General features: G+C 41.4%; 1 protein-coding gene across 4 annotated transcripts; it reads right to left on the bottom strand.

Moving 5' to 3' along the window:
- Nucleotides 1-37,100: 37,100 nt before the first annotated feature.
- On the bottom strand, nt 37,101-84,813 carry BDNF (brain derived neurotrophic factor). 4 transcript variants are annotated; one of them, XM_048855123.2, is made up of 2 exons: nt 84,552-84,813; nt 37,101-38,054 (listed from the first exon to the last, which is right to left on the bottom strand). In XM_048855123.2, the coding sequence occupies exons 1-2, from the start codon at nt 84,552-84,554 to the stop codon at nt 37,293-37,295; spliced, it is 765 nt and encodes a 254-aa protein (XP_048711080.1). In that variant the 5' UTR covers nt 84,555-84,813; the 3' UTR covers nt 37,101-37,292. The 4 variants fall into 4 exon arrangements, with proteins under 4 accessions (XP_048711080.1, XP_048711083.1, XP_048711082.1 ...); XM_048855126.2 differs by lacking the exon at nt 84,552-84,813 and adding an exon at nt 83,480-83,862; XM_048855125.2 differs by lacking the exon at nt 84,552-84,813 and adding an exon at nt 62,729-63,032.
- Nucleotides 84,814-122,046: the final 37,233 nt, after the last annotated feature.

Raw genomic sequence — 122,046 nt, 5'->3', positions numbered from 1 at the left:
TGCTTTTTTTTTTGCTTTTTTCCCCCCAAAACAATGGGAAAATTGCACAACTTCACATAATATATCAGTTGGGCTGACAGTAAAGAATTTCAGATAAAGTTTTTTAAAAAACAGATTATGTCCATATCTGGTTTAAAAACTCTTACTTATATTCAGTAGCAAAAGAAGAGAGAGAATCTTATAAAGGGCTGAAATGTAACTTATGTTTGTGAAGGTAGATTTAACTTACACAAGTAGCAGTTTGGATAAAATGCCAAGGCTATTTTTAATGGAATAAGTATGGTTTATCTGTAAGCCAGAGAGCTCTCTTTTTCAGTTGACCCTTTCCTTTGAAGAAACTTTCCCTCATTAAAGCAAAACTCTGAGTCAGTACTTCTCTGACTGTGTTTGAATGTAGGTGGAGGGAAAAGGCTCCATGCACCTGTGCAAAACAGGGCTAAGAACTGTCCATGAACAGAGAGGAGACATGCTCCTAATTTAGAGGATTTTATCATCTAAGAACCCGACATAACGTCAATATAAAACAACAAAGATGTTCCATCCCATATAAAAGATACCACTCCTGGTGCAAATACTCGTATGTGTGAGTTTAACATTCACTACCTACAATTACTCAAGCATGCAAGCTTAACATTTGTCTTTTTGAAACATTCATATGAGAAAACTATCCTTTGAATGATTTCAGAAAGCAAGCACAAAAGCAATACCCCCCCGATTGGTTCATATTTACATTTGAATGAATACTCATAGACATATTTGTGTGGTATTTGCCCAGCTAGTTTTCCAGGGGTTTTCACTTGACTTTCTCAAAGAAGTATGGGAACGTGGAGATAGATTTTCTGATTCAGAGAATTTCTTTTAAGAAATTTTTTGTGATGTGCCCTCCCAAAATCTTTTAGGCCAAAGGCCATAATTCAGCTGGACATATGTATCTCTGGCTTTTCAGCTATATGCCATTTGTACGATATATTCTATTGGCATAAGTACAGCTCCCTTTAAAACAGCCAGCCATTACAAAGTATGGAAAACCTCCTTCTTATGTGAGTGGGGCCAAGACAGGGGAGAGGTCCTTACCAAAGTTTGTGTATATGTTATATATAGTTATGCTGTGTGCATGCTAACACTGAAAACATTGAGAGGGTGAGGACCTGAGGCCATGGGTCCCAAATAAAGTAAGTCCAAAATTATTGTTTAGCATTGAAAACAACTCAATTCCTGTTAGAAGCCTGCCTGGGTATAAGAAAGAGAACAGATGTTCTAATACTAGGGGCATGTCTACACTGACGGAGGATCGATGATGCGGTGATTGATGCACCAGCTGTCGATTCAACATAGATTATTCACACACCTGAGCAACGTAGTTATACCTGATGTAAGTTTATAGTGTAGAACTGGCTTAAGAAGTAATGATATAAAAGTGGCCCTTTAGCAAACTCTTACATGTGTTTAGTCAGAATCATATCTATTCACTTTAGGGACAACTGGCAACCCTACAGAGCCAATAAAGTTCAAAGAGCACAAACTAGATTATTTTCTGGCTCATGCGTCATCCACAGAATTGTTAACTGCGTTCTGATTGCAGAACAACCATATTATCTTCAAATTATATCTTCAGTTAATCCATAGAAAGTGGGAGGGGAGGGGAAAGTGGATTTCTAAGCACCAGATTTTACATATACAATAATTCTCGTGCCGCTAGGCCATATTTTAGCTGCAATTTTGTGCCTGTATTTATGTGTTGTATCTGTTTCTGTTTGAACAGTATGTGCTTTGAAGCCCGAATTCAATCCCTGTTATGTAAATGAGCAACTCTCAGAAGAAGAAGTTCAGGCAATCTAACTAATAAAGCCTTACAGACCTTTTATTGCAAAATTAGCAAGCAGAAAAAGAAAAATGGAGTGTAGATTGTGGCTGTATTTAAGTAACTCCAAACTGAGTAATAGTAGCAATGATAACACTTAAAGTAATATTTTGTACTTCAATAACAACTCTTCCAGGGATCTCTGAGACATTAATTTATTAAGACTCACAACACCCCTATGTAGTAGGTAATTATTTTTTTCTGATACCTTCATTAAAAATTTAGAATAATTATTAGCACTGAGTTGAGTTTATACTTAGCTGTCAGGGAAACATCTGATTTAGGTCTTGGCTGGAATATTTTTAAGACTGCTATAAACTGGGCACATCACATTGATTCTACAATAAGCTAGAAACAAGCCTTAAACACAGTCTTGCCAACTCTTGTGGTTTTATTGTGAATCACACTATTTGAGGTTTTTCTTAAAGCCTTAGCTGCTGGAATCATGTTACTACATGACAATCTCAGCTTTTATTGAAAAAGTTTCTAATGCCCCTGGCTGCAGAGCAAATGTGAAAGCTAAAGGCTCCCAAACAAGAACCCCAAATGTTATTATTTTAACAAATCTCATGGATTTTAGCCAATCTCATCATTTTGGGGCTTGCTTCATGAGTTTTGAATACTTGGTGTTGACAATAATGTAAACAGGGGGTACACGTGGAGTTACTGAAACCCTGGGTAAGTTGCAGTCTGGAGCCAGATATAATAATATTTATATGGTACAATCATTTACTAAAATGAATGATGAGATTAAATCCTTGGAAAGTGTTTAACTTGGGTGAGCCAGGATTAGTTTAACTGCAGTAGTGTTATTTGTACATGAAATAGCCATTTAATCCAAACACTTCAACCAAGGCCATAACCTTACTGTAATATGGTGGTTTCCTCCCCCATCCATAACCAACATTTCTTTTCAGTCCTCTCGCTGAACTCTATTCCTCCTCCACCTGTTTCCCAAGACAATTTGTTTCTCATTTGAACTTTAGCTGTCAGCCAGATAATGTCAAAAGCAATCACTGCAGAAACAAGCTTTGCAAATAGGATAGTTTTGCTTTGCATAAAAGATAATCTTTGTTGAACATTGTGTGGGAATGTTGATGCAGAACTAGGAGAAATGTGAATACAAAAGCATTCCAGAATGCAGTCTACACAAACCAATTGCCATTTGTCACAGTGGTAATCTGATCGTTACAACACATGCAAAAACTAATAGGGTAAAGTGTCAAGTTGGCACATCAAAGGGCTGTTATTATGGACTTGATCTGCTAATTCTTGCACTGCAGGCAGAAGGGGTGCAAGTTTGTTGAACTCCATTACCACTAAAAGAAAAAGAGTACTTGTGGCACCTTAGAGACTAACCAATTTATTTGAGCACAAGCTTTCGTGAGCTACAGCTCACTTCATCTGATGCATTCAGTGGAAAATACAGTGAGGAGATTTATATACACACAGAACATGAAAAAATGGGTGTTTATCACTACAAAAGGTTTTCTCTCCCCCCACCCTGCTCTCCTGCTGGTAATAGCTTATCTAAAGTGATCACTCTCCTTACAATGTGTATGATAATCAAGGTGGGCCATTTCCAGCACAAATCCAGGGTTTAACAAGAACGTCTGAGGAACAGTTGTGGGGGGACAACTTTCATGTCTGTAATCGCGTGACCAGAGAGATTGAAGTGTTCTCCGACTGGTTTATGAATGTTATAATTCTTGACATCTGATTTGTGTCCATTTATTCTTTTACGTAGAGACTGTCCAGTTTGACCAATGTACATGGCAAAGGGGCATTGCTGGCAGATGATGGCATATATCACATTGGTAGATGTGCAGGTGAACGAGCCTCTGATAGTGTGGCTGATGTTATTAGGCCCTGTGATGGTGTCCCCTGAATAGATATGTGGGCACAATTGGCAACGGGCTTTGTTGCAAGGATAGGTTCCTGGGTTAGTGGTTCTGTTGTGTGGTATGTGGTTGCTGGTGAGTATTTGCTTCAGGTTGGGGGGCTGTCTGGAGGCAAGGACTGGCCTGCCTCCCAAGATTTGTGAGAGTGATGGGTTGTCCTTCAGGATAGGTTGTAGATCCTTGATAATGCGTTGGAGGGGTTTTAGTTGGGGGCGGAAGGTGACGGACGGCTAGTGGCATTCTATTATTTTCTTTGTTAAGCCTGTCCTGTAGTAGGTGACTTCTGGGTACTCTTCTGGCTCTGTCAATCTGTTTCTTCACTTCAGCAGGTGGGTATTGTAGTTGTAAGAATGCTTGATAGAGATCTTGTAGGGTTTGTCTCTGTCTGAGGGGTTGGAGCAAATGCGGTTGTATCGCAGAGCTTGGCTGTAGACAATGGATCGTGTGGTGTGGTCAGGGTGAAAGCTGGAGGCATGTAGGTAGGAATAGCAGTCAGTAGGTTTCCGGTATAGGGTGGTGTTTATGTGACCATCGCTTATTAGCACTGTAGTGTCCAGGAAGTGGATTCTTGTGTGGACTGGTCCAGGCTGAGGTTGATGGTGGGATGGAAATTGTTGAAATCATGGTGGAATTCCTCAAGGGCTTCTTTTCCATGGGTCCAGATGATGAATCAACTCCATTACCACTGTGAACAAAGGCAGCAAATGGGATTAAGCACTGAGCTGTTGATCTTTCATGTCCTGGCATCATAGGCAGCAGAGACAGTGCAAGGGGTGGGGGCAAGGGTGCCACAAGTGGAAAAATACTAGGCCTAACCCTGCACTGAATACAATTTAATTTCCAGTTCCCATATGTCCTCTCCTTTAGTCTCAAGAATACAAAGTTAAAAAAAAATAGGGGTGGGGGTGGGCGGAGCAGGGGGATTTTGTGATGGATTTGCCCTGGGGTGCCACCTGCAATTGGATACCACTGAGCACACCCTCCCCCCCGACCCACCAACCTGGGCTGCCTTTACACTGTACTGCTGTGACCAGCCTATATTTTCACCAGCACACATACAGGTAGGGACACACCCAGCTGCAGTTACATGCAGATGCTGTGATCATCTTTGCATGGGAAGGCTCCAGCTAAGGAACTTCTCAGCTACTCAGGCATGCACCTCCCTCTAGAATGTAAACCCAAAATTATACCATTTTGCACTGCACATGGAACTATACAGCGCAAGCTCGTGAAGTTCACCCCCTCTCTCAATGTGGAGAGGAAATATACAACAATCTTCTGCCCCGAGTTATGACTCCCACACACATGGGTTTTAGACAAAGCAAAAGCAAGTTTATTAACTACAAAAGATATAATCACTTAATCTAAGGGATAGCAAACAGATTACCAAGTACACAAAAGATGCAAACTAAGCTTAATATAGAACAGAGATTGCTTATTAATAGCAAATCCTCACTGTAAGTGATGATACAAGCAGGCTGCAGTTTAAGGGGCAATCTGAACTGGCTTACATCTTAGAAACCTCAGGTGTTCTATTCACAGGCTAAAAATCCCTTTAGCCTGGGTCCAGCACTTCCACCAGTTCAATCTTTGTTCCTCAGATGTTTCAAGGAGTCTCTTGGGTGGGGAGTCAGTGAAGAATCACAATAATGTCACACCCCTGCCTTAAATAGTTTTTGCATATGATGGGAACCTTTTGTTTCAAAGCTTGTTTCCCACGCCAGTCAGTGGAAAAAAATACTGATATTCCAAGATGGAGTCCAGCACCAGGTGACCTGCTCACATGTCCTTGTAGTGTTACAGCAGCCATAACTCAGAGGCTGCCCGTAGCATCCTCAGGAAGGCTCCCCAGTGGGAGATAAGCTTCTTCTAAAGCCTATTGTTTTCTCCGAATGGCTCATTAACCTGAATAGGCCCTTCCCAGACAGCCATCTAGACTGAGAGTCTTTTGCCTAGTGGGTGTTCCCCAGGTGTAAACACATTTATAATACAGATACATAGTCAATATTCCTAATTTCAGATACAAAAACAATACATGCATATAAATAGGATAATCATAACTTTTCCAATGACACCCCACATGACTTATCTTGCATAAAATAGAATATGATTATGACAATCATAATGTATCTCCATGAAGAATATGGGGTGCAGTGTCAGAGATGTGTCTGAAGAGATATGGATTCAAGTATGATCTTAAGTGTGCAATGTTGAGATACACATTATTGCCTCAGTCCTTACTACAGATCTCAAAGAGAAATATCTTGGAAACCTTCATAGCAGCATTCTCTTTGACCCAGAACCAGGTTCCCATGAACTCCTTGTATTTCACATCACATAGCAACTCCCCACACTTGCATGTTCATAATCAAGCCCTATTTGTTCTTTGATTTTTCTTGAAAACAGTTTTGTGCCCATGTGTAACATTAGGGGGGCAGGGGAGGGTGGGGTAAATGAAAAAAAATAAGAGCTGTTGACATGAGAACACATCAAGACTCCTCTGTCTATGCAAGACTCTGCACTAATTGTGTGACCTTGGACAAGTTCACTCTAAGCGTCAATAAAATGGGGATAATGATACCTGCCTCTCTCATAGAAGTGTTTGAGAATGAGTGCTTTGAGATCCTCACTTGAAAGCTGCTGTAGCAGTGGCAAGTATTATTTACCGATGACTTCCTTAGCTTTTAACATCTTCCACAGAACATAAGTCAATCAGGAAAGAAACAGGATGCACTGCTTGTGATCTTTTCCCTTCATGCAAATAATAAGCTAGGTGACATGCAAAGGATTTTGCTGCAATCAGAATAAATTATTGACTTTCACTTCATGCCCATTCCTGTTTTGATACAGAGAGAATTATGACACCAATCAGAACTATTTGGAAGAGAAAAAAAAGTCTTCTCCTTAAATACAGAAAACAAAAACAGTGGAGGTTTTGGTTATACTTACATAGTTACACATTTTCCATGGTGTTTTTCACATTAATTTGTTTATTTCATACTGTACTGAATAGCCCAGTTTCTGTGGTGTCTATATGAGACAAGCAAATTAATACAGCAGTACTAATGTGCAGAAACCGAAAAAGACATTTCCAAAAGGTATAAGTAGTACTGAATATTATAAACAGAGGCATTAACAAATGCTGTAGACTAAGTTATCCAGTTCCTTCCACAGGCATATACAAGTTTGTTATGCAGCTCCAATCAGTATTCTAGCTGTGACCAAGGTTTATATTCTTTTTGCTAGTGTTTAAACAGCTGAGTCCTGGTGTTGAGCCCCCTGTGGGGCCTGGACTACTGGTCACTCTTCAGCAGGTGGGTGGCACTCCTGCTCCATTTCCTATGCTCATTGAATTTGGGCTGACTATGCCAAAAAGCTCCAGAACCAGCTGAGAAAAAAAACCCCAGCTACTTACAAAGCAAGTAGCATCAATAGTCGATGGGCTGGGAACTAAAGGTGACTGCGGAGCAGGGACCATTGCAGTTAGCCCAGTCCAAGACTTCACACTTCTGGTTTTTGGGAGGTTTGGTTTTGGTTTCCATGGATCTGTGCCCCATAGATTTCTTTGGCCTTGAGGTCTGGTCTGAAGTGGTAATTGTTGCACTCATTTATATTGAGAACTGCATTAAAACAAACAAAATCAGACAGTCTTACCCAAGGGGAACTCTATGGGATATTGTAATAACAGGGAAAATATGTGTCCAACTATACATTAGTGAAACTGAGATTTGAGAAAATTAGGGCTGATGAAAACTCCAGATTTGCATACTCAAAGTTCAGATCCAGATCCAAACCTTGCAGATGGTCCATGTTCTTGTTATAGGCTGAACCAAAACCTTAGTCCTAAACACCTTTACCACTATTCATAGCTTAGACTTGGCTTCAGTTAAATGGATAACAGGGGTGATTGAATGGATAACAGGGGTGACTGAGTGAGCTGAACAGGCTGCTTGGTCCCCAAAAACCTTTCCACATTCCGATTCCATAAAAATCCCAGTCAAGTATTTCCCATTGGACATTCTCTCTCTCTCCCCCCCCACCCCCTCCGGCCCCACTTTACTTCCAAATTCATCTGGAAGGTGCCACTGCTGCATGTGAAAATCTCCCAAAAAATTCCAGAGAAATCGCTATGTACAAAAACCTAACACTTCAAAATGAAAAGAATAACTCAAATACTCTGACTTACATTTACTAGGATGTGACCATTCACATTTTTTGTATTTGATCCACTATTCCATAGTACTGTTATTTGTGAGTTTCATACAAATGCTAAATCCAAAGACAAATATCCAATCATGTCACAAGGTTGTGGGACCTCTTGATAGCCATGAGATTCTCAGATGGATTGGTGGTGTGTGTTGGTGTTAGATGACAGCCACAGGGATCGCAGTACCCATTGCAGCAGTAAAAACCTTGCAAACTGGGATTCTGCTACAACACCAACTCTACAGAACTGCAATGTTGATGTTTGTGATTTCTGTTGGGGGTTGTAACACATTCTTTACACCTGGGTGGAACCTGTGATCTTCTATAATCTTCATTCAGCATAATAAGAGGATGAAGGTGTAAATAAGTGACTATAGATTGGCTGGCAAGTTTCTAGTTAAGAAAATTCTGTGGATGACTGAGGATTCAGTGTCCTCTTCCTGCCAACAGCCTGAATCAGACCTATAGAGGACAAGAAGCAGCTGATGCCACTCTGGAGTATACATGGAGTGGCATCTCTCTCCTAAGGCCCTTTGGTTCCACAGCACTAGACCTGAGCAGATAATACGCAAATAATGATTTAATCCATTGCCCACTTTTTCCTACCTGAATTTCCAAAAGCCAATCACTTTTTTTGCCCCTTAGCTGAAATCTGGCAGGTTTTTAAAAGTCTCTGTGATCTGATTACAGTTTCCTGTGAGTATTCACTATTTAAACTATTATTACTTATTTGTACTGCACTATCATGCAAAGGCTCCCATTAGGATGGACCTTGTAACAGGTCAAGTTGGCCCGTTAAGGCAGGCTACAGGTCCAGCAAGGCCCCATTTCTGGTTTACATCCAGAACAATGGAGTTTTGTGGATTGTAGTTCTCAGGGAGAGTGGTCTCTTCAGTCTTAATAGCCAGGCATGCTGGGAAAAGGGACAGGGATAAGTAACTTCCCTTTCCTCAGGAAGGCAGTGGCCAGCGATGGAGCAAGTGGGTCTCCCAGATGACATTGTGTCTCCTGCTAGGCAACCAACTCCACCTCCATAGACCCTCCAGAATGGAAGGATCTCTGCTCCTTCTTGTAGTACCATGTGGGGCAAGGTCACTTACCTCTTCTCATGCAGGTGCAACCATTGCCTTCCCTCTCTGGGAAGATAGATTAGCCTTGCAGCTGAACCAAAACCTCCAAAGCTCCTGGGGTAACAAGAATGCATCTGATGAAGTGAGCTGTAGCTCACAAAAGCTTATGCTCAAATAAATTTGCTAGTCTCTAAGGTGCCACAAGTACTCCTTTTCTTTTTAAGAGTCTAGTAGAAGGCCAAATCATTACGTTCCAATAACAGTCATCCTTGAGTCAGATTTCTCACTCTGGATCACCAGCTCTTTTCTAAAAGTCTGTGTACCTTCACCCAATCTCTGACCCTGGAGGATCACAGCACTCCCTGAGAGGTAGGTCAGTCTTTTCCCTTTTCAGGTTTACATGTCAGCAACACTCCCTAGTAGTCTCACAGAGCCCTATGGAATGCCAATTCTTTATCTTCCATTAGTTTCAGCAATGGGGCCCTACACAATAAAGTAGTCATTAGGTCTGACCCCAAACTATCATTACTTCTCTTGCTCCAGGGTTACTTGCTATGCTGTGCCCCCACTCAAGTTACTCCAGGAAACCCTCTTATTGTCAGTTACTAGTTCTATCTACCTGCAGATTCTGTACCACAGCATAAACAAACTGCCCCTCCCGCAGTGTTTTACTATTCTATCTGGTCACCTCTCTCCAAACGTCCTTTTAGGAGAGTGACCTAGAGCTCCTGCACCTACCCTTTTCATAGTCTGTAGAGGGTCCAGAACCTACTCCTTCCCATGCTCCCTCCTAGTCTCGCTACCAGAAACTGCCCTGGCCCAAATTTATCTCTGAGAAGTCATCCACAGGTCTTGCTCCTTCCCAGGCACTTAATCCTGAGGAAAGGAGAGTTACTTATATCCTTGCCCTCTTTCCCAGAATGCTTTGCTATTGGGCCTATAGTTCTCTTACACCTTGGGAACAACAATACCCATAATCACATTATCTGGGCAGAAATGAAGAACTGGGCCATACTGGACCTGTAGCCTGCCTTACAGTAACAGTATGCTCTGCTAAAGCCCCCAAATACATAGGAAGTCAGTCCCTGCTCAAAAGAGCTTAGATTCTAATTTAAACAATATGCAGCAAGTGAGCATAAAACAAACAAACCATCAAAGGGAAGTGGAGGAGAGAGGGTGAGAGTAATGATAGATCACACAGTAACACTGCTTAATAGTGTGTACAGCTTTTTGGTTCTAATGTTGTGGTTACCTGTTCATTCACAATGCACCCACATGCTATTGTTTGTGTTCCCTGATTGGGTGAGTGTGCAAACATTTCCAGCACAACCCTGTTTTCTGGTAGTACTTGTGTGTGTAAACTGGAAATTCATTTTCCAAAAATTGTGAATCATGTGAATATCCATGGAAAGGGAAATGCAAAATGGATTGGAATATATTAAAATTCTAGGGGATATTTGTAGAAGTCTTTTTGTAACAGTTGCCAGAGATACAGACCTGGATGGAGGAGACTAGAAGTTGCTGCAGCCCTCTTACCAGGGCCTGGAAATTCTGAAGCCCCCGTTTTCTTTCATGGAAATCCTCCACATAATAAGTCTGTAGACAGTTCAAGTATGAGGCTTTTATAATTTCAGAATTTTAAAAGGTGTAGCAGTATTTTTAGAGTTTGAGGGATAGGGATATTATAAACTACACTTTAAACTATCAGCTTCCAGTGTGGACATTTGCATCCATGATCAATACAGACTATGCTTGTCTTGACTGTAGCACACAGCTTTTGGTGTAGTTTGTTGTTTTGTACGTTAGTATATACTAATGAATAAATATTTTGTTATAGATAGTTTAGAGAGGGGTGAGTGGGAAATGTTTGTAACCCTTCTGCCCGTCAGAGTTGGCAGCAACAAGGGCCGGGTTCAATATCTAGGGGATCCATTCCAATAACACAATGCAAACCGGCTCAAGCCCCCACCCAGTGACCTGGGACAAATATTTACCACCGCTGAGCGCCTCCAAGAGGCAATACTTCCCCTCTCACAAGCACATAGTCTGAGTGTAGCAAAAAGCCTTTTAATAACAGAGAGAAACAATGTGGCATTATGTTGGGGAAACACCACCAACAGGATTCATAACACAACCCATGAGCAAAAAACCCACCCCAAGCAAATTGGGGCATGCCCCTTTCCCTTTGGTTCTTGAATCCAGCAACCCCAAATCACCCAAAGTTCCAAAAGTCTCTGTCCCTGGTCAGGGAAGCCCCAGAGTTCGAAAGTTTATCTGCGGAGCTTTACCTCCCAACCTGGGTGGAGATGGGACGGGGGTAAGAGGCACCTTACATGATCTGAAGCTGACCGCCCCACAGCTCCATAGGCCTCCGCTCCGCTCCGCCAGCCGCTTCACGAACTCCTTCACTCAGCTCCGCTCTGCGGCCCACAAGCAGCTCCCGCCATCCCACGAACTGCTCCACCAGCCCATCCACAAACTGCTCCGTGTCCCACCAGCAGCTCCCGCCGTCCTACAAACTGCTCCACCAGCCTGTCCACGAGGCACTCCAGCCATCCCGCAAACTGCTCCACAATATATCTTCAGGCTCCCCCACTACTTAACACAACACTCAGTGATTTCAGCTCTTAGTCAGTTCAGCTCTTTGGTGGATTCAGCTTGTAGTAGGGGAGCCTCAGTGCTGGTGCACCATTAGCCCAAAGTGAGCTCAGCAGCCTGTAACTAGACTCCTAAGGGAATCAAAATTAGCTCTAATATTCTACAGTGGAGAGAAGAGGAAGTGCAATTAGCATATAAGGCCCTCACCAAGGGGCCCATGCAACCAAGTATTAATACTTATCCCCAGCCTCTCTCAATTCACAGAGTTTTAAAACCCATGACCCTTGCCTAGCGAGTGCTACTTAGTTGATGGTGAGTCCCTCCATCATAACAAAAGGCCAAGTACAGTTCCAAGCACAGTTCCCATAATCAGGGTAATAACAATTTATTCTTCCTGCCCCAATAACAGAGACACTGGGGATCCCACAGTGGCCAAAGTGACCATTTGGGCAGCTATGGCCTCATTCTAGGCGGGGTGGGTGTGCCTATGCAAATGAGATCAGCCCCTGAAGTTCTTTTCCACAACTTGCCACACCTCACCACCAGATGTCAGGGTGGAGCTCATCCTGACACAGCTTACATGTGTAATTTTGCATATATTGCAAATGACATCTGTGTAAAAAATACTAAAATTGCATTTCGTAAAACATAGTGATACTGATCCCAAAGAGTGGGAACTTGCATTAGAATTGTTTGGAGGCTTGATCTGCTGAGGTTCAGGAAGAAAACACTAAAATTAGTTTATAATTAAAATTTTGACACATTTAAATAAAAGTGTGTATATTTTGTTATTGTTTCAATTGTAAGAATGGCCATACTGGGTCAGACCAGTGGTCTAACACAGTATACTATCTTTTGAAAGTGGCGAATATCAGATACTTCAAGGGGAAATGAACAGAGAGGTCAATTGAGTGATCCATCCTCCACTGTCCAGTCCCAGCTTCTGGCAGTCAGAGGGTTAGGGACATCCAGGGCATGAGGTCATGTCTCTGACTATCTTGGCTAATAACCATTGATGGACTTACCCTCTATGAACTTATCTAATTCTTTTTTGAACCCAATTATACTTTTGACCTTCACAACAACCCCTGGCATTGAGTTTCACAGGCTGACTGAGTCATGTGAAGAAATACTTTCTTTTGTTTGTTTAAAACCTGCTGTCTATTAATTTTATTGGGTAACTCCTGGCTCTTGTATTATATGGAGGGGTGTCATGGGGTGGTCGCCTTAGACACAGACCATGCTCACTCCCGGCTAGCTTCACCACCGTGCTTTATTATAGTGGTCTATCAGGCTTGTAGTACTATTTACACACACACACACGTCCCAGTCAGCTCCCCTCTTACTTCCAGGAGAAAAGGAAGCAGTACTACCAGCAACCAGCAACCAGCAACCAGCAACCAGCAACCAGCAACCAGCAACCAGCAACCAGCAACCAGCAACCAGCAACCAGCAACCAGCAACCAGCTCTGCCTGCCTTGCACCTCCCTCCCCCACTTTTCCAGGGCTTCCTTCCTCTCTATTTATCTGCTCCCAGCTGCTACAGTTGCTTCTCCCTCTAATTAGCCCTTCAGCTTTGGCCATTACCCTACTTGTTAATTGGTCTTCCACAGAGATCCCAATTAACCTATATTGGTAGGAGATTTGAGTGACAGGGAACTGAGTCATCGCCTTACTAAGAACCCCTGCCACACACCTCACACACATCGTCCAAATGCTCTGTTTTCTTTTGGGCCAAGCTCTGCCTTTATCAATATTCCCTGGCTTTTGCAGGACCCCAGCTTTGGGTTTCTTCCCACCCTCTCAATGGGTATCCTCTGCTTTCCACCCACAAAAAAGTAATCTGTGGGTGGGGATTTTCCCCCACAATTCAGTCTCTGGCCTTGTTCTTCACCAACTTGTCACAGGGTGCACCTGTTACAGCTGGGCTGCACCTCATCCTGGCTATTCTGGAGATTACATCTCTTCCTGGTCCAACACCTCCCCTAGTGGTTTCCCCACATTGTCCTCTCTTACTCTACGGCCCCTCTCTTGCTCCAAGAGCTGCAACTTCCTCTTTGTGGCTCATTCCTCTGGCCAGGTCAATATGGTGTTTCCCCTTCTGGGTTATAGAGTCTCACTGGACCTGCTCTCCAGACACTGCCACTCTGTCAGTGGCTGGTAGGAGAAACTGGGTTCCAACCAGGTTCCAACCCAGGGACCCTACAGCATGCAGCCAAGGTCTGCTCAGTCCCCAGTTTTACTGCTCTCTCCTTAGGCTGCTTCCTACTTGCTTCCCACAGGCTCTCTTCTTCACTCTTCTCACTTCTGGGTATGCCCCTCCCTCAGGACCAGGGTCCAACTCTTTCCCTAGGTTTTCTCTCTCTCTCTCTCTCTCTCTCTCTCTCTCTCTCTCTCTAATGCAGAAGGTGACTGTAGGCTTCCTCACTGCAGCCATTGCAGTTGCCAGCTTCCTAGCTTTATACTAACCCCGGCCAGCCCCCTGCTCAATTGAGCTCCATCTTCCAATTGGGTTGCTTCACCAGCCTAAACCCCTCATGTGTGGCCTGTCTCACTAATTGGCCCCTTTCTCAGCTTCTTTCACTCTTTGGGGGCTAGTGTTTAGTGAACACCCAATCACAAGGGTTAAACAAACACTTAGTCACTTTCTCCACATCATCCATGATTTGACAGACCTCTTATCATATCCCCTGCCTCAGTTGTCTTTTTTCCAAGAAGAACAGTTCCAGCCTTTTTAATCTCTCTCATATGGAAGCTGTTCTGTACATTTTTATTGCCCTTCTCTGTATCATTTCCAATTCTAATATATGCTTTTGAAGCTAGGGTGACCAGAACAGTATTCAAGGTGTGGGTGTGTCATGGATGTCTCTAGTGGCATTATATTTACTGTCTTATTATCTATCCCTTTTCTAATGGTTCCTAACATGCTGTTTGCTTTTTTGACTGCTGCTGTATATTGAGCAGATGTTTTCAGAGAACTATCCATGCTGACTCCAAGATCTTTTTCTTGAGTGGTACAAGCTAATTTAGATTCCATCATTTGATATGTAGTGTTGGGACTATGCTTTCCAATGTGCATTGCTTTGCATTTATCAACACTGAATTTCATCTGTCATTTTCTTACCCAGTTTTGTGAAGAAATAAAAAGGATCTCACTCTCTGCTTTAGACTTCACTATCTTGAATAATTTTGTATCGTTTGCAAACTTTGCCACCTCACTGTTTATCTCTTTTTCCAGATCATTTATGAATATGTTGTACAGCACTGGTCCCAGTACAGATCCTTGGGGAACCCTGCTATTTACCTCCCACTATTGTGACAATAGACCATTTATTCCTACTCTATGTATCCTGTCTTTTAACTAGTTATTGATCCATGAGAGGACCTTCCCTCTTATCCCATGCTTACTTTGCTTAAAAGCCTTGATAAGGCTTTCTGAAGTCCAAGTACACTATATCTACTGGATAATCCTTATCCATGTTTGCTAACCCTCCTCAAAGAATTCTAATTCATCATGAAGATTTATTGATCATTCTATGACTATGGTATAATTAAGCATACAAAGGCTTGGCAGTTATAGCAGAGGCATATCCTTTTAGAAAGGCTAACAATATGTTAACCCAAGGAAATTTAAATTTGAGATTGAATTTATAGATGACCCTATAGAGTTCTATATAATGGATACAAATGGTCCCATTTCCAAAAAACAGGGACATGACCAGACTATAGATATTGAATGTATGTCTCATTTGTTCAGTTATTTATTCAGACTGCTTTAAAAAACCCATCACCCTACTTAAGCAAGTAGATAGACTGGGCTAGTTTCTACTAGAGATTACATGGTGAACTAGAGATTCTCATGGTAGAGAAATCCAGGAAGTCAATGAATTTATTCTGGACCTGCAGTAGTGTAAATTAATCTGGCCCAGTAAAATGGACTTTACTGGGGCTATTTATGTGAGCCAGATGAGTAGAATTTGATCCTCACTAGTGGAAACATTCATGTTCAACAACCAAGATTTGTTAGGGCATCATTAACCCAAAAGGGATAATTACAACTTAACCAGAATTTCAATTTCTTTTTATACATGAGACCAATAGCAAATTTACAGTTGAAATTTGCAGAAGCAGACAGTCTACTTGAACCCACATGGATCTGCTCCTCATAAAGAGGCCAAGCCATGAACTGCTGAACATTCAGTAACCCCTAATAGAAAAACATGCTTTAAAAAAAACAAAAAAATACCAAGGTTTAAGAAAGATGCCTGCCACATTTAGGCTTACTAGGTTATACAGCACACCAGTAATGTCATGTTACATCTCTTTAAAAGGTCACGTTCTCTGAAAGGCATATTATTTTGGATACGGTTTTCTGAAATGTGATGAGCTTCTAATATTTTGGATTCGGTACGAACTATTCAGAATTTTTTCTCTGTAATTAGGCTTCTGAGTACTGAAATAGCCTCTTCACCATCAGTCTGGTGCCAAGTGCTTGTCTCATTGGTACCTGATTTGTGTTCCAGGCACCAAGCATGTTTGCTTTTTTATGAGCCTTTGTGCATGACAAATGGATGAGATCAGATACTTGTCAGTCCACAGCACAAACAGCTGAGCAGTGGGATTAGCACATTAGGGTATTCAGAAGAAGAGAGCCTACTAAACAAGATTAAAGCATTGGCCAGCCTTATCCATCCCATCCTGTAACATGATGTCCTGCTATGCTGCTAGATAGAATGTCAGTGAACAATATTAATTAGTATACAAAAGCTAAGGAGAATTATTACAAGAAGCCTGATGAAAGAATGAGACGAAGCAAAAAAATAAAAAGTTACACAAAGATACAAGAGCCCATGAAGAGACCAGAACACATTATGTGGAATGATTACTAATCCAAGTGGGGATGAGTACAGCACAAATGCTGGGTTCTGTTGTTAGAACACACATGTATGTTCTTTTAATTCACACACTCTTTTAATCAATTGAATTGTGAAACTCCCTGGAAGATTGTGTGCCCATAAAACCACTGAAAGGATCATATATAGGCTTTTTTTCCCCCCAACTGGGATGGACACAATATAGAGGAAGTTCTTCATTTGAGGGCAACACTTAATCCATAGTAATGGTGTACAAATCATGATCTTGAATTAATTGGCTGTGTTCTGGGGAATGTCATGGAAGAAACAATTCTAGGCTGTAGAGAAGCAATCCCTATGTCTCTGATGTTTCTCATTCTCTCCTGGGGAGAGCAGTCAGTGGCTCTTGATAGCCAAGTGTCCCCACCAGCTCTTCCCATTGTCCCAATAAGGGTGTAGGGAACTCACAGAAAATCCATACTGCATATTATATAGGATTCCAGCATCCTGCCCTCTCACCTCGGCACCCCACCCTTGTAGGATGTTGGTAGGATTTGCCTTTTAGTTAAGAGACTGAGGTATAATTCAATAGAAATAATGACTACTGCTTGTTAAAAATATTCTTTGTTTTCTGTATCCCTCTCAGGCCTCCATGTGTGATAGGAGGCAAGAAAATCCAAGCTGCTTATATAATGTGTCAGAGAGGGTGCTATATGCTGTGGAATGTGGCGTGCAGTCTCTCAGCAAAGTGGATGGCATGTGACACTCTGGCTTTTTGGCTGAGAGATGTTGACTAGGGAAGTCAGATTGAAACATGCTTTTCCCTTCACTGACATGCAAGAGGCCAAAAATATTCTGCCTCCCCTACTGGGAAAGCAATATACTGGCATGCTGATCAGGTAATACTAATATTACTTAGCATTTATACATTTCATATTTTCAAAGCCCTAGACACTCCTTACTAAATTAAAGCCCCTATTTAAGGAAGGTATCTAAGCATATGCTTAACTTGAAGCATACGAGGTGTGTGTTCTACTGAAATCAATGGGACTCTTCAGGTGGTTAAAGTTATCTTCCTGAATAGTGGCCTAAGCCTGTGAATGTGGTAGGTTAAGTATTACCCTCACTTAAATGGAGAAACTCTTTATTACATATAGTAAAATAAATTTAGTTATATGTAATCATTTTTAGGAGCATCTAACCATAGCTGAAGATCTTAATGTGGTTTGCTGGGGATTTGCAGCTGTTAGCTGGAACCAACTAATTTGCTTTAAAGCAAGCTGGAGACCCTTGAAGAGTACAACAGCTGCTGAACATCTGCCTGGCACTGGAGCTCAGAACTGTATATTTTAGCAACCTGTTAAAAACAAACAAAATTATTAAAAAAATCCTAGACCAAAAAAAACCAAAACAAATAGGGACACAGAGCCAGAGAGTTTAAGTTTGCTCAAGGTTATACACTAAGTCAGTGGCTAAGCTGAGGAACGGTTAGCTTCTATCTCTCTGCTCAATTCACTAGACTACTCTGCATTTCAATTAAATATATATATATGCTGATTATGAAATGGTTTGATGAAATGTAAGAATGATTTGCTTGTAATAATCAGAAACAGATTATGAAAAATGTGAGTGACTCTAATGCATTGTATTCTCATTTACTGTAAGGCCAATAAAGGGGAGTTAAAGTGGTCATAAATTACAGTTGCACTCAGTTTAAGGCCATTGGGCCTAGGTCCCAATATTTCCATGGTAACTTTACAAACTGTGAGATGGTCCATTAACTTCAATGGAACCACTCACTGAGCACAAAGTTATGCACAGGTTTCAGTCTTTGCAGGATCAGGGCCTCAGTGTAATTGATAATAAAACCCAAAATATGTTGTGTCACGAGTATCTACACTTGGTTTCTAATTTTCTACACTTATAGAACATTGGAAAACATCATAGCATTTTAATAAACTTCAAAATGAGAAGCCAGATTAAATTAAACACTACTGGCCAAATTCAGCCCTCAGATACTTGGGTACAATGCCCACTGAAGTCAATAGACCTGATCCTTTTATAAATGAAGCCAGAATTAGGCTTTATGAATGAAAGAAAAATGTGAGATCTGCAGAAAGATCTGAAATCTTCCATACATTGGTCTTAGTGGCTTGGGGCTTAATCAGGAAGTACTGACAGGCATATTTGTCTAGTACCAGTTGTGAAATGGTCTTGCTATAGATTTTCATGGTCATGTGGCTAAAAACAAGTGTTTAATATCGGATACTCTTTACTGGGGACTCTGAGCCATATCATAGGAATTTAGTACTACCTACCTACTGTACTATAATCCATATCAGCAATATAGTATTGTGGTTAAAAGAAAAAAAAAGGGAACTTTGTGATGGAACCCTGGTTTGACTAATGGATTGCAGGCCCCTGAAAACATCTAAGGCTTCAGCCACTCTGTTTTAATGTCTTCTCATTCCAACTTCCTGCATAAAAAGTTACTAGAAAGCCTTTAGCTTGTCAGGCTATTCATTACATTATTTTCAGTAACAGCCAGATTTTATTATTTGGTGTAGTTATTGTTTGCAGTACTTTTATCTTCATTGTTTTTTAGATTTTCTTTTTTTTGCTGGCAATCATCCTAAAGCCCTAAGGGCATGTAGTTGTGTTTGTAATCTATGTTTTAACTTAGGAAAGGTCTATAAAAGAACCATGCTAATGCAGATGCTTTTGTGAGTGATTTGCTGTTTTTCTTTTAGTGTTCAGTGGAAAGTAAGCTGAATTTTAAAGTAGGGAAATAAAATATGGGTTCAGTCCTACATTTGTGCTCTCTAAACTATAATTAATTAGAGTCAAGGAATAGAAAAATAGGCTCTGTCATATGTTACATAAAACATTTCAGCTTGCTTGGAGATCAAAGTTCATGCCTAAGGCAACAGATATAAATAAAAATTTCCTTGGCCTGAGGAAAGACTCCACCTTCCAGAAAGTTAGGTGAATATCCTTAAGTAAAAAATAGTGTATGAGCACTATTACTGCTCTGTGAAAATATGCACTACATTTTAGCGGGGGTTATGCAGGAATAGAACTGCATCGGATTTTAATAGCCTCCACTGAGTTGTTTTAGTTTCCTATGGAAACTGAAGCAAGATTTCATTTAATATTTCTTTGTTATGAATTTTTCTCAACAAGTATTTAACAAGCTTTTTATTTTTTATTTTTAAGTGAAGGAGATTTATAGATGGGAAGGCTGAATATTCAGAAATCTGGAGATGTTATGCAAATGATGCAGGGCATTAGTTGCACATTTAAATATGCATTCTCTCATTTGCATGTTCTCTTTTTACTTTCAACTGAAAGCTTTTTTATTTTCTACTCAACCCTCATGATCTGTTGCTCTGCTGCAGTGACAGGCAGGCTATCAAAGTAAGTAAAAATAAATTATGTTACTACACATTTAGGTCCTGGAGATACTGAATCAGAAATACAAATAAATTAAATACAACATTTTTGATTTATAATTTAATAAAATATTATTTGTAGGCCACTTGATGGAGCCTCATCTATTAGGATAAAGGAGGAGGACAAGGAGCCTAGATGCCCTGATGAGGGGCAGGATGAGAAATGCTCTGTCTTGCCCAACCAAGGAAAAAGCCATGTTAACTTCATTGATGTTACAGGCCCCACATTATCCCCAGGTAGGGAGATCCCTGAGGGCCGGGCTCTTTCAGGGTACTGTTTGTTTTAGGCCCAGCTCTCAGAGATATGGGGTCATCTTCAGCCCTTGCCCTGCCATTGCTGATGGCCTTGTTGGTGCAGCTCCCACTGTGATTGCACCTTTTTGCTGTACACAGGGATCATGAGGTGCTCTACCCCAATGCACCTGAAGTTGTGACACTCCATGGCCTGACAGGAGGTGGGGGTGAGATGCTCTACTCACACAGACTGCAGAAACCTGGCTGACACCATAAAGACATGTGGAGATGAGGAGTGTTTGTGGGTAGAGAGTCTTATTATCCCCATTTCCTGTGGGAATCTGAGAAGTAATGGGATCTGGAGCTCCCCAGGAAAAGAGGTGTCCCAGTGGGTCCAGAGGCCAGGGAGCTGGTATGCGGAGAATGCAGGGGCAAAGGTACAGAAGGGAATCGGGTCAGAACCCACCTGTGCTGCTCAGGGATCGGTCCCAACACATACCTTTTTCCAATCTGCACTTGGGCGCTTTTATAGAGCGAATTATACCACTGGTGATTTAAATTGGGCAGTATCAGCTCTTTTATCAGATCTGCCATTTTACAGCCTGTGTTTCCTTTTAAAAACACATTCAACATGACGTGTGCCCTCAGTAGAACAAATTGACATAGCACCCAAGATTGCACACATTCACACACATCCCTTACTGGAGAGCCTGCCCTATACCAGGTTTAAATGGTTTACAGACCACCAATTTCTCAATGCTAGACTTGTTTTTTGGTTGGTTTTAAATTTCCCCCTTGCTACCACTAGTGTGGCTCCAACTAGTGTTAGGAAAGGCAAATATACTAGCAAAGACAGATCACCGTTGACCATTATTTGAACCACTGATTGTCTAGATTCTGTTGTACTTTGAATGAAAGCAGCAAGAACTTGTATTTAACACTCTTATTGTTTATATTATATTAGAAAGGCCAGGGCACAAAACAAGATGAGACAAAGGGTAACAAGAAAACATTCTAAAAATAAATTAGAAGCAAGAGGAAGACCAAGGACAAGGTAGGTCAGTTACTCAATGAGGCGGGTAAAACAACCAAAAATGTGGAAATGGCAGATATGCTAAATGGCTTTTTTGTTTTGGTTTTTACCAAAAAGGTTAGTAGTGACTGGATATCTAACATAGTGAATGCCAGTGAAAATGAAGTAGGATTAGAGGGAAAGAACAAATTAAAAATTACTTAGACAAGTTAAAAGTCTTCAAGTCACCAGGGTCTGATGAAATACATCCTAGAATACTCAAGGAACTGACTGAGGAGATATCTGAACCATTAGTGATTATCTTAAAAAAGTCATGGAAGACGGGAGAGATTCCAGAGGACTGGAAAAGGGCAAATATAGTTTGGCATTTGTCATATGCAGTAAATTCACTAACACCATTGAAAAAAAACCCTATTATACTTAGATATACACTGTATAAATAAATGAGAGAGGAAGCAGGGGGAGGGGAGATTTGTAGAGCCTGAGCATTTTATGTTTGGAGAACCAGTCCTGATCCTAGAAGCTAGCCATGGTCTTTAATTCATGAAAATTGTTTAATTTTATCCTAGTAGCTAGCTACTGTCTTTAATTCAAGAAAGTTTAACCATTTCACATCTAAAAGTATGTTAACAGATACACAGAAAGGCTACCCAGATGGAAACCTGTTTTCATTATTAGTGTCCCTGATTGTTGTGTACAAGTTACTATACATATTGAACTATACTGTTATGGTGAAAGTTTCTACTTTTTTGTGCATTTATGGTCACAGATGTACAAGCATCCAGGATGAACCTCTCCATGGAAAGGGTTAGGCTACGTCTACACTACATTAGTAGCACTATTGGTGAAGATGCTCTAAGACAGGGATCAGCAACGTTTGGCACGTGGCCCACCTGGGTAAGCCCCCTGGTGGGCTGGGCCAGTTTGTTTACCTGACGCGTCCACAGGGTCGGCCGATCGCAGCTCCCGCTGGCCACAGTTTGCTGCTCCAGGCCAATGGGGGCTGTGGGAAGTGGCGCAGGCCGAGGGATGTGTTGGCTGCTAGCTGTGTTGATGGGAGAAACTCTGCCACCAACTTAGCACTGTCTACACTGGTGCTTAGGTCAGTATAATTTATGTTGCTCAGAGGTGTGGATTATTCACACTCCTGAGTGACATAAGTTATACTAAAGTAATTTGTAGTGTAGACATAGCCTTAGATACCAAGCAGTAATGCCCCTCAGAAAGTCCTTGAGGGTATTGTGTTGATTAAAGCACTCTTCCTTGTCTGGGCCTTTAGACATTTTTGAGCTGACTTGGTATTGCAGAGCATCAGCACAAAAGGAGGGTGTCACAGGGTAGATACATCAAGGGGTGCCCGGTCACTTATGGTCAGCAGGGAGCTTATGTCCTGATTGCTAGAGTCTCTCAGATGGCCTAAACACAGGAGAGTGCAAACTAGCGATGAGAATCCTTTGGGCTACCCTTGCTCTCAGGGCAGTGTGACCTAGTAGTCAGAGTAGATTGGGCTGCTCCCCAGAGTCTCAGGCCCTCAAGCAGAGTCAGGGCCGGCCCACAATATTTTGGCACCTGAGGCGGGGAGCTGAAATGACACCCCCCATTCCCCCTCGCTTGGGCCAAAACTTTGAAAGGTCTCAATGCTGCTTTCTTCCTGTTCTACTCCTGTCATAAATATAAAGGGAAGGGTTACCACCTTTCTGTATACAGTGCTATAAAATCCCTCCTAGCCAGAGGCAAAACCCTTTCACCTGTAAAGGGTTAAGAAGCTAAGATAACCTCGCTGGCACCTGACCCAAAATGACCAATGAGGGAACAAAAGACTTTTACATCTGGGGGGGGGGGGTGAAACAAAGGGTTTGTCTGTCTGTGTGATGCTTTTGCCAGAAACAGATCAGGAATGCAGCCTTACAACTCCTGTTAAGTTAGTAAGTATAGTAAGTAATCTAGCTAGAAATGCGTTAGATTTCCTTTTGTTTAATGGCTGGTAACATAAGCCGTGCTGGATGGAATGTATATTCCAGTTTGTGTCTTTTTGTAACTTAAGGTTTTGCCTAGAGGGATTCTCTAGGTTTTGAATCTGATTACCCTGTAAGGTATTTACCATCCTGATTTTACAGAGGTGATTCTTTTACCTTCTTTAATTAAAATTCTTCTTTTAAGAACCAGATTGTTTTTTCATTGTTCTTAAGATCCAAGGGTTTGGGTCTGTGTTCACCTGTACCAGTTGGTGAGGATTCTTATCAAGGCTTCGCCAGGAAAGGGGTTGTAGGCCTTGAGGGGGGGCGGGAATGTTTTGGGGGGAAGACATCTCCAAGTGGGCTCTTTCCCTGTTCTTTGTTTAAAACGCTTGGTGGTGGCAGCATACTGTTGAAGGACAAGGCAAAGTTTGGGGAAGTTTTTAACCTAAGCTGGTAAGAATATGCTTAGGGGGTCTTTCATGCAGGTCCCAAACACCTGTACCCTAGAGTTCAGAGTGGGGAAGGAACCTTGACAACTCCTCTCATGGTATTGCTCTGCTACCTACCCCAATAAAGGAGAACTAAACTTAAAAATTTTGAACAAGGCATTTTAAGTAACACTTAACTTTCAAACACCTGAACAGCAAATGTAACTTTTCTTGTCTGCATAGTAAACATTGGCATTTTTATCTGTTTGAATAATCAGAGTGGTACTTTCCGTGCCTTCTTGGTTACAAAGATTTGAACTGCTTCCTGCTGAAGGTCCACAGTCTGGGCCAGCTTATGCTCTATTGAGTTGGTTGCAAGGCCAACCAGCCTCTCTTGTGTCATTGTGGAGCATAGATGTGTTTTTAACTTCTGCTTGGAGAAGCTGCGTTCTCCACTGGCAACTGTTACAGGAAGCGTTAGAAGTATGCGCAGAGCAACAAAAGCATTTGGAAAGAGGGTGGTCATCTTATTTGTGCACATATATTCCAGAACAGCCTTTGGAGTAGATCCTGCTGAAATGAACTGAAAGCCCTTTCAAGATACATCACCTAAATCACTCGCATCAATATCGTGCATGTCATCATGTGTCACTGTCTCTAGTGCCCTGCATTGCTGGTGCAGGTCTTCTTCAGGTATAGTGAGGAGTTTTGGAATATCATACAACATCCCAAATATACTGCTGTGTTCCTTGAGCTGCATGAAATGTTCAACTGACTATTGCACAGTCTAGCACCTGGTTAAAGAATTCAACTTTGAATTGTTGTTTGGGGTCTCTTCTGGGATTATCCCGTGCCTTGTAATCAAAATGTCGTCTTCTTCGGTGACTCTTGTATTCTTGAATGGGTGGGAAAATAGCTTCAGTGTGAAGTTCTTCTGCCAATTTCTGTGCACTCTTCAGAAGGTTTTGAAATCCCTCATCTGACCGGTAAGACTGTAGGTATGACTTTGCTTTGTCCAGTTGTTCCATTGCTCCAGATATGTCAAGGTCAACACCTTGGAGTCTCTTGCTTACAACATTTATTTCAAACAGTATGTCATGCCACAAAACTAAGCCACACAGATATTTGAAGTTATGTTTGTTTCTGGTGAATCCATTTCCCTCTGCCACTGTTCTCCCCCGAACAGTTCCTGTTATAGCATTATCCTCCATAATGGCAACTATGGCATCATCTATCTTCCCAATTTGGTACTTGATAGGCTTTATCACCTCCACTCAACTTTCCCATTGTGTGGCACTCAGTGGTTTCAGTGTCAGAGAGGATGGTCCCAGATGTTGCTTCAAAATTTGCCATTGATGAGTTGATGCAGAGAAAAATACATAGATGCTTTGAATTACATTAAAAAAATTCAGCAGCCTCACTAGAAGTTGATGCTGCATTACTGACCACCAAGTTCAATTAATGAAAACTGCATGAGACAAAAAAGCTCGAGGGTTTAATTCTTGGATCCGTCTGCACTCTTCTGTTCTTTCCTCTCATGTTGGCATCATTATCGTAGCCCTGACCTCTTATGTCAGCTATCACAATTCCCGTATCCTCCAGCTTTTTAAGAAGCACATTTGCATACCAGCTCCTGTAGTATCATCAATGTCAATAAATTCTAGAAAATGCTCTGACAGTCACCATTGCAGGGACATTTTCCCTAGGTGGTTGTTGTTGTTACAAAACTCACCATTAAAGTCATTTGTTCTGTATGGCTGATGTCAGGTGTGCAGTCCAGAGTAACATCTTGCTGACTTCAGATCTGCCACAATCTTCTGTTTGACTTTTGTTGCCAGTAACTGTATGATCTCATTTTGAATGGTTTTTCCAAGGTAGTGGTGTGTGTACATTTCTTGGGTGGTGACTCTTCTTAGATGATCCTGGAGTACAGCATCAAACCCAGCCATCAGCTCCACAATTTTAAGGAAGTTTCCCTTGTTTGGCACATACAGCTGATCTAAAGTGCCACACAGTGCTAGGTTGGGTAGCATTCTCGCAATGGCAATGAGCCTTTTCAGAACATTTTGCCAGCGAAGAGACTCTGATGCAATCTTCTCTTGATGCAGATCATCCATGGTGGCCTTTAACTTTAGTCTCATCTCAAGCTCTTTCCACCTATGGAATGCTCTCTGGTGATTTGCTACCTTCTCATGGCATGCCAGGTTTCTAGCCAGATTTTTCCAGTCCTTTGTTCCTGTAGAACCCAAAGTGGCTGGAACATTAGATTGGAAGATTTCAGAGTAGGAGCCTTGTTAGTCTGTGTCCGCAAAAAGAAAAAAGGAGGACTTGTGGCACCTTAGAGACTAACAAATTTATTTGAGCTGTAGCTCATGAAAGCTTATGCTCAAATAAATTTGTTAGTCTCTAAGGTGCCACAAGTCCTCCTTTTCTTTAGGCTGGAAGAGTTTGCAACAAAAACAGTTGCAGCATTCTGGGTTTTTGAGTACATAAGCCATGGCCTCTCCACTTTGTCACAATCGGGGATTTTACGCCAGTAATGTTGGATGGAAACTTCTATTTTCATTGTCTTTGGGGAACATGAAGTTTTTCACTTGCTGTGGCCCATGCAAAACAAGGAAGTCCCTCTGGCTACTGCTCACGTGGGTCCACAGTCCTGGATCATCTAGACTTAAGGAACGAAACTCAGCAGGAGCTGTTTCTTGCGCCTCCACCACACTGTTTTCTGTTCTTCAGGAATGTGCATGGTTACATCCATTTGAGAGGGAGATATGGATGCTGCAGTAGCTGCCAGGTCACCTGCACTCTGACTAACTGGAAAATCAGGCATCTCCTCACCACTCACATCCTCACTGGGGCTGGAAGGCTCACCGTGAACATTTGTATCTATACTAGAGACTAACCAATTTATTTGAGCATAAGCTTTTGTGAGCTACAGCTCACTTCATCGGATGCATACTGTGGAAAATGCAAAAGATGCTTTTGTACACACAAAGCATGAAAAAATGGGTGTTTACCACTACAAAAGGTTTTCTCTCCCTCCACCCCACTCTCCTGCTGGTAATAGTTTATGTAAAGTGATCACTCTCCTTACAATGTGTATGATAATCAAGGTGGGCCATTTCTGGAATTTATAGAGATAACCTTTTATAGTGATAATCACCCGTTTTTTCATGGTTTGTGTGTATAAAAACATCTTCTGTATTTTCCACAGTATGCATCCGATGAAGTGAGCTGTAGCTCACTAAAGCTTATGCTCAAATAAATTGGTTAGTCTCTAAGGTGCCACAAGTACTCCTTTTCTTTTTGCGAATACAGACGAACACGGCTGTTACTCTGAAATTTGTATCTATGTATCTCAGGAGAGTTCCTTCCTGCTTAAAGAGAGCAAAGGAAGCTTTTCTATCTCTTTTTCTGAATGCTGCCCCAGAGGGGCGTTTTCTTCTTTCATTCGTGACTGCTGTTCTGTGCCAGCTATAGTGGCTCTCAACACTCAATTGAAGGGGACAAATAAGCAGGCTGGTAGCAGGGCCTGACTGAGGGAAGATATCAGCATCTTAAGGGCCTAACTGGCTCCTAATACTTCAGTTGACTGCCTGTTCTCCTCAAGTGGGTTCAGGGAAGCAGCAGGAAACAGACAGGAAGCTCCCTGAGAAGTTGGTGTTAATCAGTCCAGGCTCCTGGGGGTGCTAATGAGGCTCCTCCTCCTCTCTCTCTCTCCCTGCAGCTCCTGCTGCTGCTTTCTGTTATTCCCTCTCACCTTTTCTCCTGCCTGCCTGGTATGTCTCTTGTGCCCTCCTTCCTCCAGCACAGCACTCCACCATCTCTGTGCATCTAGATCAGAGAGAATACATATGCACCTGCAGCAGCCAACAATTTTCTAACTCTGGGTCCTAGTGGCACCCTCCCCCCCCCCACAGTCTGGCACCTGAGGCAGCCGCCTCAGTTCCCCTCATGGTAAAGCCAGCCCTGAGCAGAGTAGAGCATCAAATCAACAGTCTGGGTTGCACAGGTCCTCTGATAGGGTGGAACAGCAAACTCACAGTCTCAATAGTCTAGCATTCTGACTCAGGTGAACAGTAGACAACTGCAAGTCTCTAGGATTAAGGTGGGGAGAAGCTGCCACCATGGTGTGGGGTTGACGGCGGGGGGAAGGGGGGAACCTGTGCCCATCTGCTCCACGAGGTCCCAGCCCAGAATCCTAACAGTGGCAGGAGGGTTCCACCACTGGGTCAGCAGGGCTCCCACTGAAACACAGATGCGTTTTCTGGTCCCATGACTGGACTAGATTCTATTTCCCCTGGGCTATTTCCTACCTGGTCTCCCAGTACAGCAGTCCATGGGCCCTCTGGTTCTCTAGGGTCATATGGTGCTGAAGTCTACAATGACTCAGTCCCTTCCCAGGTGTTTACCTGGGGTTTGGTGTGACTGGCCTCTGTGAACTGGGGCTCCCATAACAGACACTGACAATATGCATCCATCCTCCTCAGTGGTCTGACCCAAATGAGCTGGGCTGCTTTCCTTTATACCCTGAGGGATGTGGCTTCCTCAGCCTGCAATGCACAGTTAACACCTGCAGGGCCAGTGTGGGGTAGATACACCCCATCACAGAGGGCTAATGGCCAGGCCACCTTTCCACACTCTGTGGTCTGAGGGGTTTCCAGCTGTAAAATTTAGGGCCTAAGGAGGAAAAACGGCATGTGTTTAAATAATTGGATCTCTCTATGTTTTCTGTGAGTCCAGAGGAGAGCCAGCAGCTTCTTAGAACAGAGCAATGGCACCTTACATGAGGTTTCTGCAAGAAAGGAGTTGCCTGTGTACTGTTTGTTATCATCCCTGTTGAAGGAAATAGGATATGTGAAAATTTTGTAAATGAGCAAATTACAGTGAGAAAATGCTTTTCTACATCACTGATTCCTTCTTCAAAAGGAAAACTGACCTTGTAGGCCTCAGATTCTGCTACTGCTCAGCAAAGGGGCAGAAATACATTTTGTATTACTATCTTATGCTTCTGTATCTGTATTATGCTTTGGACAAAGCTCAATTAGATCTCTGAAGAATAAAACAATTAAATTGAAACATTTTCTCATAGGTTTTTAACTTAGTGTACAAAATTTACCCATGTAACTCTTATGGAGTGATTAGGGCAACTAGCTAGCAAGGGTGAAAAATCAGGACGGGGTGGGTGATAATTGGCACCTATATAAGACAAAGCCCCAAATATCGGGACTGTCCCTATAAAATCAGGACATCTGATCACCGTATGAGTGATGCTTGTAAATCTATCTGTGCAAATAAAACACATGGATGAAGTGAGTATTCTGAAGGGTCTTTTAGAGCAGTGATCTCAAACTTTTGTACCGGTGACCCCTTTCACATAGCAAACCTCTGTGTGTGGCCCCCCCCTTATAAATTAAAACACTTTAAAATATATTTAACACCATTATAAATACTGGAGGCAAAGCGGGGCTTGGGGTGGAGGCTGACAACTTGTGATCCCCCCATAATAACCTCATGACCTCCTGAGATGTCCTGACCCGCAGTTTGAGAACCCCTGTTTTAGAGTTTTGATAAGGCCTTTTATAATTTGTTCACAAGTATTGACTCCAGGCAGAATCTTGGCCAGAATGAATTTAATATGGAGATTAATACTTCATACATATTTCCTCAAAATGTAATTTGGCCATTTGTTAGTGTTATGAATATGTGCGAAAGGGAATCAGTGGTAGAATAGTCACACTGGACATTTTTTTTGTAACTGTAAATAGCAAATTTAGCAGCAGTAACTTTTTTCATATGTGTCCATACAAACTTTACAGTGTCTTTATATGAATAGTTCTTATGATACAAAGTACAGTGAAACTTGAATTAAGCAAGCCAGGGAATGAACAAAAATGAATTCCCAAACAGAGATGTTCTTTAACTAAAGGTCAGAAAAAAATGTATTTGAAAACCTCATAGGGTAATTTAAAGTAGTCATTGTATATGGGGGGATGCCAGCAAGAGGGGATCCTTGGTGCAGATTTCTCCATATAGTTTAAAAGACAATTTGAGCAAATATAATACAGTGGACGGGGAGGGAGAAAATAGTTTAGTCTTCATTTATAAGCTGGAGTTTTAGCTTTGAAATTCCAGTTCTTTATGGACTTAAGTCAGAACTGATTGCTTACACAAGTTCTATATCTTGGGGTCAGGAGCAGAGGGGAGGAAGGATTTCTATATAAATGATGGCTTATTTTTTCAAGAGCTAAACATTTTCTGATGTCAGATGTGACACAATTACTGGACTCACTGTTCATGAGTCTATAGAACCTGCAAAGCTTTCAGTTCTTGTGAGACTATCCTCTCAGCATAGTGATCCCAGTCTTTTGTACTTCTGTGTCACCTAGCAATATCACGAGAGAGAGAGAGAGACTGTTGACATCAAATAAGCCAAAGCAGTTTTGGAATTTATGCTCTAGTACATCAGCTTCAAAGGGAGTTTACAGGCAATGAGGAAGAAAATTGTTCCTTCTTAGGCAAGTTGGAAATACTGTTGCAGCTTTAAGATATCTATGGTAAATATTTTTATTCATGCAGCTTATCCATATCTTTTAAAATTCCTAGAGGCTTAAAGTCAGATAATTGGGGTTTCCACTTTTAAAACACAATGGATTGATAAGAATAGCACTTGTTGCAGAGGACTAGTGTTTGCTACCTACTATTAACCACATACAAATTATTTTTTCTTTTCCAAACACTAAACACAGATTTTTGGCTCTGTTTCTATGAATCTATCTTTATCTAGGTGATTTTATGGCTCTTGTCATTGTAGTATCTGAGTGCTGAGATGAAAATGGAAACTCTTAAATCCCTTGTCTTTTAACATGGATAAAGCCAATTACTCCTAAATGCATTTTAACGTTTAAATCTACAACCAGCATGGTTACAAACCAAATGATTCCTCTTCCATTATGTGAACAAATGAGAGCCTGAACTTGTTTCTCTTGGCTGGGAGCGGGGTGCAAGTTGGGAGTGCTGGAGTGTTCCTCTCTGCCTCCACTCCCACAGTGGCTCTCCCTGGATGTCTTGGAGAGTTTGCACTTCAGGGTTAGTTGAGGGATAAAGCTGGGATTGGGACAGGAGGGCCAGCAGTACTCCACCAAATTGTCTCTATCTCCCAATAACGCTGTATGGGAAGATCAGCATCAGTTAATACTGTCTGGGTTAGCATTTGCTTGTGTGAGTCTCCCCCCTGTACTGACATGTGCCCCTCCTCCTCCACACTCCAGAGGAGTACCTCCTGGGAGCAGGGAACCTCTGGCAGTCTAGTTCTTTCAGAGCTGTACTGTCAATGGCCATAGAGGAGGAGACATGGGCCCTCTGAAGCGTTCTGCTGGTGGAAAAATTAGTAGAGAAGCCTGTAGATACAAGCTCATAAAGTTTCCAGATCCCCCCTACAGGTTATTCCCACATGATCAATCTATGGAAGTTACACCCATGTAACTGGGGGCCCAATGCAAAGCCCACTAAAGACAATGGGAGTCTCTCCTTTGACTTCAATGGGCTTTAGATCAGGTCACTTATGTTTAATTCTTATACTGTGTTCATTGCCATAGTATCAAAGCATAGGGCCCCAATAAACACAAGCTGTGCTCATGTACAGCTGGAGGTTGTCTTTGCAGGGTTTTGACTAGTCTGACTGCTTGTACCGATGTTCTGTCCACACCAGAGCAACAAACCAAGCCAGTAAAAATGAAATAAAACATGCCAATGGTGTTTTTAATACAGGTAAAGCTTTCATGATTTGCTTCTTTGGGGTGGATAGGTCTGAGGAGTGCTCAGGTTACAGAGAAGGTCCAGTGACTCATTTTTTACCCTTGATTTGTATAGTCCGTTAGTAAAACAAAACTGCAGCAGCTGGATGATGTTTCTATGACAAACCAAAGTGCTGGGAATGCAAACGTAAGCTTAGTTTTGAGTTGAATTGTTTTTTTCTAGCATCACCTATGAATAATTCTGTCCCTCAGTCTGCAAGAATGAATTCTATAAAGTTTGATTTGGAGAAGCACCCAAAAGTCCCAGTGCTAATCCATACCTTTTTCTTCTGAAGCTCTTGCAAAGTCAGGTTGTTTCATGGTACTTTCTCATTAAGGACTTGCTGGAAATACCACTACAGCAACCCCTTTTGCCATATTATGATACTTCCATCTCTGGCTAACAAGCGAGGTATTAGTCTGAAAAAACAAACAATAAGATGAACTCTTTTTAATCTCAAAAATGGTTTGTGGTTTGGGTGAGGGTTTGATTCAGTTTTTATTTCATCCAAACCAGTGCATTCCTTTCTAATTCAATAGTCCTGACAGAATGAGTCTTTATTGGCTAATTTGCATCCTGGTGAGAAATTAATTGGAAGAGGTAGGCAGTGGAAGCAATGTACTGCACATACCTGGGACTGCATGACATAAATGTCACGGCCTTCTCATTTCTTGTTAATATTGCATTTATGTCCAGTTCAAAACCTCCTTTTGCCATGGTTCTCTGGCTGAATAATTTAAAATTCCTTTAGTTTGACTCCAAGATTCCAAGTTATGTAAATTGTTTGTCTCTTACAAGAAAAAAGAAAAAATTGGATAATCGTTGCCAAACTGCATTTCATCTCTGCAGACTCATTATAATCAGCCGCTCAAGACTGGCTTTTCTAGTCTATCAACTGGATTATTTACACCTTCAAATTTCTAAAGTGTAACTATAGGTACCAATCCTGTTCCCTGGTTACCTAGCCCATAAATTAAAACAACAAAATAAGCCTATAAATATATTCACCTTAGTCCAACCCCCTCCTCAACAGCCTTTGGAAAGGGGGAGGGGAGGGAAATGTGCACTGCAGCTTGCCTGAAGAGTTAATAAATCTCAGCTCTGGAAGACAAAGGTTGAGAAGCAAGTTCCAAAATCAAGGACATCTTGCAAAGAACGTACTGTCAGCAGCAGAATCAGGGCATAGCAGTAAGAGCTCTCTCTTACCATTATTCCATACACTGTAACCATTTCAATATTTGTTATGGCTTTTGTTAGCTTTATTTTTAAGAAAACACTAAAGGGTTATGTGCATGCATGTGTGTTTAATATAAATGATAATCTGCAGAAGTACAATTTACTAGGTTCTGTGAAGGCATTATTGGCACTGATCTCTTGGGAAAGTTGCAACACTGGAATTTAAAAAGAATTTTTTTGTAACTTATTTGAAAGTTTTCCATTCATCATGATGATTTATTGATCATTCTATGACTATGGTTTAATTAAGCATACAAAGGCTTGGCAGTTATAGCAGAGGCATATCCTTTTAGAAAGGCTAACAATATGTTAACCCAAGGAAATTCCAATCTGAGATAGAACTCTACAGGGTCATATATAAGTTCAATGTAATGGATATGAATATACATGGTACCATTTCCAAAAAACAGGTACATGACCAGCCTATAAACATTGAATGTATGTCTCATTTGTTCAGTTATTTATTAACTGATTTATGAAAAAAATCCCACCACCCTACTTCAATTTTAACCATTTTTCATAGTTGAATAAAATCAGCTATGCCAGATTCATGGATATTCATGTTCCTAGCATTCATGGTCTAGAATTAAATGGAAATACATAATTCTGAAAAGAATCTTCAAGTTTTGTGGAAAATGACATCTTGACATGCCACCCCTGGTTATGAAGAAGAGCTCTGTATCAGCTCGAAAGCTTGTCTCTTCCATCAACAGGAGTTGGCCCAATAAAATATATTGCATCACTCACCTTGTCTCAGCTATGAAACAGGTGGCTATCTGCTCTCTAAATGAAGTGTTATTGCTAAAAATAAACAGTGTTTTAAAGCAAGGAACACAAATCTTCATAGTAAAACTCAAGTTTGTTTTACAATTAAGGAAAAGTGACATGGTCCCCAACCCTTCCCACACCCAAGTTTTTTTATATATATATTGAAAATATCTTAAAAGAATACAAAATGTTATACTTAAACATATATTAATTAGTACACTTAAATATAGCTTAATTATATTTACAGTATGATGCAGATACTTTTAAGTTTTAATGCCAACTTCAATGTTTCCCAAAAAACATAACATTATATAAATATACAATAAATATTTGTTACACATGGTGAATAATAGAGAACTGGTCCACAGACATTAACTTACATTTGCACGAAAGTCTTTACTTTAACAAAGCAATAGGCCTGCTGACATGAATGAAATACCTTTGCCACAAACAGACCACAGCAAGACTTCAATTGAGTGACTTTTTAAGAAATATCTCATTTCAACTAAAACTGCCAAGCCTGGGATCATGTATGTATTAGGCCCCGCATGTGACAGTCATGGAACCATATTGTAATTAATTGCCTAGTTCATTGATTGTAATTGTAAATACCAACACCTTAGGGAATAATTTGTAACACATTAATATACTTGCATAGAAGATTCATTTGCTATTCCTGTCCCAAAAGAATGAATCTATGGATTTTTTTAAAATGTACAATTATTAAAGAAAATAGAAGTCAGATTCTTCAACCTTTACTTACTTTGTTTAATAAGCTACTCCATAAGTAGACCCATTAAATCCAATTACTCAAGAGTAAGAGTGGCAGAATTTGGACATAGATCAATGTACAGTATTCTTAACAATTTACATCTGGCCTAATAATGGCTGAGAGTTTTGTTTGAGTAAAGACATCTATAGATAATTTTGCAAGTTCACTATCTTTGTTCTTTCTAGTATAAATTATATTTAAAGAAACAATCACTTCTCTCATAAAAGCTTATTAAAGTCAATTTGAAATTATTTTAATCTTATGTCCAAATTAGATTCCTGTCATGTTCTATCTGTCCTTTCACTGCCAAGTTAAGAAATAGGTAATACACCTATACACTGCTTAATTTCACCCCTTCCTGTTTTCTACATGGCTGCCTTTTTTAATTTTTGTGGTTTGAAAAATATGAGACAATAAAACCATTGTCACATCTAAAGTTAGACCTCAGTAGAGTCAGTTGCCCTTCCTGGCTGAAATTCCAGCTTCATTAAAGTCAACGGCAAAACTTTCATTGACTTCAGTGGGGACAGGATTTCACCCCTTCTGTCTACAGAAAGAGTATGGAAAGACATACACAAAACTGATGGTGGACCAAATGATTTGAACAAAATCAAATCCTCTCCCAACCAATCCTTCAGTTTGTATAAAGCAAACTCAAACTGGAGCACTGCCTCTGAGATCTTCAGGTAAATACTTTAGTTCTAGTTTCCATCTAGGAACAGCATGCCTGAAATCTCTTCATAAAGCCTGAAGTTTGCAGCTTCAAGAGGTTCAGATAAATGTCTCTCTTTATCCCTGTGGATTTCCACAGTTGCAGCAGCACACTCTTGCTAGCAGTCCCTAAGCTTAAACATATTGAGGATGGAGAAAGAAGTTGTCATTGAGCAGGTGGGGCAGCTAAATTCTGGTAGTCATTTATTCTGCTAAACTGACAGATCCAGAGTCTGTTTACTTTTAGTAGAAGGACCATTTATTTAGTCAATCCTTAGCTGACAAGGATGATTGGGTTAATTTATGGGATAATGTCTACTTGTATATTGATCAAATAGGTGGGTTACATGGTGCTGAACATATGTCCAGGGATAATTTGTGAGAAGGGAATACATTTTACAATAAGCCTGATCACAGGCGATTTAAAATAGAGATGCAAAATAGGGCACATAGTTTGCTAATATTAAATTCTGGATGTATAAATTTTGGAAGTATAGCAAATTGTAAGTGTCCTTGTTTTACCTATTTTTTCTCTTATCTCTTTTCTCACACCTACCTGAATTGCCTACAAAGCTGAACTATTGGGCTAATGGACTCACTAACTACCAGTTACTTGAGTAGAGGGTGAGCTACTTTCTCTCACTCTAGACTGTGTGTTTCCCCCACTGTATTCACTGCAATTGCTGTACTTAGTCCTTACCTACATTTATCCTTTGTTCAATCATCTTTGCTCTGGTTTCTAACTCAAAAATATGGATTTCATGCTATTCGACTTCTAGGACATTGCTTGATTTGGTGTTAGCTATCACTAATGGTGACGATCACACCTACCTTTTTTTTTTTTTTTTTTTACAGTCTTATTTATTCATGATGCTATTCGTTTAATGGATTAAATCTGCCATGTACTGCGCCTTAAGATATAGAACCTCTTGAACGTATTCAAATATATTCAGTACTTAAAGTTAGAGGTAGAATCCTCTTTCTACTTCATTCCAGAGTCACCCCTCCTGATCCTTCAGGCCTGAATTCTCTCAATTTCTCAAGTGCTATATTTCCCAGAAACTCAAGGGATGGAGCATATTAGATGTTTCCTTTGTCATCAGTGGGGAATTAGGCTATAGTACAGACATCAGTATGCTGGGCAGGGGCATTGCTCTGCCGCTGAATACATGGTGCCAAATTCATTGCAGATTTACACTCATGCAGCCCCACTCAACCCAATCTGTTGTAACTCGTAACTGAATTTGGCCCACACTGTCCCACCCTGTAGCCGCTCTGATCTACGTTTACTGTACTCTGTTCAGACCACATTATCGTGAAATTTTATTGTGCTTCAACAAAACATTTGATCCAAGCACAAAAAGGCTTTTATTCCATTTTAAGTAATTGCTTTCAACACTCTATACGATATTTTCAGTATGACAAGCTTTAGTCATACGGTGAGGAGTGAAATATTTTAGAGATGGCAATCAATTTCCTGCCCAAGACAGGAAGGGGCCGGGGGGCGGGGGGGGGAGGGGGAAGGGAGAAACTCCAAAGAACTCCTCCCCCAAGCCCCTCCTCCCCACACAAACCAATGTGATATAAGCAAATGCAGTTTTTTCACAGTGTAGCCTTAAAAAAAAAAAAAAAGCCTGGAGCCAGACAGTTACACAAGCGCTGTCCTTAAGCCCGCAGCTCAGCAATGTGAAGCGGAACATCAGGATTCTTTTTCAGTTGCCTCTTTTTTTAAATTTATTTATTTATTTAGTCAGTAGCCTGATTCAATATTGCAAACACCTTCACAACATCCAAAAAAACAAACAAACAAACAAAAAAAAACAAAACAAAAAAACAAAAACAAATTGTTTCATCCAGAACATGTATCTAACGATTTTTTTTCCCTTTTCCAACCTCATGGGAATTTAAAAGTAAAAAAATAAAACAGTAAAACTATGACAACAGCACCTTGACATTGTTTTAATTCCAACGCTATCAGAAGGTAAAAGCAGTAAACGGATATAATACTAACAGGAATAAAGATACTTACTGTCTAAAATGTAAACGGAATGTTTTGGTTCAAATTTTTTTTCTGAAAGAGGACAGTTTATCATCAATTCACAATTGAAGCAGCATGCAATTTTATTATTTTTTTAAACTTTTTACGTTTTCAATTCTTGGCAACGGCAACAAACCACAATGTTATCGAGGAATGTAATGCAGAGACTTATTTGTTTTAGTTGTGCGCAAATGACGTTTGTTCCCCTTCAGGTCATGGATATGTTCAATAAATAGATTGTGGAACCACTGTACTGTATAAACTTCAGTTATACATGCAGTCCATAAAATTATTATTTTACTGAATAATTTACCCTGTTATGTATATATACAAATAGATAATTTTGTCTCAATATAATCTATACAACACGAATCCACTATCTTCCCCTTTTAATGGTCAATGTACATACACAGGAAGTGTCTATTCTTATAAACCGCCAGCCAACTCTCTTTTTGTTATCCATGGTGAGAGCTCGCACATAAGACTGGGTAGTTCGGCACTGGGAATTCCAATGCCTCTTGTCTATGCCCCTGCAACCCTCTTTTGTGTAACCTTTGGGATTGCATTTGGTCTCATAGAAGTATTGCTTCAGTTGGCCTTTGGGTACTGGGACTTTTTCCAGGACCGTAACCGTTGCACCAGACATGTCCACTGCAGTCTTTTTCTCTGCTGCTGTTACCCACTCACTAGTACTGTCACACACGCTCAGCTCCCCACGGCGAGCAGGGTCAGAGTGGCGCCGGACCCTCATGGACATATTTGCTGCATCCAAGTAATTTTTGTACTCCTCAAGCAGAAAGAGCAATGGGGGCTCCAAAGGCACTTGACTGCTTAGCATAACCCGAGACGTGTACAAGTCGGCATCCTTGTTTTCCTCACTGGGCTGGATGTCCTGCTCCTCATCTAGAAGCTCCTCTATGACATGTTCAAAAGTGCCTGCCAATGATGTCAGTCCTCTTGAACCAGTGTTGGGCCCACTTAGGCTCTCCAGAGTCCCATGGGTCCGAAGACCTGGGTAAGCCAAGCTGCCTAGTCCTCTGACACTTGCTTCTTTCATAGGGGCAGCTTTCATGCAACTGAAGTATGAAATAACCATAGTAAGGAAAAGGATGGTCATCACTCTTCTTACTTGGTGGAACTGTTAAGGACAAGACAAAAAACAGAGATTTAAAATTTCATAGGGGCCAAAAAAAAAAAAATCCATATCCATTTAGTTGACCCGAGAGGAGAAAAGTTTACTTATGTAACAGCTGTTATGAACATCAGCAGCACAAAGGTGTAGATTAATATCAATGGTGCATTATTGTTTCCGTTTTATGAAAAGACACTCAACATTTGTCCCTTGATTTATATCTTCAGCTAACACATAAGCCAATGAATAGGCAATCCTGCCCAAGGTCCTTCATTAGTAAATGTCACACTTCAGATACTATATAGGCCTAAGATTTAATGACCTTCCATTTGTGGTGCAAGTGTAACAGTAGATTAGAAATGGCACTAAACATCCACAGTACAATGGTAATAATTTGAAGAGTTTCAGAGATTGTCTGTTACAAAAAGAAAAGGAGGACTTGTGGCACCTTAGAGACTAACCAATTTATTTGAGCATAAGCTTTCGTGGGCTACAGCTCACTTCATCGGATGCATTCATTCATCATGAAGTGAGCTGTAGCTCACGAAAGCTTATGCTCAAATAAATTGGTTAGTCTCTAAGGTGCCACAAGTCCTCCTTTTCTTTTTGCGGCTACAGACTAACACGACCGCTACTCTGAAACTTGTCTGTTACAAGTACACAGCTATGTATTTTAACCCTGATGTAGAAGTTGAGATGTAAAGTAAGGCTACCTTCTCTTGGCTATTAAAACAAATTTGCGGTTGTGTAGGTCACAACATGAACATTCTGGGCAAAAAGTAATGAGCTATGCATTTGGTCCTTATCCATACTGCAGCTTGAACTATGCCAGCAACAGCCATACTAAATAAAAGCTGCTCTGTCAGAACCCTCTCCAGCAACTGTTTTCCTGTGTGGTTGTTGCTCATGTGGGTCAAACAAGATTTCCATTCTGAGTGCGCGCACAGGTATTTTATTCCGAGGAGTGTTGTGGCCCAAACCGGGTCACAGCCTGCCTGCCTGAGGTTGTCGATAGCATATGTGGACACAACCACCATAACCTATAACTATGGTTTGAAAAATACCTTCATTCACCAATAGAAACTATACAATTACTGAGTGTTGGCAAGCCTACCTCTTGCCTAAAAGCAGGTGTGTACAGAAATTGACTATGCAACCAGACAAACCATCACAGAGTTAATACTATAATAAACACTTAAAATACAGTCTAAGTAAATACATTGTTTGTATCACACACACATTTCAACACACGTTATATTGAAAGGACAATAATAAAACCGCTGTACGGTAACTTAGAAGGGCCAAATTCTACCGTCTTTATTCAGGCAAGCTTGCTGTTGAACGCAGCATTGATTTCAACAGTTTTGCCTGAGTAAGAATGGCAACATTTGGCTCCAGTGCTTGAGCACAGCGGAGCTAGCATGAACCAGCCATTAGGGCCCTGCCACCCCCCACCCCCAGGAGTTTTAAATATCATGACTGTCTGGTTTGCCTTCTGTGTCTCACACTTAGCCCACAGTCTGTGGTGTGAGATGGGCAAGGTGAGAGAAATGCTTGCCATGTGTGATAAGGCAAACAGCATGCAGTATGGAAGAGGAAGTGTGAGGGAGTGGTTTATTTATTATCAAACCCCACAACACACACCCAGTAGAATTAACAAAATTTGTTCCTATCAGCACCTCAGAGAGTCTGCTTGCATGTCTATCCACCTCCCCTTTGTTTTGTCTTTTCAGATTATAAGCGCTTCCAGGCAGGAATTGTCTCTTGCTATGTATGTCTGTACAGTGCACATTTTAGATGCTACATTGCACATTTTAGGTGCTCCTTTAATAAGAAATCCATACAATCCTTGAAACCCCTTAGCGACAAAGAGAGCTGTGTTTGCTGATCTGAATGTGCTGCTACAACATCTTCTAAGTCCACTTGTTACTTTTGCCCCCTTCTGATCCCTGCTCAAGCCAGTTCACTAGTAAGCAATGGCATTGTTCACATTTTTGAAGCAGCAGCTAATGTTCATTTCAGTGCTTTTGAAGTTCATTCGGAAGTACCTCATACTTGGCATGCACACTGGAGTAAATGCTATATTTGTCTGGCAACAGGGTGCTCTGCAGAAGTCTTACTTCATCTCCTACAAATAGTCTGTGGGAAACCAGTACTCCCAAATTCGCAAGTAGAAAAGACCAAACTCACATGCTAGAGGGACACTGCCCAGGTTTTAAGGCCCAACATTCACTTAGTGAAGGGTTATTTCTTTCAAGAGGAATTTACTTGAGGATCTCCCCAGCTCAACTCACCCCTGATGTCCAAGTCATCCTTCCTGTTTAAGTGTGTCACTGTGGCACAGACACATTGAAATTAAACAAACCTGATGCCTGTGATTCACAGGAACATAGTATTTGCTCTAATGATGAGGAACAACCATATTTTGTACATGAATGGTGTTTTTCATCCTTTGGATCTCAAAGCATCTTACAGACTGGGTATCATTATTAATATAAACATAGATTTATCTTACTGACAGACAGGGCACCTATGGCACTGAGAGATTATGCTCCCATTGGTTCAGCTGCACCCAAGAACTGAGCCACTGAAAAAATCTGTAAACATTTTGAAAATTCTCCCCTCAGTGATTTGCCCAAGATCACACAACAAGTTAACAGCAGAGCTAGGAACAGACCAAGATCTTATGGCTTCCATTCAAGTACTCATTACTGTTGTTATTATTTACATTACAATAGTGCCCAGAGGCCCCAGCCAATATCAAAGCTCCATTGTACAGGGAGCTGTACAAGAATAAAATAAAAGACAGTCCCTATGCCAAAAACCTTACAGTCTAAATAAGGATTAGACATGCCAGGTGGATGTAAAACACAACAGGGTGGGGAGGGGAGAGACAAAGGTAAGTGCAATAAGGACACACACATGAGCTAGGTGTACAGTTTGGGGGCCTCAAAGTTTGTTTTAAAATTAGGCAAGTAAATGAGTGACAGAATGAATCACTAACAGACTACCTACCTAGGCAGTTTACAGCGGGCATCATGATAGCAATGGGTTTTAAGAAGGGATTTGAAGGAGAAGAGACTAGTGGCTCTGCAAAATGATTTAAGACATACATTTCACCAGTAGTGGCTTAGCCGTTTTGCTGGCCAAGGTGGAAAATGTTTTTGGCACCTCCCCTCCCCATGAGTGGCTGAGAGGCGGGGGGAAAGCCAGCCAAAACTGAGTGGCACAGCAGTTCAGCACCTCTGGAAGTTGGCATCCAGATGATTGCCCTACACCCCCCTAATCCTCCCCCAGAGTCAGCCATAAGAGATCTTGTGAAAAAGAGGCATGACAGTGCTTGTGGGAGAAAAAAAAAAAAGAAAAAGAAAAGTTCAATCCATTAGTCCACAGATATCCTCTGCCAGCTGGCCATTGGTCCATCCAGTCCGTCACTGCTCAATACCTACTGCTTCAGTCAGTTACCACCCACAATGCACCTAACCAGTTCTTCCCTACATCATGGTAGAAAAGAATCCACCCTAATCCTGATCAATTTACACATGACATAGATTTATCTTTATCGTGCATAAGTAATCTGGAGGGATGGGGGCTGAAGTCCAATTAGGCTTTCAATCCTATTAACAATCCTCTCAGCCATCTCCTACATTGCCAGATTTGCATGACGATAGCGCACATGTGGATTTGTTGATACAAGAGGTCACCATACCATGGCTTTTTTTCCTTTTAGCAATTTAGCCTGGCAGCAAACAGAAAAACTATATCTGGAATCCACCCTTAAGGCACCATAAACACACATTTCTGATAAGTGAATCTTGGGACCCTAAAATGTCAACAGTCTCCCCTTTAAACGAGTTATGGGTCAAGTACCAATGGATATGTAACATCTCAAAGGATGGGTCTGTCTGTATTTCTTTATAGAGAAAAGAGACTGCTAGTAACTTGTGCATTGGGCACAATCATCATCCCTGGCAAAGAATGATGTCCAAATGTGCTAATGTGGAGGGAAATCCTTTTAACACATACAAAACCTTATCATTTCATAGGCAACAGTGTGCTCATAGTGGAAGCACAGATGCAGTCACAGGAAGTCTGCTAATCTTGTAATGATGAAGTCACAATGGAATGAGAGTGTTGAATCTCAGTGCTCAGATAAAATTCTTTTAGCCACTTTCAAAAGCTGGAGACTTTTTCTTTGTTACTTTAAAAGTATTACCCCAGGCACTGAAAATGTACTGATGAATGCAAGGTTCATATCTCACTTAAGGAATTGGCACCAGATCCTTAATATTGTAATATCCATATCAAAAGGGTCTCTGGAAACAGTTATTACAGTTTGAATGTGAGTTTTCAGTTCTTTCCCTTCTGCTCCCAGATCAATAGAGTTATTGCCTGTTCCATTACAGTACATGTCTTGTAAATCCAAATACCAGTACAGATTATGTATGCACTCCTGTTTGCTGCTTAGCTACTATGCTGTATGAGCCAGAGGAGGGAAAAAGAGAAGAGAGCTGTATTTGCCTATCTTCCAATCTGCTTTCCTAACAGCATTTCTAAATATCCTTTACTATTGTATCTGTGCAGGCGGGTGAGGGTGGGGAGGGGATTCATCTATCCAGAATCAGTGCAGTACTTTCCCTTTCCATGTGGAAAGACAACCTCAATGAAACCTTGCACGGAGGTGCCTCAGCAATTCTAGGAATCTGTGCACAGGGCTGGGCTATAACAATTGTCCCTTCCCCACATAGGCAAAAAGTGACAAATCAAGTGGAGTGCCCCAAGGGTCAGTCCTGGAGCCGGTTTTGTTCAATATCTTCATAAATGATCTGGAGGATGGTGTGGATTGCACTCTCAGCAAATTTGCGGATGATACTAAACTGGGAGGAGTGGTAGATACGCTGGAGGGGAGGGATAGGATACAGAAGGACCTAGACAAATTGGAGGATTGGGCCAAAAGAAATCTGATGAGGTTCAATAAGGATAAGTGCAGGGTCCTGCACTTCGGACGGAAGAACCCAATGCACAGCTACAGACTAGGGACCGAATGGCTAGGCAGCAGTTCTGCGGAAAAGGACCTAGGGGTGACAGTGGACGAGAAGCTGGATATGAGTCAGCAGTGTGCCCTTGTTGCCAAGAAGGCCAATGGCATTTTGGGATGTATAAGTAGGGGCATAGCCAGCAGATCGAGGGACGTGATCGTTCCCCTCTATTCGACATTGGTGAGGCCTCATCTGGAGTACTGTGTCCAGTTTTGGGCCCCACACTTCAAGAAGGATGTGGATAAATTGGAGAGAGTCCAGCGAAGGGCAACAAAAATGATTAGGGGTCTGGAACACATGAGTTATGAGGAGAGGCTGAGGGAGCTGGGATTGTTTAGCCTGCAGAAGAGAAGAATGAGGGGGGATTTGATAGCTGCTTTCAACTACCTGAAAGGGGGTTCCAAAGAGGATGGCTCTAGACTGTTCTCAATGGTATCAGATGACAGAACGAGGAGTAATGGTCTCAAGCTGCAGTGGGGGAGGTTTAGATTGGATATTAGGAAAAACTTTTTCACTAAGAGGGTGGTGAAACACTGGAATGCGTTACCTAGGGAGGTGGTAGAATCTCCTTCCTTAGAGGTTTTTAAGGTCAGGCTTGACAAAGCCCTGGCTGGGATGATTTAACTGGGAATTGGTCCTGCTTCGAGCAGGGGGTTGGACTAGATGACCTTCTGGGGTCCCTTCCAACCCTTATATTCTATGATTCTATGATTCTATGATATACCTAGAAGTTAATGCAGCATGCATGCCCTTTCACTTTCCCAGGAGGGCCCCAGGGCACAGAGCCAAAAGGTGTGAAATGGGACCACTAAGCCAGTACAGATGCACACGGCTCCTCTGTGGATCGTCCTTTTTCTGTAGCAGATCCATGGGGATCTCTGGGGTATTCCAGGCTTTGGGGACAGAATCTCTGCCTCTTTTGCTAGGGAGAGTGTGGTGGCCAACTTTCTGCAGTAACTCAGTTTTCCTCCCTGCCAGAGCTTTCCTGCCACTGCTTTTTCTTTTGGTCAACCAGGGCAAGATCTCCCACTTCAACTCAAAACACAGACCAGGGCCTGATCCTGCATGTTCTTTATGGGTGCTGTTACTTCTTTCCATCAGTTATGCTCTGAGATGATGTGTTTGGCTTTAACACAAGTTTGACACAATACACTTTTTAATATTAGTTTGTATTGTGATAGCATCTAGAAGCCCTGACTGAGAACAAAGCCCCATTATGCTAGGCACTCTACGTGCACATTGTAGGGGATGGTCCCTGGCCCAAAGAGTTTACAGTATACATAGCCTAGATAAAGGAAGAACCATTTTGGCAGAAGGGGAACTGGGGCACATAGAAATTAAGAGAATTCTCCAAGATCACACAGGAAGCCTGTGGCAGAGCTAAGGAACTGAAATGAGGTCTCCTGAGTCTCAGCCCAGTGTTTTGACCACAGAAACATCCTTCTTCCCTAATACAGCATGTCAGAGCAAAAACAACAAAAAGTGAGGTCATACACCACATGGGCCTGAGCTCAGATAAACCTGTCCTGGTTTGCACTGGTGTAATGCCACTGAAGTCAATGGAATTACATTGGTGTAAGTGAGGTCTGAAGTAGGCCATGTAACTGTAACAATCGGAAGGCAACCGGTTATATGCGGGCCTTGCCAATTATCCAGGACTAGTTTACATCTGAAGTTAATTACATATCTGCATAATCCCTCCAATAAAACAAATACTTTCATTTAATGAGACTTCATTGAAATATAAAATAGTATAATTATATAGATACGTAATTTAAGCAGATTCTAAAAAGATTAACAGGTCCTATTTCCAACAGAGAGACCTAGTCAATAGCTGTGCATAAGTACATTTCTCCACTGGATCTTGACACTAAAGCCACATGGTTTTGAAAGTTAAAATAAAGGAAACAAATTAGGCAGTGAATTGTACATGAGGCCTTTAAATTCATCAGAATGGAACCCCAGGTGGGAGATAAAAGTAGCAGCAAGAAACTATTCAATTTCTGTCTTGCCATTTTCTAAGATATTTTTTTAAGTTCAATTTGCTAAATTTTATTGAAGGGCACAGACATGAGTTCCTGCTCTGTGTATCATTACAGAAGCGTGTGAACAGATACCAAAACGAAATGCATGTCAGCACATGATTTGCAAAGACTAAATGTACTGAGAACAAACAAGATTAACTTTTAACGCATACATAACTGGATGTTTGATGCATGTAGGTTATCCTTAGGGGTATTTATACATCCAACTTTATAATTATTTTTAATTACTGAAATCAAAGGAAAAAACCGCATGCACAAGTCACAATCTAAGGAATTAGCGTGTTTGTAAATTGTTGCATGATGTGAGGGAAGAATTATTCACTAATCATGCTGGTGCTTATTGCTTCCTCAGGTAATAATACCAACCAGCTATGTTGCCAGAGATGGCAGCGATGGAACTACACAAGCTAGGTGCTATTTGGAAGTAAAGCTGCAAGAAGGTCTGAGTTTGTTGCAAACCACATCTTGCGAAAATGAGATATTCTTATTGTCTCACAAGAGTGTATGACAGCTGCTATACAACAATAATACATTGTATAGCCGTGATAGCCAACCTGTGGCTCTGGGGAAGTATATATCTATTCAGGGTACCATATGGGGTTTTTGAGGAGTCCCCAAGTTTGACCAGAGCTCTTGCACCCAAGAAAGAGGGGAAATGCCAAGAGCAATCAGGGGAGAGGAAAGGAAAGAGGTAAACTGAGTCTCAGAAAGCCACAAAACAATTGTGCCATGCTGTCCTGACATTACATTGAAATATTAGCTTGGTGGTGCTGCTGGTAGCACTTGTCCTATAAATTCCTGGGACTGGGAAAGCTATGGGGCAAGGATGGTGGTGGGGAGATGGTTCCCCCAAATTACAGGGAGGCATGCCCAGCTGTTCCAATGGTACAAAACAGACTCCTCCCTCCACCCCATACCCAAGGTCATCTTAACCCCCAAAAATACTTGAGGCAGGAGCTCCTGGTAGCACCTCCATCAGGCTGACCTCTGAGAGGCTCACTGTCCCCACTTCGAGAGGCGGAGACAATGCAGAAAGTGGCAGCACAGGTAGGTGAGGAAATGGCAGGACAGCCTTCCAAGCCTAGCGGCTCAGTGATGTCACAACTCTTGTTCACCTTCATTTCAGCAGAGCGGTGATATCCTTTGGGTGGGGTGCGGGTGTGTGTGTTCATGCACACACTGTTCGCTAGCTGGGAATGGGTGAGAGAGGATGGATCACTGGATGATTACCTGTTTTGTTCATTCCCTCTGGGGCACCTGGCATTGGCTACTGTCGGAAGACAGGATACTGGGCTAGATGCACCTTTGGTCTGACCCAGTCTGGCCTTTTTAACGTTCTTCTTATTTTTAATACTTCTACAATGGAAAATGGTTGTTTAGCTCACCACACACACAGCCTTCCAGATGTTTGTATGACACTGAGCACCTGGAAGACCTGGTCTGGATTGGGTAGGGCGACCATATATCCAGTGTTGGCCGGGACAGTCTCTTTTTTAAGCCCTGTACCGGCTGTCCTGACTTTTTCTTCTTTTTTAAAAGGTAGCATTTGTCCCATTTGCTCTGGCTGACTTGATCTGCTGGCAGGAGCAAACAGGACCAATGCCTACTTTTGTCCAAAAAGTGGGGTGCAGTGTGGAGGAACTGGGGAGGGGTGGTGGTGGCGGCAAGTGGAGATGCCAACCCCCTGCAGCGGGGGAGGCAGAGTTGGGGAGGGGAGGAAGTGTTCCAGCATGGCAGAAGGGTTCCAGCAACAGGCTGACAGACTCCTGAGGGGTCCCCCTCACAGGATTCTAGCCACGGGCCAACAGCCTCAAGGGGCTGGGAGGGGAGAGTTCCAGCCACGGGCAACAGTCTCGTGCAGGAGGGATGGGGGTGGGGGGGCCTCAGACGAGCAGCTGGGAGTATCCAGTTTTCTCTTTGGGAAATATGGTCACCTTAGGATTGGGGCCTCTGAGCACAACCATAGTGAATAAAAACAACAGCAGCTTTCCAAAAAGGAGTTCACCTTCTGATAAGAGGCCACAGGTGGAACACTCCACTCAAAAGGGGAATAATTTTCAGAAACTTGTGAGCATGTGAATATGGGACTATCACTGAAACAGTTCTACAGTCTGAGCTACAGAAAGTGCTAATGAGCATCCACTTATACAGGATAATGCACTAATCAGAAAATAGCTTAGAATTGAAATAACTAACAATGCAGAAGGAGCACCACTCAAATATCTTAGCTACCAACAGGTTCATTTTACTTACCAGGAGCTGAGTATGGTGGGGCGGGGAGGGATGCACCATTCTATAAGAACTATACCAGGGGTTAGTTTCTTGCACCATTCTATAAGAACTATACCAGGGGTTCTCAAACTGGGGGTTGGAACCCCCTCAGGGAGTCACAAAGTTATTACATAGGGGATCGCAAGCTACCAGCCTCCACCCAAATCCCGCTTTGCCTCCAGCATTTATAATGGTGTTAAATATATAAAGACGTGTTTTTAATTTATAAGGGGGGAGGTCACACTCAGAGGCTTGCTATGTGAAAGGGGTCCACCAATACTAAAGTTTGAGAACCACTGAACTATACAGAAAAGGCATAACTTCCAGGAGTGACATCCAAGCATCAGCAAAGGCTGATCATTGGAAGTAACACTGATTTCCAAACAGAGGTTAGCTCTGAAAACTGCATGCAACAATCTTAGCACCACTTACACTTGTGATATTACATCAAAGGATTGATTCAGCAGAAACATTGAACAGCTCTTTTGTGACGAGACAGATTCCTTTATGGAACTGATCACTCCTTTTAACTTTGCGTGAAATATAACCAGCCTATGTCAAAATTTAGCCAGTTCCACACTGAGGGTAGTTTTCTCTTCTTAATCAGTGAACAAGCCACGATTTGCTCAAGCCATTCTCCTTCAATAGCCAAATTAGGGTTGCCAACCCTCCAGGATTGTCCAGGAGTCTCCAGGAATTAAAGATTAATCTTTAATTAAAGATTATGTTGTGATGAAATCTCCAGGAATACATCCAACCAAAATTGGCAACCCTAAGAGCCATTAGTACTGAAACTCATGCCTAGCTGGATTGCAGCCATGATCATGCTGGCACACGAGTTGTCATACCAGTTTTATTTAGTGCTTAGATTGCCTGTCAGCAATGGGAAAGCTTGCAGAACCTCCCAAATAAGAACATTGCTGCAAGCAGTAATTCCTTTCTGGCCACCTATAGGGCCACATAGGTGGCAGTTTGGATCAGATGTAAGCAATAGACAATGCATGTCTCATGTTGCTAGGAAGACTAAAGGTTAGGAAGTATAATGCTCAGGTGACACATCTGTCCCATGATATGGGCAGACAGACAAGGCTGTACAACCTCAACTGGCCCTCGGTGTGCTTTCTAGATAGGAAGAAAGCAATAGGGACACTACACTCATTTGTTCTAGGCAAGATACTTATCTGTGTTGAGGTCCTGACTGTGTGTGGCTTTGATCTAGGTGACAGAATAGCTGACTGGATACCTTGCTGTTAGCCATAGTCAGTCCTCAAAATGAAATAAATCAACAGTTTGCTGTGATGATCATGAACCAAAAACTGGAAATGCCTGTTATCAGAGCTCTGACGGTATTAACATAAACTGTGTCTGTATTTGTTAGCAGTGTTGACAGTCATCTTCCGTCCATCCACCCAAAGTTTGGACTTCTCTCAAAACATGCTGAGTCCATTCATCAGCATGGCATCTCTGTGGGGATACTTTCCATTTATGGGCAAGGGTTAAAGCTTACATTCAGATTCCAGAGTGGCTTCAGGGAGTCTGATAAAGCCAGGAGTCCAAAATTCCATGGAATGTAAAGGACAATATTGGTTTGTTAGCAACAATCTGATTGGCTAGTGGTTGAGCTTGGGAAGGTTGAAAAGCCTCCATCGTCTATGCCATGGTGGGGAATTTTTGTTGAACACAGACATAAATACTCATTAGAAAGCTAAACCACCTCTGTCACGGCACTAAAGCAGCGTGTGGGGAATTGCTGCATGTGTTCCACTTTGACTCCGTGCTTTGAATCTTTGAAGATAACAGGTTACTCACCAGTAGCAATATTAAAATATTATCAGAATTGCAATACAGACATTTGGATATGGAGCACACGCTTTTTTTTAAAAAAAATTGATAACGATGATATATAATTTCTGATTACAAGCATCATGCAGTAGCGTTCACAGTATCATTGTGGTAAATCAAGGCGGGTTTTTTTTTTTTAAATAGATTCTAATGAATACAAGACAGCAGCCTTACAGAAAATACAGGGTAAGAGTCAGATAACTCTTGTCAGGCCCCTGTCCTTGCTCCCAAATGTAAATGGAATGACTTCTTTTCTTGAAGGAATATTCCGCTGTTTTGTATTTCTATAAAGGTGGAACATTGACATGATTTCTTTCCCTACAATTTAAAAAAAAGTTGGTTTGCCCCTTCCCTGAGCAACTGTTTTTTTATAGTTTATTAATAAATGTACGTTTTTTCCCCCCAATTTTCCATGGTAGTTAATTCAGCAAGTGGTAACAGAGGTTTATTTCATACTTGTCACTCGATCTAGTGACAGGCTCCCTGCAACCCTGAGACATTATTTCCATCAGAATTAAAAGGTTCACTGCTCTGGTAAATCCCAGAAGGGCATAGGGGGCCAAATCCTTAGCTGGTGTAAACTGGTAAATGGAGCTATGGTGATTTACACCAGCCGAGGCTTTGTCCCAGTATTTCCATGGACTGATCTTGTGGGAATGAAATTAAATGGGGTTACCACCCGAACAGCTGCATCAGAGCAGCACAATCTTTTGCCATACAGAAGACAGGTTCCAGTGAGACAGACTCCTCACGGACAGATGTATATTTGGGAATGATTATATTTTCAGTACAACTATATAACAAAGGTGGCTGATTGGAGTGTAGATGGTTTCCCAAACATGACTCTCCCCCCAAAATGTATCCTATAACTATTTGCAGAAGTGTACAAGTAGCTCTAACATACCTGTAAGCAGCGATATGTAAAAGATAGCCTGTCCCAATCTAACACTCCACCCTCCAGAATGCTTTGCTTCTAGGAAATCCCCTCCTCCCCCAGCTGTGTTTGAGTGTGGAAGTGGTCTTGTTGCCAAGATACAGCTCTTGTTGCCAGACCCCTCAAGCTCCAAAGAGGGAAGAACACACATGTTATTAAGTAATTAAGTAACATATCTATGAAGTGGCTTCAGGGCCAGCCCCTTCCCACAGATTCTGCTGCCTTCCAGGGAAGGAGAGCCGCTGTTCAGATAGCTGAAGAGAATGAGGAAGCAAACGTTAACTGAGGAAAATATAATGGTTCCCCATTCCAAAGAAAAACTAAACAAAAGACAAAAAAGCCACACAAAAGGATGCAAAGTAGGCTACCCAGAAATAACCTTCCTATCAGAAATAGAAAACAGCTCTGTATATGGACAGATGGACAAAGAACCAGGTCCAGTAACTCTTGAGAGGTATTACTCCGAAAAAAATAAAGTGCAAGAGGACACAGATCGAGTATTTGAATTTCTGTAGTCCCTCCCTACTTGTATAAATTCTAACATTTTTATAGCGCTTGTCATCTGAGATCTCTAAGTGCTTTAAAGACATTAAGCCTAAGCCCCACAACACGTGTGTGAGAGAGGAATTGTATTAAAAATCCCATTTTCCTGATGGGTAGACTGAAGCACAGAGAGATTTAAGTAACTTACCCAAGGTCACACAGCAAATCAGTGCTGAGCCAGGAAAAGAACACAGAAGCCCAAACTCCCAGTCCCCTGCTCTAGCCACTACAGAACATAGCCTACCCATTCATATTACTCATACATTTTGCAAAGCTCTCTTTAGCAACACTGGATTCACTCTGTTTCTTACTCAGAAAGAGGCAGGGCTGCTCATTAAAACCTTAAGGGTATTATTTTGAATACATATGCTAGCTCACTCCCATCTGTGTTGTTAATTAGTTCCTGACTGTAGGTTAAATGTAGGGCATGTCGTCACGAGCCCAAGGTGGGGTGGCCAGACCTCCTGCTCTTGCCATATGGCTTTCTTTTTCCCTCCCCCCTTCACTCTTCAGTTTTTAACCTGATCTCCCTGCTTCTAATATGTGGGCTCAGCAACAACAACAACAAATATTGTTAAAATTGAAATGACATGCTAATGTAGAAACATGCTCTTCCATGCTCAGGCAGCTCTTCCAGAGTATTGATTTGAGACACATCACAGCTTCCGTGGCCCATACACAATGATTATGCTCCAAGTGAAAGCAGCTTCAGAAAAGCTGAAAATAACTATTCCACATGTAGAACAACTACTGCACAAGTAGGTGATAGCCAGGGCTGCAAAAAACATTGCCCTAGGAGGACTGCATAATATGTTGCCAGGAACATGAAGGTCACCCCTTAATTTGTTTAAAATGGAGAAGAACAGAGCTGCCCCTTTTGTAATATAGATACATTGCCTGGGGAGAGGATGAGATCCAGTATGCAGAGCTCCATCTCGTTCCAAGCAATGGGAAAAAAATCAAGATGGATGCAGGCATATTGGATTCCATCATCTCCAAGGCCACATCTCTCTATTCAACGTAAGACAGCCCTGGGTCATATCACAGAATTCAATGGATCACATTTTGGGGTACACTTGAAGATTACCAATCATCAGAAGTGCTAAGAACTTGCAACTCCCAGCAAAATCAATTCCCAGTGAGCTGAAGTTGATTACAGAAGTAAATTGCAGGTGCTCTGCACCCATCAGGATTTGGCCCTAAATCTGTTTGCTTCAGAGTAGCCTTTGTTTAAACTCATTCATGGCTTTACTCTGTCCTGTTTTCCATTTCTCATTTAATGGCTACTGGCCCATTAGCAAGGAGGTTATAGAAGAATTTTCCAAATGCATGATTTTAATATTCTCATACAATTTGGGGGCTCTATTCAGCAAAAGGTCAATGTTGAACCAAGTTAAAACAAATCCAGGTGATTGAGCTTTTTGCACTACTTCTGTGGAACTATCACCCTCAGATTTGCCAAAACCATAGGCAGAGGCTCCATAGAGATTTAGGGCTCAGCTCTCTTACAGCCTTATATAACTTATTATTCAATTTAGTCTTGCAGAATCTTATTCTCTCACTGGTCCTGGGTGAACTTTTGGTTTAGAATGGGCAAATAAATCATCATTAGTTTTTTCATTTATTTTTATCATTGTTAGGCTGGAAAAGTAAATTTTGTGCCAGGGTTGGTAAACGTTATGACAATTTTATAGGGCAACTTTAAGAGGGACTTAAAAACATCGCATCATTTGGCCCGTGCTCCAAGGAAAACATGTCACCGAGATATGGGACAGGGTTCTTTAACAAACCAGATTCTGTCCAGGGAAACTAGGTATCTTTGTTTATGAGTACCACCGTTACAGTGCTGGATGTTTCTGCGCTGTTACATGCAGTTGTATTGCCCTGATTTTTCGCCCTACTGAGTGCATGTGGATAAACAATTGCTTAGCTCACCTTTCTACTGTTTCCTTTAAGAGGATCCTGCATATTCCAGGCTATTTCCCTCATACAGAAAAAACTTTGCAAAACTTCTCTTTGCTGCTCATAAAAAAAAGAAAAACAAAAAACAAGGACCTCCTTGCTGACCAAATCTGCATGATGCATCTGTGGTGAGCTGCCAATATTTTGCAGTGAAAAGATAATCTGTGACTTTGTCACAAGCCATAATGTTTAGATTTGGATCCAAACCCTATGGAAGTTCAGAGGTGTTCAGATCTGGTTTTGGTTCAGCCCACTAGGGCTGAAGGACGGTAAGGATAAAGGGTAGCCATGAAGTTCATGACTTCACCATAGTTCATCTGTGTTTGGATCTTAGGCACTGGTTTAGACTCACTGCCAACTTGGCTTGTTTGTGGTTTTTCTTCCCCCTTGGATTCAGTTGTCAGCATTCAGAGTGAAGCCTATCATCACAACTATTTGTCTTTTGGCATTTATGTTCTAATCAGATCAGATGATCAACTCATGAGGAGCAGAAACATCAACTGAAGATCCAAGTATGAGAGCAGGAAGCCAGCAGACTCTCATTTATCTGAGAACACCAAGAATCAAGTCCTAACAATGACCAGGAGCCCTTGCCAAGAATATTCACACTAGCAACAGGGACACCGTTATTCTTAAGCAGGAGCGACTGATTTCATTAATTCAGCCCTTAAATAAAACTAAATATATGTAAGTAGTTTCTTTTCATCTCAGGATCTCAAGCACTTACAGGGTGCATGTCCATTTTAGAGATGGACAAACTAAGGCCCAGTAAGATTAAGGATGTTGGCAAATTCAAACAGTCATTGACAAAGCTGGTTAAAGAATCCAGAGATTATGATGTTTAGTTCCCTGCTCTAAACAATGCTGTATTTCCTCAGGAGCTCTTATGTTCAAATAAAGCAGTGTTTTACTGATCTTGGATGAGACAAGGGTTGAGAGGATTGAGAGGTTGTACTAGGATTGAGAGGTTGTATGTTTGATTCTACCATCTCCTTTAGACACTTAATATAAGATCCCATGAATATTGGTTAGGGTGAGAGGAAAAGGATTCTAGTCCAGTGCTTGCTGCTAAATAAATAATCATGATGCAGAAGCATGTGTTAAGGTCTTTTAAACCCCTATGTTTGTACAACGATATTTTTGCTCAAGAGTCCTCCCTATAATTGAGACATATGTTTTTTTGCCAGCAGCCTACTCTTACACAACACTGCATACATATGTGTACCTATGTGGCTACTGTACTGTAATAGGCCAGCTTCTGCTCTCAGATGTGCATACATAACTAGAATTGCAATCAATGGGAGCCTCTCAGATATCTGAGATCATAATTTGATATAGTGAACACTCACCATATAACTCTCTATAATGTAGCATAGTATAAGACTTCTGCATTTGTGCTCCTAACTTGAATATAAAGGATTCTCTTTATATCACAATAACTCATTGAATCCCAAGAGAAACTTAGGAAACATAGATTAGTCATCCACCGTAATATAGTGTGTGTTTCTGAGAAATAACCAGAGCCATCATTTAAAAGGACAAGATGCTAAGTAAATATTATAGACTAATGGCTGGGACTTTCAAAGTTGCCTAAGAGTTAGATTCTCAACTTCCATTGGAATTCAGTGGGAGTTGGGGGCCTCAATCTTTTAGACATCTTTGAAAACCCTAGCTTAATGGCTGTATACTGGCTATCTTAAGTCTACCTTAAGTCTCTGAAACCAGTCTCCTATGTGAGGTCAGGGAGAAATATTTAGAAAAAAGATTATATGGGTTCTGGGAGGTAGGGAGTGCAGAGAAACACTCTAGCGTTCTGTATGAACAACTCCTGATGGCTGCACCAGGGAAGTGCATACTCCCAAATGGAAGGCAAGTACTATAATTTCCACCAACCAGAAGGAAATATGAAACATTTAAGAGGGGAAATTGTCATTGCCCTCCTTCATTCTGGGTTTCTCTGAGCCAGCCACACATAGAATAGAATAATCCACTCTTCATTGTACAATGTATGGAGTAGCTAAACACACATCTGCATATCCCTCCCCCAGTTCAACCTCAATATTGTATTTAAAGATTGGGTTCAGAATTTCAGCCACTTTCAAATCAATGGGAGTTTTGCAATTTACTTCAATGCAGAGAGGATCTCATCCTCAAGAGTCACAGCCTCAAAAAATTCTTGGAATTTCTATTAAAAAACTTTCCTGCACAATAAAATTATTTTAAATTAGTTTTCACGTAAATGAAAAATCAAATCCTTAAAGGGATTTTGCAATCATGTATTTGGCGCACGCTTTGAACATGCAATTGAGTCTCAATGACACCTGTAACAAACCCAGAGAAATTTAACTTGCAAATATTTCCCTAGTAATAATATAAAGTTAAATAGGCATCTGATTTACTGAAAGTGTTCCTTCTTGTTTATTTGTTTACACCGCATAAAGAGGACTGTGTGAATACTAGAGTTTTCTGCCTCATCAGAAAAGTCATAGACACAACTTTAATGCATAAATATTTTAAAAACAAAGACGCCATGCACTGGTAAATCTAGTTTCTGTCTACTCAGAGCAGTTAATATTAATAGCCTCATCACTAATTTCAGTTTTCAAGAGTTACTTACACAAAAAGTTGTTGGCATGTCTGGCAAATGTGTGGAATTTATCTCTAGGTGGCGATAGTAGTTCAGATTTTGAGCTACTCAGATCTACAAATACTTCTCTAGAATTTAGCAATAAGTATTCTTTTTATCCCATAGAATTACCCCTTGCAATTATTCTACTCTGAAATTAAAGCAACGTCCCGATTTTCTTTAAATTTATAATACAGTCTGAAATTAAGTAATATGATTTCTGCATTTTGCTGTCAGAGTATATGGAAAAAGGCAAATAGATTTAATGGACCCAAAATTAAGGCACCTTTATGGAATAAAGAGCCATTAAATTTCAAGCATTTTAGAGGACTTAGAAAAAAAATCATATGGATTGTCATGCTTTCAATTTTGTACACAATTGCCATGGAAAGAAATTACAAAGTCTTAATTAACTAGTTTAAAAGAGAATTACTTCATGGAAAGATACTACATTCTTAGTGAGGTAAATATACAACTACTGCAGCATGATGACAGCTGTCACGAATGCATGAAAAGTTACTATATGAAGTCTTATGGAACTCATCTTCAGACAATTCGTGTAGCTATTAGTGATGCCTAGATTATGCAGTAATGGGACATTTTGGGACTGGTAATATCAGAATAACTAAGGGACTATAATCACATCTAGTCAGTATCATCCTAGCAAATCCTTTGTTTATACTACAAAATAAAAACAACCTGTTTTCTCTTCCCTTCCTTTTCATTTTGCATACTTGAGTGATTTATAAAGAATTGGAATTAATACTTCCTGTGATTGAAACTAGGATACTTGTTTTTTTGCACACCTAGTTTAACAAAGTTGATATAGCATGACTAGCAAATATGTGGTTAATGTAATCAGATCCTCAATATATTAGCAGATCCTCAGCTAGTTTAAGTCAATCTGGCTCAGCTGAAATCAATGCAGCTATTTTACACCAGCTGAGGATCTGCCCCAGTATGGTGAAGAAAGTGAAAAATTAAGACCCTGAATGAGCAAACACACTTTTGCATAAATTTACTCATGTGAATATTTGCACAGATGTCAGTGAGACTTCTCATTTGAGCATAGTTACCCACATACATGTTTGAAGGATCAGGACCTAAAATTATAGCAATACATGCCTAGCATAAAATAATGTTATGTGGTATTCCAACAGAACAGCTGTCCTAATAACACACCTGTCTAGTCCAAAAACTAAAGTATTTTCTTCCCTCTGATGCTGTGTCTTCTAGTATTTAAAGAAGTCTGCCTCCAAGTGGCATAAGGATTTAATCTGGCAACATCATCTGTTACACAATGTAGTCAGTATAAGAGCAAGTTGTTCGAATGTACTGTGTAGTTAATGTACATTATTATTGTGGCAGCATCTAGGAGTCCAATCATGGGCCAGGATCCCATAGCGCTAGGTGCTGTACAAACACAGTACAAAAGGTCAGCGTCCTACCCCAACGAGTTTACAATCCAGCTCTGAGACAAGAGACAACAGATGGAAACAGTCAGATAGGGGAGCACAAAGCAACAATGAGACAATAGTGGTCAGCAGGATACACAGTGGTCACAGCTTACCAGCTGTCAGTCTCAGTTCCAGCTGCACATCAGTCAGCTTGTTTAAAAGCACACCTGTACTGCTTGATCACTGCAATAAGATGTGTTAAAGGGGATATTACTCACCTTTTTCCTTTTTTGGAACCAGAGATTGTAATTTGTTGCACTACTTCTCATTTCAGTAATATTTAAAAAAAAATTACAAAGCTAGTACTCAACTTTAACTGTTCTTAAAAACACCTATTTAAAATGCAGTTCACTGTTTGATATCACAGAGTGTGCCAGCATATGAACTGCTTTCAGAGATGATTGAGAGAGTCTTTCAATTAAGCAGCAATTTTGCAATTAGGAGTACTCATAACAATCATTTGAAAACAAGTCAAGACAAGTTAGTAATTACCCTACTAAAAGGATATAGCTGCTTACATCAGAGCCTCCAGTACCCCACGCAGTGCATAACATGAGATTTTCACTGTAGGCAGATGACACATGCTTAACACTAGGTTTCAGCCATTTATATAAATCTATAAGGCAGACACTTAAAATAAATTTGATGGCCTTTTATTTTTAAGGCAGTAGTGTACTCACTATAGCAGTGTGAGAGCTCACTGATCTCCACTCTCAGATTTACACACACAAAGTCTGAGATTCTTCTGCCCATAACTTCTCCTTGACTTCTGCTTTCCTATGTGCACCCTTGAGGGCCTATTAACTGAGCTAACAGTGCAACTTCTTCAGCGATTATGTTCTATTGTTTACGGTGAGACAGTTCTGTAGAGATAATAAGTTAAAACTGCAGGCTTCTTTCAGCTCTGGATCTTCATTATATGTGCGACTTTAAAAAAGATTTATTGGATGTTTATTTTCCTATGTGTGTCTTGACTGCACATTAGAAAGATGAATTTTAAAAATGTAACTCTGTACTGTGTTTTCAGCTGGGTCGTGCAGTCCTCCTGTGGCAACATATAAACTAATGTGTTTTATGTTTGAAAGCATATTGATGAGAGCCAGCCTTTTCAGTTTAGCCTCCTCATCCCCTTACAAAATACAATATACACTTGCCCTCCCCTTCACCCCTCTACCCCCGCTCCCCTATTCCAACAGGGTTATTCAGATAAGAATTAAAATGTTGTTGATCCTTACAGCTTGCTCTAACCTGACTTTACAGCCTTATAATGACGGCACCTCTCTGCAGTGCTAGAAAGCAAAGAATGCTGTGGACCTGAACACAAGGCATAAAATTTATAAATGAGTTTCCCCAGCTGTGGTTCAGTGAAGTCAAACATTAAGTGGTAGTACGATGGCAGAAAATTTGTTCATGTTATGGAGCCTTGTAGAAAGGCTCTTCTTGGGTGTGTTAACTAACAGTGACTGTCAGCACTTTTCAAGTGATTTTATATTTGAGGCCAAGTTGTGGCTTTGGCCTGAGCCCAGAGTAAGTGGCAGCATGCTATTGTGCTGCCCCAAGAGTGGACCAGAAGAGAGTCTCAATGTGCCTCACAGATTCCCCCACAGTCTGAGGGACAGTCCTGCATCTAGTCTGTCTGCACACCTAAAGCACCACACATGTGCAGTGGGAGGAGATGTAATGCCTCTGTGAAGACTGTCTCCTCCTGCACATCCACCCATGGTTCGGATAGCTAGGACATGGCTGCAGGGAGCCTTATACCCACTTACATCACTGCACAGCTACACAAATCAGGCCACCTTTGGGTCCACAGTAATGCAAATGCTGTGGGGGCAATTTTGATTCCCATACTCACATTAAGTAGTATCTTACTCTGCAAGTAGATCCATTGATTCCAGTCAGACTATTCAAGGACTAAACTACTATTCAATGTGATTAAGGGATGAGAAAGTGGCCCTAAATCAATATTATGACCTTTTACTGTGAGGTGACTGATTAAACACATACAAATAAAGGACCAGATTACAAACTTCTTACTCATGCTGGTGAACAACTATCCACCCAAAATAAGTGGGACTAGTTGGATGACTAACTGTTCATGTGTATAAGCAAGAGGTTCAAAGCCTGGCCCTATGTGTGGATATGTATGAAATACCATAGATTTTTTATGTATATGTATTTTTATCAAACCACGAATTACAGATACACAAATACTTGCTGAAGAGAATATATCACCGGGATAGATTCCCTGCATACATTAAAACTCAGTTACTAGAAGCATAAATAAGTAATGACTATTGATCTCACAATGGTAATAACCTCAAAACAGCAACCTATAATAAAGTGAAAGTAAAATGTACATTGTAAAAAACTTTAATGTTCAAGTGAAGACACTAATAGCATCTCCGGAATTAAAAAGAATGATGTCCATGATTATAACATTTTACTCTTTTAATGTCGTAAAATTATATTTTAAAAAAATCAGTAGGATATTGCAAGGTATCCAAATCATTAATTCAGTTTTGACCATCCAAAACCACTTACCATTTAATTCTAATGCCTTTTCAGAGGAAAGAGAACTATTTTCAATCTAGCCATGAAATTAAAACAAAGACAGAAAAAAACCCCACCATTATTTTACCATCTTCCCAATTCTTAAAAGAGAGAACACATAGCTATTATCTAATTTACTCAAAGATAGAAACGTTTACACCCTGAAGAGTTCTCTTCTTCATTCATTGCACACAGAGTATAATCCGTTTAATTATGTACGGAATACTTTCATATTCTTTCCTCAGTTTAACACAAAGTTGATGAAAAGGACATAGACTTTATGGTATTGGAATTCCAGTTATGGTAACCAACATGTTTTAAATTCCAGTAAAGGTTACATTTCAACAAGTGTATCTTTCCATTCACCTACTGTACCTCAGTTGATATATAGATACATTATTCTGAGCTGCGGTCAATGAGTTTCTTCTCCTTATACTCAAACATTCCATTTATAATTTCAGGCAATATGTTACACATACACTTATGTATGCCCACTGCCAAAACTGCACTGCTTAATTCCTTACAGCTATAATAGCTTGAAGCGGTCCATGTCATAGCCAAATAACCTTAAATCTGAAGGAAATCTAATGTTGCATAAAGCAAACAATGAAAGTTCATGCATTACTTTTATGACTATATTAAAAAAACAGTCCTGAACATGAGAATGTAAAGTATCAAAGTTTAACAATGAAGAAAAAATGTAAAATGTTTGAACCCAAATGTATTTATTTACTATGCTGTTTTGCAGCTTTTCCTGTAGTATGCTCTATTGTAAAAGGTGTTTAGCCCACAGAATTACATCAGTGTAACCAGCAAACTATTATTGCTGAAAGAGATAGAGTACTGGGAAGATTACTCTGAGACTTAGAAATCCACTTTGCCTTCATTCCTGTCAATGTACATGCCTTTACTCTCCTCAGAAAGTGTTCACTGATTATTGCACAGACCGACTGGGGGAAACACCTCATTGCAAGTTCAGTTAAGACATACACGTAAGCTAACGGTGATGACAGATCTCTCATGCTCTGCGCATCTCACGCCGGCTGTACAGAGGCAGCTATATGTCCCTCATTCATTACGGGTGCATCATTTGCTAAATATGACGCTTTAGCAGAATACAAGCGGGCTGGAGTGGCTCGTAGCTCGCGAAGATTTAGTTGGGGATTGGTCCTGCTTTGAGCAGGGGGTTGGACTAGATGACCTCCTGAGGTCCCTTCCAACCCTGAGATTCTATGATTCTAAGATCCATGGAAGACCTTCCAGTCCCCAGCAGGGAATTGAGATCGGTGGTGACAGCTAGCCTCGCTCCCCCTTTCCTTCGGCTGCAAGCTGCTGTTCAACCACCGGCCAGCAGAGGGCCACCTTCCCCACCAAAACTCCCCTCGCTCGCTCCCAACCTTCGCACCGGCGCACGTACGGCGTGCGCCCCTCGGGGCTGTTTTGTATTGCAGCCTTAGCTCCGGCTGCCGCCGCCGCCCCGTGGCACGCTCGTTGCCTCAGCCCCTGCAGCAGCGCTCGGGCAAGCTGTGTCGCTGAGCCTGCCCGTGGCCGCACCCCCCCGGGGGATCCCCGTCCCCAGCCCACCCAGCCAGCCGCCCTGCGCAATCCCCGTCTCCATTACAGCGCACGGGGCTCTTTGCCCCCGGCTCTCCCAGGGCTTGGAGCGACGGGGAAGCCCTGGCGGCCAGACACTCTTCTCGGGTCCCCCTTCGCTCTGGACCGAGCTCCAAGCCGCCGCCGGGAGACCGGACCGGGGGGCCGGGCAGGGGACAGGCTGGGAACCGCGCCACCCCCACCTGGCTCCGAGCAAGCCCAGCTGCGCTGCCTGCTACCTGCCCAGCCCCTGCCGCGGCGCACGGGGCGGACAGGTGTCTGCGCGCCGGCGGGGCGCTCTCCCCAGCCCAGCGGAGCCTGCAGGGAACAAAGGCGGCTGGGGGCGCTCCTGAGCGGGGAGAGGGGAAGGACCCCCAGTCCCATGACCCCCTAACTCAGCCTCACCCCGGCTCGCATCCCCCCCTCCGCCCATGGGCGCCCAGCTCCCGAACTCCAGAGCCCTGGATCCCCCGTCTCCTCTTCCCCCAGCCTTGGATCCCCCCGAGCCGCGCCCCCAGGCTCCCTTCCTGCCCATCCTCCCCAGGCACTCCCCTTTGCACGGGATCCCCTCCTCTCCCCGGCCTGCGTCTCTCCCGCTTCCCCGGGCTCACACTGCGCCAGGGGCTACCCGCCCCCAGGGGCTGGCTCATGGGAAGGGGAAGCCCAGCCAGAAGTTGCCCCTGGCGGCCCCCCGCCCGTGCCCAGCCCTGACACTCAACTTTCCCGGCCAGGCGGCCGCGCTGGCGGAGAAGAGTGAGTTAGTTCGGGCCAAGAGACGCCTCGTACCTTGTTGTCCACGCAAAGCCTGCTCGGGTCGCTCCGGAAAGTCACATCCTCTCCGAGCCGCCCAGTCCCACCAGCCGCCTCCTGCAGCCCCAGCAACACAGGAGGCAGCTCAAGTGTCTCATCAAAGCTTTATGAAGGGTGGGAGGGCAGCAGAGTTGTTGTGAGGCTCAGATCCCCCCCCCCCCACTCCCACCCCCCGGCTGGTGCAGGAGCCTCTCACACAAGCCTCTGCCTTGGCTTCTTCTCACTCAGGAATTATTTAGATCTCCGTTTGGGCGTCTATTGGTCAAACTGTCTCCAGCAAGCAGCTCCAGCGAGCCCGAGACACCAGCGCCGGGTTGCTTGGCTTAAAGGAACCGCACGCCTTTTCCCTTCCATCGCAGCCGAGTGGGACAAGCCCCTCACTCAGCAGAGCACTGCCAGCCCTTCCCTCTTTCCCTAAACTTCTTACCCTGAAGGGGTCCGATCAACAACCCCCCTGGCCTCTTTATTCTATGCTAGTTAGTAATACACTCTCCAATCAGTTAATACCGGGGGGGGGATCCCCCAGAATTTCCCTCCCCCGATAATTATTCTGATTCACACACTTCGGCTTCCACAGCTGCTGACTCAGGTCTACTGCCTGCTCCTTAGTTTGCAACTTCTATATCCCTGCTACAAGGCAAAAGTGGTGTTTGACTTTACTAAAGAAACGCAGAGAAACCGAGAAATGACAACGAAGAACCACATAAAAATAAAACCCACCAGGAGTCTGAGCCTGCACCTAAATCTCTTAAACGCGGGAGAATACTAGTTTACGTGTTAGTATATTAAACAAACCAGATCCATTTAAGTATAGCTCCCTCACTGACCCCTTCATAGTTTGCTTTTAAGGATGCAATCAAGATAATAAGCATTGTTTATTAATGAACGCTCCAGATAACGTTACGCTAGTCACTTTCTGGAGACACGCAGGGGCATATTTGCACAATCTAGACAGCCTAAAGACTTTCTCGGAGGCATAACAACAGACAGAAATCCAAAACCCACCTTTTATTTTTAGTGGCTACTTGTACAAGTCAATATCAACAGCGCGGCATGTGGGACCTCTGACGAAACTCCCAAATTGGCTCTGGTTTGGGGGGTGTTTTTCTTCCCCCTTCAAAAATCTGGCTTGCTGGTTTCCCCTTCTGTTTATGCAGCAAATAGATTAAATTATTGATAGTGGAAATTGCATAGTGGAGGTAATAATGGAATCCTCTGAGTGAGTAGCTCCATTTGATCTTGGTAAAAACAGAAAGATTTCATGCTCGCTCGCTCGCTAGGGTTAGCTCAAGCTTCATCAGACCTCTAGCGCTCTGAATGGGAGTGTGGGTGGGAAGCCACACTAGCGCTTGCTCTACACGCTTGACGTGTATGTCATATGATACCCTGGCTGCCTCGCATAGACACACTACTGCATGGATTACAAGAATCAAAATACCATGCATTGAGAATGATGCATCTTTTATTAACAGGGTTTCCTTTCAGTGCCTTACACATGTTTATGATGTTCTCACTTGAGTTGCTCCCATTTCCCCCAAAACAGACATAGTGTGAGTTAGTTTATTTTCAAAGCGGGATCATCATCTCTCCCATGAATCAGTTGAGGCAAATATATTTGTGAACCTTAAGGCCTGAACCTGTTGTCACTCTAGTCAATGACAAAAGTCCCATTGACTTCAATTGCTCAGGCCCACTGCAAGGTTTTACTTTAACAAATGTATGTAAGTCATTTTTGCCTTCGGACAGCCTGTGTGTCTTTACTATGAAATACCTGCATTCATTAGATCAGAAAAGTTGTGACTATTCCAGGCTTTTAAAATTTGAGGATACCTAAGGCCTTCTACATAAAACAACTTTTGATATATGTTAAGGGGAGCAGCATGGCTTACATGTGGTTAACTTAGTTTGTTTCCCTACTACGGCTTTTAAAACTGTTTTAGAAACCTTAGTAAAGTACCACATTACAAGTCTTCTTGGACTTTTTTTTTTAATGTGGTTTGGCTAAAAATCTAGTAGCATACTGAAAAGGACTCCACATTTACTGTCTCAATGATTTCCAGATCAGACTAACTCAGCCTACAAGTAAAAAAGATGGCCTTTCAAACTGCCAGCCCTGCAAACTCAGCCTGGGCTCTAAAAATCATGCTCTGTTCTTTCTGTCTGGTGAATAATCGCCAGTAATACCAATTCCACTGGCCAAATACTGCCCTCAGCCACACTGGTACAAACCCACCCTCTATTTCTGCCCTCAGGGATATCTCTGCCACACCTGTACAACCATATTTGTCTCATTGCCTTCTATTGGGAGGTTTCAGAGTAGCAGCCGTGTTAGTCTGTATCCCCAAAAAGAAAAGGAGGACTTGTGGCACCTTAGAGACTAACACATTTATTTGAGCATAAGCTTTCATGAGCTACAGCAGTGAGCTGTAGCTCACGAAAGCTTATGCTCAAATAAATTTGTTAGTCTCGAAGGTGCCACAGATCCTCCTTCTGTTGGGACTTGTTCAAATTTGTCATCAGTTAACATATCTACTTTATTTTTGAATTTTGATCACACTTTTGTGGGACCATTCACATTTATAAATATAACTGCACTAGTATGGTTGTCTCCTGCAATTCACATGGTTTGAACAAGACACCATTCTTTTATATTGCACATTCAGAGCAAGAAATCTGAATGACCTACCATTCAAATGTAATGGCAGCAGGCTATTGAAAGGTTATAGTAGTGATAATTTAATTCATCTATTTTATTTCTACAGGGAGATCCCTTCCCTTAAATGCAATGCATGTGCACATGAACAGTATCAAGAATCCTGGATTAGGGACACTGAAGCAGCTATTAACTGTTATCTGGAAGTGGTGGCGGTAGCAGGGATATTGTAAGACATTTGTGAAAATGGTGACTGCCCTCCATTACATTGAGGGGCTAAACTATGTTAAGTCAAATAATTTTTGAAAGCAGTTCAAGGGCTCATCTGCACAGCAATTTTTCCATGCTGTGGGGCTGGTTTAATAGGACACAATAGATTCCTAGCTGTTATAACATGCTTTGGCCATGTCTTTGTAGGTAGGACCAGTGTTTTTAATCTGGGTAATGAACCATGTTACAGCCATTTAAAAACTATGGGATCATTAATCATGATACATTCATTTGAACTGTGCTCTGGTGGTGAAAAAGGATCACAAAGCTGATTTAACCAGGCAGCTGAGGATTTCCCCCAGCCTGCAGGAATCTCCAGGTGGCTCTGCCACCCCCATTCAGCCTTCTGCCGTGGCATAGGGACATACCTGGGGGACAATGCATGGTCAAAGTACCACTGTGCTCTGACAATGCCTATCTGGCCTAACCAGCCCCTTGGGGGTCATTACCAGCCAGCCTTTGGAGGTCCTGCTGGGGAAATAAAAATAATGCTTTATCTGGGTTTCAATATTAAAGTTTACCATACAATCTATGTTCCTGATTTTCCAGGCCTTGACACTGCCTTCAACGTGAGCTTTGCATGAGGGAGCATGAAAAGATCGGGCCCATAATTTATTAGATTTTTTTAAATAACTCAGAATACAAAGGCAATCCCATAGGCAAATCTACCCATCATTCTTAGATGGTCTGTCTGCTTTATGAAATATATAGCCTACTGCGTACAAAATTCCTATTGCAAGGATTATACCTCTTGAGATTTCCCGCTGACTCCCAGGTGAACCCATAAAGAGCGCTCTTATTACATTTTCACCTCACTATCATCTGAAAAATGATGTCTCATAACCTAACAGTGTCAGGTGAATACATTTTTCCCCAGTGGGGTTTTACAGGCAACAGCATACAGAGATATTTCAAACAAAAAGCAAAAATGCAGGCTGGATGGAAAGGAACAAAGCGATAAGAAATTATTTCCATATCAGATAAACTTCACTTTCAATCCATTTGCCATCTCTTAGTGTTCTGCAAGGCTCTTGGAATCATTATCATGGCACATCAACAGATACAAAATTTATTTTGTAACTGACAGTCTTTTGCCCCCTAAATAATTAAACTGGTTTTTCGTGTACATGAAATAAACTTCTCTCTCTCTTTTTATTCAACAAAAGAGAAAGAAGGTACAAATAAAGGTTGTCAATCAATGTAATGTTGATTTATCCCTGCAGCAACAGACGATTGCAAAGATCAGTGCTGTCTTGCTGACTTAAATTTGAACTATACCATGGGCACTAATGATGCAGTAGATAGCACATAGAAGAAGCAGAAGCATGCACTTCTGGTTTCTGTCTCTGCTGGGGTTATGAATTAAACTGACTGATCTATCAGGACCAAACCCTAAAAGACTGTAATTATATGATATAGTAGTTTGCAGGGTTCTTAAACTTCCCCTTCACAATGCTAACGGAAGCAGTAAAACTCCAATATTTAAAAGGAATAATCTTTTTTCAAAAATTCTGTATTTAACGAACACAGTAGGTTTTTGAGTCTTTTTTCCCAACAAAACTTTTCTTGCTATCCTTATACCATCTGTTTTATTAGCATAACATTATCCCAACTTGTTTTTCTAAGAGAAAAAGGTCAAGAAGCAACCATTTGGATGCCCATCTCTCCTTGTTGTCAGGAAATATAAACTAATCCTGATTATACAAATGAGAATGATGTCAATGTACTCAATTTTGACACCAGAGTATTTTTTTCTATTAATAATTTTAATTGGCTGAGGTCAGTACTAATATCACTACAAGTATTTTATGTTTAATTATGTTTATTCATGTCTCCTAGTTACCTATCTTTGCTACTTTTTTTCAGAATAAAGGAATGGAAAATTGATCAAAATCAACTCAAGTGATGCTAAAAATCACAATGCGCTATAAACATAATTTGAGTTTGCAGACAAGCCACATTTGTCATAGAATGACTGAATTTTGACTCTGTTGTATGACTACGTGACAATCATTGCACAGAAAATGCAGCAATTTAGGGTTCCAGGGCTTGATCCTGAAAGTGAGTGGGAAGCTTCTAAGCGCCCTCATTTTGCACTTTGCAAGTGCACAGCACCTTGAAGGATTGAGCCTAAATTTGTTTCAGCTGTATAAATCCTGAGCAGCTAGACTTTATCCAAATAAAATGACCAAGCTGTACTCAGTATAGGATGCAAGGCTGGGGGAAAGTGGCAGCATGCCATATTTGCATTTCTCTGCCCCTGGAGCTTCTGGGAGTTGGTTTGGCAGGTAAGGCAAGTTAGAGCAGCTTAGTGCCAGCTTGTAGGTATTTCTGGGAGCCATTACAGCATTGTTGTGCTCTGTTCACATCTTCAGCACTCCCTATATAGCTGGGGTGCCAGGAGAAGGAGGCATAAAGCCGGCTGTACCAGCTCTATGCCAACTAGAGATTCCCCATGGCAGAGGCATCAGTAGCTGCCCTGTTAAAAGTGTGGAAAGGGGCCAGAGTCTGGGTTAGGATGTGGTCCAGGGTGTATATAATGGTTTCTTGGTCTCCTTTTTGGTATTTTAAAATAGTCTAATTTACTGCTTAGGCAATTTCAAGAATGTACTTGGTAACTTCTAAGCAGGGCATGAAATCGCTTTACAATATGCAGAAAGTACCAGCAGGGTATCCAATATAATAAATATATTGCCTGTATTGACTAGTAGTTTTGTAGTACTGCATCTGCTCTTACAAGTCAAATAGTCAACATGAGAGGACAACAATCAAAGACAGCAGCACAGCATAATGCAAGATGAGGAAGGCATGATTCAGGAGGCAAGGATTGGGAGGCCTCAGAGGAGCAGGAATACAGCAGTACAACACTTGAATGGCAATGCACAGACACGGAAAGGAGGATACACAGCAAGCCTTCTCCAGAAGGAAAATTCAAAGTTGTATCTATACCTCTCTTGCACTCGCAATACACATAGAAAGTGGGAATTAGTTTACCCGGTGTCACTGCATTACTCCCATGTGCTCTTGCAGGCATTAAAAAGCCAGTGTCTGAGCAGAGAGCAAAGTATCTGGGTTGTGCATCGGAGTATCCGGTGACTACTGTGCAGTACCTGAGCAGTTCTAATGTTCACTGCATGACCCGCATGACTAACAAAGAGAGGTCCTGAATGCATAGCGCTTGGTGATGATGGGGAAGGGTGGATGAAATAACAAAAAGGAGGATCAAAAGCAGTTGCAGATATGGTAAAGAAAAAAGAAAATCCATCCCCGCCCCCTCCAAAAGAGGCTGTATGTGATTCCTCAGGGCTGGGGAAACATGAGCCATAGTCAGGTAGATTAGACAGAGAGAGAGGGAGAGCGAGAGATGTACTTCTGAGATGAATCCTGCTATTGGAGCTCTATGATTAAGGGAGATCAGAAAACTGCTACTGCACACGAGGGTGAAAGGTGTTAGGACTGAGTCATCTCCCCTTTCCTGTATGTGTTCAGGGTGTTTCAATTAGACGTGTTATAATGAATTATTTTTAATTTTTAAAAGGATCAGATTCTAGCAGTCTAATAAACTAAACCAATCATCTAGTCAGCCCCTGCAGCAAGCATGTTTCTTGCCAAAACTTACCAGTTAATAATCTCCTCATAGCCTGGGTTTTTTTTTTTTTTTGATATCTTAAAAATAACACTTCAAACCATTGGATGAAACATCTGTAACAGACCTTAGAAAACTCTTCTACATGCTAACATTATTTGTAGTTAAAAAACAAACACACACATCCTGCAGGTGTGGGAGTCCCATTGATATTAAGAGGGGGTCAGAGTTGGGGGTTACATGTGTGAGGGGTAGCATCTACGTGTGTGTCTGAGAGCAGAATTTGCCACTCGATTTTCCTTTGTAGGTTGTCATGCCATTAGTTTTATACTGCTGCTGTACACTTTTAAACAGCTGCCACATTCCAGGCTCAGAAGTGAGTTAGGGGATTCCTGTACATGTAAATGTTTATACAGCTTCTTGAGAATGAAGAGCGTGTATAGCTGTCAGCTATTATAATTATTTCCAGTAATCCTTCTTTTTACCAATTCCAGGCTGAGGCATCCTATACCATACACAGCAACGTATCTTGATCTTTCTGATGAATTCAGTGGGCTTTGGATCACCTCTTTAAAGCACAGGTACAGCTAAGATACACAGGCCTTTCAGTTTTAACTAGTTAGTGTTTTTTTTAAGATGGAGTCAGGATTTTTTAATAGCATATTCAAATAGCTCATCAGCGAAGTACTTCTGAGCGTGAAGCACATTGTTCATGTTCAAGTGTCAGAAAATAAAACATCTGAAAAACTATGGAAGATGGTTTAGTTTCAGAGTATAAATGTCAGTACATTGAGACAAATTAAATATTGTACTGGAAACTAACCCCAGACCACACCTTGGTTTTCTCATTCAATACCTATGGCTTGTGGTGAGAAGGACCTTTATTGAATGATTTGTGGATAGGATCAAGATTGTCTTTAAAACACTTTTGTTTGCTGTCTTTCATTTTATCAAATACTTGGGATTATAAATCTACCATTAACTTAATAACTGGCACCATTGTGTATGTAGACTTCAAAGCACTCTTTGTTTGAGCTCAACAGAGAGACAGGTGTCAGTCTTCCAGTCTTTTTAACTTTTTCTTCTTGATAAAATGAGTTGAGCCCTCAATTGGGGCTGAAGAATGCTTGGTACATGTGAGGGGATGCTGTGTGTGCACAGATGACTGTAAATGGTCTTTGCATTCCCACCTCCTACTCCTGATCATTGGTATGTTTTGTGTCAGTCCATTCCTTGGTGCATGTTACCACAGCCAGAAGGATGCCAGTATCACTGCAATGGGTACCGATATCCTTGTGGGGTTCTATGGGGTCCTTGTAGCTGTTGGTGTTAGCTGGGATGTAGGGGATAGCCTGTCTATACCCTCTTTCCTCCAGCGACACCTCCAGTCCTGGCCACAGGGAGCGGTAGTTGGTGAAGGAGCCACTATGGCAGCCCTATGCCCAGTGAGGATACTGGGGAGATTCTCTGGGTAAATTGATTTATGGGCAGCTTTGCACTGGCAGAGCAATTTGTATAATCCATTGCTTTATTAATTGTAATTGTGAAGCTCTCATTAGTTTTTCCCCCCCACAAGCTTGAATATATCATGCTTCTAAACTTTCAAACTTTAGTGCATAAATTAATTGTATGGGCCATCAATTGACTCTCTGGACATGGCACTGCATGACAAATATATTCCTTGAGCTAGAATAGATTAATAGAAATTAGAGATGAAAAGATGTGTTAGATGTAGTCGAGCCCCCTCCCCTCTCCCCGCTAATGCAGGTTGTAGACCCCAATCAGCAACTATCAGATGTAAATAACTACCATATGATTTCTATTTAAAAATCAACATATGTTTGTTAGGAGATATTTTAAAATAATCTTCCTTGTGCTGCATAGCATTTTCTGGATGAAATCTGTTCACTTCTGTGCACCAAACTCTGACGTGCCCTGCTTGGGTGTGCAAGGCCTAAACCGTGCATTTCTGCACCATGGAGAGCCTCACAGGAGGAAGCTGCACCATGGACGTGCCTTCTGTGTCAGGTGTCAACAGGGTGATGAATGTGGATAAGGGGGATGTAAGCATGTGGCATCAGGGGTGGCCAGTGTGCTCACATGTAGTATGGAACCACATGACCACAACTCCACACAGAACCAAGGATTTAAGGCACATCTACTATGTGTTCCCTAAGCACAGAAGCACAGTGCTATTCCTCATAACCCCATGCCCATTTGAACCTTGCAACAGTTACCCTGGCCCTGGAACATATGATGGAAGGGAGGATTCCCTTCCTCAGACCCGGTATACGTTTCAAAGCAACTTCAGTTGACCATATCCCTTTTAGTCTGAGTTAGGGGTGGGATCCAAAGCCCACAGAAGAGACTAGAAATGTACCCATTGACTTGAGGGGACATTGGACCAGGCATTTTGTTTGCTGGTTCAAGGGTTAGTACCCAGGAAGTGTAAATCTGTAAATAATATTTTGTACCGTTATTCCATGGACACTGTTTATTTTCCGTTCTGTTGCTATACTGCTGTAATGTGAATGCTTTCAAGAATCAGCTTTTGGTTTTATACTCATTCCTTGTATTGCGTTTGTTATTTTTGTTAGTTTTTGCTTTCTCTCTAGCTATACCTTATTTTTGCTATATGCAATACATTGTCCTCATTGTGTCCGTAGTTACATTAATGTAACCACCATTGAAGGCAACAGGGATGCGTAGAGTGTAAACTGGGGCAGAACTGAGCATTTTATTTTAAACATTGTTTTCTCTTACAGAGAATGTAGACAATTATATATGTATTTTTGTTTCTGTTCATTGCTTTGCCATGCTGTATTTTCCAAGTGTGAGCCTTTACCCTTCTAGGCATGTATAGCTTTTTCCCCTTTGGTTTACTAATTTGGGTTACAGCTCATAATATGAATAATATACTCCGATACTGTACCTAGAGCACACTGATGAGGCCTAAAGAGCTCTTCTGTGATGGGAATTAAGATCAAAAAGGATACAGAATGTTAAATATTCAACATTTTTTCCTTGGATTTTAAATACAGAAAAAACAGTTTTGATGCAAAACTCATTGCAACAGAACGTGTTACTTAGACTCTCAGACCATGTCATTTTTAGATAGGAGTTGCACTGAGGGAAATCTCTTCATATGTAAATTATGACATTTTGACTATTGCTTCTTGTTATTAATGTTTATTAGTGGTGTTAAATAATCATCTTATAAGTAGTTGTGTCAATGTCAAATAAAGTAAATGAGAACTACTAGAATTTAAAGGTTTATTTTCAATTAGTTTTCTAACGAGAGGCTATTCATTTTATACAATTAAAAATAAAATTTCACCATTTTTTTCTTTTAGGAAGTTTAACTGTCAATAAATATTACTTGAAAGATCTGGAACTACTGTTCTTAGGATCCCTAATTTGCATTCTCTTAACACTTTGTTAATTAAGTGTTAATGATTTTTATTAATTTAAAGAAAGAGCATTGTGAAAAGAGGGTCTAATTTAAATATCAAGATACAGTAAAGCTGTAACAAATGTGACTTATTTATGAGAAAAAATAAACTCACTGGCTCAAAGATAGACTTGGTATAAGTAGCTGCCGCACCCGCCAAATTTGGCCCATGAATTTTTGGATACCATTTATTGATAGCCCACAAGAAGTTTTGACTCATAAACATGCAGACAACTGCTCTCATCAAGTTATTTGCTATTGATTGCACAGGAGACTCATACATCATCAAAGATCTGGATAGGTCAGTTACCAAAAAAACACTGACTTTTTACCTGTGTGGGGTTTGTTCCCCTTATATTGGGTCCAATTCTGCAGCTTTTCACTCATGCCAGGATTCTTTTTAACATCAGTGGGACTCCTCATGTATTGACTGCAAGATGAGGCCCACTGTGCGTGAGGGCCTATTTTAAATACTGACAGTATGCTGGTCACAGCCCAGTGTTCCCATCCATAAAAATACTCTTTAATCACCCCTGTTTTGCCCTGTCTCCATCTCACAATGGCACTTGTACTAAATAACTTGCAAATAGTCAAAATGCTCTTCCCGCTCAAAGCTTGTTTGTAGTAATACTGGTATATGGAAATATGAAAGGTTTAGGAATGCTTTATGAGTACATGAAGTTCTTTTCACTATGTGCGGGAAGTCAGATTTTAAAATGATATCCCTTCTTTTAGCCTCTGTACCTGTATTCTGCTTGGGTTGTACCACACTCTCATTCAGCCTCTGTCAAGCCAAGTTGCAATGGCACTTATGAAAATTAGTGTAGTGAAACAAGCTCAGCAGTGGCTGTGGCCTAGATAAATCCTGTTCCAGTTTATAACCTACACCTTACCGCTGCATTAGGTGTATACAGTCTGAAGTGCTGGGTGTGGTTATTTGCATTGTGCTTCTACCTCACATCTGGATTGTGTCACAGCAATGCTGGTATCTGTGTGCTGGGACTATAAACTGTAAAGTTAAGGAATACTTGTAGGTCCACGGAGGGCATTTTTTGTTGTGCTGTTTTTGTTTTGTATCATTCTTTGTACAGATGTTCCCCGGGTTACTCAAGACCTGACTTATGCAAATCCGCATGTATGGAAAAAGTTCTGTAAGCTAGAAATAGAAGGGTTTTTTTGTTTGCTTGTTTTGCATAATGGTCAGGTATACGTTTCCGACTTATGCAAAATTTGAGTTATGCAAGGCGTTCCGGAAAGGAATGATTGCATAATTTGGGGAGCGTCTCTACTAGAGATTAGGCAGCCTCTTTCTAGAAGAAGTTTAAGAATGGGCTGGTTTGCATTCCAGGGTTTGAGTTAAGGCTATTAGAAGTTTTGCACATTCTGTTGCTTCTGTAGGCTGAGTGCATTGCACACTCCAAGGGCTCTTTGCATTCCTCCATTCCACCCCACAAGACCCCTGTATGCTACATCCCCCTCGTTCAGGAATTCTGCAGTCCCCGGCTCGCTTCCTTCCTCGTGCTCTATGTGTCTGCCATTCCAACTTCTTCCCATGCCAGCAGCTCCGAGTGCCCCAGATTCCCCTCTACCTCCCTATTTCTCCTTTCATTGCCATGTCAAGAGCTCTGTGCATCACCCTCCTCCATATAATTGTCCTCACTCACATGCCAGGGGGTCTGTGTTCCCCCTCATTTCCCTCTTCCCCATCATTGTTGAAGTTCTTTGTGTCTCCTCATTCCCACATCCACTACTTGTCCAGGGTTCTTTTTGTTCCCTTTGCCACACACCATTGTTCCCCATTCCCCCAATGCTTGCAGCCCATTCCCTCCTGCTCCCTCTTCTTTTTTCTTTTTCTTTCTGTCTGCGAGATAAGTCATTCAGATGACAACATATTAAACTCTACTGGAGACAATGGGCAGAGCTATGATGGGGGGAGGGGTTAATTGCTGCCATCAAATGTAGCCTAGCCTTCAAAAGTTATCAGGCTATCATCACATTGACCGTAGGACCTTGCTTTGCTCAGCCAGTTGCTAAAGCAACATGGATACATTGTTGCCATTTTGGCCTGCAAAAGCAATTTGGGAAGCCTAGTTTGAGACAGTGACACTGAAGGATCAGGAGACATAGGCAAACTGAGCTGAAAGAGTTTCAGCTTTGTGGCTGCAGAATCGCCAGTAGTTCCTAAGGGAACATGTACTGAACTCTAGCTGACTCCCAGTTTTCAAAAGGCAATAGGCATAGCACACAATCACCATGTGAACAGTACTGGCAGAAGAAAGCCAGGAAGCTATTCTGTTAATCAATGTGCCAGGCAGCTGTCATATAGAAATAGCATCTGGTGAAATAGCCACTTGTGGGCAGGGAGGCATATCATCACATTCCTATGGCCTTGACCTATTGCTCTCTGTCCACTTGGCTTGCCCATTTCTTGTTGTCAAAAATTGGTGTGAACCTAGAAGAAAATAAATTTGATAACGTTCACCTCCTTTAGCTTTCTTGATGTCCTGAATTCCATGCCTCACACTGGATACCCATTTCCTTCCCATCCTTGATGATAAAGGTTTACAGATAAATGTTTACAAGATGCTGGCTGTATCAAACAATTTTTTCTAGATATGCCTCAAAAACTGAGGTGTAGCCTTCTCTTCATGTCTTATGGGCTCCCTAAAATTTTAGACCTACTAGATACATGTTTGTGAGCCCTGCAAGAAATCTTCAGTAGGAAGGTAGGTGGGAAGGAGTAGCATAGAATGATTATTTGGTGCCAAGAACAGTAGATTGAGGAAAACCTCTGTACATTTAAGAGAATGATAATCTAGGAGAGAGCTCTGCTACAGCCAAGATAAGCAATGAGGCTTCTGGAAAATGTCCATGGATGGGAGATTGATGATTGAGACTAGGTAAGTGTAAGGCCTGGAGAACAGAAAAGCAGATGGTGGGTTGAAAGTGCTATTGTCGCTGGATATCAGACATAACTGGGGATTGGGAAGAACTATTGTGTGTAAGGCAACTATTGAGGGATAAGAAACAAATGGATTTGATATGGAGTGGGAGGGGGAAAGGAGGAGACAGATAGAGAGATTCATGGCTGGACTCATCCCTCTCACCACGCCATGGTCCAAATGTACACATAACATGACAAAGACACACAATGAGGGGCACAAAATTATTTATGAATAACACTTAAAATGCTAGATTTCAGAGTAACAGCCGTGTTAGTCTGTATTCGCAAAAAGAAAAGGAGTACTTGTGGCACCTTAGCGACTAACCAATTTATTTGAGCATAAGCTTTCGTGGGCTATAGCTCACTTCATCGGATGCATTCCTTAGAATGCTGTAGGGTGCATTCCTTTGGTATGAATGACTCTTTTTGTAACCTTTGTTTCATTATTTTGGATGTAATTAATTTTCAACAATAAAAATGAGGGGACATCATGTGTGTGTAACACAGGTACCCCCTGCACTACAATGAGAGACATCGCTTGAAATGAAGGATATTTGAGAGATCTGGTCAGCCTTACATTCACAGGAAAATACCAATTCTAGAATTTAGATCAGCCTAGCATCACCTTCTCAATAGAGATGGTCAGATTTTTCAGACAAACAGCTGTGCTTTTTTTAAATGATCAAAAACTGTCCTTTTTTAAAATGTCATTCTTCATTTAACATCTGTGTAATATTCCATTTTGAAAATTTGATAACATTTGGTTGTCAACATTTTTATAGCATTTTCTATAATGTTTTCAATAGAAATATGGGGAAATGTTGAAAAAAATTGAAAAACAGGTCTGTTTTGAGGAATTTGAAACAAAAATAACTTTGAAATTTAAAATCTTTTGGCAAAAAACAACCATTTCCTGACCAGCTCTAATCCTCAACTTTAAGGGCCAAATTTGCAAAGAAGTCTATAAGTCCAAGGTCTGTGTACACAAATGCAAGCACAGTTGTAAACTGTAACTGATTATATGCAGAAATCAGGTTCATGCTTATTGAGATAAGTAATGCGCCATTTGCTGATACAGTTGTATTAATTGCACACACAAATATAGGATATAAATTGTAATTGAATTTTTGCATGCAGACTTTGGCCTGCTTTAAAAAAAAAAGACACTAAAATTGAAACAGTGTAATTGTCTGTGGGCGAAATTGGGAAGACTTCCCAGGCAAAGAGAGATATTATGCACTATGCATGCATGAGGTACATTTTGCATCAATAGCTACATTGTTACATTGTGGGGAAGTAGCAGTTGAGCATGTTTTGTTGTAAATTTAATATTTTTCTCAGTGTTTTGGTTCTAATTGCACACCTGGGATTTCTCCCTCCCCCCCATTTGGTAAAGAATATTTACCTGGTGCTAGAAAGGAAACTGTAGCACATAACAAGCTAAGAATAACAAATTTATATATGTTAGACAAAAAGCTCTAACCCACAGGACTGGTTGAGACAGGCTGCAAGTTCTGCAGCTATAATGTACTTGTATATCTTCAGGTACATTACAGCCTGACATCAGATCCTCAACAGAAGTAATTGCCTAAGGGGAAGTTTATTCCTGTTATGGGAGTGGAGTAACAGTTCAGGTTTTGCATGCCCACTATGTGGCATAAGTGGGGTTGAGCCAATCCCTCCCATACACCCACTTTTCCTGTTCCTTAGGGAAGGTCTGGATAAGAGTTGGGTAAGGGGTGAGTGATCCCTGACTAGCACAAGTAAGACTATATAATAGCCATTGTTCCACTTGCTTGCACATTGGACAGGCTTCCAGAGTATTGTTTTAACAGGATGTGCAAGGAATAACTTCACATAGCCATCTGTATGCAGGATTGGGTCTGATGTGGGTATGCTGAAGTTCCCATAGCTTTATAATATTAGCGCAACACATTAGAGAAGGTTATAGATAAACCTATATTGTTACATCCTAGTTGCTCTGTGAATAGATGCTACAAGTTTCCAGTGTCATCAGTCTCATGATGACATTCATGAATGTTTCTTAATAAATCCTCATTTAAAAAAAATTCTGAGATATAAAAATAGATATTTGGCTCATATATCACTTTTCAACTTGTATATCAAAATGCTTTACATTTGGAGGGGAAGTATTGTTATGGGGACTGTTGATGGGGAAACTGAGGCACACAGAGATGCTGTGACTTGCCCAAGGTCAGACAGCAGTTCAGTAGCACAGCCATGAATATACTGAGATCTCATCATATCCAGTTCAGTGACCATGCTGCCTGCCTTTCCTTCCATTCTTCCTTTAAAGTAGCCCAAACAAGCCTCTTACAAATTGCACATTTCCTCAGGTTCACATTGCACAGGGGTTGCTTACACAATGGTACCTTCTCAGATATATTCATGTTTATGGGACTTCAGGGGTCATTTGCTATTCAACTCTTGATGGAGGGAACCAATATTTAAAGGTTTTTTGAATACTTCAGCATGTATTTTGACATTTATTATAATGACAGCATTCTAGACAGAAGCCTGTCATCCAATAAACTTAAGACATCATTTTAGCTATGGCATCTGTAAAAAAGTCAATCACTGCCTCATCAAAGGGCAATCATGTCCAATGTGGGTGTCTGTGCCAATTGTGTTCTGAACAGCTGCAATAACCTAGGTTTCTACACCCACATTTCCTCATAATTATCTTCATGAGGCTGAGGTAGTTAAGGCCAGATCTTTAGCGTTTCCTGGATGTCAAAATATCCACACACCTTCTGTAATTCTGAGGCTACCAGCCCCCTTTCATATTCCTCTTAGTTGGTCCATCTAATTATCTAGTGCCATGGCTGTTTAATGCATTATTCAAGACACACAGTGAATTTCAAGGTATAGTGTCTTCTGTTTTAAAAAGGAAACAACTTGCATAATTAGACGTCCTTTGATGCACAAAACATATAACTGTAGTCAATACAGACTCCCTGCCCCTTCCAAAAATGAACATTATTTTTTACAATCATAGTTAGATCTGTGTCTTTAAAAGTGTCTGTATTTCCAACATCACTAACCAATGCATTCACTTCAGATGTTTGTAGTCTACTTCCTGTTTCAAGAGGGAATTCATTCTTTCCACATGTGGTACATTCAATAAGGGTTTTAAATGGCAAACTAGTGAGAAAGTTATAACTTAATGAACATGTTACTTAATCCTCCTTATAGAATGTCAAAATAAATTGGAGGCTATAATATGTGGCTTGAATATCCATCTTGTTAAATTGTGTTTCTGTGTGCTGTGTCTGAAGAAAGTCAGATAGACTGGACCGCTCCTACCACCACACAAAAAGTGGGTGAAGGAAATGGGGGAGGGAGGCTGGGGAGGAATTATAAATGTAAATTCATAGGGACAGATCCTAACCCCTTAATGCCCCTTTGCTAATGTCCCACACTAATGCACCAGGGGCACAAAGGGCCTATAAAGCTTCACGAAATGTGGGGAATCCGATAGTTGCCATAGAGCTTGTTCTACAGAAATTTCTTTTAGCCCCTGGCACACAGGAAGTGTATTGTGGTTGGAAGGGGCGTAGCCAGCATGCACTGCATTAGGCTGATTGTCAGCCAGTGTGGGACCATTAGAAATCAGCCCTATTCAAAGAAGCAGCCAGGAGGCTGCTTTAAGGTCTGTCAGCGACAGAAATGACCCCTAGCTGTCCTGGGAAGCAGGGGAGCCCAGTGATAGCTCAGAGGTGAGAATCAGGCCTATCTCTGTCAGTGACGTCAATAGGAGGAGTTTTTCCTAAGTAGCCCAGAAGATTTTGTCCTTTGTTATTACATTCAAGCAGAAATAGAAAGTGCAATATACAGTCAATGGGATCAGGCTGTACTCCTGTTGCAGCCAATTGCAAAACTTCTATTAGCCTTAGTGGCAACAGAGCCATGTTCAATTTTGCCACAGAGGAAGACCCATACAGGGTTTAAGTTATATATAGTATGTAGAGTCTTCTGTTTGCCAAAGTTATGAGTACATGGACAACAGAAGATTTGAAAACATATATGCAACTAAGGGCCTAATCCTGCAAACACGCAAACATGGGATAACTTTATTCCTGCACATAGTCCCATAGAGATTGCCCTAAAGAGCTGAGTGGGACTAAGCAGATAAAGAAAGGTAGTCATGTGCATAAATGGTTTGAAAAACTGAGCCCAAAAATTGCAAGCACAGAAGGAGGCCAAAATATTAGTAACTGATACTGCACATTCTGCAAGTGTGAGAAAGTCAGGCAAAGACATTGTTCCTTTGTGACTGTGGGAATTATATTTCTAACTTATTTACTCTTTATACCAGTGAGCTCAGCAGAGGACTTCCTAGCAGCACACAAAGGCCCCAAACCCTGAGATCTTTACTTATGCAGACTCCTATTAATTCACAGGTTCGTCCAGAATCTTTTCTATTGTACATTGCCCTAGTCAAATTCACAAATCAATTTATTTTAGCACTTGGCTCTCATTTATTCTTTCATGAAACCCAGAAAAAGGAAAAATCCTTTTCAGACACCTACACCCAACATATATCAACTAAGAATAGAAACAATACAGAAACAGATGGAAATGTTAATGCTGACACTCACAAGCACGCACCACACATTTGTGAAATAATGAAAATGGGTGGGCAGTTGTTATGCGCACTCCATGCTGGCTAGTATATTTTTCTGGCCATACATTTGCAAGAGAATTTCTCAGAGATATTTTCAGTTAAGCAGAGCAATCACTGCATGGTATCTCTCTGGCATGTGGGTGTAGGAAGTCACAGACGTTGTTCATGTTTTTTGCACTGCACTGGTATTAGTCAGAGCCTGTCCCAGAGACATGTGGCATGTTCAGTCATATGTGGTCTGGTGTCCACTTGCCCCTGGTGCCTTCTCAGTATGTATGATAATGGGGCTGCCACAAGACGGAAGGGGTGAGGGTGGTGACAGCCTCATTGGCTGGAGCCTCATGGAAATACAAGCCTTGTAACTGGGGGGGGGGGGGGGGGCAGAAGCTGGGACTGAAAACAGAAGTGTCCCTTAGGACAGACTTGCACTTCTATGAGCTGTTATTCTGAGAACGGGTATCAAATTCTAATAGCCAAGACTACAAAGTCTTTTAATTCATCATGTGTCCAGAATTTGCGTGGCTAGGTTGATTCACTGAACATGAACGGCAAGGGGGATTACAAATTCAATCATTTAGTTCTCAATCTTTGCTTTTCCGAATTGCATATTTCCACAATAAAGACAGTGTTGCCATTTTTGCTGGCCTCACCCCCCAATCTGTTATCCTAAATTGTGCATGGGGTATATTAATTTCACAAAGAGCATAGCATGAAAAATGCTGCATTCTGTGATCTCCATCTAATCTTATGCCCAAAAGGAAGGAGCCATATTTAGCCTCATGTCTAGTCATATGCAGAAAGAACATACTTCCCTTTGGCTGGTGCTACCTACATAAAGGGCATTTGGGACCAATACAGAGTGAGAACACTACTTGCAGAGTAATTTATTGCCCAGTGGGAGAAAGGGTATCCGAATTTGGCCCAGTCCTGTTTGTTAGAGACATCCCATGTCCACTGATCTTTACCAGGAATGGGTAGAATTTGGCTAAAGAAGAGAGAGGGAGAGCAAGAGAGAAATGTGGGAAAAAAGAATATTCAAGAGCTAGAAGTAACAGTTGTACAGTTAAAATAGATGGAAATATATAAAATTATCCATGGAGTAGAAGAATCACATCAATAGAAACTCCCTGGCAACATAAGGTATGACAGAATCATTTATTTTTGGAATTCGATGAGTTTTAGCAAGGAACACAGCAACTAATTAACAATAGAGGTGTCCATATAGTAAATCAATCCCTGGGTGACAAAGGGAAAACTCTAGTTGGGAAGGGGGGTTAAAGATGATTTTAAGTTAAAGGAAATTGCAGATTAGGGGAGTTCATTAAAACCAGTTGATGAAGAGGGAACACTTTTGATGTTGACCTCTTCTTGTCTGGTCTCCCACCATCTTGTGTTTGGTTAATAAATGCTTCTTATTTTGGGTTAGCTGGCATTCCGAGTAAGGTTAAGTTTCAGAAGCAAGTGCAGGAAATGGGGGAAAAACATGCAGATCACAACAAACCCCCCCCCCCCACTTGCCCATCCTCAACTCACAACCCTCATAGTAACCTCAGCAGCCAGTTCCCTGTGTCATTGTGCTATGGAGGAACATGGAGATGTTGACTGACTCCTCTACAACCAAGTCCAGGACTCTCATCAAGTGTTTCTCCAGTAGGGGAGCTAGATTATTAGACTTTAATGATTGAAAATGTAATAAACAATAATATGCGTGACGTCCCATGGGATTGCTGTATTTGTTTTCTGAGGAGGAAGTGGGGCGTGTGTGTGTGTTAACCATTTAAACTCTGATTGTTTTCTTATGTATATTAGAACAACGTATTTCCATTTTAGCTTTATTTGCGGAATTCGGTGTCCGTATTGAACATTCGGTGTAATATTTACAAAGTACCTTTCCAGGGAGGTTGTTTATCAAGTCCCCCTATCACAAGCGACAAGGGCTGTTGAGCTAAGAGTTATATGACACTGCTTTGGATTAGCCTGAGGTTCGTCGCATCAGGAACGGCGAACTATGTCTCCTGTTGGAGTAAGAAAATTCCCTTCCTCCCAGAACACCACCAGCAGCCCTACAATTTTCTCGGTTCAACTGTCAGATAAATTGGCAGCTACGGTAACTGGATAATACCTCCCTTACCGATGCATTCACGGGAAACCTTAGCCACTGTATTAGTCTGAGGCAGGGATTCGCAACCCACTAGGCAAGCGAACTCCGCAATTTAGACTGACAGCCGATTTTTTTCCGTATCAATCCGGGCAGTGCGGAGTGTCACAATATTTACTCCTCTTCCCCGCCTGTGAGTTAGATTTTGGGAGGCCATGGGAGGTAAAGGGAAAGGAAAGGGAGCGCTGCGCCTTTAACGGCTCCCCCCTCCGTCATGAGTCTCCCGTTCCAGCTTGCAAGCCCTGCCGAGCCGTATTTAAAGCGGCACCAGCTGGGCAGGTGGGAGGTGGCGGTGATGCTGGTGCCTCGGAGTTCCTTCGCCGCACGCTTTGGAATTGCATCCGCTGAAGCAGAAATCCCCCCTCCGACACAGCTGAGAGAGGAGAGGAGGCAGTTCCCACAGGGCTCGCTGGCTCGATTCCCCACAGGGCTCCGGGGGGAGGCCCAATCACTGTCACCCCCTCTCCTCCCGTTTGCGTGCCGAGCCGGGCGCCCCGTGCCTCCCTGCCGTGTGTGTGTGTTGTAACCACACCCCGTTGTGAAATCGCCCAGCCGGCGCGGGCTACTCCCTTCTTCCCCGAGCTACGTGAGCGCGGTGCTGCCGGAGGGGGCAGGAAATCGTCCAGTCCCCGGGGAGGGGCGTGCGGGGAGCGCCGGCCCGCCCGGGGGCGCCCACCCAGGGGCGAGCCGGAGCCCGCAGGTGACCCGAGAACAAAGGGCTCCGGCGAGGGGAATCACCGCTCTGCGGGGGAAGAGCGGGTCGGCCCCTGGGGTGGGGCCCGGGCAGCCGCCTCTGCTCCGGCTGCGGAGGGCGCCAGGGGCTGCGCGTGAACCGCCAGCGTCCGCGCAGCGAAGCGGATTCGTGACTCTCGGAGACACCCCCCGCCCGCCCTCCTCCTCGCCCGCCCCCGGCTCCCAGGGCCCAGCGCCTTGAGCCTGCATTGCAACCGCGCGGGGGAAGCCGAGGCGAGAGGTTTCCACCGAGCGAGGCTCTGCCTCCCCAGTTAAAGCCATTGCGCGCCTACTGGATGTGTAGCAGCTCGATCCTCCCTGGGAGGCTGAGAAGACATTGCACGCCCCTCTCCCCAGCTGCACTGCCTCCCTCCCTCCCCCCCCCCACGGCGCCCCCGGGGATCTACCTCCCCAGCCCAGACCCACGGGGCTCCCTTTGCACCGAGAGGGGCAGACTGACTTGAAACTGGGCTAGGGGGAGAGAAGGCAGGGAAGGCGAGTCTCCTCCGAGCCGATCCCCGTGCACTGGTGGAATGACACCCACTCCGCTCCGGCAAGTGCTGGGGGAAGCTCGAGAGGGGGAAAGACAAATAAACTCTCTCTGTGTATGAGAGAACAGCCCCCTTAAAGAGCCGGAGACCCCCGGAGCCTCGCTACCTGCGAGAAGCTTCTGCTACTGCTGCTGCTTTTCCAAACTGCTGACTTTCCAGAGCTTATTTTTAGCCCGGAGACTAAATATTATTAGCTACATTTCTACGTAGGAAGAATCGAAGGGGGGGAAAAAAGAGATAGATGAGCAGAAGGCTCACCAGAATGGTCTCCGATTGTTTTTTTGCGTTAAGGCTTCAGTGTTGTTAATTTCAGAAGCTCCCCGTTTTAATTATAGCAAAGTAGATACAGATCTTGATTTAGCAACACTCTAAGCGACATGCACAGTTCTTGCATACTATCATATGTAACACACATAGATGCATCAGTGATCTATCTAGAAATCAGTTAAGCTCTGTGTAGCTAAAGATCAGTTACATCTCTATCTAAAGATCAGCGGCATCTCATTATCTAAAGATCAGTTTAATCTTTATCTAAAGCATGCACACACAGAGAGAAAAGAGATTCTTAGATTTAAACAGATACAAGTTAACTTAAGTCTCAGTGAAATCTCATAAAGATTCTCCTACCTTTTCTATTCCTTTCCACACACAGGTCAGCAACAAAGGTAACAAAACTAGGCAAAGAGCAGGAAACAATCCCCACATAATAGACAGTTAGCAGCTAGAGGTGTTGTTGCTAGGGGGTTAGCACCCCTGTGCTTACCTTAGTCACAGCTAACACCACAAGCAGTGGCTAGATCTTGGAGATAAACACTTGCATTTCCCAAAGTTGACACCGTTATACCAACCCCCGGAGCTTGCAAGACTCTTTTTGCCCCCTATTCCAGCCTGCGCCGCTAGGAATGCAACTTCAGCCAGCTCCAAAGAGGCGACAGAACTGGGGCTTGGTTACAAGTGCGATCAGCTTCCTAAACGAGAGTCTCTCCTTCAGCCTGATCTTTCAGTGTAAGCTGATGTTCAGGGATAGCCGCCTTTTAAGGGCTACAGGATTCACTCCGGAGTCGAGGCAGATACCTGGGGTGCTCCCACCTCTGCCTAACCCAGTGCCCCTGTCCAAGGTACTGATCGAACCCCCTTTCCCCCCAGCGCTCCCAGGACTGCACAGGGTGCTCCAGGAGGAAAAGGACTAAAACCTATACTTTAATTAAGTGACACTTGGTACCGCTTTAGACAGTTCCGTTCATTTCCCACGCTTTGTCACGTGAATATTGCCTTGCCAAAGCCGTCCTGTTAATAGATGATCACATGTTGACTGGACCCTTTGCTTTGCAAGAGGATCACCCATTTCATTATCGGCTGCATTCACTTATGGACTTCTTTCTCTTCCCCTTCCCCCCAGCATCTGTAGATAGACCCAGGGTTCTTAATATTGGGATGCTGCTCCTTGTAGCCATTATAGTTCCTTGCATTAACTCTCTATCAATGGTGCATACAAATGTCAAGGAAATACCCACATATGCCACACATAAATCAGACTCTATGGCCATATAGAAAAGGTGAACGAGAGGAGAACTTGACAGAGCCATCAGCACTGAGCACTCAGATATTCCAGGTCCCCAGCTCCAAGTTTGTTATACGCAGTCTTTGCATCGCAATCTTAAAGAGCATTCAATTAAAGTTATACTGTCTAAAACACAATTCACCCGGCCTCAGTGGGTTGTATTCTTTGGCATATTAGGTACTAGAAAGCTGAGCCATGAGATTAGATACTGTTGTTAAGCAACGTCTCAAACATTTTTTGCAGTTATAGAAAGAGATTTTTTATTGGTACTCACCATTGTTTCTTTGCTGTCCTGGAGACAGAAGTGTCTTAAAATCCAGTCTCTCCAACAGATGCTGGAAGGTAATGTGTCTTGTTTGAAGTCATCATGTGAGAACTTCTGCTTTGCTCAGTGGATCGCCCACCACTTGGTGTGACTTATGAATCTAATAACCCTTTGCAATATCCGCAAGCTTAAACTCTCCACCACCTTTTGTGACTACAGAAGACAGAATGCAACTGGCAGGGATTTTAAAAAACCTAAAGATTTACGCAAACGCCTTAGCTCAGAGACACGTTTCCCTTTGAGTTCTTACGTGATTTTAATGAATGAGAGAGGTTACCAGTGATTACAAACTAACATGGTATAAAACGTGACACTAACCGCCTCCCAGTAAATTGGGAGTTTGACAGAAAGTTCCCGAGGAAAGTCTTTTCTGGACACTCTCTATACAATAAACTCAGCCTCCAGATCACTTTCCGACAACCTCCTGGCTCGCACCTGGGGCTGTGCAAGATGAGCTGGCTCTGGAGATTTGCATTGGTGACAGGTAAGGAAACATTTGGCTTTTTAGTGTCACGTTCACTCTAGCTAACACGGAAAGCACTCCTGGGACTTGTTGCATACTAGTTCCTGCAGAGTGTAGCCAAAGGAGGAATATGTACAGTTATCAAGAGTGGGTCACTTGGAAACCCTTGTAATTTACAAAAGCAGAACTTCTGAATAAACTTCTCTTTCCCACTCTCCTTTTGACACAGCGTTGTGAAATAAGATCTGTGTCTGATGTTCCTGGGGAACGTCTGGATAAGCGACCTCTGACTACAAGACTTTAGCATGAGGGAGATTGATCTGTTTTTCAACTGAGCAAGAAACATTCTTCCTGGACCTTGAGTGTTTTAGCTTTCTTAATTAGAACAAAAAGTTGCAGCCAAAAGTATGGGGATTTCAGCCTCTGTCTAGTGACAGAGTTTGAATGAAGTTATCGCTGCATCTAAGATACTGTAATGGCTTTAAATGTGAGTAACGACACTCGTATAGCCAACTTGGCGTCTTGTGCTGTGAAATAACCCAATTGGCGCTCGGAGCTAGCTCCGTGGAATTACCCAGAGAAACATCTTCGCATCATTCAGTGTCTCCTCTTCCAGTAAATTGATTAGCTGCAATTTAGTTAATCCAATTATGTGTATTGTTTGAAATAAGGGTTGCTGAGCGTGGTGAGGCTGAGCACGGATGGCTGGTGGCTATCTGTCAAGGGGCTCTCAGAACAGAATGGGCGCTAGATTACAAAAGCTTTAGTCAGAAGGTAGAAAAGCATCCAAGCTAATGGATAACATTGATATAGTTTAAAAGCGAAGGGAATAGTAAGGTGGATTCACTGATGGAGAGTTGCTTAAGAAACAACCGTAGATACAGTTCTAGTGATGGATATTGCACCTGATGTGGTGGATACATGCCAACGTACTTCATTGACACTGCTCCATGTCACCCCCCCCCCCCCAGCAATACAAAGACAGACACCTTAGATTAACTTAAAAAATCATCATGAAGGTATGTCAAGGCAACCCCCATAGTTCAAGTACTAAGTGTAGCATGAATTCTGTTGGTGGGGTTTTTCCCCCCTCATTTTTCACTTGTTGGGTCCTAAAAAATACATAACTTCCACTATGTTGCCACCGGTCACTCTGGTACTGCAAAAAGAATCCAGCTGTAGCTTGTGTTGATCGTGTCAATGCCTGCAATGTCAACCAGTGCCCACTGTAAATCCAAATTGTTGCATCCCTTTAACCAAAACTAACCTGATTAGTAAACTACATATTCATCTTGATTCACATCAGGATACCCAAAGCAGAAAACTTGTTGTCTTTTATGTTTCATTTTTATTTATTTATTTAAGGAAAGAAACCTTGTTAAGTTATATGATCATATAAAATACAATGCTATGAATTATTCTTTACAGCAGCTTGATCTAAGTGCAATTTCTCCCCAGTAGAAAATAAATCCCAACTATCATTTCTATAGAGGCTTGCATGTGTTAAAGTTTCATTATTTTGCCTTCCATAGCTGTTTTCTTATTTATTTGGTAATTTCCAATCCATCCTAGCTCTCAAAAAGCATGGGAAAAACAACCCCTTCTAAATATATACAAGTTTTCCTAAAAATGATAGCTTGAGTGAATATTTCTCTATATTTGGAGGAGTACTGGAGTTAAACTACAGTCTGATCAGACTAAGTTGGGGATCCACAGACAGTCTCTTTAAGTTTTTGGCTGTTATTCTCTAATACTATCCAAATGCAAGATGCAGAGGTGTTAATTTGATCTAAGGTTCATTGGGCCTCCCCCATGTTTATCATCATGGGATGTTATTTGAATTTTGTATGGTTGTTCCTGTGCTTTCCCCCATCCCCACCCTGGCTCTGAAAGTCATTGATTCAACAGTTTGCTTTGTCTGGAAGACAAAGACAAAGCAAACAGCATCTTCCATGACAACCATTTATGTTGATCCATGGAATAACCAGCAGATGCTGCCCTAAGACTGGTACAGCTGGCATCTTCCCTCTCTTCATTGTCCTGGGTGCAAGATGTTGTGGAAAAACTAAAAGGGTCTCTAGCAAAGCTGCCCAGAATAGCATTGCTGAGCCTCTTCCTTAAGAGCCAATCATGATTTTTTGCATAGCATGCTACAAGAAGGAATTATGCATAAAATCTTGTGTTGGCATTAGACTATCGTCAAATTATGACTATACCCACTTCTCTCATTTGCCTTGTGAACCCTCACCCATAAAATATTCTGAAGTGACAAACATTTCTTTTTCAAAAATCCAAGCCATATTTTAAAGATAAACAGTGTTGGTTATTTGGTAGGGAGCTTGTGTTTTCAAAAATTGATGTATTGTACTGAATGTGTTGATGTGCAGTTTACTAAGGGAATATCTTTAGACCCATGGAATCTTAATTCAGTGGTTTCTATATTTGAGATGAAAACACAAGAAATCTTATTTTTGATTACATGAAATTATGTATAGGCCTAAAAGTTCTAGCCCAACTATAGATACATGATAAATTCCTCCATGATCTTAGGTGGATGATTTTATTAGTGCAGTATTAGTTTTAGCAGTTCTTTCCATTTCCCACTTACTTTTCAGGTCTAGAAATCCAGTCTCTCATTTAAGCAAGCTCCAGCCACACCACTGGTAAGGACAAATACAAGCACTGTACCTACAACACTTTTCCGACCAGCTAGTCAGTCCTCATCTCATCAATGTGTATGTAGCCTCATTTCCTCTTTAAGGTCTTAGTCATTTGGAATGTCAGGATCACATGATTGCATCCATTTAGTAAAGTTAAAAGTGAGAGAATTCCTAATTACCAGAGAAGGAAAGAAAACCTGGCCCATGAGTAGGACAGATGAAACGAACACTGCCTTAGAGCATAGACTAAAACCCCAAGTGTCAACTCTTTCAGTAAGAATCCATAGAGTGAATGTATTTGGATATTCTTGTTTTTTTTCAGCCATTGACTTTTTTATTTCCTGAGGCAAACTGATGAGATATGCTGCCACAAACACACACACATACTCATTTAGAAAGCTATCTTGAAAAGCTTCTGAGCCAGGCCCTTATTTATGGTGAATCAACATAGTCCCATTGACTTCAATGGAGATATGTTGATTTACACTAGCAGAAAGTGTGGTCTTTTCTCTCTGGGCCAAATTAGGCATGGGGTAATTGAAGGCAGGATTTGGTCTACAATGTTTCAATCCGGTCAGCCCCCAAGAATTAGAATAGATCACATAGAACAATCAAGGCAGTAATGGGAATGCTGCTCAAGTATATAAAAGAGCAAAAGGTAATTGATGGAATCAATAGGGCTTGTAAGAGGCAACAGGAATTATTTAGTGATGGAGGAGGAGGAGGAGGAAGGAGAGAGAATACAAAAATTGCAATAAATTCCTCACATTAGTGTTCACAGGGGATATATTGGCCAAAAGTATTATGACATACACATTTTCTACGACAGGAAAGATAGTGAAGAAATTTCAGGCCACATTAGAACAGATGAGTGGAAATCAGGAAGGCATATGGCTCAGATCAGCTTCATCTCAAAATGTTAAAATGGTATAGGTGAATCACTGATAGAAAGTTAAGAAAGTTCCCTGAAACAAAGGTTTTATCTGAGGACTTTCTAGAAGCCACAGACTAATGACATATTTGCTAGGAAAGAGTACTTTACAATGACATTGCTTTATCCATCAAAGAGTGACACAGATTAAACACAGAAAACACCTATCACTTAACATTTATCCAGTCCCCATACTGATGAAATATTGTTCCATGCAGTACTTTCTCTAGTGATTTGTCTAGCCTAGATTTAAATATCCCATGCTATGAGGGTTCCCTCAATTCCCCTTGATCTAATATATCTTACCAATTTCTCCTGTTATTCAGCAGAAATTTTCTCTTTATTTTATCCAGTTGCTCTTACTTATACCTCCTTGTAACTGCTGTCCTTCCTTCCTCCTGTTTATATCCTTCACATATGCAGCAACATTTCCACAGTTAAGGAGGAAAGTGCTACCCTTATTAGAAAGCCCTATTTTTGCCTCTCTTTTGTTTCGAAAAAATTAGTTTAACCTGAGAATTGCCACATTTACTTTGAAGGCAAAAGAAAACGTTTCTGTAAAGGTTGAGGAAACTTCCAGTTGTTTTTGAATTATTTGTCTCTAGAAATTCCTCTGATTTAACAGTCTGAAATTGGCCAACCCTTCTTTGTCTCCCTCTAGCTCAAAAGTAGCTTGTTACTAATTCTTCAACTTTCCGTACAGTTACCTTTCCTTTAAAACTCTGTGCAGCTATCACAAGAGACTAGACTGTAATAAAGCAAAGATACTCATTTTTGTTATGGATCGTTTGGGGCAAAATCATGCTCCCACTGATTTAAGCTGCAGTTATAGGCCTAATTTTGCTCCTGTTTTTGTCAATAGGAGTTTGTTTTTGCCATTGACTTCTTTGGAAGCAGGCTTTGACACATATCTCTGTGTGTGAGAGCATATTACCCTCATTTGGCCGGTTGCAGCTTAGAAAGAACGTAAGGTGTCATTCTATAGCTGATAGCTAACAGAGATCTTCCTTTGTAGCACTTTTGGCTCTGTAAGACCAGGATTTCAGTCTTGGGGCTGAAGACAGGTAGGCTTTGGCATGGAGAAGTAGATTTTCAGAGTGAAGGTTATAACTACAGTCCCATTAGAGGGCTGATTTGACTTGACCTGTAACTCCAAATACATAAAGAATCTTCATGCTTTCACATTTTTAGCTTTAAATCTCACAATTAGACCATTTCTAAACCTTTTGATTAAACTGAACATGTATTTTGGAAGATTAAAAACAACTTTAACATTTTGGTAAAGCATCTTGTGTGTGTGTGTGTGTGTGTGTGTGTGTGTGTGTTCTTCAACGTGTGCCACACAATCAGAGTCGGACAGGTATCTAAGGTAGTAGACCACGTCTCTTGGAGTCACAGTGCCCCAATTAGGGTGGTATCCTAGTTTCTTTTCAGGAATAGATTTGGAATCTTGCCCTGTTGTGAGGAATGGATAAGCTCCCTGTATCCTATACCACTACAAGGGTAATTGCCCAACAGCATACAGGAGTTTGTTCAATGACGCCTTTCCCCAAAGTCTGTCTTGTCCTGTTGTGTTCATCTTTACTATGCTCTACATGCAGGCAAAGTTAGCAATCTTTATTCTCTAGCTTCTTTTATCCCTGATGTAGTTTCCCTTTTTTGCATCAGCCTGAAAACCAGTACATTCCATCCTTGTACCATGCACATGAAAATCAACAGGAGTCCTCATCCCACTTAGATACTAGCTACTCCTCCGACCAAGGCATAGTCTTCCTTCAAAGCACCAGAATGTTTCTGTTTTCTTGTAGTCTCCCTGAATATCAGGAAATATTATGTATTAAGTAAGCCTCAGGCACTGCACTTGTTACTTTGACAGCTTGGGGTACACAGAGAACACCCTTTAATGGACTCGCAATTAACTCATAGTTTGAAGAGAAGTTAGGTTCTGTTATTTAAAAACAAAATAGATTGTAAGCTATTTCAGGAAGACTTTATAATGGTTGTATTTTGTGCCTGTTTCTGTAATCCTTCTCCAGCCAAAACTTTCAGTAAGCAATACAGAACCAGGATCTTAGCTTGAGCCAGTCTCAGCTGGACTGGATGTAAGAGGGAGTTCAGTGTCAGAATGGAAGCGAGATATATTCCATGATTCATTTAAAATTTTATTTTATATGGTCTGATTCCTCTCCGCTGCCAAGCTCATGCTGACGCTTGGCACAGCTGGGCAAGGGACACACAAAGATGGCTCACGTTAGGCTACCTTTCCAATTCTCCCAATGCTGGGACTGCCCAGGGGCCAAAATAGCCCGTAGCAAATTTCAGAGTAGCCTCAGGGCCGCTTTAACCTAGGCGGGTTGGGACAGTCTATTAGGGATTGCTCCGTTGGCTTGGGCTTGCTGCACTCCAGATCTAGCTCTATATGCTAGAGTGAGAGGGAGAGCAGTTGGTGTAAAGTGGCTCTGCTGGCTTTGCATCAGCTGAGAATTTTCTCACAGTGGGGGAATCCTCAGTGGCCCACCTATGACTGGCTTCGGGTTCCTTTGCATTGCTCTGGAAGCACAAAGGGACCTGAGTGAGGGTTTAGGAGCTGGTCTGATATTTTTATATCAAATATTTATTTGCCTACCAGCTGTTATAAAGCTGTTGATTAAACTGCTTTATTTATTATTTATTTATTTTTTGTTATTCAGATAGCAAATACCACTGTGGCAGGCTTCTATGATGCACTTTAAATAACAGGACACATTTTGTCCTGATGTAACTTCACTGACTCCAGTGGAGTTCAGACCATATCATTTCATTTAGCTGCAAAAGACAAGAGAAGAGCTAAATGTAATGGAAACTATTGGCCCATATAAGTTCTCCTAGATGACCTGAGCAAAGTGAGCCAGTAGGTATCTCTTACTAGAATAAAACCAGAGACAGGCAGAGAAATCAGAACCTGGGGAAAAAAGAAACATGACAGCAGTAATCTGTTACTATTGCAACTTGATTACTGGATTCTTTGAAACAATAGTGGACTCTTTCTTTTGGTATTAAGGTAAATATTTTTCTTCTTGTAACCACAGTGACAATCATACAAAAACATAAATATGAACCAACCATTTTTAGCTGGTGCTTGGTTCAATTTGCTTCTTTTAACCCTACAAGTAGTCTGTATGTGGAAAAATGGGATACCCTAATAGGAAATTAAATTATCAACCGATCTGCCATGAGGGCTTCTTTAGGAGTGTTCAGTAAGGCCCTGGTTCAGTAAAGAACTTCTGTACTTGCTAACTTGAAGCACATGGATAGTCTTATTGAAGTCAATGGAACTATTCATGTTCATAAAAGTTAAGCGCATGCTTTAGTTCTTTGCTGAATTGGTGTCTAAAAGAGAATATTTATACACAGCCTGATACTACAATCTACCTACAGTCAAATGCCCCTCTGACTTCAGTGGGAGTTGTGAGTGAGTAACAACTGTAGGTTTGGGCCCTTAATTAGGGAGACAAGAAGCATGTGGTACCTGGGAATAAATATATCCATTGAGGAAAATATACACTCAAGGTATGTCTACATTACAGAGTCTATGTCGGCATAGCTATGATGGCGTAGCCCCTTACCGGAGACACAGCATACACTGATGGGAGTCTTTCTGCCAGTGTGGGAACATCTTCTCCCTGAATGACTTAACTATGCTAACAAAAGCACTCTTCTGTTGGCATAACTGTGTCTACACTGGGAGTTTTGTTGGCATAGCTGTGTCAGTTAGGAGCATGCTTTTCTTCATACCCCTGACTGAGGCCATGTCTACACTACAAACTTTCGTTGATGCAAGTTACATCAGCAAAGCCACCATAGTTAGTATCACTTGTGCATATGCATTCTCGGCTCACGTGGGTGCTGCACATACTCACCAGGTGTGCTTGTGTCGATGTGCAATGCAGTGTATTACAGGTAGGTATCCTAGTGTGCAACTGGCCACCATCCTGCACACTGTCTTTTTGGAAGTTTTGGAAATGCACAGTGGGGCAGAAATGAGTCACACAGGGGGTGAGTGGGAGAAACTTCCCAGTGTGCAACTGTCTCCATCCCATAATGTCATCTATATCTCATAATTTTCATGCTCTTTTTAAAAATACCATGAACCCTCATGGCCCTCCTCACTGTCCATGAGTTCTGACAGAAGCATAGAGCCTGCTCAGCTCTGCACTATTGTCATAAGCATTGCATGATCCCCTGGTATTTGCAGGGCTGTAAGAAGAACCAAATCAGTGGGGAACATGAGAGTTTCTTGGAGGATAGATTGCTGTGGGATACAGCAAGAACCAATTCAAGGCTGTTGGTGCCACTCACAGAGCAGCTGCAGATGATGGAGTGCTGCTACTGGGCCTGAGAAATGAGCACTGACTGGTGGGATTGCATTGTAATGCAGGCTTGTGATAACAAGCAGTGGCTTCAGTAATTTCTGCTGTGCAAGGTCACCTTCCTAGATCTGTGTGCTGAGATTGTCCTAGCCCTCCAGCGTAGAGAAACCAAAATGAGAGCTCCACTGACAGTAGAGATGCAAGTGGCGATTGCAATGTGGAAACTTGCAATACCAGATTGGTACCAGATTCCTACCAGTCAGTGGGAAATCATTTTGGAGTTAGAAAATCCACTGTGAGGGCCATTGTCATGCAAGTATGCAGGGCCATTAATTGTCAGCTGCTATGCAGGACTGTGACTCTCTGCAATGTGCAAGACGGGATAGATTTGCGGCAATGAGATTCCTGAACTGCGTTGGAGCATTACACAACATGCACATCCCTATTTTGGCACCAGACCACCTTGCCACAGAGTACATCAACAGAAAGGCCTATTTTTCTACTGTTATTCATGCGTTGGTGGGTCACCGGGCATGCTTCGACAACATCAATGTTGGCTGGCCAGGGAAGGTGCATGATGCTCATATATTTAAGAACACCAGACTGTTCAGAAAAGCAGGGACTTTCTTTCCTGACAGGTGGATTACCACTAAAGATATTGAAATGTCATAGTGACCCTAAGGGACTTAATCTCCTCCTTGCTCCCCTGGCTCATGAAGCTGTACACTGGGCATTTCAGCAGCACCAAGGAAAGATTCAACTACTGGCTTAGCAGGTGCAGATTGAAAGTTGAATGTGCTTTTGGTAGATTGAAGGGACGCTGGCAGTATTTACTCACAAGATTGGCACTCTGTGAAAAAAGCCATCACTAGGGTTATAGTTACTTGCTGTGTCCTGCATAATATCTGTGAAGCAAAGCAGGGAAAGTTGCCACTATGATGGAGGGTGGAGTGGCTGTCTGCTGAGTTTGAACAGCAAAACACAAGAGCTATTAAAAGAGCTCAATGCAGAGCTATACAGCTCAGGGAGGCTTTGAAAGAGCACTTTAACAGTGAGTCACAGTAGCATACAGTGCTCTATCTGTGCTGGTTTGGGGCCTATTAGGAATTGTATGGTGCTTGATGTACATCAGTGAATATGACACTGTGAATGCACCTCTTAATGTTGCTGTAAATTGATCTTTAATGCACTGTATTTGTCAGTGATCCTAAGAGTTGTTGCACTGTACAACAAGAAGTAAGTGAGTACTTTCAGAACTGATAGGCATCCAGCAGCATGCTGGAAACTAATAATGATGAATTATTTTCCAAATAATCAAATTTTATAAAGTTAAAAAAAGTGCAAAGACAACTGTGCAATTTAAAAGCAAATACATTTAACCTTAATAAATTAATATAACAGAACTTAATAAGGGGAAGGAACATGTCAGTGTATATGAAGCTGTGGGTGGAATGGTAGGGGTAGGGATGCATCCCCAGATACCACGTGGAAAGTTATGGGGAGGCACAGGGAGGTACTGTAATGGAGTTTTTCAGGGTCTGCAAAGGAAGCGGAGCCCATGACTGTTGGACCTGTAGATCCACAAGAGTCTGTAGCATCTGTGTTTGTTGCCAGAGAAACCCCATTATATCCGGTGAACCACCCTCACCTTTTCCTGCTGGGCCTTTCTCCTGTCTGCTCTTTCCTTCTTCAGGCTGTCTACAATGTTCACCCTCCAGGCCCTGTGCTCACAGTCTGATGCAGCACTGGCTTGCAGGATCTCACTGAACATGTCATCCTGAGTCCTCTTTTCTCTCCTCATCTGGCTTGGGCGTTCCGTGGTTATGGAGGGGGAACCCCCCAAGGCCACAACAGCAGCAGCTGCACATAAAACACACAGGGATACCACTGTCAATATAGTCACAACAGAAAGTGAAATTTAAGATTCAGAACTGCCTTCCTAGCTCCCCTAAAGTTTTAAACAAGAGACGCTTATCGACACTTCTGCTTCAGAGTGCTTGTGCATGGCACCACTCACAGCTCCAGACATGGTGAGTATGGTCCGCCAGAGGTGAGGGAAATGAGGAGGCAACTGTTGGGTTGCATGAAACTGTGAGTATAAGGCAATGGCACTGAATTCTAGCACCATTTTCCACAAGTCATGGTGATTTTAGCTGATATCTCACTCCTCAGAGTAACAAAGGCAGAGAGAGCACAGCTGTTGCTAGCATCCCAAAGCTGCCCAGGTTCCTATGCTGCTAGCTGTGTACTGCAGTGGTACCTGGTGAAGTTATCACCAACTGGCATGGGGAAGAAATAAAGCTGCAATCCCTAGAAACCTTTGGGAGAGGATTACATAGTACCTCCACGGAATTTTCATTAAGATCTCTCAGAAGGATTCAAGGGACATCCCTGTGTACATACACAAACTGCTCCGCAGGGCACCTCTTGCCTAACTCTAGAGGGGAATGAAAAGCAGATAACAATGCTACCTCAGTTGTACTGCAACCTCTTCTAGTACAAGTAAGATAATGAATAGCTGATATAATGATAGCTGTGTCCTGTTAAGTTGGGGGCACGATCAGTACATCATTGTAATGGGAAGTACAATTACACACTTGCCTGAGGTACCTTCCCCTGCATCAGGCTCACCTGAGCTCAACCGCCAGGACTGACTGGACTATGGTGGAGTCTCAAACAGGTCCTCGCTCATGATGTAGCTGATGCCCATCCTCCTCCATTTCCTCCTGCATCTGCTCCTCATCCTTGTTGTTCACACCAGAAGCATGTGTCTCAGGCTTCTCAGAGGTATCCATGCTGATATGTGAGGTGGTGGTATCCACAATCTATGGCATGCAACTCTTTGTAAAAGCAGGTTTCAGAGTAGCAGCCATGTTAGTCTATATCCACAAAAAAAAAAAAAAAAAAAGAGTACTTGTGGCATCTTAGAGACTAACAAATTTATGTGAGCATAAGCTTTCATGAGCTACAGCTCACTTCATCGGATGCAGCTGTAGCTCACAAAAGCTATGTTCAAATAAATGTGTTAGTCTCTAAGGTGACACAGGTCCTCCTTTTCTTTTTGTAAAAGCAGCAGGTCTGTGACTTGGCACTGGCTTGACTGTTGGCCTCCCTGGCCTTCTGATATGCCTGATGCAGTTCCTTCGTTTTCACATGGTACTGCTACTGGTCCGTGTTATACCCACTCTCCTGTATCCCTCGTGCGGTCTTCTCATAGATGTCCACATTTCTACAGCTTGCACAGCTTCTTCTCCCCACAGGCCTAGGATATCAGGTATCTCCTGTCTACACCAAGTCAGAGTTTGTGTCTGGAGTGTATAGCTGGCATGGTCCGCTGGGCATTTTCCCACAACAATGGAGAGATGGTAGGTGTGTTCACCAAGCTAGACAATTAGGAAAAGGCATTTCAAAAATTTGAGGAGCTTTAAAAGTGCAAGGGAGCCTTCTGGTGTCTGTGACCCCTGGTCAGTGGAGTTCGCAACTCTGAACAGAGCGGTCAGTATCAGACATTGTGGGACAGCTGGGGGACTATAAGAGTTGACAAAAATAACACAGCTTCTAAACTCATGCTCCATTGACCTCTCTACATCACCCATGGCTCAATGCTGCTGGGAGGGGGGGTGGGGTGTTGGTGCTGTGTCACTGTAATGGAGTACTTACACCGGTGCCAGACAAATGTAAGTGTAGACACATGCACAACTAAGTTGATGCAAGATGGCTTACATTGACCTAGTTTTGTAGCATAAATGAGGCCTGACATAGCTGTGCCTATATAAGTTTTAAGTGTTGACAAAGCCTCAGACAGCAGAGAGCTATAGAAAGCAGGGGTGTATATATATAAAAGAGCTATTAAGGAAAACCAGAAAAAGATGATTACAACCCTGAGCCTTTACTTTTTCTTTGTATTCAAGTGATATAGTCTTCCAAATATATCCACTTTCTGTTTGACTCTCCTATGCTAAGTGGGAAGATGGAAAACAGAGGAGGACAGAAAAGAGAAAAGGAAAATTTAAGAAGAAATACAAGATAAAAGAAAACAGATATCTGGAAAAGTTGTTCTGATTCAAATACTGAACTGAGGATAATAAAACAACAACAATAATAATAAATCCCCGAGCACAAATCACTCTCAAAACTCAGGTGTTAACTCACCATTTTTTATTAATACTTGACCAGTCTTTATGTCTACTGTTTTGTGTCACTCTTTTTCCAACTAAACATTCTCTCTGAAACAGGTAGACACATCCATCAGGTAATTATAATTGAGCACTTTTCAGGTCCAGTGCTGAATGGGTAAAAATTTCTGCATCAGGTCCATCTGTATCAATACACTTATAAACATTCACTAAGTAATCCTCACAACACTCTTGTGGTCCAAGTAACTCACTGAGTGATAATCAAAATATTGGAACCCCATTATACAGATGGGGAAACTGAGGCAAAGAGCTTTATAAATGGGCTGCTCAAGAACACAGAAGTAATCAGTGTCAGAGATGAGATGTCAGAAGTTCCAGACTCCTAGCACTAGACCTTTCTGACAGAGCATGAATAATTTGCCATGGATAGAAAGAATGTCATTATTTTGTAGAGTTTATTGCCCTTATCCAGGAAAGCATGAGCATAACCTTAAGCATGTACTTAGTCCCATTAAAGTGCTATGAAACTTTTTGCCTCAGTTTCAATATCTGCACAATGGGTTTCCAGTACTCCTACTCCTCACTTTAATGGAGTTAACTCATTGAAGTCCATGGGATTACTCACAGTCTTAAAGTCACATGTGTTTAAGTGCTTTGCCTGACTGGGATCTGTATCATGTCCACATTCTAGACCTACTGTATTTTCTATTAATTACAGAGGAGCTCAAGCTACAAAATTCAGATCTCGATCAAGATTGCAAACAACCCAAAGAACCAAAGCATTAATATCCAGGATTTTGGTGCAGGCCTTTGCGCTTCCAGATAGACTGTAAGTATTAGGTCAGAAAGATACATTTTTACGAAGCCCACCACTGACAGTTAGTGATTCCTTCATTCCAAAAGAGGTTATAAAACTGGGTTTTGTTTTTCCAAATGCTAGTATGGCAAAGAAGTGAGACTATTTTCATTTTATTTCCACCTTAATTAAGCTTGCCAATATTGAACACTGCAGTGTTCTTCACCATGGGTTCTATGACTCAGTATCATCTACACCTGCAAAGTAAGTATGAATCTTTTAAGTGTGAAGACATTGCATTGTGAATCCCACTAAGTCTTTTTTGCATATTATCAGCTATCTGATGAGTTAAGCATAATCTACTCCCTTTTCCTTTTCTTTTATGACACACTTCTAATTACTTCTCATGATAACTTTTGTTTATGACCAAAGCATCATTCAATATACATTTGAATGGGTATAACAAGAAGTGCTATTAACACTGAATAGTATGTACTGTACAGCTACCTTTTATGTCTCTGATGGAACTGAAAGTATGTTCACAACATAAAGGATTCTGCAGTGAACCAGGCTGGATCTGTACATTTTATGGTGTATTTGAATTAGGGCTGTCGATTAATCACAGTTAAGTCATGCAATTAACTCAAAAAAATTAGCTGCGATTAAAAAAATTAATCACACTGTTAAACAACAGAATACTAATTGAAATGTATTACATATTTTTGGATTTTTTCTACATTTTCAAATATATTGGTTTCTATTACAACACAGAATACAAAGTGTACAGGGCTCACTTTATATTATTTTTATTACAAATATTTGCACTGTAAAATGATAAACAAAAGAAATAGTATTTTTCAATTCACTTCATACAAGTACCGTAGTGCAATCTCTTTATCTCAAAAAATGTAGGGTTTTTTTGTTACATAACTGCACTCAAATACAAAACAATGTAAAACTTTAGAGCCTACAAATTCACTCAGTCCTACTTCTTGTTCAGCCAATTGCAAAGACAAACAAGTTTGTTTACATTTACAGGAGATACTGCTGACTGCTTCTTATTTACAATTTCACCTGAAAGTGAGAACAGGTGTTTGCATGGCACTTTTGTAGCCAGCATTACAAGGTATTTATGTGTCAGATATGCTAAACATTCGTATGCCCCTTCATGCTTTGGCCACCATTCCAGAGGACATGGTTCCGTGCTGATGATGCTCATTAAAAAAATGATGCATTAAGTAAATTTGTGACTGAACTCCTTGGGGGAGAACTTGTATGTCTCCTGTTCTGTTTTACGTGCATTCTGCCATATATTTCATGTTATAGCAGTCTCGGATGATGACCCAGCACATGTTCGTTTTAAGAACACTTTCACAGTAAATTTAACAAAATGCAAAGAAGGTACCAGTGTGAGATTTCAAAGGCTAGATATAGCACTTGACCCAAGGTAAGAATCTGAAGTGCCTTCCAAAATCTGAGAGGGATGAGGTGTGGAGCATGCTTTCAGATGTCTTAAAAGAGCAACACTCCGATGCGAAAACTACAGAACCCGAATCACCAGAAAAGAAAATCAACCTTCTGCTGTTGGCATCTGACTCAGATGGAGAAAATGAACATGCGTCGGTCCACTCTGCTTTGGATCATTATCGAGCAGATACCGTCATCAGCACGGAAGCATATATTCTGGAATGGTGATTGAAGCATGAAAGGACAGATGAATCTTTAGCGCATTTGCATGTAAATATCTTGCGATGGCGGCTACAACAGTGCCATGCAAACGCCTGTTCTTACTTTCAGGTGACATTGTAAACAAGACGTGGGTAGCATTATCTCCTGCAAATTGTAACCAAACTTGTTTATCTGAGAGATTGGCTGAAGTAGGACTGGGTGGACTTGTAGGTTCTAAAGTTTTATATTGTTTTATTTTTGAATGCAGTTATTTTTTGTACATAATTCTACATTTGGAAGTTCAACTTTCATTATAAAGAGATTGCACTACAGTATTTGTATTAGGTTAATTGAAAAATACTATTTCTTTTGTTTTTTACAGTGCAAATATTTGTAATAAAAATAAATATAAAGTGAGCACTGCACACTTTGTATTCTGTGTTGTAACTGAAATCAATATATTTTAAAATGTAGAAAACATCCAAAATATTTAAGTAAATGGTATTCTATTATTGTTTAACAGTGCGATTAATCATGCAATTAATAGCAATACTTTTTTTAATCACGTGATTAATCACAATTAATTTTTTTAATCACTTGACAGCCCTAATTTAAATATTTTTACATCAGTATCCAAGACTGAATTCCAACATTTTTTCTCAGTATCTCGGAGCACCTTAATACACTGTTGGGAACACTTACCTTTTATGATGAAAATAATATTTCCTAACATAAAATAGTTATTTCAGCTTACGTGTAATTCTGTGCATCTCAGAGCTATGGCTTTGGGTTTTAAACAACGGTGGAATTTTGGGGATTTTTAGATATGGCATGAGTGCTCAAAATGTTGTAAACAATCAGACTAAACATTTTTGGAAAAGCAAGGGTAAAACACAAACCAGCACAAATGCCGTAGTTAAGATTAAATACTTTTAAGTACAGTTGCAAAGCTTTCTTGATACAATTTTGTTAAAATATGTAACTGAGATATGGCAAAAGCATCAAACAAACCAACCTGATCTAACTGTAACATGCCAGCCACGCCTAGTATGTGCTCGATTGTGCCTTGGATCAGTTTTCCATTCTGATCACTGGTAGATAACTATGCTGGTCAGCCTAATTCCGTAAGACCATAAAAGGCAAAATCCTTAGCTGTACATTGCATATATCCCTCAGTGATACTGTAATGACACTTTCAATATGGATAGTATAAGTCATGCAAAGATCTCAAACCCTTTACAAACATTAATCAGGTCTCTCACCTTCTCTACGAAGTAGGTACTTCTATTTTTATGCCCATTTTATAGGGAGAGAAATTGAGAAAGAGGGAGATGACTCCCCTCTTACTCCCATTAAAGCCAATGACAAAACCCATAATGAATTCAGTCACCCAAAGTTACACAACTCCACAATGCCTGGGCCAGAATTTGACAGTCCTGACTCCTTTTTCTAATCACTAGACAACACTCCATCTCTACTACACTCGGCGGGTTAACTATTATGTTGAGAAATATATGAGAAGTATAAGAAACTATATTATTATTTTTGAATTGAGTAAAGAGTATGTTTTAAAATATTTGCACCATCTCAGAGTGAGAGTTTTTACGAGTTCTTGTTCATATACTCCACATAAAAACATTGACATCATGACATTGTTGATATTCTTAATTCAAAGCACTTAGTTATTCAGCTAATATTCCAGTGCAAATGAGTTAGAAAAATCAGAAGACTCTGGGTCAATGGTTAGAGGAGAGGACTGTGAGCCAGGTCTTCCAGTGCTTAACCCTTCTCAGCCTCATATTGTCTATCTGTAGAATGGTTAATATTTACCTACACGTCACTGTCAATCTCAAAACTCAATTCACATCACTGGCTATCAGGCATTTCCCATGTGTGCAGCCCTGACAGCAACATACCTAATGGAAGAGTTTAGGTTAGCATGTAGAAGACAGAAACTTTTTGTTGCCTAGGGGGAACCAGGCAAGGCTGACTTCTCTCTCCTCTGCCTATTAGCCTAGAACAGAACATAGAATCTATGAATCTAAAGCCAGAAGGGACTGTTATGATAATCTAATCTGACCTCCTGTATAACACAAACCATAGAACTTCCCCAAAATAATTCCTAGAGCATCTCTTTTAGAAAAACATCCAATCTTGACTGAAAAATTTTCAGTGATAGAGAATCCACTATGACACTGGATAAATTGTCCCATTGGTTAAGTACTTATCATTAAAAATGTATACCTTATTCCCAGGCTAAATTTGTGTAGCTTCAATTTCCAGCCACTGGAGCACATTATACTTTTCTCTGCTAGACTGAAGAGCCCATTATTAAATATTTGTTCCCATGTAGATACTTATAGACTGTAATCAAGTCACCACTTAACCCTCTCTTTGCTAAGCTAAATAGATTGGGCTTCTTGAGTCTATCACAACAAGGCAGGTTCTCTAATTCTTTAATCATTCTTGTGCCTCTTCTCTGAATCATTTCCAATTTATCAACATCATTTTTGAATTGTAGGCATCAGAACTGGGCACAGTATTCCAGCAGTGGTCTGATATCCTCTGTATTCCTATTCAAGAGTCCCCTGTTTATGTATCCCAAGATTGCATTAGCTCTTTTGGCCATGGTGCCATGCTGGGAGCTCATGTTCACCTGGTTATCCGCCACAAACCCCAAATCTTTCTCAGAGTCCCTGCTTCTCAGGTCAGAGTCCCCCATCATGTAAGCATGACCTACATTCTTTAGTCCTAGATTTATACATTTACATTTAGCCATATTAAAACACACAGTGATGCTTGCACCAAGTTTACCAAGTGATCCAGATCCCTGTGAATCAGTGACCTGTCCTCTTCGTTATTTGCCACTCCCCCAGTTTTTGTGCCATCAACAAACTTTATCCGTGATGATTTTAGGTTTTCTTCCAGCTCATTGATAAAAGCATTAAATAGCATAGGGCCAAAAAACACTGGAAATAGATCCACTCAATGATGATTCCCCATTTATGGTTATATTTTGAGAGCTATCAGTTAGCCAGTTTTTAAACCATTTAATGTGTACTATGTTAATTTTATATCATTCAAAAGTCAGTTCACACAGACAAGTCAGTTCTGGTGCTAGCAGAAGATATAGTGGTGGGTGGATTGCTACAAGCATACTACAATGATGCTCCATGCCTGTTTTCTGTTCATGTCTGAGCACATTTCAAGGTGTTGATTACCATAGCTAAGCCCTACCTGGCCTGAGATCTACAGAAGTTAGGTAAAAATAAAAGGAGTACTTGTTGCACCTTAGAGACTAACAAATTTATTTGAGCATAAGCTTTCGTGAGCTACAGCTATGAAGTGAGCTGTAGCTCACGAAAGCTTATGCTCAAATAAATTTGTTAGTCTCTAAGGTGCCACAAGTACTCCTTTTCTTTTTGCGGATACAGACTAACGCGGCTGAAAGTAGTTAGGTAGTTAACTGACAGACTGACATATCTCCCAACATCCTGCCATGTTAAGATCTGCTGAGACTGTGCCGCTCTTGGTTCCTTGAACTGAACTATTTAGGATTTGTGCCAAGGAGCAACCCCGTACCTGTGGAACTTGCTCCCTCTGGTATTTTGCCAGACCACCAGCATAACAGGGCATGCTGCAGGGCTTGCCTTTTTAATAAGACTTCTGATGACTTGGCAACTGTGACAATATATGAGCCTGGTGAGCAGATAATGGCCCAATACTTTTTTATATTTTATTCATTACCTTTCTTTGTAAATCTGGCTTACATGTAATGTAAAGGTAACCCAGGTGCTATAGTGATGGGTGTGGTATAAAGAGTTAGATAACATCTTTCAGGAATCTTTGACAGGAAAATGCAACAGATTATTAAGGTGGTTATTAATAATAATCATCTCTGCCATGCTGTGCAATTACAGGAGACTGAAATGTAACTGGGTCTAAGTTTTCCCTGGCCTTCAATTTATTTGATTGTTACCATTAAAGATACAGTTGCAGTGAAAATGTCTCAAATTTCACTTACTCTCACCTTTCTCTCACCTCTCCAAAGACCGATTCTGCATCCTGTACTCACTCTAATCTCCTATTGAGCTCAGAGTGCAAGATGGAGCCCCTGATGTAAACATTGGGACAACAGTCTAAAATGAGCAGCATAGTGTGAAGGGAAAAGAGGCAGGGAGAGAAGCAGAAAGAAGAAAGCAGTAGAATATTGGTATTTTTTAGTGACCTAAAACAAAACAGCAGTTTATAAGACTGCCTTAATTTACTCTGAAACTTTCCTTTATTACTCAGCTACTTTTAAAAACATTTTTTATGTATTGATTTTGAGAATTTTCTATAAGAGTAATGCAATACTAGGGAAAATACTGATAGGATGAAATGATACAGAGAAAATGGTTTAATTAATTAACAACATAAAACTTCCTAACACCAAATTAATGCAGGTTGAAAATGTGCAGGCCAGATCCTTAGTTGGTGTCAATTGGCAAAGCTCCATTGACTTTAGCGGAACTATGCTGATTTGTCCCAGTCTGCATGTCCTATCTCGTGTTTTGGTCCAGTTAACAAAACCCCCCTGCCCCCGCATTTCTGTCCCATCACCCTAATAATTACTTGTCTAAATTGATAAAGAATATCTACAACTTCAATGGAGGTGAGGAACTATTTTTGTCTCCAAATAATTTTTATTGTTATAAAAGACTTACACTGTGCAAAGCAGTTAAGGATTATTCCATGTTATATAATTACACTAATACAAAAAGCTAGTAATATGTAATACACAAGAATTTTGATGAAAAAAATTAGCCAGCCCTGAAATCTAGGGGTGGCTGAGAGGTACGCACTTTCTGTAACACACAGCAAATAAATATGATATGTCAAGTTTTATTTCACATTTCTCTCTATTGGAATGCACCATAACAGTGTATAAAGAAATTCTGAAATATAAGGGTTCAAGTTACTTTTTCCCAGTGCAAATACTTATGCGGTGTTCAAAGGGAGCAGTCCCGGAAATGAACTGGAATTGGCTAGCATGTCTTAACACCCATTCACCAAGCACAAAGAGACACTACTTGTCCTGGAGGCTCAATCTGGCAGCTGTGGAAAGGGACTTTTTTATTTTCCTCCTTCCCTGTGAATGGGGCAGGGACAGGTCACTTCCTGAGCCCCTCTAGTAGCAGGTGACAAGCCAGTCAGGTGCCTCACTTCCTGATGTTATGTAAATATTTTGAGAACAACAACTGATCTCATGATACCTACGCTCGCAGCTGACCTGCAGGCAGAATCAGGTCTCTAGGGTTTTGTTTTCAGGGAAAACCCCAATTCCCAGGCAGAGATTCAAATCTGGGGTTCTAGTTTGGCTCCCCCCACACCCTGCTTTAGAATGTCAGGGTGTGATCTAGACTAGATATTCCAGTTTTGTCCTATCTCTAGAAGTGAATCATTCACGTGTGTCAGGTTTACTTTCAGCTGTCACTATCCTCCAGCGCTTCCCACACCTTCCAGTCTGCTGTTGCAGTGGGAAGCAGGCCATGAGTGGCTTCCCTTTGGCTCTTGTGTGTTTTCTGGTCAGGGAGTCTTGAACAAGGGCTGGGGACGGGATGCTCAGTGGTGTTGATGGCATCAGTGGAGAAGACAGTAATGTCTGCACTGATAGGAGAGGAGACTGACAAATGGAAATGATGTTACCAGAGTCCACCAAGGCTGGATTTGCAGCTCTGAGAGGAGGAGTTCTGGTTCTGTGAGGAAGGCCCAGCACACACCAATCTGACTTCAAGAACAATAGAGACATTCTCCTACCTTAGATGACTAAAAAAATAATACCAGTAACTTAAAAAAACTTCACACTGTGAAAAAGCAACATGACAAGAGTTATATTATATAATGACTGAAATCATCATCTTATAATAAGAAAAGGAGTACTTGTGGCACCTTAGAGACTAACCAATTTATTTGAGCATAAGCTTTTGGTTAGCCTCTAAGGTGCCACAAGTACTCCTTTTCTTTTTGCGAATACAGACTAACACGGCTGTTACTCTGAAACCCATCTTATAATATTGACTCACCAGCAGCATAAGAAATGCTCATTTTCAGATGCTTACACCTCGTAAAGTGTGAGAGCAGCAATCTGAAATCTGCAAGCAGGGAGAAGCAGTGTTAACAAAGATCCCAGTTTTAGTGCACTGCAGATCAGACTATTTGCATAAGGCAGGAGAGGGTAAGAAAAGCAAAATGGGCTTTATCCCTGTGTTGTCATTGTCTGCTAAGGGCACGATCCTTTCATATGCAAAACACCCACTGGCTTATGGGGGGTGTTTTGTGCATGCTATGACTGTGAGAACTGGATCTGAAATAGATGGACAGTATTGTTCCTCAATGGTACTAAAAGCAGAGAGAGATGAAAATGTTCAAATTAGGTTTTGGAAATAATTGTAATACATCATAGTTTTCCCCTATACATAAGTTTAATGGTTAGATTTGCAAAAGTGCTCTCAGTCAGCAGCTCTCATTGCAAATGTTCAGTACAGTATCTAAATCAGAGTCAGTGAAATATATACACAAGAAGACAAAATAGTTCTATTAATAAGTTTACTTAACTGCAAGATATTACCCAAGTAAATTTCAAGTTCCCTGGCTTTTCTCAGTACATTCACACCCTGTGGCCAAGTCCATGATATCTTTACTTTCCATTTGGATTCTCCAGGTTTTAGAGGATTGCATTTCAGTTTCATTGGGAGAAGGCAGGTGGTAATGAAAGGAAGAAACACACACATGGAAATAAAGGCAAGATCCTTGGATCTAAGACAAGAGATAGCAGTGATTCAGAGGCAGAGCAGCAGGCGGCAGTACGGCATAGAGTTGATAGCTACTAGCAAGATGCTTGATGGGTAGACTTAGGCTGATTTAGTTGCATGATTGGAAAGGAGTGGGAGAAGAACAAGAGTTTGGGTTAAATCTTGATGTCTTTACCCAGGCAAGCGGTCCCATTGTAGCCAATAGGTCTGCTCATGCGGTTAAAGTGAAGAGGATTTGCCTGTCTGTTGGTGGGATGTTGAGCTAGGAGAACAGTTTGCCTGTGAAGGGAGAAAGCAGAGCTGGACTGTGAAACTCTGAAGTCTGGTTTCTGTTTAGTTTTAATCTCTCTCTTGACACCCCCCACCCCATCTGCTCTAAACAGCACATCTTTTTTAACTCCACTTGCATGCAGGTAACCTGTGTTGGTACAGAACTGAGTTCAGGGAGGAAACTGGTTTTTGATATTGTGAGTGACTGTGTAAATGAATGATGACTGAAGATGTGGGTAAACAGAGACAGAGGGAAGGAGATGATAGAGTACCATGGAAAACAGAGGTTCTGAATTGCTCCCACAACATGCCAATAGCAATTTGCATACCCGGTAATTAGATGCTAAAAATATAGCTCACAGGGATATGCTGGGCTATGTTTTGTATATGCACTAATGGAAGTTATTCAACAAGGAAACTAACACCACATCAGATCTTTGCAGTGTCAGTCTCTGGGAAGCCATGTTTGATTTTCAAACTTAAAAGAAATATAAAGTCCTTAATTCTGGCAAATAATTGATGCTACTTATCCAGTCACATTCCATAGCAGGATTCTGCAGTATACTTAATCCTGTACATCTTTTCTATTGATTGTGTCATGGAAATAGCAGACTGGCAAAATACTGGAGTGGGCTACATTTAGAGTGAATAACTATGAGCATTGGTGAATCATCGCACAAAAGGACCTCCTGCTTTAATCAAGGAGGACTGGCAGTTAAGCGTGTTGATTTATCATTTTGGAGCTCAGTAACAGTTGCCCCTGCTACTCTAACCAAAATCTGCAAATGGATATCCTTTATTAGAAATGATGGTGTTAATGGTGTCCAAGGGCTGAGCAAGAAAGGGATGGTTAATAACAGTTGTCCAAGGGCTGAGCAAGAAATCACACACTCACAACAAACCTGTCTCACAATCAGAAAAGTCAATTTGAAATGAAAGCTCTTCAGTGACTGAGGGAATTCCTCTGTAAGATAAACTTTTGTTCATCTCCAGCTAAGAGCGATTTGGTATTTCAGAATGTTCTGAGGCGCCATTATATCCACAGACATTTAAAAAAGAACTCATCACTGTAGAGTCCAGTTCCAATAAATTATTAACTAAAATATCTCATAGTAAATAGTCCCCCTCTTTGATTCTGTTGTGTTTCCTCTCTCAGTCATCATGCCTTCTAATACCTGTTATTCTCCCTTCACCTTTCCCTACCTTTATCTTTTGGGCAATATCCCGGTTCCCAAAGCATTTGTGGTGTAATAGCTCCAACAGCAGTAGTTTCAATATTTCTGTCACAGACAGCTAGGATCTTGTCTCAAAGAAGCCCCCCATTTAATTAATGGAAAGTCAAAAGATCCTCTTCCCATGAGATATCATCATCGGAAAGGGAATAAGGCCTTGTGGCAAGGGTACACAACTGAAAGTCAGAAGATCTGAGTCCTTGTCTGCTACAAACTTGCTATGTGTTATTGGGGAAATTACTTAATCTCTCTCTGACTCCATTTTTCATCTATAAAACAGGAATACTACTAATTATGTACCTCATGAGGATGTGGTAGAGTTTAATTAAGTAAAGTGCTTTGAGATCCTCAGTTGGAGAGGGTTATAGAAATGCCTCACCAATCTATTAGAATTCTCTGAGGGCGTCAACAAGTATGTGGACAAGAATGATCCAGTGGATATAGTGTACCTGAACTTTCAGAAAGTTTTTGACAAGGTTCCTCACCAAAGGTGCTTAAGCAAAGTAAGTAGTCATGGGATAACAGGGAAGTCCTCTTATGCATCAGTAACTGATTAAAAAGGTAGGAAACAAAGGATAGGAATAAATGGTCAGCTTTTACTGTAGAGAGAGGTAAATATCAGGGTCCCCCAAGCATTTGTACTGGGATCAGCGCTGTTCAACATATTCATAAAATGATCTGGAAAAGAGGTAAACAGTGAGGTGGCAAAGTTTGCAGATGATACTAAATTACTCAAGATTACAGTCTGCTTTGGACTTAACTAAGAGTTACAAAGGGATCTCACAAAACTGGGTGACTGGGCAACAAAATGGCAGAAGCAATTCAATGTTGATAAATGCAAAGTAATGCACCTTGGAAGACATAATCCCAACTATACATACAAATGATGGGGTCTAAATTAGCTGTTACCATTCAAGAAAGAGATCTTAAAGTCATTGTGAATAGTTCTCATAGAATATAAAATATAGAATAGAAAATATATGCTCAGTATGCAGCAGCAGTCAAAAAAGCTAACAGAATGTTAGGAACCATTAGAAAAGGGATAGATGATAAACAGAAATACATTGTATGCCCACACATTGAATACTGTGCGGTTCTGGTCACCCCATCTCAAAAAAGATATATTAGAATTGGAAAAGATACAGAGAAGGGCAACAAAAATGATTCGGGGTATGGAACAACTTCTATTTGAGGAGAGATTAAAAAGACTAGGACCGTTTATCCTGTAAAAGAGACAACTTGGGGGTTGATATGATAGAGGTCTATAAAATCATGAATGGTGTGGGGAAAGTGAATAAATAAGTGTTATTTACCACTTCACATAACACAAGAATGAGGGGTCACCCAATGAAATTAATAGGCAGCAGATTTAAAAGAAACATAAGGAAGTACTTCTTCAGCCAGTGCACAGTCAGCCTGGGGAACTCATTGCCAGGGATTGGTGTGAAGACCAAAAGTATAAGTGGGTTCAAAAAAGAATTAGATCAGTTCACGGAGAATAGGTCCAACAATGGCTATGAGCCAAGACGGTCAGAGATGCAACCCCATGCTCTGTCTGTCCTAAAACCTCTGACTGCTAGAAGCTGGGACTGGAGGACAAGGAATGGATCCCTTGATAAATTGCCCTGTTCTGTTCACTCCCTCTGAAGCATCAGGGACCGGCCACTGTCAGAAGACAGAATACTGGGCTAGATGGACTACTGGTGTGATTCAGTACGGCCCCTCTTATGTTCTTATCACTAGGCATATGCATCACTAGGCTGCAGCTTCTGCTAATACTTTACGAAAGCTGTGTTGACTATTCCCCAACATATCATGTTCATCTATGTGTTTATATTCTGCATATGAAAATATTAAGATTTATTTGTTAAAATATTCAAACATTAAAAAAAAAACAACCTAACTGGATTGACCTAAAGGGCACCATAATGAACAAATTCTACAGTCTCAGGGACCTAACCCGAAAGATGTTTATGGTGGCTCAGCAGGTTGCATGATTGTCTTGAAGATCCACTTGCCTGGCTTTCAACTTCATGTGGGTCCCTGAACATAGTCAGAGAAGTAGTATAGTCCTAGTGGAAATGTCTTAGGGTAGACAGGGCAGGCATTTTCTACTGTTTGGGGTCATGTACAATTTGACCCTTAGCTGGTACTTTGAACTGGCTATGAGCCATCTTTTTATGTAACCTGAGGAAGAGCTCTGTGTAAGCTCGAAAGCTTGTCTCTCTCTCACCAACAGAAGTTGGTCCAATAAAAGATATTATTACCTCACCCACCTTATCTGTCTAATATCTTGAGACCAACACAACTACAGTAACACTGCATATTCCTTTGTGTGTCAGTTTTGCCTACTCACTTCCCTCTATTGAAGGATAGGCAGATCAGGGTGACCAGTATTGTATTTCTGCTGTTTAAAAAGAGAAGTCCCTGGCTTGATTTTTATATATGATTTAATCCTATGGTGTAAGAGCAGGTAAAAGCATTAGCTAGCTATTTCAGCTGTCTCTCTTCTTTATTCAGGTGGATCTTCAAGACAAAACACACACAGAGATAACCATTAAAAGGGCTAAGCCCCCACAAACATCTCTCAGGATTGGTCCCTCAGACTGTAGAATTTGTTCATTATGTTGTCCTTTGAGATCAATCTTATTAGGGTTTTCTTTTTTAAAAGCTTGAATATTTTAAAAAAAATCTTAATATTTTCATATGAGCATAACTTAATGCAGAGAGCATAAAATAGGATCTTTTTCTGACTGCATTGCCGTCTGTACTTTGTGGAAGGTTAAAAGCATGATTGGTTCACAACTTATGTCCATTTTGTCCTCACAAACATACTGACAGCACATTTAATTTACAGATAACATCGATGGAGTTGAATGTTAATACAGGATAATGGTCTCCTGATGCCGCTCCAGGCAAAGTCAAGACATTTGTTTCCAGAGCAGAAGAGTTAAGATCCTGTGCCAATGTTCTTTTACAATGCCATTATATGTGTTGATTTAATCCTTTCATTGTGGTGAATGCTTGGAAAGTGGAGTGATAGCTGTTCACAGAGCTGTTTGAAACTTCTAATTTTCAGTTCTGGATAATTGGCATGACCAGATTTAAGAACCAAGCAGAAATCCCAATTGGGGAGGATAAACTAGCTCAGAGTCTAGCGCAATTTCCAGTTGACTCCATTAGAATCCCCCACCATTCTCTATTTGTTTCTATTAGAGACTATCAAAATGTTTCATATTTTCAACATTTGGGAAAAAAACATTAATTTACTGGCTGTTTTTTGATTGGCTTATACAACTGGTACAGATTTTGTTAAATGTTGATGACATATTTTAATGAAACATTTTTACATTTTTTTGTCCAGCTCTAACTTCTTCTGAAGAACCAGTGCCCCCAGAAACAGTCCACCAAATAACCGTCAGAGCCATTGCTCTGTTCTTATTACCTAGTGGTCAATCAGAATTGGTTAAAATTTTTCATCTCAGAGACTCTAAGGCCAGAAGGGACCACCATGATCATCGAGTCCAGGGGTGGCCATCCTGAGCCTGAAAAGGAGCCAGAATTTACCAATGTACATTGCCAAAGAGCCACAGTAATACGTCAGCAGCCCCACCCCCCCCAATCAGCTCTTCCCCCCCGATCCCAGCACCTCCCACCCACTGGCAGCCCTGCCGATCAGCGCCTTCCACTCCCTCACCGCACCTCCTGGGCAGCTGTTTCGTGGCATGCAGAATGCTCTGTGGGGGCGGGGGAAAGAGTGAGGGCACAGCAGGCTCAGGGGAGGGGGCAGGGAGGCGTGGAGTGGGGGCAGGGCCTGTGGCAGAGCCAGGGGTTGAGCAGTGAGCACCCGCCGGCACATTGGAAAGTTGGTGCCTGGAGCTCCAGCCTATACAAGGAGCCGCATATTAACTTCTGAACAGCCGCATGCGGCTCTGGAGCCACAGGTTGGCCAGCCTGATCTAGTCTGACCTCTGGCACACTGCAGGCCACAGAACCTCGCCCACCCACTCCTGTAATAGACCCATCTGGAATCACCCTTAGAGATAAAGTACCAATCTGTATCAAAATGCTATTGAGCTTTAAAGAGTCTAAGTAATATTTTTCCTCCCATTATTTTCATTCATACGCAGAGACCCTGAAGCTTACTACTCAAGCAAATCAGATGGTGTGGGGCCAAGGATCAAACCCTAGAGATCCCACCATTGTTATCACCTATGGAACTGCACTGGTGTTAGCAGGTTTCAGAGTAACAGCCGTGTTAGTCTGTATTCGCAAAAAGAAAAAGGAGTACTTGTGGCACCTTAGAGACTAACCAATTTATTTGAGCATAAGCTTTCGTGAGCTACAGCTCACTTCATCGGATGCATACTGTGGAAAATACAGAAGATGTTTGTTTTTATACACACAAATCATGAAAAAAATGGGTGTTTTATCACTACAAAAGGTTTTCTCTCCCCCCACCCCACTCTCCTGCTGGTAATAGCTTATCTAAAGTGATCACTTTAGATCGATTTGTAGTGATAAAACACCCATTTTTTCCATGATTTGTGTGTATAAAAACAAACATCTTCTGTATTTTCCACAGTATGCATCCGATGAAGTGAGCTGTAGCTCACGAAAGCTTATGCTCAAATAAATTGGTTAGTCTCTAAGGTGCCACAAGTACTCCTTTTCTTTTTGGTGTTAGCAGTGATGGAAAATTTTTGCCAGAAAAGCTAGTGTACATACAGTCAATGACTAGGAAAAAAATATGTCCAGTATTGTTCCCCTTTTTCAGTCTAAGCAGCCAGTCAAAATTTGAGGCCCTGGGGATGTTCCAGTTGGGAGTAGAAAATGGTTATATTTGAATTTCTTTTACACAGTTTTGTCTATTTACAAAGAATGTACAAAGTACTGTGTCTCTGAATGCAAAAGGAATAAAAACAAAAGGAACAGTTTTAGTTTACAACTAGAGCCCTGCGTGAATACAAAATTTGTATTCTTATCGGATCTGCAATCCGCAAACATGGTCCACAGATATAAAGCAGATCTCCACAGATTTGCAAGGCTTTATTTACAGCCCAAAACCCTTTTAGCCAACAGACCTCAACTCTCTCTCTCTCTCTCGCTTTTACCAGGGTCACACTGTGCTCACAGGCTACTGTTTGCTTTCTTGCCTCTGCCTGTCTCCATCTCTGCATCCCATCCCCAATAATAATACTCAGCAAAACCCCTCTGCCCACTCAGTCAAAACTCCTGGGCAGAACCATCTTTTGTTTTAGTTAATCAGAACCCCTCACCTCAGAGCTATGTTAATTGAAGAGTGTATTCACACCCAATTTCAGAGAGGTTTGCGATCTATGAAGTCCTAATTCACCAGTATCTCTTAGTGTGACAATATATTTAATATTGCCTTATCAGACAGGAGTATAGAAGTTATGGAATAGCAAATCCAAACTCAAAGTATCCAGCGCTTTGTTGTAGGAACTTCAGTGAAAAAATCCTGCTCCTATAGCCTTCCTGGAGCAAACCATTCCTTCCATATTATCATTAGAATGCACAATGACCATTTATACAGTTAAATACTATAGGCTTCCTGTTAAAAAGGTCAGATATAATGAACAAACTAGAAAATACAATTACTGCTGCAATTTCAGACCACAGCGACAGAGAGAATCTTAGCAATAGCCAGTATGTTAGAGTAACTTAACATTTGAAGAAAACAAAAATGTTACTATTCTCAAATGAGAGCTGGTGGAGCTGAGGAGAACTTTGAAAGAAAACAATGAAGCTAACAATTCAGCAAGCTGCACAGCTCTCAGCATATTATCAAGTTAATACTTACATTTTTTGGGACGCTCAGAATGCAGCTAATCATCTGTTAACCAAAAGCAGAGAGTGAAATGAATCAACAGTTTCTGAAAACAAACACAGGTAAGAGTCTTGTTTCCATTTGAAATTAGGACTGTGGTAGCTATGTACATTTGTTGTATTTGTTCAATGTTTGGTGACATTTGTGTAGCTTTGTTTGGTTTCTTACCCTCAACCCAACCCAGAGTAGACAGAGACTTAAGATACATCTGGGGACCACAGAATGTGGAACTGTGTACCAATGAAGATATACATTCAGGAAATTATTTATATCTAAAATGTTCAAGAATGATAAGTGATTTTAGATGCCTCACTTTTGGGGATCCTAACCTAAGACCTTTAAAGGATTTGTTTTCTTCTGAAAGAGCACCTGCCCTTAGAAAATCAGATCCCTCTAAAGGGTCTCAGTTGGGTGCCCAAAAACAGAGGCACCTAAAATAACTAATCATTTTTGAAAATCTTGGTCCTACCTACCTACAAATAAATAATATCTTGTAATCCATGGATAATACCTTAGTCCCAGATTAGAGAGTCATAGAGTTTAAGGCCAGAAGGAACCTCAGATAATCTTTTCTGACCTGTATATCACTGGCCACCAACACCAGTCAGCCCCCACATATGAAACGCAACAACTGTAATTAGATCAAAGTACTACAGTCCACAGTAGACTAGACTAGTATGTGCCACAGGCAGAGAATAGGAGGGTCTGAGGTGCACCAGTGCTTCAGGTCCCTGCAATGGTGGGAAATGATAAAGTGAGATATACCCAGATAATCCTGGAAAGTAATCCCATACCCACACACTGCAGAGGAAGGCAAAAAAACCCATCTGCCAATCTGACCTGGGAGAACATTCCTTCCTGACCCCGCATATGGCAACCAGTTAGACCCTGATCATGTGAGCAAGAACCAGCCATCCTGAGAGAGAGGCTGCTTGGTGTCATCTCAGACCCCTGGTCCTCCCCATCCAATGTCCCATCTCCAGCCAGGGTCATTCCTGATACTTCAGAGGCAGAAAATAAACAATGTCCCCCAGAATACATTTGGGGGAAAAATCCCTTCCTGACCCCCAGAGGTGGCTGGCTGTTACCCTGAAACGTTTAGGAACAATGTTTGTGGATCTTGGCACCTCCTATAGAGGCATCTGTAAATAAATGTTAAAATACTAAAAATGATGAGCAGGAAGGAGAAAGGAGGAGTAGGGAGGGTTTGGAAGGAGGGGGAAGAAGATCCTGAGAGATCTAAAATCCACTTGAGGTGTCTGGTCACTACAATCAGCTCAAGGAGATATGAAAGTGAAGTGATTTGGGAGATTTTGTGATGGATTACAGATCATTAGCAATAGTTCTAAGGCTGCTCTTGCCAGCACATAAAAAAGAATTTTAAATTCCAGCAGCTGAAAGTCTGCCAGTAAGTGGCACACAGCCACCCACCCACTTGGCCAGTGCTGGAGTTGAAATGATAAGCATAAGTCACAATCATTTTGTTTGTGCAAAATTGTGGAGATGAAGCACCAGCCAGCGCCTGGCTTACTCTGTGTGCACTTGTATTTGTATTTGCAAGTACATCTGTGTGCACGCTGGCTCCGATGTTCACAGCTAATATTGAATTGAAATATTGCACAAGGCTAACCCTTACCACAAAATGAACCTTGAAACAGGTTGGGTAGAGGAGTTTCCAGACTCTTTAAGTTGATCAGCTTCTTGCCTTTGTTGCTTGGTCTTTGGATTTCAGTAAAAAGTTACTTACAATTATGATCATATGACACCCTTCAAATGACTTGTGTCACCCAGGATTGCATTTGTAAACATTAATATATCTTTGTAATAAACTTTTGTTTTTTTGATTATTACTCTTAATTTTGTTTTGGTCTTTAATCTCTAAGGATTTTGGTAATTCTTTGCTTGAACTTTAACAGAGAGTTAATATTTAATTTAAAAAGAAAACACAAAAATCTCATCTCATACTTTAGGATTGAAAACCTAATTCTAACCTTCAAACCCTAAATGTCAGATAGATTTAGATTCAGACTTCAGACTTCAAACAGACATATTCTTTGACTGGGCTGTGAGTGTTTCCAGATTTTGCATTGGTTTGGAAGTGTTTTCTTGTTTGTTTTTAGGATTTATGCCAGATTCACTGTCCACTTGGAATGTTTGTGAAATATTGTAGCCTCGAGCTAGATGAATCTTTGCGTGTCTATACTTCTTTGTCAGAGAGCTTAATAGCTTAGTGTGGCTTTCATACTGCACACACTAGTTAAACCCAGCACAATTTCCAGTGAAATAAATATTTTGTACCCAGTACACTAGTCTGCATCATAAAAATCACATGTAGATGTAGTTTATATTGCTAGAGTTATTAGAGGCCTAAGGATGAGCTACTATGAAAATTCACCCTTGTTTCTAGTAGATACATTTGAAAGTATTTGGCTACCTCCAAAACAAGTCATTTTTGGTTGCCAAGAAATCAGGGTTTTGTTGTTGTTTGTTTTACAGGGGTCCGGAGGGTTGTTGTTGTTGGTTTTACAGGGGTCCAGAGGGGAGATGAGTGGGTTTGCCATCTGCACTTTCTTGTGAAAGGTGGACAACACTAGCCATTTTTCACATCCCATACCAACCCATTTCTTCCTCCTCACCAAATTGGTATTTCTGAGAATGACATGTCAGAAATTCAGGCTGATCAGCAGGGTAACATCAGTCCAAGAAACTCACTGGAGGTTTTAAAAAGCAGGACAGACAGACACCTGTTAGGGATGGTCTAGATCAGTGGTTCCCAGACTTGTTCTGCTGCCTGTGCAGGGAAAGCCCCTGGTGGGCCGGGCTGGTTTGTTTACCTGCCCCGTCCGCAGGTTTGGCCGATTGCAGCTCCCAGTGGCCGCGGTTTGCTGCTCCAGGCCAATGGGAACTGCTGGAAGCAGCATGGGCTGAGGGACGTACTGGCTGCCGCTTCCAGCGGCTCCCATTGGCCTGGAGCAGCAAACCGCGGCCACTGAGACCACGATTGGCCAAAGCTGTGGACGCAGCAGGTAAACAAACCGGCCTGGTCCGCCAGGGGCTTTCCTTGCACAAGCAGTGGAACAAGTTTGGGAACCAATGGTCTAGATAATACTTAGTCCTGCCTTGGCTCCTTTCAATCCTGTGATTCCATTTGGGGGATAACTGCAGGTAGGTGAAGGATATATTTCATCTCGTGTTATTTTCCTGGGGAAAAGAGAAGCTTTGCCTGATTAAGGGGAATGGAAGCCAATTGTGTTTCAGTTGTTTGAATACAGTCCTATTCTAAAGGCCTGATTCTGTGTCCCTTATTTAGGCAAATATTCTTTACTTATAGAAAGAGCCTATTCACATTTATAGGAGGTGGGCATCTAAATAAAGGCCACTTGCCTGAGTAATGGCTGCAAGATCAAGCCCTGTAACTCTAAATAAATGAAACACTTCACTGTCTGGCATATCACTGTGTTACCCGCAAACAGCACAAATAGTCACTTAAGAATGTACAAACACAAGGAATCTATTATTGGCACTTTGTCTTGGTTTGCTATTATGACGTTCAACCTGAATATAAGTGTTAATGCCCTTATAAGGATCCCAGCACAAATGTAAATTTGTTATCCTTTGGCCGATGATACAAACTGCAATCTCAGTAGCATACGGCATGGGGAGGTGGGAGATTTTCTTGGCTCTGTGGTGAGAGAGAGAAATTAAAAAGGAGCCTACAATGCTGAGTCACTAAGACAAACAACTTACTATGGAATACATTCAGGGTTTAGCAAAGAAGCAGCTGATAGTGAGTCAGTGACTGACTAGTGCCTCCTAGATTTTCCTCATTGGGAAAGATTCAACTTAGTGTAATGAAGCCGCAGCAAAAAATAATTCTGGATGTTACCATTTAAGTTCCCATAAGTAATTATGTATATAGATAAAAATGTCAAATTAGGTCATATGTTATATAGACATAGGTGGGACTATAACGCCATCTCTTAAGGTTATCCGACAATTCCTGTTACCTTATTTCTGCCTTTTTCTAACTCGTGTGCTTTATTTTGCAACCTTCATGTTCTTATAAAGTAATTTTTTGTGTATAATATTATAGGTTGTAGTTTACAGCTTGTTCCTTGGTGCACTAAGTGCATTGCCCTGTAGAGCTTGGGAAATCAACTAGTCTGAATACAGTCCACACACTTGACTTTGCAAAGTAAATGAATAGAGCAGCAGAAAATGGATGGAAAACTTCTCAGCAAAATTTCCCACAAAAATGTCTGAAATTTCATATGATTTTTCATTCTCTCAAAATTTTGCTTTGCCATGACACATGCAGATAGTTGTTTTTTCCAGATTTGAAAACTATTTTTTGCTTTGAATGGGCATATTTTTGTTCAGAAATGACCTCTTGTTCTTTGGACAACAGACCCAATTTTGAGCCAAAAAGTGCACAAAGGCCCCAATATAGCAAAGCAATTAGTCCGACTGAAGTCAAATTTAGCATGTGATTAAGTGCCTTGCTGAACTGGGGCCAAAATCTGGAAAGTTTTTCAATGAAATAGACCTATGTTTAAGTTAATAACAAAATCAACATCACATTTAAAGTAGTTTCACCTTTGCCCACCTCCAGTGGGGGTGCATGCCGGTGGAGCAGAAGACAGGTTTGATCCCCTAGCTTCTGTTCTCTTTCTTTAAGCATACAGTGTCACTTAGCTGTGAGTGAAAAGCACAACATTAGAAATATAAAAGAATGAAATATTATTTGCTGAGAGGCCACAGAAGGAGGTGCTTTCCTGTTTGCATACAAAGAGCCCTCTGCATTCTCACTGTCCATCACAGCTGCTAGTTAAATTCTCAAGTGGATTATATGGTTTACTGCACTAAAGTCACATGAACTATGGACTGGATAATTGAACTAAGTGGGCTGGCATCATTACATTAGAAATACTAATATTGGTCCCGAGCCTGTGAGGGTTGGAGCGCATTCAGTTCTCACTGAAGTTGAGTATACACAGTACCTCACAGGATCAGGCCCTTTAAGTTAAAAATGTTGCTCTTTTGATTGTGTGCAAGTAGGAGCCATTTGGCATACAGACCTCCCAGGGATGTCAAAGAGAGTTGTGTATATTGATCAAGGGCCTGGATGTGGCTTTTGATATTTGGTGTAGTCATTAGTCCCATTATTTTATTTATTTAACTTTGAAAGGGAGATTAAGCATACAATAGGCTAGTTAAATGTGTGAATAAAAGGGTGCTTCCTAAATGGGAGAATATAGGAAACATAGATAGCTTTTCTGAGGGAAGGGGCTAGGCAGCCTGGATCCCTCAATCCTACTTCTTGTCTGCCCCTCTAACACCCTGTAACAATCTCACACTGAAGCCCAAGGGGGGCTGACTGAAGACGCCATGACACTACTCCTTCCAGAGTCTGTTAATGCAGCTCTGAGCAGGGATCACATGAGATGGACAAAATGTGATCTTTTCCCTCAAAGGACTCCCAGTCAACAAATGATCAAGGGACCGAGCTAGGGACCCAGATTAAACACCTTCCCCATTACCATTAGCTTGCTCAGCCAGCCCAGGTTTATCTTGCCGTTGAAAGAAGTTATAGTATTAATAGCATTTTCATTTTTCCATACTTGCCTGACAGTTATCAGATATAACAATCCAGTTGCTATGGACCAGTGCTCACATTACAAAAACCACCATCACAACCAATGCCTGATGGGCAAGACTGTACCTGCCCCTGTGAAAATGCACAACAAGGTGCAAGGAATCAGTTCTTTTTACCTGTATTTTAGAGCCAAACACAATGGTAGCCCTAGCACTAAGAACATAATGTCTCTGGGAACTCCCACTGGGACAAAGCAGCTCCATTAAGCAAACGGGCCATAAAGGCACAACATAATCCATTATGAATCTGAAGGGTCATACAGTAAGATTATTATACTTACGCAGCTCCTATTTAAAGGGAAAATACCCCTGCCCTGGTTGCTAGCAATTACTAATAGTCGTTGGGTTGCCTGTATGAAATGCATTGGTGGTATTGGTTCAATTGCTAGTGGCTAGAGCTTGTCAAAATTATTCCCATGCTGCTTGTTGTTGAAAAAAAATGCCCTTTTATTCTAAAAAAAAAAAAAAAAACACAAAAAAACCCACAACCTTTTTGTTGACGTTATCAACTTTTTCAGTTTTCCAGAAAATTTCATGAGAAGTGGAAAATGGGTCCCTTTCAAACCCTGGAAAATGGAGAGAAATGCAACATTCAGAATTTTTTCACACAATTATTTCCCCATTTTCTTGACCGGCTCTACTAGCAGGCAAGTGTCACACCACCATAACAACACTTGGCATTTTCTTCAGAAAGCCAGTGTCTGAATGGGCAATGAGAATAAAGGTCTTCCTTGTCACTAGCAATTGCTCTTTTGAGTCAAGGTAGAGGTACATTGGCAGGGCAGCATGGGGAAGTTTGTACCAAAATCCATCCTGTACCTATCCTGTGCAAGGACTTCAGAGCCAGATTCTAATGTACATTAAGGCCTCTTTCTACCACTGTGGCAGCACAAAGGGGCCTTAAAGTGTGTGTAAGTGTAATTCTGGCCATAATGGTCTTATTGTAAATGAGAATCTGGTCCTTCGGTCTCTCAAGCTTACAATAAAGATTACTGTAATTTCACTTATAATTTTTAAAATAGAGTGCTTTGTATAATAAATGTGAAAGTCATATATGGAAAGGTAAAATCTGTCAGTCAATGACCAGCTATAAAAGAAGAGGTCTCAATAACATTTTTTCACTTCAGGAGTGGAGTTCAGCAGAATTACAACTTGTTATTGAAAAGCAGTGGATTTTTCCTCAAATTAAATTGTATTTCTTTATCTTTAGGCATCTGTTGAAAGAAGAACACTAAATATATTCTTCAATCTCCTACTTGTAGTGATGGCTCAAAGGAGTAAAGAACCATATGCTCCTTAAGCCGATCTATACCGTCTCCATGACAATGCACATTTGCAAAGTTAGTTTTGAATAACTTTATAGCGTGAGTTCCAATTGCCAATCATTAAGAACACGCACCATCATTAAAAGATAAAAGGATCTTGTTTGTGGCTGCAGCTGAATCTGGAGCCCCTCTGACAATTTTTGATGAATACGGCCCTGATCCTGCAAGAGGAACCACATGGGCATATCCTTACACTTGCCTGGAGCCCTATTAAAGTCAGTGGACCAGATCCTCAGCTGGTGTAAATCAGTGCTGAGGTCAATGGATCTGTGCCACGATAGGATCTGGCCTAATGAGATTTCAGGGTCAGCCCCATAATCCTAATATGTTTTCCTGTAAAAACCTTTTTAGATTTTTTTTTAACTAATCAGAAAATCTTGGTAAACTTACACACTTCATACAAAATTGTCCTACCTTGTAAACCCTAATATTTTACTTAGGCAAAAACCTTGTTTTAATTCAATGTCTTACAAACCAATCAAGTAACAAATGAACAAAGCAAGCAAGCAAGCAAACAAACAGCACCACAGTCTTAAAGCTTTGGCTTTTGTGCGCAGGAAAGAACATAACAGGAAAGAAATGTGTACAGGTGTCCTCAGGCAACAACAATGCCTATGGCTCAAGTGTAAATAAAGGTTATCTGAATAATGATGATAGGAGGAATTATAAAACAAACTAGAAAGAGATGCAATTTACAAATATGCTGGCATATGTTTCTGTAGTAAAAGAAAAAAATAGAGTAAAATGAGTAATTTATTCATATCTGCAAAGGAAAATTAAGGAATGCAATAAAACAAATGTAATACAATAAAAGCAATTCCATGTGTATAATCTGTCTTCTGAATTTTTGTCTTTCGATCCTATGCTTTCATTATTTTTTATCCAGTACTTTCTATTCCGGTTATTTTCTAAAGTGCTGTAAAGAATCTCAAATGTTGAATATGTGTACCTTTAAGACTCTCACTATCCTGAAGTGTGTCAGGGGGCGTGTCCACTCCCATTGGGGTAGTTGAACTGAACACTTTGTTCTTGGGCTATGTGGGCGCAAAATTGGATCTCTTGTGCTGGAGTTTCTTTAAGAATAAAATGTTACCTTTAGTCTCACCCAAATGGAGAATTTTTCAGACAAAGCTTCTATTCTAACACATCCAGTAACATGTATGAACAAAGGGCATTAAGCATGTAAGAAGTGTCACGTGCAGGATCATTTTCAAATGGTGTGCAACAGGAAATTGAACCACTTGGTTTTAGATGCTTTTAAAGTCAGGGACGTTTTCAAAAACGGAGGATGGGTAGCTCAGAAATTTTGTAAGT

The sequence above is a fragment of the Caretta caretta genome, chromosome 6, assembly GCF_965140235.1.
Source record: "Caretta caretta isolate rCarCar2 chromosome 6, rCarCar1.hap1, whole genome shotgun sequence".
NCBI classification, from domain to species: Eukaryota; Metazoa; Chordata; order Testudines; family Cheloniidae; genus Caretta; species Caretta caretta.
The sequence above is the reverse complement of the archived record's forward strand: the minus strand, read 5'-3'. Positions and strand labels throughout refer to the sequence as shown.